Genomic DNA, 113,186 nt, shown 5'->3' on the forward strand with positions numbered 1-113,186 from the left:
AATGACATGTCCAAACAAAACAACACAACAAGATCAGTGGTTGCAAAGTTGGTTATGGTGGTGGAGTTTGGGAAAATACTGGAATAACAAGTCTACTTGGGAGAATTAGATGGTATCTACCACCTATTTTCCTCTCTAAGACTCCAATATTGGGAAACTTGAGAATTATTCTTAAAAAGCATAACCCTTTTATGTCGACCAAAAAAAAAAATGATCATCTTAATCCGGACTTGTTGCGTGGTGACACCTGACTATGACACCAATTGTTAAGAATCCATGAGTAGATTACGTGATGTCTACTCATGAATTAATATATTCGTGAAAGATCGCGACATAAGTGTTTGAAAGTTTAAAGTTTCAACTTGCTGGTTGTCATGCATTCTTAGTTTTTGCCAAACAAAGAGAAAAAAAAGTAGAGAGATACTTATAGTCGTGAGAGTGAGTCATTGGAATTTATATTCCAAAAATTTCAACTGAAAAATATGGACCTATCATGACCAAGTTGTTGGCATCCTTTGAAAATGCCATTTAAAGGCAAAAATATCTTAAGGAAAGGGAAAGAAAATTGATAGTACACCACATATAATTCTCCTAAACCATTAGAACTAGATATAATTATTTTTATTTGATTTGAAAAGAGAGGCGAAGAAATTTTATCATTATATTAATTGAGAAAAAGAATATAAAATACAGTCGACGTTTTTTAAAGGTCCCAATCAAAGATGCGGACGCGTGGCAGGACATAATGATTGGAGCTCGCATCAGATGCCAACACGTGGTGTGATAAGGAGAAGGCCACGCCAGCTCCTAGGCATTGCCTATGGAGTTTGGAGAGGCTTACCGACCTTCCAGAAACTTCCGGGAACTACTGGCTGGCAATGGCCGAAGCATCTAGGGGTCCAAAACGAGCCACGTGTCCACATGACCATGCGGGCATCCGACGTGGCGTCCCCATTTTCCTGAAAATGATACGGCCCCATTTGCAATTAGGGCACTTTCGAAACACACTTTAAAAGTCCACACACCGAGCTGAAAAAACTCTCAACATTTCTCTCTCCAAACAGAAACTTAAAGAAAATCACAGAGAAACCCCCGAAAAGGAAACTAAAAAAAAAATAGAAAAAAGTTCTCACTTTGCTTTCTTTTTCCCTTGTTTGGCTTTCAAACTATACCAGCGATGAATGGCGAGGAAAATTTCGAAGAAGCAGTGAAAATGGAAGAGGAGAAAGAGAAGGTGGTGTTCATGTGGGGCTATCTTCCTGGAGCTCTACCGCAAAGGTCGCCTCTTTTGTCGCCGACCATCGTGCGGACGCCCGGCGCCGAGTACACGTATAAGGATGTGTGTGGAGGCGGTTGCGGCTTCGCCATGGCGCTTTCTGGTGCTTTCTTCTTTCTCTTTATCAGTCTGATTTTAGCTGAAAAATCTTAATTTTTGAGTTTCGAAGGTCGTAGCTGGTTTAGGGTATTGGAGTTGGTAATGTTGCTGATTGAGTTGGTGTGTGGGAAAATTTGACCACGGGTGACCTTCTCTGACTGACTAACTACATTTATCCTCTGTTTGGTTGGTGAGAAAATGTGGGAAAAGAAATGGAAGTAGAGCTAGAAATTTTTTGTTTCGTAGTAATTTGACTGCTTAGTTAAGTTAGTTATTTGAGTATATTTATTTTTTCTGTTGTTTTGTCAGTGTTTTAAAAATTGACTGCTTTATTTGTTTCCGTATCTTTTTTCATTTTTCCACATTTCAAGTTGGGGAAGAAATTTTTGTTTTGTTTTTTCTTCATGGTTTCAGCGTTCTGTCATTTCCTTCTCAAAATCAAAATTTACTCCCTCCATTTGTCATTTGGTTTGGAGGAAAGTTGTTTGCATTTGACCTGTCAACTTCAATTTCAGGCGCTTGATACGTTTTATTATTTTTCTTCCCAATATGGTTGTTTTAGTTTTACCATATATGTTTGTATATGTTTTCCTTTAAAGGTTCTTTTGCGAGGTACGTTTCGTTTTGCTCATGATTCTTCATTGTTATACTTTCACCTAGAGTCTGGAAAGATTATTACATGGGGTTCAACAGATGATCTAGGTCAAAGCTATGTGACATCTGGGAAGCATGGGGTAATGGAGCACTTCGCAATACTTAGCTCATTCATTGTCATTGAGTTCTTTTGCTTCTTGGTGGAACTAACCAGCGTTCTTTTAAATTTCACTTGTTAAGGAAAATCCGGAGCCTTTTCCTCTTCCAACTGATGCTTCTATAGTAAAAGCTGCCGCAGGTTGGGCTCATTGTGTTGCAGTCACAGGTAAATTGATTTCCTAGCTCCATTTTGATCAATCTAGTGAGTAATGGTTTAGAAGCAGACCACACCATCCAGCTTGGTAACTCCCCTGCTCCCCCTATTTCGTCTTCTGACAAGTTAGTTCTTTAAAAGACTCCAAGGGGGTGCGAATTAAGCACACAAGAATAGACCACCTGATTCAATTATGGAACCGATTTCAATTTATCTATTTTCCATCATTAATAAGCTATTATGCGTACTGGATCCATTCAAGAAATTTTAGTTTCAATGCAGATATTGGAGGAGTTTACACATGGGGATGGAAAGAGTGTGTTCCGTCTGGAAAGTTGCTTGGAGAGCAACCTATGGGGGCAAACGTTGAAAAGGATGGTTATGATATAGTTAGCCCTCGCTCTCAAGGCTCACAATCCACTGGCGGGGCATTTTCTGTTAGTGATCCTCGAGGATCTGGAGAAGAAAGTACAAAGCGAAGAAGATTATCTTCGGCAAAGCAAGCGGCTGAAAGTTCATCATCTGGTGATGAACCTCTCTCAGCATTGCCATGCCTTGTGACATTGAACCCAGGAGTTAGAATAGCCACTGTTGCTGCTGGAGGGCGCCATACTCTGGCATTATCAGGTACTTTTGCCCTGCTTTGATTTATCCTTGTATATGATGCATAGTCTCTTTGCATTGTTGTCATGGAATAAGGTGTGGAATTCATTATCAAGTTAGAAATATAGGAGATCTATTATTTAAAGCAATGTATATGATGTGTCCTGATTTCCAAAAGTTTCAGATATAGGACAAGTGTGGGGATGGGGCTATGGAGGTGAAGGGCAGCTTGGTCTGGGCTCCCGGATACGTATGGTGTCCTCTCCTCATCCTGTACCTTGCATTGAGCCCTCTTCTTATGGAAAAGATAGATCTCCAGCACTGGCTCGAGGAACCATGGGTTCAGAGGGACTCAGTCTTCGAGTTCCTGGTAATTATGTGAAAGGAATTGCATGTGGAGGGCGACATAGTGCAGTAATCACAGGTAATAATCTTAAGTTCTTTCTCCAATCATCTTTATACAAGGGAATCGAAGCTGGATAATACTTCTATGTTACTGACAAGGTCTGTAATTAGTCTCAAATACTCAATTGGTATTTTTACCTTTAATATGTCAGATGTAAGAAGTAACAGACTAAACATAAGGAAGAATAAACCACAATTGTTGCTAAACTATGTTGACTATACTTGGTAGACATAGCGCAGGAGGAGTCATTGGAATTATGGAAGCTGTTTTTGAGACTACATAGTTATAGACTGTATGAGTTGGGAGTTAGAATTGATTTATGACAGGATCAGCATTACTTATGGTTGGTGTAACATGTAGTACGACTGAGGTGTTAAATGGTTGCATGCCTGGATTGTGGCCTTTTAGCCGTCTTTACATTTTTTTTTTTGGTGATTTATTACATTCCAGATGCTGGAGCAGTTCTTACTTTTGGTTGGGGGCTGTATGGACAGGTGAGTTTTCTTCATTACTGAACTCTTTTGCTCAGAATGCCTCCTTGCCTTATGCTTTCTCTTCTTCTTGAAACTATTATTGTGGAAATATTTTCTCTTTACTGGGAACAGCATTGATGTGGATTAGTTGTATTTCATCCTTCTGCCCAACTGATTTCTGGATAGTGAAAAGTCATTGATCATAATGCATTTGGTTTATTGATCTTAAAACTGTTAATTATAAGCACCATTGTATAAAACCATTCGCTATAGTGCCTAAACAAGATGTAACTGGTCTACTAATTCAGCTGGAATGTCTAAATTTTTAATCCATGTATCCATCCATCGCCAACACTGGCTGGAGTTCCCCAAATATTAACCATTCTATGGTATCAATATGTAGGTAATGTAGGAATGGTGGAGAAAAAAGCACTGTAGGTGCTCAAGATGAGGTTCACTCGAAAGGGATTAAATCTATTCTGTTCCTTCTCAATATTACCTATGTCACACTGTTGCTGCACAGTTTGGCGAGTTAAAAATTAAGGTGTAAAACTAATTTCCTTGTCATTTTTTTTGTTTTGGTCAAGTGTGGGCAAGGAAGTACAGATGACGAATTAAGCCCGGCTTGTGTATCTTCACTACTGGGTATCCGGATAGAGGGTGTTGCTGCAGGACTGTGGCACACTGTCTGCATTTCAGCTGATGGTGATGTATATGCATTTGGGGGAATCAGTTTGGACAGCTGGGAACTGGAGCTGATCAAGCTGAGGTAAATTTAAGTTTACTGTCTTCTCATTAATTGAGCGGACGTAAGGTTACTAGAATGTGATATGATTTTCTTGATTCATAGATTGGCCGTTCAGGCAAATACCAAACGAGATGGTTACTTAATTTTGTGCTTACTTTACCATGAAATAGTGAAAGTATATTGGTAGGGTAACATAAATTAGATTAGTCAATCATGTTGATGTGGCTACTTTTTGTTATACTTTCAAATCATCATTACCAGTATTCATTGGCTGCATTATAGCTTTCATGTTGACAAATTGTCTTTGTTATTAGAGAAATTGTCCAATTGAACTTTCTTGAATTGTAAACCAGACTATACCAAGACTTTTGGATGCTCCAAGTCTGGAAAATACAAATGCAAAGATTGTTTCCTGTGGAGCACGTCATAGTACCATAATCACAGGTATGTTACCTTCCACTTTGACAAGCTCCCTTATTCTTTTATGATAACTTGATAAGTGACTATCTTTCTTTATGCTAAATAAGAAATGGAGTCCAATCTTAATGTGGTTATGAAAATATGATTAACTCCATACGTTTGGTTGTATGCGTGCGTCTCCATCAGCCCAGACAACAGGAAATGAAAGGTGGAGAAAGAAAAACAGAAATTCGTCCAAGTGATAAGAGCCTTCAAAAGTCCTTGGAAAATTCCAAAGTCTCTGTATGGGTTGGGAACACCAACTATAGTGAAAGTTGTGTAGGTATTAAGGATGAAAATATCGACGTAGGTGGAAATATCAGTAGGTCTCAACCAAGCATGCATAGAGACATTATAGTTTTGACATAATAATTTCAATGTAGAAGATGATTGAAATTTAAACTTATGTGAATTGTCACCTAAAGGGATTCTTACTTATCTGTATTTCATCCTTTCTTATGCTCCTGCTTCATGAAGACGATGATAAAGTTTTCGGCTGGGGATGGAACAAGTACGGTCAGGTATGATTCAGTTGTCATTAATAAATACTTCACGCCATATCATGCTATGAAATGTATTTTGCACTGATGTTCTCATTTCTTGTATTTCCTTACAAGTCTAACACTGGTTTTTGGGTGAAAATGGCCAGCTTGGCTTGGGTGATGTGATCGACCGCAACATTCCGGCTCAAGTCACAATTGATGGATGTGTGCCAAAAAATGTAGCATGTGGCTGGTGGCATACCCTACTACTTGCTGAACCCACTTGAGTTCTTCTAGTCCGGAGGCCATGGTACAGTTTTGTTAGGTAGTGTTCATTGAACAGCAGGTAGCTATTGAGTAACATGTACATACAGTAGTTTGTATATACATATGCATATGTATTATGTATGTATATGCATGTACTGCTCATTCTTTCATGGCAGTGGTTCTTCACGATTGCCTGATCCTGATCTCTGATATGGTTATGATCCATGATTTGTATCAGTCCTAAGATGTACAACATTTTCAATCCACTGTGTATATTTTATTTTATGCAATTGGAAGTAGCTGTGATGTAATAAAACGCCTTGAAATTTGAAATTATGTATGGTTTCGAAATGTGAGTGAATTGTTCTTCCTTTTGTTTCTTGGTTTTGTTTTAGAAAATGAATGCCACTATTTATTGATCCATATCAGCAATGCAGAAGTACACACTTCTCTGAGCTCATTGGTTAGGGACGATGCATTATTGTCTTTAGTTTAAGACTTTTTTAATGGCAAGTTGTTGAAATTTGCAGGTTTGCCATTATTCAATTCAAAGTCGTCTTCCATATCCATCCCCCATGCTGCGACGAGCAAAAGAGAAGACTTTCACAGGTCTTCTAGATGAAAACTCGACCTCACCACGTTGTCATATCTGCATATCACTTTCGCAAGATTATTTTCCATTTTAAAAATGTCTTCTTTATAGGTTTTTTCAAAAACAACCGGCCGCATTTTTATTTTATCTTTTCTTTCTGATTTCTAGAAATGAGAGATTTTCTACTCATTGACTCAACGAGTTAAAAGATGTAAGCAAAGTGGAGAATGCTAAATGGAGACTATTTTGCTGACACATGTAATATGTGTCAAATTTTGGATTTATGTGTTATTATCAAACTTTTTAAATATAAGCGATAACTTAAATTACAGAATGGATTTGAACTTGATTGTGGATGCACAATTTAATTATTGCACTAATTGTCCTAACCCACCTCTGCTTTATTTCTTAGGATTTGCTTAAGCACTCAATTTCATGAGCAGCTAGACAATAAGAAATGTAGTCAAACCCAAAATTTAATTCGTCAAAAATGTCAGAAGACGACAGAAAATTTACCCACCAAAACAAAATTCAAAGCTGAATCTTTCCTTTTCCTACCAAATTTCCCCTCACTTTATACAACACCCCCTCCAGTTCCAATCCACCAACCGCCTTTTAAAACACGAACACGATCACCTCTCAACCTCTCTGAGTGTTTCAAAAATGGCCTCTGCGCCCAATCTCCTCCTCTCCTCCGTGCTCCTGCTAACGTGCGCCTGGTGCGTACTGTGCATCCAGCGCTGCCCAGGCTGCGGCAACACCTCCGTGCCCTACCCGCTCAGCACGGCCCCCACGTGCGGCGACCAGTCGTACAAGATCAGGTGCGACGCTGGCGCACTCGTCTTCGACACCCTCAACAACTCCTATCCAATCATCTCCATCTCTCCCTCCTCCCAACGTCTCGTCATCCAACCCTCGAGCTTCGTCTCCAACACCTGCGTCACATCGGATATAACCCACCAGGGCCTCCAGCTCAACGACTCGCTCCCTTTCAACGTCACCAGCAGCAACACCATCCTGTACCTCAACTGTACGGACACTCTGCTCCGATCGCCTTTGAACTGCACGTCGTCGAGCCTCTGCCACTCGTACATCAACGGAAGCAGTGCCAGGGCGGTGGGCCCCTGCGAGGCAGCTCCGCTTTGTTGTACGTTTCGGGCGGGCGGTTCGTCGACCTCGTACATGATTCGGGTCAGGGACTCGGGTTGCAGCGCGTACACGAGTTTTGTGAATTTGGATCCGGTTTTGCCCGTTGACAGGTGGCCCGAACCGGGAGTGGAGATACAGTGGGTGGCGCCCAGGGAACCGGTGTGCGGGACCCAGGCGGATTGTGAGAGCGATGGAGGGAAGTCGACGTGTGGGCCCGACCCAGCAGTCGCTGGGGTGAGGAGGTGCTTCTGTGACTCTGGCCTTGCGTGGGACCCCGTGGCGGGGTTATGTGTTGATGGTGAGTTGCGTGTTGTTGTTTTGTTTATTTGCGTGGCTGGTCAATGTTTATCGTTGACTTTTGAAACTTGAAAGACTATAGTTTTGGCTGACTAAAGATTTGAAACTTTGACTTTTGATCTTGGCAGATAGCGTTGGTTCAAAGGACAAGACTGCACTCATAGCAGGTACGGATTGGGTTAAATTCCACTCACATTAAAGCAATTGGTTTGTTGATGTAAAATCCTGCTAATTGGTCATCAAATTTTATATATTTATTTGATTTCTGATATGGAAATTGGCATGGATAAAAATTACATTCTAGTTTAATCTGTTTTTGCTTTTTAGATGATAACTCAGAAGAAAAATGGTGCCAAATCATAGCCAAGGGTGCATTTTGATTAGTGACTTGAAATCTATATCTATGGTGCTAATAAGAAGGAAACTGGAACTTGTGCAGGTTTAACTTCTGGGATTGGTGCAGCACTAGTTGCAGCCACCATTGCCATTCTGCTCTACAAGCGCCACAGACGCATCAAGGAAGCTCAAGCTCGCCTTACCAAAGAGCGTGAAGAAATCCTGAACGCCAATGGAGGCAGAGCTGCAAAAGTCTTCACCGGAAAAGAGATCAAAAGGGCAACAAACAGCTTCTCCAGAGAACGCCTCCTAGGCGCGGGTGGCTACGGTGAAGTCTACAAAGGATTTCTTGAAGATGGCACTGTGGTGGCTGTCAAGATTGCCAAGCTTGGAAACACCAAAGGCACTGACCAAGTCCTCAATGAGGTCCGGATTCTGTGCCAAGTTAACCACAAGAGCCTTGTTCACCTACTTGGTTGTTGCGTTGAGCTAGAGCAGCCAATTATGGTCTACGAGTACATTGAGAATGGAACTCTTCTGGAACATTTGCAAGGTCGAAAAGCCGGTGTCTGGAAACATCTGTCTTGGACACAGCGTCTAGAAATTGCTCATGACACTGCCGAGGGTCTTGCCTATCTACATTTCTCAGCAGTTCCTCCAATATATCACCGTGACGTTAAGTCTAGCAATATTCTGCTGGATGAGAAGCTGAATGCCAAGGTTGCCGATTTCGGGTTATCTCGCTTGGCTGAAACCGATTTAAGCCATATATCAACATGTGCACAAGGAACACTTGGATATCTTGATCCTGAATATTACAGGAACTATCAATTGACAGACAAAAGCGATGTTTATAGCTTTGGAGTTGTGCTGTTGGAGCTTTTGACATCTCAGAAAGCTATAGACTTCACCAGGGAAGCGGATGATGTAAACCTGGCAGTTTACACGCAGAGGATGATGGCAGAGGAGAGGTTAATGGATGTGATTGATCCTGTGCTGAAAGAGGGAGCCAAGACTTTGGAGCAGGACACCATGAAGGCATTGGGGTTCCTGGCATTGGGTTGCTTGGAGGAACGCCGACAGAACCGGCCTTCCATGAAAGAAGTTGTTGAGGAGATTGAGTACATTGCAAGCATTGCCACAGCCAAGGCTGTAAGATCTAGCTCTTGTTTTGTTTGAGTTTGCTGTAGGGTCTATAAACAAATAAACTTTTGAAACTATGGGATACTTTGGTGGGCTAAATTTGGGTAATTGAGTTTTGTAGATGGGCTTATGGCCTTGAAGATTTATTATTATTATTATTATTATTTTTTTGGTGTTGTTGTTGGGTTTCTCTTCTTTTGGTGCAAGACCATGAAATCAATTCAGAAAGTTTTTATAGAAAACGAAAAAAAGAAGAAGCCGATTTGTCGAAATGAGATAGGCATGGGCCCTGGGCTTCCCTTGTGATTTCTTGTCTTCAAATGTAAAAATGAAGAAAATGGTCCTTATGATTAAAGGTGTTTGTTTAAAGGTCCTTTATGATTAAGGGTGTTTGTTTTTTCTGTCTTTTTAAATTGTGAAAGATGGCATGAGTCATCATGACCGTACCATTTGAGTTTGTAATGGGTTAAATTATCAGCTTGAAAATATGTCAATTCTCGTTCTTTCTATTTTTGGGTCAAAATGTAAATTCTCATTCCATGAAGCAGTTAGTTGCACTCAACTCTTTCAGATCATTGCCCATTTTGGTTTCTGGTCAGAGAGGTAGCTGGTCTTAGTTTTGATCCTTCGGATCTGAAGTAGGTAATGAGAGGAAGTGAAGCCTAAAAGGCTTTGATTTGACCAACTTTTTTCTCAAATTTGACCCCGTTTTCCCCAAAAATTTAATAAATAAATAAAAAAAACTCGTCTCATCTAATTAATTTCTTAATTTTTATTATTCTTCTAATCTCATCTTATTAATATCATACACTTCTTAATTATTCCAACCTTATACTGAAAATGGTAGCTTGTCACCAATGACGGTTTGTTCAGTTGGTAAGGTCCTTGTACTATGTGTAGCCCCACGATGTTCGAGTCCCACTGTCAACAATCTTCGTTGGTGCACGATTTGTAATCTTCTACATAAATCCATACCCGTGACAATTGGAAGTTGGGTGCCACGCGTAAGTCATTATGGCTCGAGATTGTAAGTCTGCTTTGATGCTAGTGGTGAGAGTAGCCAAACTCCCCCTAAATTTTTTTGAACCAAAAATATGGTAGCTTGTCTTGTCTATATATTTTGATAGCTAAGAAAGTTGGTAACGATATGGAGTAAAGCCTAAAACTCTAGACCCACGTATACTTTGCCCAAATAAGACCAGATTCACACACACCTGGTTTTCTCCTTTTGCCAAAATATACATCAAAGTATACAACAGGAGCCCGCAGAATATATGTGTTGTCCTCACCATTTCAACTAGACATTGATTGTACTTAAAGTGATCATTACACATGTATTCAAGGAGGATATCAAAGGAATTATGACACATGATTTTTATGGATTATGCTAGCATCAGACGTCGTACATGGGCGGGCAAGTGAATTTAGTAAAATCATTCATTATGATCAACGATCAATAATTGTGCTAGCTTCATGTGCATACTGACATGAACTCGTGTTTTTGTTAATTAATGCAACCTCATTGACAAACTCTGAAGCTATAGATTAGCCTTAATTAGAAGAATAATGGGTTGCCACCATTTGACCCATAAGCATACCTTCTTTTGACAAACACTGGCAAAGGCCAAAATGTTACTTCAATTGGAGACTTCACATACATGCCCATTTGGGTTGGTTCAATAACACTAAAAAAGGTAAAGGTTGCAACTTTAGGCAGGCCACTGGCCGCAATGCCAATGCTTAGAAGTGGAGCATAACCAAATAATAATGTAGATGTAGATGACGTGCTATTTTGTTAAAGGGATCCAACACCATAAAGTCAACCAAATATCAAATTTAAATTTGATGGCTGATGTGATAATTTGATATTTTATACAGCTTTGCACTTCACCCGATATGTCAAGTTAAATTGTTATTTTATTACATTTTAGTGTTGATTTGTTTTTAATTAAAAAGAAAAGAAAATAAATAATAATAAAATATTCATTTGACATCTTTATTTGACATCTTGTTTTTGAGATATCAAAAATAACATTTCAACCTCTAACCTTCATTCTATATCAGCTCGGTTGGAGTGACGTGAAATGTTATTTATAACCATTAAATGTCTATATGGCACTTTTGACACATCGGTTGGATGCTCTTATCAAACATCAAATTTAAATTTGATGGCTCATGTGGCAATTTGACATTTACACAGTTTTATATTCCACCTATTATGTCAAATAAATAATTATTATAATAGTCAAATCATTTAAGATAAAGAAGAAAATAATATAAAAAAGAAAATAATAAATGAAAGTAACAACTAACTATCTTTAAAAATAATAAAATATTCATTTGACATATTGCTTTTGGGATGTCAAAAATAACATCTCAACCTCCAACTTTCATTCCATATTAGCTTTGACAAATTAGTTGGAGTGATGTGAGATGTTATTTCTAGCCGTTAAATGTCTATATGACATTTTTGACACATTAGCTGGAGATGCTCTTAGGTCATTTGTATGAAGACGGCCAAAAGAAAATTTAATCCTTCAATTTTGCATAACCCAACTGGTTTAATCTAATTTAACATTAAATCACAATAATTTAATTTAATTTTGCTTTAGTCTGAACCATGCTCTGTGGTTGAATTTCTCATTGAGGTTTGTTTTGATGCATATTAATGATTACAATTATTTGAGAGGCAAGCAAAGTTTAAAGGCTGAAATTAGCTGGAATTTGTATTTATTTATTTATATACTTGGCCTTGATTTGGGGTTTACCTACGCACTTTATTTATGTGGACCTTTGCATTAAAAGCATTATCCATATGTATCTCATGTGGAATATGCTTTGTTGCTCTGTTGGCAGATCTGGCCTCAACTTGCAACTTCATATAAAATATGGTTTTTTTTCTTTCTAAAAATAATAAAATAAATAGCGGATCTTGTAATATTATGTGGGTTAAATTAGTTTTTTTTTTTTACAAACTTTTTTTATGGAAACATTATTATTATTATTATTATTATTTGTAAAATGAAACCCATATATCTATATGTGATAGGTGTTTAAGGTCAAATTTGTAAATAAAAAAAATCATTATTTAGGATAAATTTTCAAAACACAATTCTAATTCTAAAGGGAGTTTAAAAAAATGATATAAAACAAAAAGAGAGTCTTCATATCTTATCTCCATCGATAAGGAAAATCGTATGTTACCCCGATTGAATTATTTGGTCCCACTCGTTATCAATGGGATCACAACGATACTTCCAACAAGAAAGATGCTTATTAATATCTCAAATTTTATTTCTCCAACTTTTAGATGGTTAGTGAAGTTCCACGTCATTACATAAAAAAGGTAACAATTTTGAAAGAAATTCCAATGAGAGAGATTGATTGGAAAAAGAATATGTGTCCTCATTCAAACCCTTCTTTAACTACTTTTGGCAAATGAATTATTCTATTTACTGAAAGTTATTGTTGTGCGGATATTGTAAACAGATAGAGAAATATAGAGGAATAATATAAAATATATGGTATCCGCACGATAATAACATCCAGATGTATGTATAAGAGAATTTCCGTATATATATATATATATAAAGGGAAAGGAAAAAAATAGAGAATTTGTTTCAATGTTGGTTGATTGGGACTCATATCGTCGTCATTCCTGCATGCTGATTGGCCCAGTGTCTGCAACAAATTATGAATCACAATTAACAGTTTTCCATTTTGAGCACAAAAAGAAATCACCATTCACACTACAGCCAATTATTATCTCATAAAAGAATCCATATTTTTCGCCCACAAAAAATAAAACAATTATTATACTTTACAGTACAAATTTATCCACAATATGAAGCAGACGAAAGACGAAATTGCCCCGAAGCTACACCGGCCAAGCGGACGTGACCCACTTTTATCTGAAGGGAAATTTCCAATAAAAGTTTTAATTTGAAGTCCGCCAGAAAACCACGTTCGTTAATAATAATCCCGCGTACTCGCGTGTGTATGTATATATATAAATCCGACGGGAGATTTTCCATAACCAACAACAACGCCTTTGCACAGCTCAGACCCTGACGGATAAAAACCGTTAGGGTGAACGCCACTCGCCCAAAACTCGCTCTTCACCGCTTTCGACCCGGTTCCCACTCGTCCGAGTCCGAGCTCAACCTCCGGGCTCTGTTCGGGTTTTGATCTGCTGAGATCCGAGGTAATAATTGACTCCTGTTAGCTTTCGTTCTTGAGCGTTGATAAAACCTTTTGACATTTTCTCTGTCGGATCCGTGTGTTTGCGGTCAGCTGAATTTGGCAATGTGTATTGGTTGATTGTTTCAAAACCTCATTGCTATGATTTCTTTCAATTCACATTGTTAATATTTTTGAGGATTTGTTTGGGAATTTTATTTTTATTTTTGCTTTGAATTCGTTCTCCAAGAGCTACATGGAGTAATTTTAATTTTATATAAAATGTCAGATCTGGTAGAGTTTCTGTGATTTGTTTGTTTGGGTTAACATTTTCCTTGATATGGTCAGCCCCACTTAGTAAAGATTAAACTTTGTTTGGTTTGAGTTGTTTCTGGTTATGTCTTTTCTCCTTTGTTTTGTTTTGTTTTTGGAATTTTCCAAATTAAAGAATTTGACTTGAGAATAGGTGCAAGTTAATTTGGTATAGTATTAGAGTTGCTTGTGAAATCGTGTTGGTATGAAGTTTCTGCTTTTTAGTTTTGTCGGTCGCTGAAATTTAGAGTTACTTGGTTTTACCAATGTGGGAAACCAGAAAAGCAAATCCTTTTGGTGATTAAATGGGTCAATTCCCTTCAGTTATGAGTTAAACCATAGTTGTGCATATTTTTTTTTGCTTTCACTTTTAGATATTTTAGTGGATGCGTAATTATTTGAATCTCGATGTTAGGTTGTTCTTGTGTTCAAGCTGCCTGTAAAATTCTGAATGCATTGATATCAGGGAAAGCAAAGGGCATATCAAAATGAAGGCACTCATTCTTGTTGGAGGTTTTGGAACACGTTTGCGGCCATTGACACTCAGTGTCCCTAAGCCGCTTGTTGAATTTGCAAACAAACCCATGATCCTGCATCAGGTACAAGCATCCATATAGATCTTATAATGTGATTAATCCATGCTCTTATGATTCTTTAGTTTGCGTCCTCCCCTTACCAACTCAAATCCCCACTGCACGCTTGTGTACATAAATTTGTAAATTGTAAGTTGATACATCTTTGTTTTTTGTTTTCCAGATAGAGGCTCTTAAGGCAATTGGTGTTAGCGAAGTGGTTCTAGCGATCAATTACCAACCAGAGGTAAATGAGGCCATTATTTTGTGAAAAGTTCAATTTTATACTCAGTGAGTCATGCCACTGAAGTTTCTTTGACTGCTTATGCACATTATCATTTCTGCAGGTGATGATGACTTTCCTGAAGGAGTTTGAGACAAAGGTTGGCATCAAGATCACATGCTCACAAGAGACTGAGCCCCTTGGCACTGCTGGACCTCTGGCTCTTGCTAGAGACAAACTGATAGATGATTCTGGCGAGCCCTTCTTTGTCCTTAACAGTGATGTTATCAGTGAATACCCATTTAAGCAAATGATCGAATTCCATAAATCCCATGGAGGAGAAGCTTCCATAATGGTGACCAAGGTAACATGAAGTTGTAATTCTACCTGATACTTCGCACTCATCTTCCTTGGAGGCATTTTTTAGAGCTGGATGTCGCTGAAAATATTTTCTTTGTTTCATGTAGGTGGATGAGCCATCGAAATATGGAGTGGTGGTTATGGAAGAATCTACAGGGAAAGTTCAGAAATTTGTAGAGAAACCAAAACTGTTTGTTGGTAACAAAATCAATGCGGGAATATACCTGTTGAACCCCTCAGTTCTTGATCGAATTGAGCTGAGACCAACTTCAATTGAGAAAGAGGTATTCCCAAATATTGCAGCAGAGAATAAGCTCTTCGCAATGGTCCTTCCAGGGTTTTGGATGGACATTGGGCAACCAAGGGATTATATTACAGGCCTGAGACTCTACTTGGACTCATTGAGGAAGAACTCTTCATCTAAGTTGGCCAGAGGCTCCAATGTTGTGGGAAATGTTCTGGTGGATGAGACTGCCAAAATTGGAGAGGGGTGCCTGATTGGACCAGATGTTGCAATTGGTCCAGGTTGCGTTGTTGAGTCAGGAGTTAGGCTATCTCGCTGTACAGTAATGCGTGGAGTCCGGATCAAGAAGCATGCTTGCATTTCCGGCAGTATCATCGGATGGCACTCCACAGTTGGACAATGGGCTCGTGTAGAGAACATGACTATCCTCGGAGAAGATGTTCATGTAAGCGATGAAATTTACAGTAATGGAGGTGTGGTTTTGCCCCACAAAGAAATCAAGTCGAGCATTTTGAAGCCAGAAATTGTAATGTAGGGTGTGCGCTGTTGCTTATGTTCAAATTACACACAACAGAATGCGTCTAGGGAGGATAGTAAGTTTATTTGTTTGATATGTATTTGTTATTATTTTTCCCCTTATCCCTGTTCGTTTACACAGTGCAAAGGTTCTGCTGCTCCTTCCATTTGATGTTCTTGAACTTGAAGTTTTGGGTCAGTCAGTGTCCTCCATGACTAAATTGTTGTGAGAACTTGTGTATGCTTTAGTGTATATAGGAATAAATTATCAGTCGGCTTCTCTGGATTCTGGCTGTGTAACTTATCAAGGTTGAATTTTTTATTATAATGAATATATCATTTTTGCATTTTTAAATTAGGGATGTTGGATACTTTTTTTATTCATGACAGCGGTGGTGGGCGCTTTGCTTCCAGTGTTGGTATCTGAGATGATTCCATAATCCAGTGTCGGCAGCATAGATTATGTGTAAATTATTTTTATTGGCGGCCCCAAAACTTGCAAAACTGAAATCTTTCATAGTCGGAGTCGATCGATCGAACAAGACCTTTGGTGCATGAAAAAGACATGCGGATTCAAAACCTTCTTTAAGGAAAACTAAAATGAATGAATTAATAAGCTATTACATCCTTCTCTAGTGAGAGAATATCGGAAGTCGTATTTCTTAAATCATGGAATGGACCACAAGACACTGCCATTACTGAGTGACATGAGCAGAAAATTTGGCCATTTGGGAACCAAACAAACGATGTTAGGTGTTCTCATTACTATCTTACATTTTATATGTGGCGTGAGCAGTCTAGCCATCCTAATCAATCAAGCCTTTTGAATTGATTTATGCATCATCAAAGAACATGGAATTCCTTGGTGAAAAAAACAAGGACAAATTGGGAATTTTAAACTAAAGAAAAAGGAAAAGTATGTGTGGCCTACCATGTGAAATGACACCTTTACTCTGACAATTTCAAGCAAGTAAAATAAAATAAAGTGAAGAAGAGAGCCAATAATGGAGGGCAAATGATTACAACTTCATACCAAACCCACCTTGATTAGAGATCTATGGACCCAGAAGACAACAGGAAAAATAGTTGTGAGGTGTCCTCAACAAAACTGATTTGTTTTGAAGTGTAACATGATATTTACAGGGGAAAATTGAAGAATAATGTAGTTTGCTGTGATGGTGGTGTAAGTTGTCACTCATACTGCACCTAGCAACCAAAACATGACAATGGACGAAACAGCAAGGAGGAACCATGAGATAAACGCGAAAGCAACAGCAATTTGGAACCTGCTGCATGGAAGATGTGCCGGTGGCCCGCAGTAATTCAAATCTCTCGAATACAGAACTGTCACTCCAGCTGATGAGCATGCAGCGGCCAACGACAGAATAGCTGTCACCTGCAGAAGAATATACATTAAGAAGTTGCTTGGTGTTTTTACCCCGAGCCCTCAGAAGAATCAAAATTCGAAGTAAACAATCAGTCTAGTAGCGCGATAGTTACAAGAATTAAACTCCACTTCTGCCTCTAGAACATAATTTTATCTACAACAATTGGAGAACTATCATTAAACTGTTCGATTGGTGCATGCATACATAAGGGACCAGGTGTTTTGCTTTTGTTTAGTCTGTTTGCAACTTCTAGATAAAACAAAGCAGAATTAAAGCACAATAAAACCTTAAAAATGGCTCCATATTGGCTGAATGGAAAATTTAGCATTCATGCATCAGACCCCGAGTATTAATAATCAAAATTATGCTGTGTCAATTTTCATATCAAAACATCCTCACAGTGACATTGATGCTTCTTACAGATAATTTTAGCAAACATTACGTACTGTAGTAGTGTTAAGAGTAGCAAAGGATCCTCGGAGAAGCTTCATTATTTCCAAAAACTAAATGCAACAAACAATGGCTGAATAAGTCCAGAAACTTACCCAATCCCCAACAACAAATAGGCTCACTAAAACAGGATTCTGCAAGCTTCTCTTTGACCTCAAAGCATGCAAATCAAGGCAAGCAAGTCCCAAACTCCAAAGAACTTGAAGCCCCATTGATGCAATTAAATAGCTGGATCCAACAAATGCAGTAAAGAATTATACAACTATCCAACCTAGAAGCAGGTAGACTTGTTGGACCATTTACTGAAAAACTAGGACAAAAAGAACAATCTTATGCATTATAGGAGCAGCGGCCAATTAATTAGCAGATTATAAGTCCTAAAACAAGCCTGCACCAATGCACATAGTAGTGGAATACACATGCAAAGGCGTGTGACTTTCTGCACCTTAGTAGTTAGGTTCCCAGTTAATACTCTCCAAGTTCTATGCAGACAAATACATAAAGTAATGAAGTTGGGAAAATATTACTTATCAAAACACATATAGAAACTGAACAAGGAAAGGCTTTATCTGAAAATCAAGTGGGATAATCAAGTAAACACATACATTATGACATGAAAACTACAAGAGAGTTCCCGTGATCACAATTTATCAAGAAACTTGTTAAACCCCTCTGGAAGTGGGAGACCTGAAACCAATTTTCCAAGGGAAATAACAAGAAAATCATTCCCTACCCAGAAAACAATAGTAATGACTTGTTGGGGATGACAATAACCTATCCTCCACCAGGAAGAGATTATTTGGATGACCTTGTAGGGATACTGCAACATAATTCTAACTTGAATTCACCATTGGCATCATGTAAAGATGTCTTATTACGTTTGGGTTCTGGGAACTAAAGAAGGCCGATCGGTGTACTGAATTTAGATTCCTGTGTGGACAGTGAAAGGCATAAGTTTAATAGGAGATTGCCAGGAACCTTATCTTTTCTTTAAAATATACAGATTTAAGCTCAGAGATCAACAGATGGGTACTGACGAATTAAATGAAGGTCAAGATCAACCACAGAAGAACTCCAGAACTACCATTTCAAGCATATATTAGTAAGTGAATGGTAAGGGAAAAATCAACGCTCAGGGCTATAACATGAAATCTGCCTTTACCAATTTAAAACCCAACCTTGGTTGCAAGTTGGAAGTTGCAACCATTAAACACACATTTCAAAAGATACCGAGAGACTTATAAACATAAACAATACTGCTAACTGCTAGAGGGGTGTATTACAGATGCTGTTTAATCTTAAAGGTGTCCAGTTATGGCCAATATTCCTAGACTCACCAAACAACCCACTCATCTACCTAACCTGATATGGAAAAATTATATAACTTCGTTCTATTTTCATTCTCTTGTTCCCCCGCCTTGTTTTCTATGTAGTTGGTGAAACAGAATAAGGGAATCGGCCCACAAAATTTTTTGTCTTTCATAAATCCATTCTTTCTAGTATTGGAGAGTTGTATTTAAGTGAAATTTGCTACAAATTCACTCATCTGAAATCCCTGAGGAAAACCTTAAGCATTTTAACATACCCATGGGAAAGATCCCCATGAGATTAAGTAAGCACAGAATAAATAACCCTCCCCCCCAAGACCTCTAAAAAAGGACGAGAGATGAAACCCAGAAAAAAAAAAAAAAAATCCATGGAAATTTTTGTGAAAATGCACAATAAAAAAGAGCTGATTAAGAAGGGCAAATAATATACCAAAATGCAGTGGAGTTGAAGAAGCCATGGGCAGAGACCATCACTCCAATAGAAGCAGCAGCAAAAGAGCACTGCCCAATTCTCAGTGCCAGCCCACTCACCTTCCCTGGACTCCCAAAGACCTCCTTCATCCCTTCCCTCTCTATAACTCTCTCTAGCTCAAAGGACCCTCTCTGAGTTTCTGGGTCCTACAGATGAGCCCTAGCATTCATAATATTCCACCATTAATGCAACAGATAACATAAAAGCTAAAAAACTCAACTTTTTCAAAGGAAGGGGCTTAAAATGTGGGATCCTAACAGTTACAGTTCAGATAGAGTTTAAGAAGACAAAGATCTTTGACATGAGAATGCTCTCCTCTGATGAAGACTGAGACTGGTTCATTATATATCTCATGGAATTAATATAAAATAGTTTTGTTGTTTTTCTTTTTCATTTGGGCCTCAACATGAAAAACAAAAGGAACAATATTTGAGACCAGCCCAATAGGTCAACAGAGTTCTACAAGGCTCTCCCTTTTTCTTTATAACAACTTGAGCTTAAAACTAATACAAAAAATCCCACGTATATGTGGCGTAGAGAACCAACTTTCAGTATAAAGTTACTGACTTCAACGCCCTTTCAACCCTAAAACCCTCAATCCAACTTAGAAGCCCAAACCCGCGCTTGCTCGGTTCTAAAACCCTAAACCCTTCACTCTGTTTTCTGCAGCAACTCCAAAGAAAATGGCTTTCACTTCAATTCTTCGCAGATCGGCCTCCTCTTTGGCTCCATTGGCCAGCCGACTCGCTCGGGGCAATCGATCTTACCATGGTGCTCTCGTCAACGCCATAAACCACGTCAATCACTCCTACAAGTCCACTCTGACCCCTTTTGTTCCGACCCCTCGCTATTATTCCAGCCACAGTTCGGACCAGTCTCTTCTCAAGGTTATCGATGCAGAGATAAAGTGCGCTGAGGAGACCGATGATCTTGACAAGGTAACATTTTCTTGTTGTCCCTTACTTTTTTGGACTGTTTGATTTCTGAGAAAATTTAGGGAAATGGGCTAGAACATGATCTTAAAGTTACCTTGTATTTGGTTCCGTAGAAAATGAAAAACCCTCTCCATTTAACTCGAATAATTGTGTTTGGAAATGGTTAATAAACTCCAACATGCAGAGATTGTATGAGCCCTTGAATTAGAATTAAATTTGTCATATTTGGTCAATTTTACAAATTCTTTTGCAATAGATCCCAGACTACTGATGCTGATCATGGGTTTGTGTCTCTCTGTTCATTAACTTGGTTTTGAGTTGCCTCTTTGGCTAGATTTTTGGGAAAGGTTACTACTTGTTAAAGAACTATATGAATTTAAGTTGTTAGTGTAATATATGTTTCTGTGTGTGGGTGTGTATGATTTTGAATGATTGTGTGTATGATTTGGTACTTGTAAATTTCCTGTTTTGTGATGCTTCCAACTATTTGAATTATGTGATTCATTAATGTTAAAATATCGCCATAATTATCACTGCCCGAGTTCTCGTTTTGTAGGCTGAAGAGATTCCAAGTGGCTTCCCTTTTCAAATTGAAGATACTCCCGGAGCCCAATTAGTGACACTGAAAAGAACATATCAGGGTGAAAACATAGTAGTTGAAGTTCACATGCCTGATCTAGTTACTGGTGATGAAGAAAACGACGGTGACCAGGATGGTGATGATGACGATGGAAGTGCTAATAAGTCCAGCCTCCCGTTGCTCGTAACTGTCTCCAAGAGTGATGGACCTTCTCTTGAGTTTAGCTGCACTGCTTTTGCTGATGAGATTGAAATTGACAGCTTGGCAGTGAAAAATCCAGAGAATTCTGAGGATCAGATTGCCTATGAGGGGCCTGACTTCCAGTAAGCCTCGATTACTTGTAGTTGTTTAGCATTAATTCAAGATTATTGTTTATATAGTCTTCTCTAATCGACACACGAATGTCTGCTCCATTTGCAGTGATTTGGATGAGAACCTTCAGAAGGCATTCCACAAGTATTTGGAGATTAGAGGAATCAAGCCCAGCACAACCAATTTCTTGCATGAGTACATGATCAACAAAGACGCCAGAGAATATGCGAATTGGTTGCAGAAACTGAAGCAGTTCGTTGCAGCATAAACTTTTACCTGAGATATTGTTTGGTAGAAGAGATTCGGGAACATGGTTTAGCTTGCATCTTGGGAACTCCTATTGCTATAAGTTCAAATTATATGATTAAAAGTAGAGGATAATGTAGTTCATTGAAACCTTGAGGGATGTGAGTTTGTTGGAAGGCTATTATGCAACAACAGTTGCTTTTAATATGAAAATAACCATTTAGGCAATTTATTGTGCCCTTTATTATTATACCATTTCTTTGTGGTAGCATTTTCCAGACTTCTGAGTTTTCTATTGCTAACAAACTTACTTTCTACATTGTTCATATTGGCAAGAAAAGAAGACTTGAGTTGAAAAGCTAATTCATAGTGGAAACCTTACCTACCTTACAGGAGGCCGTTAGTTACTAGAATCGTGTCAGTAACTTTTAGCTGAGCTCAAAGTTTCGTCATTCCACTTTCGGCTGGTAATGAGTTAGTTGTGTTACGAGCAGATATTATGTGTAGGTACACATTGGAAATTTTCCACATATGCCTTCATATTTTCAAAAACTAACTTTTGACACTCCAAAAAAGTCATCATACACTCCTCGTGCAATTCTTATTTATGTTTGCTATTCTTAAAACTTGAGGAATCGCGTAAGCGAGGAGATCAGAATTGAGTTGAGTAAAGAAATGGTTGCACTCATATCGGTTATCAATTTTCTAAAAACTTAAGCGAGTAATAATCTACAAATCATACCTAAGAAGATAACATAAAGCATCAGGCCAATAGCCAATACAACATATTTTATTCTCCTCTCTCTCTCTCTCTCTTAACAGTGACCACCTGGCACCTGGGAATGGGTAGCGATGGGTGGTCATGATTGTTGGCAAATTTAGGGCTCAATTGGGAGGTCCTTGTGGGTGTAAATAACCCCCTTATCACCGTCCACAACTTGTCCATTTCCTCTGAGAATCCTGCACGTCCAATAAAGTTGCGATATAACAATAGGAAAGCTCAATGTAAAATGAAGATGAATTGAGGTTTTCTCAATTTCAACAAGACTAACAAAAATTGAGGTTTCATACCATCTTGTTGTTAACAATCCTTCTACTCCTACAGGGCCCCGAGCATGAATTCGACTCGTGCTTATCCCAACCTGTTGGGTAAAAGAAGAGAATTAAATACAAGGCTAAAGAATTTACATATCAGCATATCACTAATCTTAATAAAATCATTCCTAGATGGTAGTATACCTCTGCGCCAAGTCCAAATCGAGCACCATCGCAAAATCTTGGGCTTGCATTGTGAAAAACAGCAGCACTGCGTACACATAGAACAATCAAACATTTACTGTTAAACAAGGAAAACCTCGGGGCATTCTTCTGTGCAATGAAGAAACTTGGTTGCTAAACTGCAAGAGCTTGGTTTAATTCTTATGAGCAGCCACTTCATGCCGAAAAGGCTTGGTCGGCCTAACCCTATGTAATTGTCTCCTCTTATGGAAATATTCTGATTGACGTGGAGAATTAAACTAGTATGATAGCACTGAATAAGATTGCACAGATCTTCTGGAAACAAGACGGGAATGAAGCATTCTTACCTGTCAACTTGACCTAAAAAGGCATCTACAACTTCTAGGTCTTCTGCGATAACGCAATCAGTATGTGCACTGCCAAACAGAGGAAAGGAACAAATAAATGACACAGCTTCATACAAGTCATTGAAATGCAGTTCATGTGATATGGAACTCTAACGTACCTTCCATGTTCATGTATATGATCAATGGCTGCATGGACATCATCCACAAACTCAACAGTGCAAGACATTGAACTGTACTCATGATGGAATGAATACGCTTGTGGAATATTGAGCAAGGAGCTTGCCCTTGGTCCACCATATAAAGTAACACCTGAAAATGATATATCATGGGTTGAATTTCTTTAGATACTTCTGATGGCATGTTTCACTGTAAGAATTTTTCTTGCTCCTTAAAAGTTCTCCAAGTTTTAAATAATGGAAGAAAAACAAACATAATATTGTTCTGTTGCATGCCTGTGGTGATTGGAAAATTTAGTTACTCTCATCCTCAATCACCAAGTGCTTTAGTCAATGAATGTTAGAACTCGGAAGAACAAAATCCAACTGTTCAAAAGGAACTGAATTGGAACTACCTCATTTAACTTAAAAAAATTGGAACTACTGCGTGATTTTGGATTACTAGACCAGAATGACAAACCAGGATTGAATTTTTTTTTTGTTGTTGTCATCCAAGAGTAACTAAATGAGAGCTCATAGTTTACAAGGAAACGGTTGTCTGCATGAAAATTGTACCTTCAGCGCGAAGGTCAACCACAAGATCATTGAACTCAGTTGTATCCTTTAAATCCTTATGGACAAGAAGTGTTTCCTGAGAATAATAAACACACAATTAGAATGTAATTTCAAATTTTAAACTGGAAAACTTTTAGGATGCATCAAAATATATTATTATCCAGAAATTGTACATAACATATAAATTACCATTGCGTTACAGGCTGCTGGATAATCTACTTTTGCATCCACAGCAATTCGCTTTGCCATATCCATATTAGCAGACTTGTCAATATACACATGGCATATGCCATCTGCATAGCAAACAATGCATTTTTTTTTTTTACCACAATAGTCACCTTCATCTTCTTCTCTAAAACAACAATACTATAGGAAAAATGGAGAACAGACTGCAAATTATATACAAGAAAAAATTTAATTTATCTAACCAGCATGCCCCAGAACTGGAATCTTGGTTAAATTCTTGACTTGAGAAACCAGTTTATTGCTTCCCCTTGGGATCACAAGATCAATCACATCATCATGCTGGAAAATATTTTTGTGTTTAGTATCAATTATAATCTGAAAGTAGACCAAGGAATCAGTTATCGTTCTCTGCTCTACTCACCTTAAGAAGATCTGGAATCTCCTCTCTTGAAGTGACAAGTCCAATTAGTTTTCCACCAACACTATCTGGGATGGCTCCAGTTATAATCTACATATTTTTTGTTAAAAATAGTTTAAATAAAATTTGATGTATTTCATTGGAAAATTAAAAAGAAAATTCAAATATTAGTTTTCTGCATATTCTGATTTAAAGAAAACAAACCTTGTGTAAAATTGCATTTGATCTCTTAGCCTCTTTTCCACCCTTTAAGAGAAGCCCATTCCCACTTCGGATCGCTAATGAAGCTATCTATTCAAATCATTAAAGAAAAAACACAGGTTCATAATGAGGAAAAAATGAAAATCATCCTCACAATATAAAACTATTGTCAGAGACTCAATATGAGCAAAAAAGAATCTCTCCGAGAGTCCTTAAATAATGTTCTTAAGTGAGATCTGATTTCCCAGATGTTAGGTTGCAGACAGATGTACAGAGTTGCATCTCACATGCAGTTCGATATTGCAAAGTCTCACTGTTTACCTGTACTAGCGCTTCAGGACGAGACTCAAATACAATCAGGAGAACACCCAATGGGCTTGATGTTTTCTCTAAGACGAGACCTTCTGCAAGCTGGAAAAAAAAAATATAATTATGGTGCTCCATTTGACAATGGATAACTTATCTCAGTTATCATAGTGGAGCTAATACTTTGAATTCGTTTTCTCTTTATTTAAAAAAATAAAACCTTTGTCCACACTCTTGAGTCTTGAGCATTGTTGTGTCAAAATATCAAAAGCCAGAAGTAGTAATCCTTATAACCCCTCCCCTTACCTGAGTTCTTTTCAAAACACGACCAATTGGATCTTCCATGTTTGCCAGCACACGGATAGAGTTTGCCAGACTTTTAATCTGAAAAGTATAACAAGCAGAATTCAGAAAAAAAGTTTGAAGGGGACGCACGGGGTCCAGTGAGAACATTGTACAAAACATAATCAAACAGAAACCAAATGATAGTAAGAAGTAATAATAATAGAAAATGAATGTAACTAAAATTTATCTAACATAGCCAAATTTGGATCCCTTGCCTTCCCAGGCTTTAGAGCCAGCCGAGATATCAAGGATTTTTCATATCCCGCTTCTTGTGCGGCAGAAACATCAGCTTCATTTTCAACATTGATCAACCTTACATTTGCTTCAAGGGCATCAGCTACATCCAGAAGAACTCTTTTCCTTTCTTCAGAAGTCATGGCCTGTAGAAAGTGTTACCAAGTTACTTATGCTGCTAAAAAGTTATGGGGACAGAGAGTGCCTACAACTGCAGAAGTAGTTTTAGTCGCGGCCAAAATTAAACTTTGTACATGATGCAAACAAACATACCTGAAGCCTTCTTGAACTTTCCCTGGCCGCAAGTGCCATCCCTCTTGCATCAACTTCTTTAACTGGAGACCAAAAATGTGCATCTTGATGGAAGAGGGTACCAACACGTTGTCCTTCAAGGACTTTACTGAGGTTTCCAGGAGCATACCCACTTGAAAATGGCGCAGCAAAGAGATTAGTACACAATTAGGGGCAGCATGTTGGACTCAGAATGCAACGAAGAGTAAAATCAAGAACTACAAATCTACTACTATGTGATTTACAAATTTGGAATATTTGGGACACTAACTTCTAAGAAGAAAACGGACCACACTTTCCTTACCCCGCAATTAATTTTCACTAACCAGAAGCTAATACTACCATTATATTTTTTTTATAAACCATCTCGCCCCATTATTGTACACAAGTTGGATACTGAATTTTCTTTTAAACTTAGTGCGGATTTTATTAAACATGATAGGATAGTATATCACTCCTGATGACACAACCAAGTATTGAAACACACCTGGTGATAACAACAGGGATGCCAGCATAAGCTGCATTGACAGCAGCTTTTACTTTAGCAGTCATGCCCCCTCTTCCCACTCTAGATTTGTCTCCAAAAGTAATTTCACTTTGATGCTTCTCCTTTATGTACGTATGGATAATCTTCGAACGTGGGTCACTTGGAGGCCCACTGTATAAACCGTCCACATCACTCAAAAGAACAAGAAGATCAGCTTTTAGCTCCAAAGCCAGTAGAGCTGCCAAACTGTCATTATCCCAAAATATTCCAGAAGAATCCTGCACAGGCGGTCACATGTATTGTGGAATGAGGGGACTACATAATGTATAAAAACATTTTAAGTTCCTTACTGTTTAGAAAAGGAAAATAAGCATCAGAAAGTATAGGAAACATATTGCGTTCCTAAGTAGTCCCAATATACATATTTTTCCTTCTTCGTAATAAATTTGTTATTCTCCCGTTCTCTTTTGTCCATATGCATAAAATAGAAGTCTACGACCTTCATTGTCTTGTCAATATTTTAAATTCTGATATGGCCTTATTGATCCAAAAATAAATACCTAATAATGCCACACCTCCTGTTTCCCCATTTCAACTAGAGATAAATAATAGGACGCTTGTGTTTATCATTCCCACAATGAAGTGACAAACACGGAAGCCAGAGAAGAGTACTATAATTTATACCTCATATGGAGCTCGCCTGGTGCTGACTGCATCGTTTTCATTAAATATAGGAATAACCTTAAGAGATAACAATGATTTCACGGTGTCACTAAGCTGCTTTCTAAAATCTCTATCCCTAAAATCACTATCTGTTACAAGAAGCTGAGCTGATGAGACATCCAACTGCAAGAGAGAACAAACAAGTCTAAGAAAACTGAATAGGGCAATAACTTGAAATCACATATATCTTTTGATCCAGCTGTGCTCATAAGAAGTCAAATAATTAAACAATCAAGTCCAAATCAGGGCTTGAGAACAGATTTAACAGATGAGCACTGCGTTCACCTGACTAAACAACGTATCATAGAGAGCCATCAGACAGTTTTGTCCAACAGCTGCACATGCCTTCCCATCAAGTTCCACTTGCGGTTTTTGCAGGTCAGCAAAACTGCAAAAAACCAATAATCATCAATCTATAACCCAAGTTTTTCTTTTGACATAATAGCATCTTCGGAAAAATTTCTTAAATTTCATAAATTCAACTCTGTCAAAAAAATTTCTCCAAAAATGGCAGCAATGTCCATAATCGGGGACACAATACTAACCTGCTGTTCACTAATTTCCTGTATCTAAGCCTCTGACGACCGAGGCCCACCGCTCCTGATGACACCAATATCACCTCATATCCTTGAGAGTTCAACTCCTTGAGCTGCATTTCATGCCAATTAACATTTTCAGACCCAACACACGCTCAATTATATGAAAAATCAATAAAATGAAAAAACTAAAACAAGTCTATTTTTGCTGCATACATATAAAACTATTCCGCCATACCTGCTCACACAGCGCGCCTAGTCTTCCCAGCGCAATTCTTCCATCGTTTCGAGTCACAACCGCAGTCCCAACCTTCAGCAATCAAAGCTCAACATCAACAAAAATTTAATGTCTAAAATCACAAAAGATGCTAGCAAAAAGACTTCAGCTTTGCTAAATATGAGCTCATTTTGAGCTGTATAACTTAATTATAAATGGAAATTAACAATTTTTTCAAAAAATGACAAAAATAATTTGAGAAATGAAGGAGTTAGAGAATGATTATATATATAAACCTTGAGAACGATGCGCTTAACGTCTTTGAGAAAAGCTCGAGAACGATCCACTTCGTCCATGGCTGAAATGACAACAGACAGGTCCGGGGCGAGTCAAACTCACTTCTGAGAACGAGGCGACTCGGAAGCGCGCGGTGTCTGTTTTCCTTTTTCTATGTGATAAGAGTGTTTGGAGATGCAGACGTCGCTTCTTGGTTAAAGATATTTATACTGGTACCACCACAGTGCAGTAGAGTCCGAGGCAAAGTCAAATAGTCAACCTCAGCCACTTTCAGTTCGCTTGCCGCCAATGAGACGATGTCGTGGGCCGGTGGGTAAGGGTAATATGGTAAACTTGGATGAGGAAAACGCTACGTGTCAGTTTAATGTTGGTGGTGATGGGTTATAGGGTTGGGGAGGCCCTGTTAAGGAACGGCCGTATGACGCGCGCAGAGGCGAACATGTGTAGTGGAAAACACGACAAAGATATGTCGAGAACGACAAAAGAAATTCACGGTGATAGATCCATGTCATGCAGGTTGGTGTGGTCCGATTCAGAGACGTTCTCGGTTTTGCTGGCCAGCGCAACCGCTAAAATGATTAGGTCAATCATGCAGCACCCCGTAATAATTAACAATCCACATTTGATCAATCAAGGGGTTAATATTTTTAATTGGAATAATTTTGTTCTAATTCAAAGCATATAAGTTTCTTTTTCTTCTAAAATTGTATGTCCATATTTAATTCATTACGTGTCAATATATGAATTTCAACGTTTAGAAACTCCTATTGAATTACTTCATCTTAATCATTTTAGCATATTCTAGCCGAATGACCAGCATTTCAAATTTTTTTTTGTTATGACGAAACAAAAGTTACAAACAAGTGAAATTGTATAAATAATAAGATTTGGATCCATTTCAGCATTTAACTTCCAATAATTAGGGCTTGGATGTCCCAAAAATCATATAATAAATGTTTGACACATTATTTTTTATATGTAGTAGAAGCAGTAGTCTAAACTATAAGAGATGAGGATTTTTCACTCACACACACAACTATGATGTTGTAGGGATTCAAACCTGAAACATCTAATCTGCAAGTTAAGACTCTTTTTCACTAGATTAGACCTCGTTTGTCACTATAGCTTATTTATCATAAAATATCAATGATTTTTTCGCATTTGTTGATGATGGTGGGATTGGAGCCCCTCATTATAAACTCTTCACAAAAACTAATACCTTTCCTATATTATTTGTATAAATATTACAAATCTGTATTGGGTCTCATATTGAATCAAAGTTCAAACCAACTCTGTATGAATATTCCTTTTTTTTTTCACCCATCTTTTATCTGATAGAGCCTCAGAAAAGTTGACAACTAGGAGAGATTTATTTGACTAAATTCGGACATCTGCACAAGGGAAAGTGCTTTCTTTACCCACACAAACATTTTCCACGATTTCACTAACCAAAAAAAAACACAGATTGAAAGCGTTTTATACTTGACCAAAACAAATTCACGGAAAGGGTTCGTTTTCTTCCACGAAAACTTGTCTCCACTAAACAATATGGAGTTCTGGTTCGTAACGGAACGCAATCAAACGAACCATGTGTACTAATCAAAGCCTGATTAAGTTGCCTTTTTCTAAAATCGTCCATTTTCCGCATCCCACTGATATTTTGTGTCGAAAGTTTGTGACAGATCACTTCAAAACAATCATGCTATTATCATCGACATATAAAAGTCGAGGGGAAGAATACTATTTTCCTCACCAAATCTACCCGATAAGGACAATAAAACAATTGCTGCATCTGCATATCTGTTTTAAATTTCCACAAGTCGGAAAAGAATTGGGCTGCTAAGGTTTTGATCCTATCTCCTGTCTGCTTCAACCAAGAAGGGGTCAAGCTCGTAAGTTTTGTTGCTTTGTGCAGCAGGCCATAAAAATTACACACGTTAGATTGGGGCGCGTCTTTAAAGTTTGAAGACAATGAAGTCCCACCAACCTTCAGACTTATACGAATTCTACTTTACCACAACTTTATCCTGCTGCGAGCGCTAAGGATATAAGCCCGGATATTGCTTGCTTCCTTTCACGGAAGGAGATCCTCCTCCCTGCAAATCATACATGTTCAAACTACCATTGATAGGAATGTAGGAATTCCTACTTATAGGGGAATGAGGAAGGTATTTTCCTATTTGCCCCTTGTTCTTTTCAAGGAGGAACCAGTTTTCTTGATAGCTAAAAAAAATTCATCCTGTTAAGAGTAGATAAGAAATCAACTTGATGTGAAAATTACCACAACAATTTCTCTGAAGACCTTATTTATTTACAGACTCAGGTTTGATGGAGAAAAATTCTAAGATTGAGAAAAAGCGTGAAATACAAATACCAATATATGCTCTCTCTACTTGAGCCAATACAAAACCAGCTGATACAAACTAAGTCCTACTCATTAGAGCCACACTTTTATCTCTTCAAAAAATTTAAACCACGCCATGTCACGAGCTCTTCAATGAACTTACAATACAACCAAGTGAGTAATTTGAACACACACCACCTCCAGGAAGTGCCATTCCAGTCAATGCCTAAATCAAATACCCTCGAAATCAAGTGAATGTGGTTGTTTGAAATTCAGAATTCAGAGACTGACTGCACTTAGAAACGCTCACGGAAAGAAGTAGACCTTAAAGAAGATTGCCAGAGCCAGTTGCAAGAGAAATGCGGCAATCACCACAATATCATTCCCTTCGATATAAGTCTTGAGATTGAAGGCAACAAAGCATGAGGAGGCAGCACCAGCAAGAATTATAATGATCCACCGGAAAGCCTCAACCGGGATAAGCAACAAAAACTGAATAGTCCAGGGAAATAAGTATCAGATGATTACAAGAATAACATATTATAAGTTATAAATTAATAACTTTCACCCAGGAATAGGATTTCTCCCTTTTGGGTAAGACAATATTTGTGTTGGCAATCAAAATACATAAAGGTGACCTGAAAGCAAGAAATGCCCTTGATGAATTGTTCGTCAATCTTGTTTACCCCCAAGACCAGGAAGTTAAAATATTTTAGCTCAAACAGAATTTTATTGTGCTTCTAATCTGAGCTTAAACAGAACTTGGGTTCCGATTAAGCACCTCTGCATAAGAAGATTTTACCTTCTCTCTTTTTCTTTCTTTTGGTCAAAAAAATTTACTTATTTCTGCCATTGTCCTTCCAATGGTTTAATAACATTGAATTGGAGAGTCAAAAAAGGGGAAAAACAAAAGACAAAACTGACACCAAAGCAGAGAAGGCATGTACTTACAGAGGCTAAAACAAATATGAAGAGAGAGTATCCCCACATACACCAAAATCGAACAAGGCTGGCATTTGAGCCCAGATAGTGGAGCAAGAAATAAAATGCCAATGGCACCAAAATTGCATAACCGTAGACTGAAAAAGCTGCCAAATTCATATAACTGACATTAAAGGCCCAAGAAGTACTGCTATCACTGTGCTTTTCCATGAGGTAGGTGGCACAGTTTCCAAGTGCAGCAAGCACAAACACTAACGTAGTGGAGATCCAGATTAGCCCATATCTGACACATTACAAAAATTCACACAAAAAAAGCCAAATATTATATGCTCATGTTAACTCACTGCTGTATCAATTAAAAAAATACTGCAATATGATTAGCTACTCCACCTTTTTTACATGTAGCTACATTTCCTCCTTCTGATTAACATACTGCTTACAGATGAGACAATGCAAACTTATAACTCAAAATCCAATGATCCGATTTTAACCATGATGAATTACATGTGACGGTCTTATAGAAAGACAGCGTGTAAATTGAAGATACTGAGGCTCATGATTCTGTCTTTCTTAATTAGTAGTGAAAGTGCGTATATAATATACGAGAAACCAAAGATCAGAAACTCACAAATCAGGGTTGGCATCAATTTTGCTGAAAAAATCTCCACCATGGGGATATAAAGAACTAAGCAATCTGTTTAAGACAACATCCGTATCCACATTGAAGTATTGTGTGTATGATGAGATATTAAATACTCCTCTCCAGTTGTTCGCCGGTTGTTGTTCAAATGTTTCTGCATGGATAGACAGAACGAGAGGTCATTAAAACAATAGAAAAAGTGGCAGGCATTGCAAATGAAATCAATATGCAACGGTACAGAGTTAAGAGGGAAAAATAGTTACGTTTTTTTAAGGCAGGTTAAATATACATAGAAAGAAAAAGAAAAAAAGAGAGGAGAAAATCCACCAGAAATCCTTTCAAAATTTGATTTGATGGCCCAAACAAGCAATAGATTAAGTATGCACGTATGACGTAGATATGGTCAAAATCAAAACCATTACATCAGTAAACCACACTCCTACTGCCACTCAATTCAAAATAAAGTGAAAAAGTATTACACTCTCATGAAAGATGACAATGCCTTTCAAACGTATGCACCAGATATAAAACAAGGAAGTCAAGTTCAAGAGTACAAACTCCAAAAAATTCTATTTGATATGGTAAACTGCAAATTTGCAATCGAAAACCACTCTGTGTCATCAAATTGCTAGATAGAGAGAATAGTAAGGTGATGAACACAAGAAAATGTATCAAATATATGTATTTCTTCAGAGTTATATACATTTTTGTCTTTCATTTCTAAAGCCCCATCTACATAATTTGGGGAAGATAACATAGCAGTCACAAGAAAGCATAAGAACTTTAATATCGTAAATGAAAACTCATACACAGTCACAAGGACACTCCTAAAACTTCAATCTGCAATGAAGAAAAACTACAGGTCAAATATTTCGGAACTCCCCAAGAACAACGTGCAGTATAGAAAGTTGAAAATGTCTCCAAATTTTGTTCCGCTACTGATTAATTTTAGTTTCATCCTTTTATGGCAACCAAATTTAACACTCTTAGTCTGTTACAAAGTTGTTTTAGTGTACCTAAAAAGCACCCAAAATACTAAATTCTCCAGAAAAAAATGAGGATGATTGGGCAACTAAGTTCTACTCTGTATTCTTAAGAGATAAAACCCATATATAAAACACTTGAATGTAAATAATAAATTTGAATGTCATACCACTTGTACTTCCAACAGTTTGATAACCACGCCCTTTCTCTCCTCCATTATTTGGGGGGAAGATTTGCAAGTTAGCTTCAGGTGCTGCATGAATTCAGAGAAAATTCTTCAAAGTAGGGGGAAAAAATGATTGAGGTGAACCTTTAAATGTGAAGAATAAAGTATTGAGATAAATTAGAAACTAGGAAACAATTTACAAAAGAGCGGGCAAGTCTCATACCTTCATAGCTCGTGGTATTCTTATCTTTATCTTCACTTACGACAGCCTATCGAAATGAGAAAAATAAAAAATAAAAAGGTAAACCAAAGAATGTGTAATTTATTCAATATCAGAAAAGAGAAACAACAACAACAACAAAAAGGACTACAACTACTTTGAGTGGCCTAGTATAAGCACATCGGAAGCAAGTTCGTAAAAGAAGCTACTCTTTCATTATTAAAGAAGTCAGCTCAAAAGGATATGATCCAAAAAGAGAAAGGGGGGTAAAATCTGTCTGAAAAAGAAGAGTTACTAAGAAATTTCCGAACAGAATGTAATTACATTTTCTATAGGTAGCTTAATTTAAACTATAACTAATTGTAAGCTACACACGACAGCTCAGAAAAAGGGGTAAAATTTTCAAGGAGAAGAAAAATTATACCGACAATGTATCTAAGCTATTGATCATCTAGGACTACAAATTTTCTTTCCTCTCCTTTACTTTCCCTCATTTTCTCAGGAAACAAACAGAACGACAAGGTAGCTTACAATTTACAATAACAATAAAGCAAAGAGAATCTAGATAAAGTTAATTCACCTTTTCCAAGCAAACAAGGTCGATTTGAAGATTCGTGAATTTGTGCACGCGAATTATATAAAATGAAACAAAAATAAAATCAATCAGAACTTACAGGGACTGAGCCGAGTAAATGGCTGGTAGGGAGGCCAGTGTAGGACTCATCCATTGAGAAGAAAACCCTAACACAAAGGAAGCGAGAGAGAAGCTCTGCTTAGTAGCTCGGAGAGTCGGAGGGCAGACTTGGATTGAGATTACGGGCTCGAGGTCTCTGGAGAGCTCTGAAACTGACGCAGAGACGAGCCCTAGACGTTGCTTTTCGTAAATTGGAAGGAACACAGAGAACGAGAGACTGACCGGTATAAGTTCGCCAGCTGTACCGCCACGCGCCTCTTAATTCGTCGTTTGTGCGCGCGCGTTTACTTTTGCTTTCCAACTGTTGCACGTGACTGGGTGATGGGTATCACATGAGCTTTTTGGGGGTTTCACATAAGCCTGCTCCAATTTCGGGCCCATCAGTAATCAACTGGAAAAATAATAAATAATAAATAAATTTTAAAAAAGTGTCTGAGCCCGGGTTCGAACCGGGGACCTTTAGTGTGTGAGACTAACGTGATAACCAACTACACCACCCAGACGACTGATAATTAACTTTACAAATATCAGTATATATCAATAACCAATCATATCATGATTCATGAAAAAAGGATACAAGATTTCTTTTTATTTTGGGACGGGTAATTATACATTAAGCGTAGCTGTTAATTGGCCTTAATTGTCTCCATTAGTTTTGTAGAGTCTATCAACTTCTATCAACCTTCATCGCCTCCACCTACCTTCACCAACTTCCATTACGCTTTGATTCTTGTTATTGTATTTTTATATTTTAGTGACATAGGATTGTATTTAAATATGAATTGATGTTAATTGGTCAAGATAGTGTATTAGTGTGTTCGCCATCTTGAACCTGAGTTTGATCCATCTCCCTCTATATTATGTATGAACTTAGAAAAACACTTTGACAAAATATATGGGGTTGTTTGAATACATTTTGTATATTAGATTGGAATGCTTTGTCAAGAAATAGGGATATATAAATATGTTTTGCAACTTTATTTATTTATTTATAATACGAGTAATAGTCTAAACTATAAGAAAAGAGGGTTTCTCAAACACACACTATCAATGTTTCATAGAGGTTCAAACATAAGATTACTTATCTGCAAGTCTAAACCCTTTCCCATGGGACTAGACCCCATTAACATTACATCTTAAATTAGGTTAGAGCAACAAATAGTACAGCCACACGGTTATCCTCTTTGTTTGTTTTTTTTTTTAAGTATACTTGTTTTGACAAGTGGTGCCTAATCACGGGGGGTTCTCTTTTTTATATTTAAAACTAGTACAGCCGCACGGCTTTACGATTTTACACGTGAGCGCCTAGGAGCTATCTCTTTTTTTTATAAAAAAAATAGTAAATAGTATAGCCGTGCGGCTATATTCACTTTTTAAATGTTCTTTTTAAAAATCATATAGCCGCGCTGCTGTACTAGTTTTTTTTAATTATCTTCGATAAATAGTATAGACCAGCGGCTATAGTCTTATATATATATATATATGTGCGTATGTATTTTTGAATAATACATTTGTGTTCTATACACGTCTCCCGTTTTTTTAAAAAGCAAACTTACAATAGTTGTATTGTACATGTACGTAAGTATTTCTAATGCTTAATACGCATATTTTTTTACAAAATTTTCGGTAAAACACACAAAATTCGCATATTATACAAATAATTATTACATATTATTAAATAAGAATAATATATGTTATAAAAATTATATTAAAATATTATATAGTGGCCAATTGATATTTACTTTGGATATGTTGAAACAAACAAATTAATATTTATAAAGTACAAACTAATGCAATTAGGAGGGTCCTTTTTTCTTAATTTTTTACTTAAATAGTATAGAAGTTTTAAATATAATGTACTTAAACGGTATAGCCGGGCGGCTATACGGATTTTTTGACACGTGGCACCTAATAGCTAGAGGGTGCTTTTTTATTTTAAAAATACTACAGCCGAACGGCTATACGCCGTGTTTTATATTTTTTAAAAATAGTATAGCCGCACAGCTATACTCAGTTTTTATTTTTATTTTTTAAAGTATAGCCGCGCGGCGATACTATTTTACCTAGGAGCTGTGACGTTGCTCTTTTTTTATAGTACAGCCGTTCGGCTAAACTTTTTTTATTATTTTTAAAAAACATAGTATAGCCGCACGGCTTTACAACCCTATTTATCAAACGATATGGAGTTGCATGAATATGCTTTACATTTTATGAATAATAATTGTTCCACAAATATCCAATTTTTTTTAAAAACATAGTATTATAAAACCGTTATTTAGTTAATAAGAGCATCCACAATCACACTCCTTATTTCTTAGCTAAAATTTAGCTAAAAACACAAAAAAGCTATTATAGGAGCTCTCTAAAAAATTTCAACTCCAACTATACTCCCTAATTTGGAGAGTCATAAAATGTTTTACTTCTTTTTAAATTTAATTCCTGATTTGCAATAAAATATTCATATTCAAATACTAAATATTCCAAAATAATAAACTACAATGATATTGTAAGTTTATTTGTTGTTCAATTTTGATATTCTGTGGTTGTTGTGGTTTGCAAAATACCTACAGGGAAAAGAACTTAAAAAAGAAAAAAGAAGGTGTTCGTGTGCTGCAAAATGTCTACAGTGAAAAGAATCGAAAAAAAATAAATTTGTTTGTTTGTGCTTTGCAAAGCACCTACAGCCATGGCAGAAAGAATAGAACAAACGGTGTAGGTAGCTTGTAATAGAAAGTGATTACAAATATAAAATGCAGAAAGAAAAAAAAAATTGATAAAATTAAAGATATCATTAATAAATGTTTAAAATAATAATAAAATATGATAGTATTTAATTATAGAGAGTCACTAGGAGATTTTCTCTCTCTTTTAGAGAAGTCTCCTATTTTGGAGTTGGATAGGAGGATGATTGGATGTGGGTTTTTTCAATTTCTCCCCAAATTTTAACTAAGGAGGTGATTTAAAGAGCCCATTATGATGCTCTAAGTACATTCATAAGCATATAATACAAGGCCCATTCATAATCTTATTGTTTCAATCAGTCTTTGTTACAAATCATAAAATAATTGAAGAACACGTGATACAACCTTGCCAGCACTTTACCCTGCTTCGTCGGGCATTTTGGCAGTTAGGCTTCGTCTTCAACCTCTTGCATTACCTTCTGCATTTCTAAACCAAAAAACTAGGGATACAGAGTGAGTTAGTTCACTCCAATTAAGGCATCGTTTGGTTTTCCAAAAATGTCACTCACCTCCATTTTCCTTCTCCTCTACTTCTCTCTCTTCACCTTCCTCACCACTCACTCCAAACCCCATCTCCCTTCCCCATACCTCTCACCCACCACAATCTTCCCAAACTACCAGAACATGCTCAAATCTTTCAAAATATTCATCTACAACCCTAACACGCCCTTCACCTTCAACTCTCCATCTCAGTCCCTCTTCTACACCACTCTGACTCTCCAAGATAGCGCCTTCGTCACCCAAGACGCCGAGCAAGCCCACCTCTTCTTCGTCCCCTTCCCTTCCGATCTCTCCACGCGCTCCATCGCGCGTCTCATCAGAGGCCTTCGCAATGATCTTCCCTACTGGAACCGCACCCTCGGAGCTGACCATTTTTACCTGTCCTGTGCCGGTATCGGGTACGAATCGGACCGAAATCTCGTCGAGCTCAAGAAAAACTCGGTCCAGATCTCGTGCTTTCCGACGCCGGCCGGTAAGTTCATACCTCACAAGGACATTTCCCTCCCTCCGCTCGCGAGCTCTCACGCACCAACAAACAAAACGACGAGGTTTTTGGGCTACGCCAGGTTCAATTGGCTAAAGGAGTCAACGCTGGTCAACGAATTGAGCAGCGACCCGGAGTTTCTGATCGAATCCGAACCGTCGGATCTGAATTCTTATGCGGAGAGAATCGCCAGCAGTAAGTTCTGTTTGTTCGAGTATGGAGGAGGCGACGTTTCGGGTATCGGCGAGGCGTTGCGTTTCGGGTGTGTGCCCGCGGTGGTTACTGACCGTCCGATCCAGGACCTGCCGTTCTCGGACGTGCTGAGGTGGCAGGAGATCGCGGTATTCGTGGAACGTAGAGGGGTTGGGGAACTAAAGCGTGTGCTGGCTCGCACGTGCGGGGACCGGCATGAGAAAATGAAGGGGTTGGGCGTGACTGCGAGTCGGCATTTTGTGTGGAATGAGACACCGCAGCCGTTGGATTCGTTTCATACGTTGATGTATCAGCTGTGGTTGAGACGGCACACCATCAGATACGTGCGGAGAGAATCGGCTTAGAGATTCTAATCGCTGTTGGATGATGATGTACGGATGGAATGAATTTTGTCAGTTTGTTTAGAGAGTATATGTATGTATGTAATTTCAACTGATTGAGATTCTACCCACCGCTTGATATGGTTGGGAACTTGCGTTGAGCCCACATCATGAAGGACAAGCCTTTCACAATTGATGGATGGGACTCGAGAGGCACAATGTATTAGCCTGTACGTGGTTAAGTTTGGTTCCCTTTTTTTTTTTTTTTTTTTTTGGTCAACCAAATGTAATAATCATAATTCCGATTGGTTTGGTAACGTCTCAAATAACTAAATCAAACTATTTACTTAGTGTCCCATTTGGTTTGCTTATTTATTTTCATAAATAATGAAACAAAAATTATATAGTTTCATGGTACACATAAGAGAATTTATACATAAAATTAAACAATGCCTGGACAAAACTTCTTTATGTTTAAAATTTTCTTAGATAAGGTTCTGAGATCGAATCATAGCATTTGTTTAGTGTGTATGAGCTTAGCATATTAGAGCATCTCCAAGAGAGATGTCAAATACCAAACATTAAATTTAAATTTGATGGCTAATGTGGCTGCCAGATCTATGATTGATCTAGAATTCCCCGAGACAAGACGAACTGTCGATTCTCCGATAAATGTCAATGACTTAACTTAAACATCCATGAAGGAATGCTGAAAGAGAGTGAGACTCCCTCTACAGGAGTCGAATGAATCGGACCTTCTGATGGAATGTGTATAGTAAGGCGTCTAGCGATACCATTTACATTTGTAGGAATGCATGGGACTACTTTCTATAAAGCACTTTAGGTGGCTCTACCACTTCCGTAGGCAGCCGGAGGAGCTGAATAGGCGGCAGGAGGAGGAGCAGCTACATTTGACATTTTATGGTATAATTGACATTTTATGGTATAATTGAAATTTGGACAGTGTTTTTATTTAATTTTATTAATTAAGGGTTGAATCATTATTTGCCGTTGGATGGAATCTAACGGCAGGTAAACAAAAAAAAAAAAAAACCTGCGAATAAGATAGTCGGAAGAATCCAACGCACTGCGAAGTGGTTTGTTTCGGTCGCTCGTCATCACCATGTCTTGTTCCTTACTTCCTTAGTTTTCCACCTTTCAACCCCAATCCCATAATCTTGTTCTGCATAAATACCCATCCTTTATATATATATATGTAACTTTCTATTTGATTCAGATCTAAACCAACCCAAGTCGCCATGGGAGAAGGTAAATACAACACAACCCACCATCTCCTTCTTCTGCTATCCATTTGTTGCTGTTCATGTCTCTGGTAGTGGTATTAAATTATGCATGTCTGACTTTTGAAGGTGGCGATGGCTCTTCGAAACCAACTCCTTATGAAGAGGCATTAGATGCTTTGTCCTCCTTAATCACTAAACGCAGTCGTGCCGATACGAGCAACAACGGGGACTGCTTCGAACTGCTATCTGACTATCTCAAAGTAATTTTCTTTACTTCCCGAATTACATACTTTCATATTTGAACTGATATCTACAAGTAAATTCATGGCAAATGGAACCAAAAATTCAATTTGTGTAGATACTAGAGTTAGAGGAGCCAATTTCACAGTTGAAGATTATTCATGTGGCTGGCACCAAAGGAAAGGTACTCATTTTGCATCTTCTTGTTATTATTATTTTTTCTTAGAGAATCCAAATAATTGTACTTTGGTATGAGAAAGTGAACCAACTCTTGCTTTGTGTATCAATCTCACCACGGTAGCAAAGTTTTTGTTTGGTCACTCTCCAGTTTTTCTACCATGCTCTTCGAATTTTTCTTCTAACTGATTAAACAAGATAGCAAATTTTTTTTGTACAAATTCTGTTTTCCTGTTTTCAGTTCTTAATTTATCTTTCACAGAGCATCTCTTTGTAGTGTGGTTTTGTACTTAGACTGGCTTAGTCACTTATTGCTGTATGATATGGGACTCATTATTCTTTTCTTCTTTTTGGGCGTTGCAAAAGGGATCTACCTGCACCTTCACAGAATCAATATTACGCCATTGTGGCTTTCGCACAGGACTTTTCACATCTCCTCATCTCATTGATGTTCGAGAAAGATTTCGTTTGGATGGGTGAGTTTCATATTAGCATGGATGTAATATTATATAACTTCCATGTTAACAAGTAAATTTTATGTATTATCATTATTATTTTACGTTTCTCTTTGCACTATCGTTTTTATTTGAAATTCAAATAAAGCTATCATTTTTGAAGAAGTTGCTCGATTGTTATAGTTATCAAGTCATTGTTCATCTGTTCCATTTCATGTTTGCGTGCTTATTGCAAGTTTTGGAACTGCTAAAGTATCTAGTGCTTTTTGTTCTTTGAAGTACAGAGCATAGTGAATTTTTATTCTGTCTGTTGCCTTCTAGATTTGTCCTTGATTAAATTTTCTTGTTCTCGTTGGATGGTACAGTGTGGACATCAGCGAAGAGAAATTTTTAGCGTATTTCTGGTGGTGTTTTGAGAGACTAAAGGTAATCCATGTTTGATTCATGTTATCTTTGTTGGACGTCTTTTTAACCTTTCTATGCCTGTGTTTATATTTTTGAATTAGCACGTTTTCATGCTACTATATATTGATCAATGTAAAATGTTGTCTTATCTTCTATCCCAAACTTTTTCTTTCAATGTTTTTGCCTAAATTGTTTAATCATGATGGTTATCTCAAAGTGTGTGTATCTCAAATGCAGGAAAAAGTTAGTGATGATATACCAATGCCTTCCTACTTTCGCTTCCTTGCCTTGCTTGCCTTCAAGATATTTGCAGCAGAAGAGGTTTGATACATATCTTTTTAGTTGCTTTCATCTATAATCCTTCTTGTCCGAACTGTTCTTGATATCAATGGCAAATCAGAATTATTGCTTTTAATTTAATCTTCCATGCAGGTAGATGTTGCTATCTTGGAGGTTGGGTTAGGTGGAAAGTATGATGCAACAAATGTGGTATGTGTAATGGTATTTGAGTACAAATTCCATTAATTCAGTTACTTTGGAAATAACTAAGTGTAGATGCCTTAACATTTCAGGTTAAGGCACCTGTTGTTTGTGGTGTATCTTCCCTTGGATATGACCACATGGAGATACTTGGTTAGTTTTCTCCTTCTCAAACCTACGTAATTACATGTGAGTAATTGATACATTTAATTGAAGATACAATTATAAAGAAACATATGCAAATGTTTTCTGTATTTGCAATGTGACACAATTATCTTTTGGATACTATAATCATGATAAATATAATATATGTTGGAAAATGCTCTCTTGCCTAATAGTTTGGTATGTTATGCTATCGAACTGTCAATTTGGACTATTAATTAAGGGGATTCTTGTTTGAATGTGTGGTCCAAATTGTCTCTTTGACAACATGACATAGCAGATATCCACAAGAGAACATTTCCCCAAACATGTATGTCTAACACGCATATTTACTCAAGGTTTACACCGCTCTGAAATTAGTTATGTCTAACACGCATGATTGCTTTTCTTTTCTTTGCTGGATACTATACATAGGAAATACTCTGGGAGCAATTGCTGGGGAGAAGGCTGGAATCTTCAAGGTTCTCCTTAAAATTACATTTCCTGAAAGCATATGACTGGCAATATGTTTGACAGAACTTACACTCACTTCCATTACTGTGTCCATTTTTATTTTTCTTTCACTTCAGCCTGGGGTTCCTGCCTTGACTGTGTCCCAACCTGATGAAGCAATGTGTGTACTGGAAGAGAAGGCTTCTGAGTTGAATGTAGGTTGCAGGATGTTACCCTTCATTGATTTATTTTCCCACAGAACTTGAAAATGCATGATACAGTTCTTGGTTCCATATTAAAAGTTTGATATGTTTAAGCGAAAAGTGTCCTCTGCTGCTTAAGCCTCAACTTGCGTTGTTTTGCAAACCTAATGATGCTGGTTAATAGAATTGTTTATCAGAAGTCCTAGGGTTCTAAATATAGGTTCATTAATGACTACGAAGTTGCTAAGTCATAATTACCATGTTGGAAGGAACTTGAGGCCTTTCTGTAATTGAGAGATGCCGTTCTTGTACTAGGGTTTGGCCATATTCTAAGGATTTACATAACATCTTTTTCTACAATATCAAGGAAACAATATCCTCAACCGTTTAGGGAGTTAAACTGTGCCAAGTCAAATTTAGCTGTTTTTAATTCATTATTGAAGCAGTTACTTTGTTTTGAGCCAAATAGAAAACAAACAGTACACCTCCTTCAATGGGCTTAGAAAATCATGCTGGTTCCAGGTACCTCTTCAACTGGTACGACCTTTGGATGCCAATTTACTGAATGGCTTCAAACTTGGGCTTGAAGGGGAGCACCAATATGTTAATGCTGGTCTCGCTATTGCACTGTCCTCTATGTGGCTTCAGAGGACAGGTCATCTTGAAGTCCCATACCCAGAACATACTGTAAGTTCTATGAGCGATCAGTTCTTCTTTTCATTCTTGATTTTTATGTTGATTGATTTATATAAATATTCGGATGGAATAGACCTCTCTGCCAGAGCAGTTCATAAAAGGACTAACTGCTACAGTCAGTTTACAAGGACGGGCTCAAATTGTCCCTGATAACAATGAAAGCCCTGAAGATCTTGTGTTCTATTTGGATGGTGCCCATAGCCCAGAAAGCATGGAAATATGCGCAAGATGGTTCTCTGTTTCCATTAAGGATGACTCCCAGGAAAAAATCTTGAGTTGTCAGCCACTGGATACTTCCAGATCATCACATGATTTGGTACAGAGGAACCCTGATGGAAAATCCAGGAAGAATTCAACACAGGTAGAGCACAAAACTCTTGATCATCACTTAGTCGATGGGCTTTCAATTCCTTTTTTTGCTAGGTATTTGTATCCACTTTCTTGTGCGATTTTGTGCTTTATAGGGTGCATGCTGATTTTATGATTGGATCAGGAGACTTCATCATATATCCAAATTTTCAATTTACATTTGGTTTAGAATTAATAGCCTTGCATCCTGAGTTGACATGAACATCTCACTGGGAAGATTAATTTTTTTATAAATAGTCAAATATGTTTTTTAATATTATAGTATTAAAAATCAAGCCTTGGAGATGCTTCATTTTCTTCTTGCTATTACTGAGAAAAAATTCTTGAAAAATATATGCAGATACTGCTGTTTAATTGTATGTCAGTGAGGGATCCTCAGTTGCTTCTTCCAAACCTGATGAAAACATGTGCTAGTCACGGTGAGCATCAAGGAGCATTATTTGATGCGATTTCCTCAATTTTTGTAGAGAAATATTACCATCCAGTAAACTTTAAAGATCTAAAATGAATTTATAGATTAAGAATTCTTAGTACGTAAAAATGATAAAGTGCATGGAATTTAGATCCGCAATGAGTTTATTGGTGATGAACTTAAGAGTATGGATAATTTTACTCTTGATTGGTGTCAGAACCTTAATTGTTGATCGGATTTTCAATAAAGTTTCTGTAAATACAGTTTCTATTTTCAGAGGAATTTATGGCACTTTGGTTGATATCTTAGGTGTCTACTTCAAGAAGGCTCTATTTGTACCAAACACGTCAGTGTATAACAAGGTGGGTTCACATTCCTTACCTGCGACAGATTCTCAAGTTGATTTGTCATGGCAGTTCGCTCTTCAAAGAGTTTGGGAAAACCTAATGCTGGGTGACAAAGGTAAGTGAGTTATAACATAAAATGTCAATTAAGTTGTTCTCTTCTCCCTTGGTTTTCAATCAAAATGTACGTGGATCATAATTTTGGGGTGCACTGTAGGTTCTTTGTATTTCTCAGTCTGAAGTGTTTCTCTTTTTTAACTTTAGCAGGAGGTGATGAGAAGAGCACAGGCGCTGTTTTTGAAGAACTAACAGATGATACGGAAATGGCTGTCAGAAGTTGTGAAAATAGTGCAGTCTTCCCCTCTCTCCCGTCAGCTATAAAATGGCTCAGGGACAGTGTCCGAAAAAGGCAGTCTGTTCGTTTTCAGGTAATGCCATGCATTGTGTTTCTTATGATCATATACGATTTTTGGTGACCTTGAAATGTATAAATCTTACTCCTGCTTCTATCCCGAATTCAAATATTTCTGGTGTACTTATCAGGTCCTCGTAACCGGTTCTTTACATCTCATCGGTGATGTGTTGAAATTAATCAAGAAGTGAGGCGTAGTACCAAGCTGAAGCCCCCTATTTGCATGTCCTTCTAACTGCAACATGTTCTGGTATTCATGAAGTCATGGGAAAAAGCCGTGGACCATTCTAACTCCTCCACTGTGGTTAAATGCTGACGGGCTTCTATTCTACAGCTGTGTGTTCTGAAATGCTGCAGATTTCAAGTTGGGTGCGTACAGTTGAATCAAAGATAGTGACTTAAATTTACGCGGCATTTTGTTTGAGAGTCGGTTAAACCACAACACCTTATTAAGGTCATTGACTTTTCAATTCTTTGTCGACAGATTTCTTGAATAAAAGACAATAAGTTTGCAAATTCAATTGTGTTCTTTAGAAGCAAATCATTTTAACTATACACCCCTTAGAATTCTCTCATAACGTACAACAAAATTCCCAAACCACGATCCTGTACTTGTTTCGACTCCAATATGATCCTGCACTCATATCTAAGAGATTTTGTGGGCGAGCAAGGAGTTCAAAGGGACATCAGGTAGACAAAGCAGCTTGAACACTACAGGGAAGAAAAGGGAAAAGAGAAAAAAAATAAAAACTGCATAATAGCTGAAACATCGTACTCGTGATTGTTCACCGAAATCAAAGGTTTCATTCATTAGCATGAAATGATCACATCTGTACATGTTCACAAACTCTACTTCCTATAACACTTGCATTTCTACCTTTTTTCTTTTATCCCCACCCCACCGGCTGAGAGAGGCAATTCTAGTCTACCTATAGAACAAAAGCCCACTGATGAAGAGCAAATTATAAAACAGAAACAACATACATATCCCAAATCCACAAAAATAAAAATTGAAACAATAATACAATCTTCACCGGTGCTCAAAGCAATTGCCGGAGCTGCTGGTTTTCTTTCCGGAGAGACTTAACTTCTTTCATCAGCTCAGCTTGGTTTTCCAGAATTGCACTCATCACATTTGACGTTTCCATCTGTGTAATGGTTCCAGAAAATGAATGAGGAACTAAACGAAAACAAAAAGAGAAGAAGAAGATAGCAGTTGCATACCTCTTGCATATGAAATTGTCTTAAAATTTCTATATGAAGGTTCCTCATATCTTCGTGTATGGATTTCTGAAAACAATCAAGAGTTTCTTCCAGAGTACGTTGAAAAATCTGAAATGTAAAGGAATTTCCCTGCTGTGGATCTTGCTGAGGCACATTTTGGAGATGTGAACTTCCACCCTGTCACAATTATTGTCGTTCAGTAAACTATAATAATCTAGTATCAATATAAAAAGGCAGCATGATAAACAACTGTGATAGCTTCTCCTAATGGATTCTATTACTGGTTTCCAATTTGAATGGCAGCATAAAATCAAAAGCACTCATTTCAAGCGGGACCCCATTTGTTACTAAGAACACAAAAAGTGAAAGCATGTACCATGCCAAAGCACTAAAATAATCTTTCCTGCTCTATGTTGTTTTCTTTTTTTCGTTTTTTTGAAATAGCCTATTTAAATGCAAAACCCGACAATCATTTATCTATCCAACCAAAAAAAAAAAAGACAGATAATTACTTTCTAATAAGTATGTTATCCATACATTCATTGCTGGAAGAATCCCTGATTCTGTGGCAGTTGATGAATCTGACTTTGACAACAAGCTGTTCAACAGTTCTTCTCTGCCTTCAGCTCCAGTTTTCTTTGTTTTTGGTGAACCAACTGCAAGGGATGTTCTGTCATTGTAGGAAGATGTAGTGCTTATCCTCTCTGCATAAGTAGAGAATCTCCGAGGCAGGGCCAAAGATGTTGGTGAATCAAGGTGCCCCATGATGCCTTTGTTACCAGGGGACATAGGCATGGCACTCGAGGAAATGTGTTCTGGAAATCCTAATGAAGTCTCCTGATTGGAAGACACATCTTTCGTGCGCAAGTTCGGATAACTTGAGCCTAAATTTGCAGAAGAGCTAATACTAGTAAGACTTGCTGTTAAGGACATATCCGGTAATCCAGATAAAATTGATCCTGACGTCTGAGCTGACATCCCAAAGCGAGATGGAAAAGTGATTGGTTGACGCAGGTGAGTATACTTATCGGATAATCTCTCACCACCCCAAGCTTCTGGAGGGGTGATGGATGAGTCTTCACTCTTGGAAGATGGAGCAGGAGTTGATTCTAGTAGTGCAAACGACGATTTGGTGTCATCCTGCACCAAGGAATAAAGCAAAATCATCATTCAGAACAATGTGTCATCCTGCACCAAAGTTGCTCATTATAGTTCAAAATATGAATATTTGCATTACGCATTCATCCAAGAAAGCTAAAGATTTGGATAGGTGAGACCTGTTTAGAACTTGAGCTGGGCTTCCAGTCAAATATTGGATGATCAGTTGCCCCATCCTCTGCAAAAGGGAATCTCCTACTGGACGAAGGAAACAAAAGTGAGGAAGGCTTCTTATCTGCAAGCAAATGGTCCTTCTTTGATCTGTCATGATCATCCCACAGCTTGTCAAGTGTAGGTGTGATTGGATGGACATCCACAAGAGGGGAGAACACCTCCATATCATCCTTGAAGTTATAAGTAGATCGAGGAGCATGCAATCTAGACAATGTTCCACCTGGCCATAAATGGCCTCGATGTGGCGTCTCCTCTGCAGTAGATACATGAAGTGTGCTTGAAGTAAATCCACTGCCAGCTGCTGTAACTGAAGATGTCTCCACAGATAAACTTGAACGGCCTGGATTTCGAGAACTAGATACTCCCATAGATAGAGGAAGGCTTGATGAGGTCACAGAAGGAAGCGGGTCAGGCATAAGTATTGAATCTTCAACAGCATCTCCTAAAAGAGCGGTCTCGAAAGTACAATTGCTTTCGTTTACAAGGACAGGTTTTGACCTTTGCCAGCATAGACTTGTAACAGCCTGATGAATACTGTAAACGATTAGTACAAACAGAGTTAAGAATTTTGATACAAGAAAAAGTTGAAATCTATTGGCTCAACAGAACCATGTCATTCATGTAGACTGCTAGTTAAAAGCTAACGACCTATTGTGTGTCCCTATGAGAACATCCTTGTGATAAATCCACCTAACCAGGGTTGGTAGAAAGTTCGAATCGGGACATAGAGACAATATATATGTCCCTAACCCTAATGGTAAGGCATCTTGATCCTTAGTGATGACAAACTAACAACAGCGTAGTGTTAAATGAAAATGGTAGAAAACAAATTGCCAAAATTTTTAGAGACAACACAAGTTTCTCCAAAATTCGCATGTTTTAGAGATAAAGCACTTTAGTTCTATTAAGCTGCTGTTCAAGGAACAGTGCCCTGATTATGCAGGGATCTTCTAAGCCTAATGCAAGCAAACAAGAATGCGTTCTGTATGAGGATGCGCCAACACTATGCATCAGACAGTGATGGGGAGGACCACAAAAAGGAGAGAGAGAGAGAGAGAGAGACCTCTGAACTACTATAAGCACGAAGAACGGTGAAAGGTTCTGGTTTACCACGGACATCATAGAACACCACACGACCACTGCTTGTTCCAGCTGCCAGTACCCAGCCATCATCTCTAAATGCCAATGAAGAGAAAGGTGCCTCATAGGAAATACAAGATGAATGTCGTCTAGACCCTGAGTCGTAAGTATACAACTTCTTATCAAGCCCAACAGTAGCAATCATCTGTCAAGAGGAAAATATTTTCCATATCACAATGCTTAATCTCTCTCCAGACATTCTGACCCTTAGAAAGCTTCACTATTTCATAGAAAATGATAGAATAGCCTTCATCTTAAACGTAGTGGTTCAAGTCGGCAATCAATCAGAATCAAGAAGAAAAAAAAAGGAACCCCCTCGGCCAAGGAACCGACCTGAAAGGAAACATTATGGACTGCAATATGTAAAGTTAAGGTGTACTTATCAGACCTTGTCATTAGATGGTGAGAAACTGATACCAGCAGTTGGTGCAGAATGCTGCTTCAACCAAGAAACCTGCATAAAAAAGGTTTGAAAAAGAAAGAAAAGAAGAAAAACCAGTTTAGTTACAAACACAAAATGAAAAACTAAGAGAAACAAGAATCAGTAGGAAAGAAATACAGGAAGTTTGTCAAAGGGTAAATTTGACAGCTAATGTTATCAAAGAACAAGATCAATGCTTACTTTGGGTTTGGGAAGAAGGAACAATTGGACAAAATACAGAATGAAAATTCTCTCTACTTCAAATATGACTGTTTCTATCACCAAAATGAAAGCCTGTTTTCCATATATAAATAAACTGGGAACAAACTTCTAATTTCCATTGACCCAAACGGAAATGTAAACCCAAAAGACCAAGAAAACTCAGTAAAGCATTGATGTTGGTACTTCTTTTTTGTTTTTGTTTTTTTGGAATAAACATGTAGAGAGATTCATTAACATACTGCAAACCTTTGGGCTACGACCGGTTGTGTCCCACAAATGAGCAGACCCATCATCACCTGCTGTCACCAAAAGGTGTCGGCTAATCCGGGAGTAGTCAAGCACTCTTAGTACCTGGTCTTAAAAACCAGCAAATAACCAATTAGCTCAGAAACCAGGGACTCAAAGCCACAAAGACCAGGGTAATAATCAGCGGAAAGATGCAATGAGAAGACAACCTGTCCATTAGGGTCCTTGAGTTCAGCAGTCCTTGCACCAGATGTAAGGTTGTGAAGTATTAAATCCCCATCAACACTAATGGAAGCTAAGTGCTCATCTTTGCAATTGTACATTGCACCCGTAATTGTACTAGAATGACCCCTCAGCCATTTAATACAGCGCTTTCTTTGCAAATCCCATATTCTTACAACCTGACCACTTCCACCAGAACATATGTATCTAGAAACCTTGTTACTGAAGCTGAGAGCCAATATAGACTCCTGCATAAATAGTTCAACCAGCAGAACATCAACTACTAAACCAACCCAGTCTTTCAAGTACTATTATCTCCACTGTCACACCATTTTAACACACCATGTCTATTTGAATTATATAATTGTGATTGAATTACCTCAATGTTGTCTCCACTGTCGGTTCCAGCCACAGGAATGGTGCCCATGCTCTTCCCATTCTTATTCCACAAGGATATCTTCTTATCATCTCCAGCACTAGCCACCACCAAATCTGAAAAATCACAACCCACATTGATTAACAAAACAAATGCAGGATTTTTTTTTTAATTAAAAAAAAAAGAACTTTATGATTATTTTCTCCTAAAACTTTCTCATTTACAAAAACCTTGATAATATTCAATTCTTACAAACATAGATAACAAAAATCAAAACCAACACTATGAAATCCATAACCCATCATCCCATTGAGAGAGAGAGAAAGAGAGAAGGTAGTGACTGACTGGTGTGGCTCCACTTAAGCGAATTGACATGGGAGCCAGGAGAAGGAGTGTAGCTCAAAACGCAGGGATCGCCGGACTTGACCGAGACATCAAAGAGCTTGACAGTGTCACCTCCACTTGCTGCCAGTAACGCCATCGATGGATCCAAACCTGAATTCATATTCATTCTCCCTCTTTCTCCCCCAACTTTCCCGATTTGGTTTTTCTTTCCTTCTTTTTTCTATTATCTCTTAATGAGAAGCTATACCTAACTCCACATCCAATTTCCCGGAAAATCCAGTGATTGGATTGTCGGGATTTTTGAGAGTGAGGTCGAAGAAATTATGAAATGGAAGAGTTAGTTTTTATCTTTATTTATTTGTTCACCTTCTTATTTTTTTAAAAAAATTGGGTTTTGAAATGAAAACCCTACTGAAATCGAAAAAGAGGGCGAAATTTAAATGAGAAAGAGAGGTAATTCATGGCCCGCGCCCATGAGCCCATAATTATTTATTTATCTTTCCTTTTTTCTTTGAAATTATTATTATTTTTTTTTTGGAGAGGGTATAAAACAAGAGTTTAAAGTAAATTGTTTAAGGTTAAAATGCAGCAATGATCCCTTGAATCAAGACCCGACTTTATATTTCGTCCTTGATCTAAGGCATTGAGTTTTATGACCAATAAGGCGAATAAAAATTCAAATTTCGGCGAACCACAGCAGACGTGAACTTGGCTTTTGCAGACAAACGAAACCAGGCAGCTTCATACGGATTATGTATCCGCAACAACAAAAAATACGGATTATGCATTGCAGAATCAAACCCAGATCAAGCATTTCCACCCTTTCCACATTTCTACAAGCAACTATTTGCTCATTCAAATTCCTCTTTTTTGAAGAGGATATTGGCAAATTGTTGGCCACAAATTGGCCATATCTGTCTTCTTCAAATTGCTTTAAGATTGGAAACAGCAGCAATCATAAATGGTTAGCAACAGGACAGAAACACGAAGCCATGACCTCCATAGTTAGATGCAACATATAGCCACTAATAACAGTTGGACCATCTCTTAACACCAAAATAAGCTTTAACACCAATGAGTAATATTACTAATAATCTGAGAAAACTGAAGACTTCTTTAGGGAGTGAAATACGGCCATTTCTGTTGGCCTCAATGGAAAGCACAACAATGAGTTGCCAGACCAAATATATGTACACAAATGTCGCAGAATAAAGCATTACAGAGAAAGGTGAACGAAGAAACATAAAATTCTTCTGCCTCAAGCGACTCCAGAATATTTGTCCCGACACCCAGCTTCTATAGCCCCTCCCCAGCTTGAAGCACCGTACTTGGGATCTACTAGAGATAGAGGAAAGTTCTGAGGCTGGCAACCATCATTTCCAGCCAAGTTGCCCAACTAAAAAACGGAAAAAATGTCTGCACGTGGAAAAATAGATATAAAAATAAAAATAAAAGTGAAAAAGAAGACGAAAATGGCCACCAATAGTTGAGTAGCAAATAGCACAATGAGACTAGCATTGCAATTCATGAACACATGATAAAACAAGTCAAATCTACAAAGAATTGCATAACCACGGCGAATAAAGCACAACACCAGAACTACAGGATCTTTTTACGAGCACATGGTTCATAAATAGTTAAAAAGGCTTTTGGGTATGAGATTGGACTGATTGGCCTTCACTAAGAGAAGGCCAAAAATACATGCAGTTGCCTTGTGTTTATGAGATAACATTGATTCTTTCACAGAATTATGTACTAAAAGACCAGCTTCAATAACTTTTCCTTTCCCATGCCTCAATTTTCTCGACTCAAAAAGTGCATCTTCAGCAATTCAAGCAACAATACACGTCAAAATGCAAAATGTGGATCAGCAAGTAACATAAAAACTACTGAGGTATATTTCTAAGGTTGAATCAAACAAGTTACCTTTTCAAAGTAACAACTTAAAAGTGTGGGACTCTTTACAGTTTTCATTTTTCCAAGAAAAGTGGTCCAAAATGCTTGAAAGACAGCTAGGAAACAAGAAAAACATATCTATAGTTTCTTGAAGATGATATAGTAAATCAATGGAACTTAAAATTACAGAGTAAAATAACAGTCACATATGATAGGTAATAACAATCACATATGCATGCACATTTATTTATACACATGCTGAAGAAAAACAGAATTAAAGCAATAACAGAGACAGCATGATACACACACATATAAAGCTAGCAAGCCAATATGCATAATAAGTAATAACATCCACATATGACTGCACATGCACTTACACAAATGCAAAGTAATAGCATAGACAACATGATGCGAATGCAAAAACATACACATAGCTAGTGGACTCACGGACATGATTAATACCAAAGGAACAAACTGCAACAATAATCAGCTGACCTGGTTCAAGACTGGAGCAGTGGTATTGCAATCATCACATTTTTGTTGACATCATGAACTTTGTTTTTTTCTCGGCTGGCTTAAGAATCTGGAAAGAGCACATTAAGTTCTCATCTACACTCATCATTGCACCAGCATTGTCAAACTCACCACAGTAGTTGGGGGCTGAAAAAATTGTAACAAGTTGCCTGTCGGCAAAGAATTCATAACCATCCTCCACAACCTGGACAAAAGAAAATTTGTTTCAGTTCCAAATGTGTAGCAGTGGCTTGAACAGAATGAAAGGGGGAGGAGAAGGAAAGTCAATAACCTGATGGGCACGACAAACAAGGTCCAAATCATGCTTCATTAAGAACTCTGCCACCTTATCGGGGCCAAATGTATATGAGACTCCTCTGTCATTCATTCCCCATCCCTTAACATCTCTACCAGGATCTGACCAGAGCAAATCACAAAGCAAGCCAGTATCAGGAACAGCAGTTGGACGAGGTAAGTTTCTGATCTGATCCAAGTTTGTCAAATCAGGGGAAAGACCACCATGCATGCATAATATTTTGTCATCTATAAGTGCAGCCACAGGAAGGCAGTTAAAGCTGTCAGTGAAGGATTTCCAAAGTCTCACATTAAATCGCCGCTTGCACTCATCATAGAATCCATATATACGATTAATAGAGGCACATTCATGATTCCCTCTTAGCAGAAAGAAGTTCTCTGGATATTTAATTTTATAGGCAAGCAAGAGGCAGATTGTTTCTAAACTCTGTTTGCCACGATCCACATAGTCGCCTAAGAAAAGATAATTTGCACTAGGTGGGAAACCGCCATATTCAAAGAGCCTTAATAGGTCACTGTATTGCCCATGGATGTCACCTGGAAATAAAAAGGAAAGTTCAGGTCAGACTAAAGTGAAATGACTTCTAAACAACCATCGCCATGGGCTGCAAAGATCAAAATGGCCACTTTATCTAGAGATAATACCTACAATTTTTTTTCTTTCTAAATATCCACAACTCTCAAAGATTTGGACTGATTTACCTACTTGTAACTCAACAGAGTAAAAATCTACGTGGCAAATATTTTTCTGAAATCCTTGTGATGTTGCAAAACAAAACATGACAAGAAATTCCGGTTCAAATTGCCCGAGTCAAATGTTTTACCATGATTTATAGGAAATCCATAAATCCATAGGTTAATGGGTGAAGTGATCTTTAACTATCTCATACTTCATCAGGCCCTCCTCACCCCTTCCCTGCGAAATGAAAAAGGGGAAAAACATGTGTACAGCCCCATCCACCCTCCCTTCCAAGTTCCACTATGCTTTTGAACATATCCCATTCTCAATGACTAATCAAGATTAGATAATTCCCCAATTATTTTCAATCTAAACGACATTGAATGAACCATTATAGCCTTTATTTCCCCAAATGAAGGTAGAAACCACCATCATTTTCACATGACATACAACCAGGCACATCAAGGATTTCAATTGAATTGGACAAACGATTATAAAGACAAAACACGCAAAAGAACATATAACATCATCAATAAGCCACAATCTATTCACAACGATTACAACCATAACATTGAAGAGGGAGAACAGAGGATAACTTATTTATCAGAACATCTATAACAAAAAATAAAACAGTATATTCACAAAACATATATTATTTAGTAATGTAGCTTGCCACACATAGCTGATTTTCTAAGCTACTTGTGCAAAAAATTTTAGGTTCTCCCTTTCAAAGTAAAACTCTGAAATGAAAAAAAAAATGCAAATGGGTACTCTTAAACCATAATCTCAACCACAAAGAACTTCAACCCTGTGCTTTCACCATCTTTCCGATAAGCAATTTCATATCAGGCATGCAAGGAAAGGGAACCCATTAGAAATATATATATATATATATTTATATTTATATTTATGTATACATATACAAACATGCAAAACCCCAAAAGGGGAAAAAAGTCAATCTAATCTGTTGCGACTCAAAATTTAAAAAATAAAATAGTTCGATAAATTAGCTGCATCAATGTATGTGGGTATGCAAATATGGTACCGCAGATTTTGATTGGGGCTTCCAGCTCGAGCAAATTGGGCTGCTGAAGAAAGATTTCTCTGGAAGCAACACAAAGCTGTTTGATCTCAGACTCCGAAAGCTGAACCTGCTTTCCCGGCCGGGCTAATCGGACCTCCGTGAGCCGTCTGATTATGTCATCGAGTACGGCAGGGTCCATCGCTCCCTGCCCTTGCGAGGCCATTCGATTCAATTTTCAGATCCTCGTTTGAACGGCTCAGATTTCCCGTCAGACACAAAAGAAGAAACCCTAGAAATCCGAATTCGAGAAAAAGGGTCTCTCTTTTTTCTGTCTGAGCTGTTATGTCTACGGAGGCTCTCTCTGTCTTGTATTTGCGCTTCGAATTTGGCTTTTGGTTTGGTGGGTCAATTTTCTCAGTGAATATATTTTATAAAAATAAAAGTAATTTTCTTGGGAAAAAGAGTGGGAGACGGAAAAGGGAAAGCGAACTGGAAAATATGATAATAAAATAGTGGGTTTTTTTTAATTGGGGAGAAGAAAGCGTCAAAATATTGAAGATGGAAGACGGCTGCAACTCCTATGTGACGGAGGAGTCTATAATATCTGAAAAGAAAATAATGAGTAGGGCAGACGACGTCGTAATCCTCTTCCGCTCACAGCTCTGATCTGAACAATTTGATTGTTACCTGGTTTGGTTGTAGAGAGAATGGGCTTAAATCGTAGGCCCATCCAAATTTGGATGAGTTCGGTTAGGTTTTGGGTACGTCGTTTTGGAATAAAAACTTAAGGCCCGTTTGGTAATGTTTTTAGAGAACATTTTCAGAGAATGTTTTCGTAGAATGAAAACGTATTTTCAGAGAACAAAAACGCATCTGATAGCTTAGTTGAAAACTGTTTTCAGAGAATAAAAATAGTGAAAACACGTCTGGTAGTAATATGTGAAAATGATAAAAACAGTGAAGACGTATGTAACTTTAATTAAAATGCATTATGTTTTCTTTAATACAACATTATGTAATCAATATGTGAGTTTTTTTTAAAAAAATAGTACTTACATTATTTTTAAAAAATATTTTTTAAGCATCTTAAAGAATATCATTTAAAAAATAGAATAAAATTCTATAGTATAAAACTAGAATTATCTTTATAAAAAAAAAAAAAATTGAAACCTCAACTTGACCTTCGCTTTCACTCTCTGCAAATCCACCCCAATTCTATCATTCCCCCCTCTCTCTCTCTCTCTCTCTCTCTCTCCAAAATTGAAGAATCAGATCAACCCCCCTCTTTTCCACTTTCTCTTCATGCTGCGGCACCCTCTCTCTGTCTCTCTCTCACTTCAACCTCACATTCCAATAGCTTCCCAGCTCCCTTTCCTTTTCTTGGACTGAAAATTGATTCGGCAATTAGTTGTTCAACGATGGTGGTTCAATTCAATTGTGTAGAGATTTTGTTGGGTTCGATTGAGTGGCAGTGAGAATCTGGTTCGATGGAGGTGGTGATTTTGATTGGATAATGTTAGTAGTTCAAGCTCTGCGTGTGATTCTCTGTTGGCAGCGTTTGATGGTGGTTTTGGTATGATAGGGAGAGAAGCAACGTGTTTTCAGTGTTGTTTCTTGTGAGAATGAAAACAGCTTTTTTCTGTTTTCTACAAGTAGACGTGAAATTGTTTTTGTTTTCATAAAACGTTCTCTGTGTTTTCTGTTTTTGCCCGGCAAACAGATTTTCTGTCTGTTTTTGTTCTCTCAAAATGAAAATGGGCTCTCAAAACATAAACGAACGGGGCCTTATTTTTTTCCCTTTTGGAAAAACGTCTTTGGCATTGACATTTTAAAGATGGGGGTCGTTTTCTTTCTGTATTTGACTTGTTTGTTCATATTTTTCTTGGTTTGTTACTCAAATCACGCAATTTTTTTATAGGAATTCTCAGAACAACAAAAGAAAGGTGCTATAGGAAAATGAGGCATTTTGTAGAAATATTAAATTATTAATTCTTTTGGATGGTCCTTATTGAATTTTATTATTTTAGTTGTTTTTTTGTCATCTCGACCCACATATGGGTTTAGAATGTTGACAGAAATTTTTTACAAGCGATAGTTTAAAATTAAATTATAAAGAGATGAGGGTTTCTCACACACACTATCATCGTGTCTTAGGGTTCGAGCATAAGACCACTAGTCTACAAGTTAAGATCATTTTCCATTGGGCTATAACCAGTTGACAAAACATTAAGTGGACAAAACATTAAGTGTAACTTGATTTCGATTTCTTGTACAATAACAAAAGGATTTTTTTTATGAATATCGAAGATTGAAGATGGTTTATTCAAATTTCGGATATTGGAAGGAGAAATATCACTAATCTATAAGAGTTACAAGCTAACCGGTACAATAACAAGAGATTTTTACCACTCGAATTATACAATAATGTATGGAAATAAATAGATTTGATCATGTCTGTTTTTTATTCTTTGTATTGTGATTAAATCTAAAACTATGTCGTCTTTTAATTTTCCTAAACCCAAAACCCTTGAGCTTTATAACCAAAACGATATCCTTGTGGACAATCACAACAAAACAAGAAGCACAATACATAATCATAAATATAAATATGAAGTTATGGCCTAATAACAACGTAACTGACAAGTGATCATTTCCTATATAAATTATAATAGTCTAAACAAATAATTTAAGCATCCGTGTTAACTTCACAAAGTTTAGCCTGCGAAATCTATGCCCCAAAAAAACTAGGACTAATATTGAGGTGGGAAGAACACAACTACTTTACCGCAAATTCTCATAGGGACATCAAGCCCGAGCAAATTGGGCTGTTTAAGAAAGATTTGTGAGGAACAAGAGCTGCTTGATCTCGGATTCGGTTAGCTGGACCTGCTGGTGGCCTGGCTTCACTGATCGGATACCTCCAAGAGCCGTGTGGTTATATCATCCAGTACGGCAGGGTCCATTGGTACTCCATCCACTTTTGAAGCTGATGCACTGCTGCATTCCGGATCTTTAATCCTCAACGGCTGCCACTTCTCCTGCTCAATAAATAGGAAGAAAGTTTCCTGCATGTTATAGTTGTTTCAATGGAAATGGAAGCAAGATAAATTGGTCATATATTTTCATTATATCTTGTATATAACTTGATCACAAAGTAATTAACTAGCAAAATTTGTCTAAGCCCTGCATCTTCTGAGAAAAGTAGCCAAAACTCAAACACAATATCATCAAGAGAATATTAACACAGGGCGGGACATGACATAAAAACACATACATATGATACTGCAGAGCTACTGCCCCCAAGTGAAGTCGTGCTGCTAGATTCTGGAAACGAAGAAGATGGCTCTTGCTGTTGTGGTTTCGTATCCACGCAACCAGCAGCAGCAGCAGCTTGTGGTTTCTCATCCTCAATAAAAACCAAATATACTTAGGACGAAATTAATATAGCCATGTGTTTTGATCTATATAAAAATTAATAATAAATAAAAATTAATGAAGCAATGAGAGCAAAACTCAAAATTTCGTATTTTGCATGTTTACGTAAATGTTCAATCATCCAGTAGGGCAAGGTCCATGCCTCCACTCCATTTCTCAGGCGTTTCCATGCATTCTAACTGGCACAGTATATATACAAATATCAAGTCATTACGCTATTGAATTTCAGATTAAATCCACCACTCATGGTGTGTGTTAAGGTTATATTGCTAGCAATCGAAAACATACTATTAGATTCAGAACAAGTAATTTGGATAATTTTTTGAGTGTGAGCACCACTATAATTATGTTAAACTACGACACTCAATAGATGACCATTTATATAAAAAACTGTCGTGATATTTTAAAAGACGACCAATTTTATAACACCATCCTGGTAAAGTACCTAATACGCCAACATATTAGGTTGATTTTTAAAATTGCGACGATACCTTATCAAGACCGTCGTGTTTTCATGAGGCGCTAAACAAAAATTCACTTTAAGTTCGCGAGCGCGGAGCTTTTCAAAAAACACTCGCTCTCTCAAACACTACACTCGCTCTCTCAAACACTGCACTATCTCAAATTCTCTCACGAACCCTTCACAAAACCCTCTCTCTCTCTCAACTCTCTCTCACATCGATGAAGCACATCTCCCTCTCGCCATCCACCGAACTTGACGAGATCGCCATCTCCGTCACGCCGTTCAGGACACGGAGTTCACCGAGATCGCCATCTCCATCGCGTCGTTCAGTCCACCGAGCTCACCGCGTTCAGTCCACCGAACTCGCCTCGTTCGCCAAAATTTATTCTCTCCCTCTGAAAACGAACCAAGCTCAAGCACTAATTTGAAGGGAAAAACTACAAGTAATCTCTCTCTCTCTCTCTCTCTCTCTCTCTCTCTCTATCTCTCTGTTTTTTTTTTCTTCTTCTTCTTCTTCTTTTTTGATTTTTTTAATTTTTAATTTTTATGATTCATGAATGGATCAGTGAGGGTTTTAATGTCAGATCTGGTTATGATTGTCTCGCGAACACTTTGCAATGGGTATGTTTTATTATGTTTGGTTTATTATCGAAGAAACTGTGTATGTTTTATTTTGTTTGATTTAGGTTCTTCCATTAAAGATGCTGATGAGTTGATTTAGGAATTAGGGCTTTGGGTATAAAAAGCTGGTATGAAATCCACACCATCGACTATTTTAGGGATTTTATATAGAATGATAGTTTTCCATAATTCTATATCACTATTCTGCAGGCAATGCTTTTTTTTTTCTTTCAGTATAATTGTCATGATTAAGTTTCATACAATGTGCAAATGCTGACCTACTTATGCATATTTTGTAGCTTCAACCCAGAGTGGACATGCAACTGGCGATGATTGGCAATAGGAGGTCTATAAAAAGTGAGATGTCCTGACTTGTTGTCCAATGAATAGATATAAGATTAAAAGAAATCTGGGTTTTATCTATTTGTGTATTTGATTATATATAGGTTTATTGTGAATGTAATGAGCTGCTTTAACACCAGAATGGCAATGAAATTCTTTAGTAGTAGAAAACAGGACATAGCAGGTAACAAAACCTAGGAGTACATTGTTTAGAAGAAAATGCCTTTTACATGTGACATAGGATTGAAAAGGGAACAGAAGGCAGGGTTTTAGAGGGATTGGCCATTTGAGCAGTTATAAAGATTATATTCAGGCTTGATTAGTAGGAATGCTTGTAGCTGCTGGGATAACAGAACATAGCAGTAAGAACCTGTATGGTTAGACAATCAAATTTTCTGTTGTTTTCAGTAGAAGTAAGATGAATTTCACGTATTCTATATGATTAAAATAGAAGTTTAGGGCAGGTTTGGCTATCTTGGTAAGGAAGCTTACTCAGTGGTCAAGAAAGTTATTAGCGTACAACTTTCTTTGCCTTGCTCCACTTGAGTTGTCAATCTCCTTTTTGTGACTTGCAACATGCAAATAGTACATCAACTGACTAGATATTAGGGTACTTTTTGCACATTTAAGTAGTTGATTTTTCAAATTTGCACATTTTAGTTCTTAAATTTGGCCATTTGTGTTAATGTAACTGTGTATTTAATATGTGTAGCTAATTATGTTTATATATCTGAATTTGGTTTTAATGGAATTTTTAATGCAGGTTGCTCAAGTGCTTCTCACACTGCCATGCATATTCATTTTCCCAACTGGATTTGCTATATGGGATTCTATTTCAGCTTTTTTATGGGTTGGTGGGAAGCTGGACTGCTTATCTCATCAGTCAACTATATGTTGAGTACAGAACTAGAAGGGAAAGAGCAAAGGTTGATTTTAGGAATCATGTAATTTAGTATACTCCATTATTTAGGAAGTATGTATGTGATAGGAATAAAGATTGATTAACTATGTAATAATATTGAATCTTCAAGTTTTATGAAATAAACAATTTTTGAGTATGTGTTCATTAATAAAACAATATAGTTGGAATTCTAGTTAAAATTGTTGTAGATGACGGATTTACAATACAACAGTCGTCTTCATAGCTAATCAATGGCGATTTTTAGGCATTAATTAACCGCCATCTTTACAAACAATCCACGACGGTTTTTGTAAACAAACCGTCATCTTTATTAATATAATTAATGATATTTACTTCAAACAACGACAGTTTTTAACAAAAACTGTCGTCTTTATATGAAAACAACGACGGTTTGTAACAAAAACTGTTTTCTTTACATATAATAGACGATGGTTCTTTAAAAAACCGTCGTTTATAAGGAAAAAAAACAGATTAACTTTAAAAACTGAGTAAAAGAAATTGGATATAACAATCCAAGATGCTTTCCCTTTTCAGGACACCACAGAGCAGAGACTAGATTATCTTATTTGCATCTGCAAGATTTGGTAATTCATGTGACTTGATTCAGAGGCATCTGTCTGTCGCCCTTTACTAGAATATTGGCATCTACATGTGACATACATCAACTGCTTCTAATTCACACAACTTCTCCTAAACACACACAAAAAAGAAACGTTACAATATTTTTGGAAACATCTCAAGCTGAGAATAAAGCCTGTCCTAGAAATTGTATGGCTCCTAATTAGTTAAATAGAGTTCCTAGCTAGGGTACCAAGACAGCTGACAATAATATACCCCCAACCCAAGCAGATATCTAGGCCTCAGATTAATGTTTCAATTAGGTCGAAGCCTACCCTTCAGCTAAAATAATTGGATAAGTAAAAAACCATGGACGGCTTACAATACAAAGGGTCCCATTTATCTTGAAATTAGTGTTTGATATACATATACTTTTGTAGATATGGATAGGAATATTAGAGGACGGTTGCCCATGCAAAAACCGACTTGCAAGAGAAACAGTTGCATGAAACGAGAATAACACTGTTTTGCTATCTTCAGTCAATATAATGTTATGACAAGTACAATAATTTTTTCACGTGGCATAACATTATTAGCCAAAGATAGTGAACTAGTATTTTTCCCGTTGCAACCAAGTTTTGCAACTGCATTTTAAGCTGTAAAGTGGGTTGACTATGTATATAAGATCGTCATGCATCAAAGGTTGAAACAAAGTTATTTTCTCAAACTAATGGAAGTACCCTTCTTACATACAAATGATAGACAAAGAGAAACTTTTATGAATGGATTCTTGTGTTGTGTATGTAAGAAGGTTTTTATTATTAATATATATATATATTTTAATTTTGTTGAGAGAATATTATTGCCATGTGAAAACTTAATGGAAAGAAATACTAGTATATAAATAATAAAGTATCTTATTCCAATCCAAAGGAGGCAAAAGAATTATTATATTGGCCAAAAAAAAAAAGGGAAAAGAAAAGGGAGAATAAAAACCTGTTAATTTAAGTGGACCACCATCCTTTTGGGCCTGTCTGTCTACCTATTTTAAAGGTCTTGTTTGGCTGTGTTTACGTAGGGGAAGAGATTGGTTATTGGATAAAGCCTCGCACTTTGCACGCATCCAAACACACCCTCAAGTTCCTAAATCCAGTTGACGACCAACAGCAAAAAGTGGAGGCCCATGGTAAGTACGTAAATAAAGCGAATATTCTGAGTCATTTTTAATCGTAAACCCGGGAAAACGCAAATTCGTTCCAAAATTCAAAACCAGAAAGAAAGAAAGAAAAGAGAAAAGAAAAGCGAACGAAAAGAGAGAGAAGAGAACATTCCTCCATCTCCATCTCCAACTCCAAATCCAATCTATGACGATGCGTACACACACCGCACGACCTTTTTTTTTTCTTCTCTTTGTGGATTCACTGAGCTGTCCTCCACCGTTACTTTTATGGTCCTCTGCCTCACCAGATTCCATCCCTCCCTGCCTGTGCCGCATGTATGTGTATGCTGCACATATTTATTTATTTATTTGTTGGGTTGAGAAATGAAATGAATTTCATTGTTTTGGAAGCGAAGAATCTCAGTCTTTCTCTACGTCTCTGTGTCTACATTCTAAAATCACTTTCTTTCTCTCTCAGAGATTCTCTTGCTTTCTTTCTTTCTTTTCCCTGGGCCTTTTAATTTTAACGATGCCCAGTGCCTTGTTCTTCTCCCCCTTTTCTTTCGAGCCGTCCGTCACGTAATCCCTCTCTCTATCTCTCTTTCTTTCTCTGAGGTCTCTCTGTGACCGTCCTTTTCGAGGTTCTGTGTGATTCCGGCGAAGCCCTCTCTATACATAGGAGCTTCATTTCCATATCACATGGCTCCCACAGGTGTCAACCAGCTCTCTCACCCTTGTATTTATGGTACAACATACCTGTCTATATATTCATCTCCTCTCTCAATCAAATTAATTCAAGTTTTTCAAACTCTGTTTTTTCCTTTGGGCTCTGTTTTTTTTCCTTTCTTTTTAAAAGCAAAAAGAAAGAACGGAAAAGTGGAATTAGTTGGGAGATGTTGTTGAAATTTTTGTGGTAAGCAGGGGAGTTTGTTTCTTCGTACGCAGAGAGGAAGTCACGCTTTATGAAATGGCTCAGTAAACTTTTCAGGAGCGGGCCCGGTCGCGGAAACGCAGCTGGTAGTAATCATCATCCGCAGCTAATTGGCGACGAAGAGCATGATTTGGCGGGCACCACCTCGATCCTTGGTTTGAACTTTGAACACCAACCCTCTTCTCTTTTTAGCATTCTTGACTTCTTGCTGCTGTTGTTAGGAGGTTACAAAATTTTGTTCAATTTTGGCTGCAACTTACGTCTTTACTTTTCAGTATAGATTCTAAGATTGGTATTGTATATATGTTCTTTTGAGATTGCAGAAAATGGGGTTTGATAGAATTTTCTCAGCATTAGACTTGATGCCCTGTTAGGCTCTGTTGTGTCCCGTGTTATGCTTTGGGTGTAACATTTCTAAAATTAGTTTCTTTTCGTGATCAGGATGACCGCTCTAGAGCACAGAAGGAGAAAGAGGAATTAGACCATGCAATTGGACTGTCTCTGGCTGAAGATTTGAAGAGACGAAGTGGTAGGTATCTATTGTTCAAGATTTAACTCTGAATTCTACTTTGTGTGTGTGTGTGTGTCTATTTGACAATGTCATAACTGAGGGTTCAACTTTTGATTTTTAATTTCCAGGATATAGATGGCAGGCAGAGAGAGATGAAGAGCTTGCTAGGTCACTTCAGGACAGTTCGAATCCGCCTTTATATCCTCCTTATGCCCCAGCGCCTGCACCGTATTATTCCTATGGAGAAACACAAAGGTAACATTTTTCAGTTGTACTAGTAATTTTGTGCAGCTCAGGGTCCACAGTTTTATCAATTAAAAATCAGTGTTAATGGAGCTTGGAGGTTGTTGCAGCTGTTTATAAAAATTCAAATGAGTTTGTGATCAACCTGAGTCTAAGAGAAGAAGGGAAAATCAACTTCGAGTTTAATTTCACAACTTCCTAATCTTGAATGTTACTGAAGCTTTCCTGTTTATGCCTGAAATTTGCAGAATATGTGGCGGTTGTAAACACGATATACGCTTTGGCAACTATCTGGGATGCATGGGAACTTATTTTCATCCCCAATGCTTCTGTTGTCGTTCTTGTGGTCGCCCGATAGTTGAGAATGAGGTAGCTTGTCTTCCTTGGATTCATATCACTGTATCGATCTCTTTTCTTTGCTTTTATCCAGTTCTTACCGGTGTTTTTCTCTTGATCCAAGTTTTCTTTGTCAGGGAGGGAACCATATCACAAGTCATGTTTTAAAGAGCTGGCCCATCCCAAGTGTGAAGTTTGTCATCAATTTGTAAGATGCTGGGTTATTGTAGCTCATCTAAACTTGGTCTTTGTCATTACTATAGTTATCTATTTTGACATTACTTATACTTGATTTTGAAAATTTTCAGATTCCAACAAATCGAGCTGGTTTGATCGAGTATAGATGCCATCCATTTTGGTCACAAAAATACTGTCCATCACATGAACATGATAACACAGCTCGTTGCTGTAGTTGTGAACGTTTAGAGGTACTAATCTAAGCCAGTGCGATAATTTTTCCAACAAAAATTGTAGTGCCCTCCGCAAAATATTATTGAAATTTGAAAATGAAACACCATGAGCACTAAATCAAATCATTCTGTTGTATTCTTCTCCTCTAAGTCTTGGGATGCAAGATACGTATCGTTGGGAGACGGACGGAGTTTATGCTTTGAGTGTATGGAATCTGCAATCATGGATACCGGTGACTGTCAGCCCCTGTATCATGCCATCAGAGATTATTACGAAGGAATGAACATGAGATTGGATCAGCAAATTCCCATGCTTCTGGTTGAAAGACAAGCACTTAATGAAGCTATTGTAGGAGAGAAGAGTGTAATATTTGATAACCAAAACTGGTTAATTATTTGAGTTTTTTGCTCTGTGGAATTCCTCTAATTCAAAACTGGTTCCTTGCAGGGCCTTCATCACATGCCCGAGACCAGGGGTTTATGCCTTTCTGAAGAGCAGACCGTCACCAGTGTATGATATCAGACAATTTTTATAATTTCTTTTTCCATATTTATTAAAATTGTAATAATTCATGAGCAGAGCTTACCAAAGTTTTTATATATATATTTGTTTCCCTTGATTTCTCTATTTCTTATTAATCAGATACTCAAAAGGCCAACATTTGGGAGGCATCAACTGGTCGGAATAAAAACCCAACCTCAGAAATTGACTCGAAAATGCGAAGTTACTGCCATTCTTGTTCTCTATGGTCTCCCAAGGTAATGTAATTTTAAGACCATATTCTATAATATGCAGAGCATGAAAGCAAAATGCTAACCATAATCTTCTCTCTTCGAAACCGAATGCAGATTACTAACAGGTGCTATTCTTGCGCATGAGTTGATGCATGGCTGGTTACGCCTCAAAGGTAGCATGTATTTCTGAAGCTCTCCCAACATGAACCTCCTCCCTCTATTTTTTTTTTTTTTTTGGGAGTCATTTTTCTTCTTCAACTGGACTGTGCAGGCTACCGGAATCTTAATCCGGAGGTAGAGGAGGGCATCTGCCAGGTGCTTTCATACATGTGGCTTGAATCAGAAGTAATGCCAGGATTTAAAAACATGCCATCTTCATCTACATCCACATCAGCAGCTTCCTCTTCCTCTTCATCATCGTCATCGAAAAAAGGAGGAAAGTCCAAAGTTGAACATAAACTGGGTGAATTTTTCATGCACCAAATTGCCAACGATTCTTCCCCTGCATATGGAGGAGGGTTTAGATCAGCTAATGCAGCTGTCAACAAGTATGGTTTACGTCGTACCTTGGACCACATTCATCTCACTGGAAACTTCCCATTGTAATAAGGGAAAAATAATGTTCCCTGTTTCTGTCTCTTTGCTGTACACGGCCGCTGAAGATAGTATTTGCCCAATCCCAAAGGATTGAGCTCATCACTGAAGCCATGTGAGGATACAAGTCCCGTGTCACTCTTCCAATCAATAATGTTGCTAATAAAATGCATATCTTTCTTTCTTTGACATAAGTGATTCTTATGTTTTCATCATTTGTATGGCGATCAATTACGCGCTTCACAGATGTTAATGAAGTTGTGAGTTCATCGGTTCTGGAATTTTTCCTAAGAGAAGTTTGGTATCTCCTTTTCAGTTGCAAAAGTTTAGCATTTTTCATTATGTAAAACATATCTTTGTATGAGAGCAAGCTTGGGATCACGTGAAAGATTCCCGAATGTGAAGAACAATTCTTGCGAAAGAGAAGCATGTCACTTCAAGCCACAATAAAAAATAAAAATAAAACCCCGGAAAAATATACGGGATACAAAATAAGCTCTACTTCATTTTCTTTTTGAATTCGAAAAAGACAGCAACACATCATAGTTGCAATTTTACATACATGGTATTATGATGGATCAAATACAGTTGCAAGAAATGGGCCTAAGATTTCTCAGACAAGAAAAAGATTGAATATGTTTGAGAATTGTAAGAGAGTGGTGTAGCATTCAATTCTAAGTGTAATATAGGATCGTCAATCTATACATGGAAAAATGTAATTCCCACAGCAGCACCGCAAAACTAACTACCATGAGATTTGTCATAGCAGTCTCTCACTCATACCCTCCTTTCCTTTGGCATCACTTCTGAAAGACGGGCATCGACTATAAACCAGCACTCACATCTGCTAACAGCATCTTCAATGTCTCATACGTCATAAAACAAATACCTACACCAGGTACCACCTTGTAGTATTCTGGTAGGATCCCTCTATACAGGCCACGTAAGCCTTCCGTCCTGAATATTTGCTTAAACGTACCAAAAAGGCCTGTTGTGTAGACACGGGCTCGGCCACCGGCCCCTTCCAACTGCTTCCTTCGTCTCACAAGATCCAATGGAAATGTTGCTGCATAATGTAGTGAGAATCAAATGATAAGAGACAGCACCATTCTAGAATAACATCGTACTCTAATACTATTTGAAGACTAGATCTCACAAGGTCATGAAACTTCTTAGGTCTCTAAGAGTTAACCAATCAATTATAACAATGCAAAGACAGTGTAATATGACAAGTCAAGACGCGAAAAAAGACTCACGAAAGAGGACAAAAACCAAGAAAATAAAACTGAAACAGATGATCAGACAAAAAAAATACTCTTATCAAGTTCATCTAGGATGTGTCGCATTTAACTCAAAGAAAGCGTATTCTTGCTATAGAACAAAAGCCACTGCAACAGTATGCCCATGTAAAAAGTTGTACCATGAAAATGAACTCCCATGATTGCTTTCATTTAGCAATATCATTGCAAGCTATAGTATCCATAAACAAGTCACGAGAAAAAACTGTACCCAAGGGCAGCTTCCAGTAAAACGCCAGTACCAAGGTTGTTCAATGTAAGGAAATATAAATTCTAACCAAACAATTTCTTCTAATGCCCCAGTGACATAAATGGAATGATGTTACACTCAGAATGAGCTTGAATAGTGACACATTTACTCTAACATGCAGTTACACCCAGATAAGTAATATTGCCTGTTACACTACTAGCACTATGCAGCTTGACAATCCAGTGCTAAGTATGATAAATCAGAAGTCATATATTTGAATGAATTTCAGTTTGTTGGGCTTGATAATTCGGTGTTAAAATGTTTTCATTCAGTCAGCAATTTATTTAAAAGCCAAAACTTGCACTATTATGACATAATGAAGGAAAGATAGACTAGAGGGCCTTAAATAAAGTATATTTAGATATTAAGATCCAAGTGAAGGCAACACTAGCCCAAGGCCATCCCTGCAGACAGCAGGGGCTTGAAGGATTACAATACCGAAGAAGCCATTGCAAAAGGAAGCCTAAGTGAGAAGCATACCTCAAAGAGGACACCTCTCACATTTGGTAACTGAGAACATAGGTTCACCTGACAGCAGTGCCACCCTATAATAGAACCGACTGCAAAGCTTTGGGAGACAAGCCACCGAAGAAATGTTGGAAAGATGATGTAAATCAAAACAAGATCTTTATATTAAAAAACTTAAGTTAGCTGAATGATGGAGGAGAGGAAATTTCTTGTCAGCTTCCTTACTAAAATTCTCAAATACCAGATAAAAAAATGACTCCAGTCTGGTTTCTGGCTCTAGGGGTCAGTCTGGTTAGAGACTTGGTGCAGAGCCTGCACCACATCCAGTTTTCTCTGCATCAAAAGCATAGTAAACAGCTATGTGCATTAAGTTTTAAGTAATATTGACATTTCTAATTAAGAAAACTAAATTAACTAAACCAGTTTGTTAACTGTAACAGCACAGTTCTAATTAGATTTGAATGCAAAAGTTCAGATCGGGGTGTTTCACGAAGGTAAACTTAATAAATTATATCTAAAAGATTACATTGCCTAAATAGTAAACAGTGAAAGAAAATGTACGTAAAACTACAGGGGCAAAGAAGCATTATAATCAAGCATCAAGGTTGACACTGACATATTACAAACTATGACTTCCATCATGAACAACAATCACCAGTATATGACACGAAATTAAAAAAAAAAGTGTACGATCACTCACCTGTTGATGACGCAATTCCTGAAAGGCTCCCACAAGCAAGACTAACCAACACAGTAGAATCATTGGGCCTGATGTAAAGATAATGAAAATAACATTATAATGTTAGGCCAAAACACAGGATCCATGCAAAGGTAATTGTAAGACATTAAGACCCCAGAATTGCTGAATCAATTGATAAAGTAACCACCTATGTGACTGCCAAGAAGCTCTCAAGGTCTCATACACAGAAAAACTGATAGCTATACTGGGTCCGACACCCTGCATTATGGACAGAGCAGTAGTTAGATACGCACAGGAAAACGGAATTCTATCCATAATTAAAGTTACAAAAATATTCAGCATACCAAGAGGGTTGCTCCAAGTCCCTTATAGAGGCCAAAAAGACCCTCATCTCGACTAATAGTTCGCAAAGTTTGCCAAATACCTTTGTAGTACATCACATTTGTCTGCAAAGTTCCAACTAATTAGTAGAGGAGCAAAATGCATATGCAAAAATTATCACTTGAGACGAAGAGCTTTAATTCAGACTAACATATATAGTAAACCAGACAGGACACAATTGTTCAAACTGGAGTTGAATATTTTGCCTTTGTAGCACTGGACTGTAAACTTTCAGGCAAGTTTTTAAAAAAAAATATATATATTTCACTCATCCAACTCACAAAGAATTGAGGACACATACACTAATGCCCAATGAGAAAGGGCAACACAGCATCCCCAAACATGTCAATCGATGGTTCAACAACTTAACAAATCAGCACATAAATCTATTAAAAAAACAAAGATTGCTTTCCAACCATCTGATCTCACCTGAGCTGCAAGGCGTGTCCTTACAAGATCCAAAGGATATGTAGCTGATGCAGCTGTTATTCCTGCCAACCCACCACCCACAAAATGTACGCAAAGGTCTGTACTCAAGTTCTCCCTATGATTTTCCAGTCCTGGCATTGTTTGTAGGAACTGTACCACATAAAACTCAATGAATTAAAGATCAAGCAACGAAGCAACAACGCAACAACAAACTAGCTTGAACTGTATCTGTATGAAGGTAACATTAACTGAGTGGCTTTATCAACCTTTTTATAATGTTCGTATGCATAGAAATTGACAGAAGAATAAGGAAGACGATGAGCAATTGTAACCAGATTTCCTTTCCAGAAAGCTCTAAATCCTTCTTCACCAGCAATCCTTGAGGCCTCACGCCATATGCTAGCCTTTCTCAATGTTGCAACATCTGAGTGCATTCCTTGCACCTAAAAAGATAGCATCATATCAATAAAGCAGTTCTTGGTAAAATTAAGCATAACACAGCGTTCACTAACCTCATAACAAAACCCAATGTTCAGTAACCCCAAAAATACTATATTCAAAGTCCACTTTTAACCCAAACTTTCATTCAACAGAATACAGAAAGCCCCTACTTTCATGTGAAAATAAACCACAACAAATATTAGCAGTAAAAAATATCAGCTTGCGAAAGCAAACGTTAAGAAAAGAAAAGACTTTACCTGAAAAAGAATGGTAAGGCGAGCAAGAGGCGCCGTACACGTTTTACTAAGAGCTCCGGCAACACCTCCGGCGAGAAGCTGCGACACCGTTCCAATCTGAGACTGTTGGTGAAGAGGCTTCGGCTGTTTCTGTGGCAGGGACTGCGCCAGTGTTCTCACACCCCCTTCGACCGCCACGCCTCCATGCCCAGTATTCAGAGCTCTCTGCCCTCCTTCCACCACCACCCCAACTCTCGCCTCCGTCTGCATTTCAGTATGCCCTAGAATCCCCTATCTTCGCCACGAAGCAACCTCACCCTCAATAATCGAATCTAGAAACAATTGATTGTTGTCAAAAACCTTAGAGATCAGTAATTGCACGAACCCCGACGCAGTTTTCCGCTTCTGCTCTGGAGCTTCATTTCTTTGTCTGCTCTAACTTTGCCTAATTTGAACGCAGGACGGGGGAGAAGAATGTCCAATCCGACGTCGTTGCGGCCTCTTCAGCGCTGCGCTGCGCTGCGCTGCGTTTGGTTAAAAAGTTAGGGTTTGCGTCATCGAGAACTTGCCTGGTCCGCAGTTTCGTTCCTGTGCGTTCAGTTATATCGTAGCAGGAGACAGACACCCAGTTGCAATTGGCAAGCGCAAATATATTTTGATAATAAATAAAGGTCGGTGATTGCTATTTGACAATACATTGAATCTGAAAATTTTAACCGGTCTTAGCGTCTTACAATAAGACTGGGCGCAGACAAATTTCGCACACGCGGAATATCTGATAATTTTGATTTCGAATATGCTTGCATTTGGAGCTAAAGTTCGACTTCGTAGGCGTGTACTGGTGACAGCTGGTAAAGAGTAACTTTGATGTAATAAGTCGGTTTATTATGGTTCTCCACTACGTGGCTGCCAGGTAGCATTCTTGAAAATCTACGACTTCCTACCTTTTTGTCTTTTTTTTTTTCAACTACCGACCAACCCTTCCCGCAATATCATGTGTGTTTTACGCATATCCACTATAACTATTGAATTATTATTATTATTTATTTACTTAATTTCATTTATGAACCGAGAGCACCGAGTAATTTCTCTTAATCGCTCAAGCTACAAGCTCCTATATGCATTTTATACTTTGCTTGTTTCTCAGTCAAATAAACCTAACTTGATGACGTCTTGATAAACTTTTTCTCTGCTTTATAAAGACCATGTATTTCACTTTTTTATCTTCTCATGCGCCCACTGATTAGGGTTGATGGCAAATTAAAGCAGAATTTGGAACACGATACCACCTACTTATCATGCCCCATTGTGGGTTGTGGGTTGTGGGTTGTGACTTGTGACGATAATGCCAAACAATCAGAAATATCTAGAATTCATCATATAAACTATGATAAAGCGACAATGCCTTGCCATTAGCTCAAACTTCTCCACTGTTCATTAGCAATTTAATTAACAAAAAGCATGCCCCTGTAGCTTGCGTCCCTTTACACCCCAGCCAGCATAACCATTTTATAGCGTCCAACATGCTCATTTTTTGGCTTGAAGACTCAATACTAAAGAAACTTCATGGCTTCCTCCATAAGCTGAATTCCTCCTTTGTGTCTGATCACTCTGCTCGGGCACGCCGCGGTGGTCGTTTTTTCTAGAGCGTTTAGTTTGGGTGTCTTGAGCATTTTGGGATGATGTTATTGGGGGCAAAATCCCCAGTTGGAGTGGTAACTCTAAACAAGGGTGAAGAGATGTGTCTGAAGTTGTTTGAGCCTGCTGTGTTTCAAGAACGTGTATTTCTTCCACCATTGGTTTCCAGATTCTTACTCTTGAATTGATAAACCAATTAGAAACCTGCATTCATTTTTTCTTATATGGTCAAATTTCAATCACCAATTCAAATAGAAATGACCCCCAAAAGACTTGGTCAAGGTAGGTCACCTGAGTTCTTGATAGGCCAGTCTGTTGAGCCAACATTTGCTTTTCAGAATCAGAAGGGTAACTGAGATGAACAAAAACCCAAGTTTCATAAGACCAATGTATTGAATTGAAATATACCTGTTAAATTATTGAGAAATCACTCACGGGTGAAGGAAGTGTTCAAAGAGCCATGTCCTCAGCACAGCAACTGCATGCTCAGGAAGTCCTCTTTGGCATCGCAAGGCAGATTGATGAGGGTTGTTGGTCAAACTCAGATGACTTGGGTTTTGGCCTCCATCAGAGGAGCCCCTAGCTTCACCTTTAACATGGTCAAAATCATCAGCCAGAGGCTTCTTGCCTCTGGTTTGAAGCTTGTCCAAAATGGCATTCTTCAAGCACCCGAAGTGCTTCAAAATGGCTTTGATAGCAAAAGATATGTAAGGGGCTGCATCTCCAAGCCCATCAATGGTCTCAAATGATGCCACCACTGACTCCATCTGTTGGCAGTACAGTTTATACTTCTTGTACACCTAAAAATCACACCGGAAAAGTGAACACAACATTATGAGACTTGGGCTCCAACCCTAATTTAATTTGGGCCTAAAAACTCAAATGGGCCTCTCCGGATATATATGCGTCGAGTCTGAGTTTTGTATAAAACTCATATCTCTTAACTGTTAGATCAAACTACACGATTTGATGCAACACTACTCCATTTAATTCAACGCCTAAAAGATAGGGTCTCGTGAATTCTACTATATGTGACATTTGATTTTGGCAGAGCATATGTCATAAAAAACAATGAACAGTTGAAAAATTAAATTGTGACAAGACAATTCATCTTTTTTGGCCATGACCAGTGACCTGACCACTAACCATATCAATCAAATGATGCGACACCTTGGCAGCAAACAATCAATCAAAGTTCCATTCAATCCAATGTGATAAACCTGCTTATATTACTTTACAGTCACATTTTTCATCACCAAAAATACAATCCAAAAAAAATCCAGGCTAATTTTAATGAACCAAGATTTTGTTTTAAAAAAAAATTAAATAAAAAAAACTCAACCAAGATTAACATACAGTTGATTAGAAATTCAAAACATAATTTGTCACATAAATATTTTATATTTTCAATTAAGGTGTATTGTATTGTACCTCCTCCAGCATGATTGTCAGCCTAGAGTTCTTCAAGCTGAACCTCAACCCGATCATCAGTTGTCGGATCTTTGACCCTCCCGCTCAAATAGTTCGGCGGAGTGGGATTCGAGTCGGATCGACCCGACCCGCAGAAATCTTCAAGGAGCTGCTGAGCAGGCTTCAGAAACCTGGAGCGCTTCAGTACTGAAGCGTAGCCCGTGAACGGGCCCAGAGGAACCGATCTTCTGAGTTCATTAGGCCGACGTAAAGCGTCGTCGTTCTGGTGGGAATCCGAGAAGAAAGGATGAGAAAATGGTGGGTTAGATGTTGGTGTGTGGGGGTGAAAGGTGAAGCTGGTGTTGGCTGCAGGCATGGCGAGAGTGGGTGTGAATCGTTGTGGTGGGTTGTTCTGAAGAGTGACTCGGAGCTTGTCTCTTCTGCTTTGTTGGGGGACGTGGAAGGCTTCGAAACCCTCATCCGCCATGATTGAATTATGAAGCTTTTGAGAAGAGAGAGGCGAGAAATTGATGAAGGAAGAAAAAAAGTCTTGAGCTTTGGGGCAGAGTGTAACATGATGGTGCAGTGTTGCAAAATATTGTACCAAGAAAGAAACAGAGGCTTCGACGTGATGGATTAGAAAAATATTATTTCTTTTTCTCTTTTGCAATTTTGTTTCCACTCTCATTATCTGCATGTGCTATTGACTGTTTTAAAATCACAAAAGAATCGTTTTACATACAAATCACAGTAATTTAAATACATGTAGAACGCAGACGTTGATTAGGCCAGTTAACTACTAACTAATCGGTGCTCAATTTTCTAAATTATGCATAAATTCAAGGCATAGACTGATTAATTCCATTACACATCAGCGACAACAACCGCCCTTCTCTCCACATTTTTGTAAGTATAGCCCCTCGCCAACAACCCATAAAAGCACAAATTCAAACCATTCATGGCTGCCAAAAGCCAGTAGAAATTGTCCAAGCGGCTAGAATTCAAGTCCTTGCCAAACCAACTTCTCCCACCCTTCTCTGTGACATGATCCACAGCCATGATCAGAAAGCTGCTTATGAAGCTCCCAACCCCAATCACACTCAGATAAAAAGCAATACCCAGGCTTCTCATTGAGTCAGGAACTTGGTCATAGAAATACTCCTGCAAGCCAACCAGAGTGAACCCATCTCCAAGCCCAAGAATTATGTACTGTGGAGCTAACCAGAACACACTCATAGATTGTGGCTCATCAGCTTTTAGTCTTCTTCTTTCAACTAATGCTGCAGCTGACATTGCCATCACTGAAAAAATCATCCCAAATCCAATCCTTTGCAGGATGTTGATGCCCCTTTCATTGCCTGTGGCTTTTCTTAAAATTGGAACAAGAATCTTGTCATAGACTGTGACAGAGATTAGCATTGCAATGGCCCCAAGAGAATATATGGAGGCTGGAGGGATTTTGAAGTTGTCAGTGATGTTTAGGTTCATTGTAGCAGCTTGTTTGACGAAGAATGTTGGGGCTTGTGCCAGGCATACTCCAAATGCTAATGAAGTTAGCCATATGGGGATCATGTTCAAAATAAGTTTCGCCTCCTCCACCTTTGTTAGCGTTGTCAATCTCCAAGGATTATGTTTCTGTTCATAAGATGTGCTGACATGCTCTTCAATTATCGCAGCCTTGTCTAAAAACCTACAAATCAAAGCTAATTAGTAACAGCTATCGAGTGTTGCTATTTGAACCACATTTACTAACGATTTTTGCGGTCAATATTAATGTAGTAAGTAATAGGCACATAAAAAGTACATTGTACTTATATAATAAAGGGCTATGCTTTGCTTACCTAAGCCTATTTGTGTGAAGTAAAAGCCTTCCTTGGCAGTGCTTCTGAGACTTGGGAAATTCAAATAGCAAAGCAGGGCTTGAAGGATTGGGTAAGTTTCTTTTTCTTATGGCTGCAACCAATACCTGCAGCATTGGTATCAAAGGGCTTCCTTCTGGCACTCTATACCTATAAAAAGCCTTCCCCATGTAGAAGGTCACAATGGTAATAGCCATGGTGATTGTGAGAATGAGATCTGCAACACCCCAGCTCACATAGTCTTGAACATAAACAATTACTGTTACACCAAGAAGCAAACCACAACAAAGTGCAAAGTTCCACCAGTTGAAGTAGGACATTTTCTTCTTTCTTTCTTCCAAGTGATCGTCGTCAAATTGGTCAGCTCCAAAGCTTTGAAGGCATGGCTTGTGCCCTCCAGTTCCAACAGAGATGAAATACAAGGCAATGAAAAGTACCACTTCATGAATTTTTCTAGGCTCTAGACACATCTTTGTATTGCAGGGCTTTAGACTTGGGATAAACTGTGACATTGTCAAGAGACTTAGGCCCTGTTGATTTTTAAATAATAACCATGATTAGTGATGATTAAATATATAATTAATGTCTAATTAGAATTGGGACTGCATGTATTTAATTATTACCATTATATATATGAGGGATGAAAACAGAACCATGTTGAATCGGCCAGTGTAGGCGTCTGCTAAAAAGCCTCCAATCAGAGGCATTATGGTTGTGACCCCTGCCCAGAAGTTCACATTTTTGGCTGCTGTTTTGATGTCTTGATGAATCACTTGGGTGAGGTAGGAGATGAGATTTGTTGCTATTCCAAAGTAACTTAACCTCTCACTAAATTCAATAGCTACAAAAAAAAAAAAAAAAAAAAATCTGCAGTTACATTGATATGTAAGATTACGTAGCTATAAAAACAAGTAAAAAGAAAAAGAGATTCATTGCCCAATTAAGCCTTCTTGTGTTAAATCAAACATAAACATGCACAGAGAGAGAGAGAGAGAGTTACTGATGATAAAGAGAGAAGCTTTCCATACGCCAGTTGAAGCACGGAGAGGAACTCTTCCTTTATGATCTACAGACGAATCATAAACCCAATTCCCATCGTCCCTGTTAGTATTTATTTCTCCTCTTCTCTTCTCCATTTCTGGCTCCATCTCCTAATTGGTAATGAATGATGTTAAGGAAACAAAGATATATGGTACTAAAACAAACTACAAAGATAAGAGAAGATATTTTGTAGGAAGAGAGAGCTTTTGTGGTTAAGTTGTGTGCTTTCTTTTCACTGCTTTTATAGTTCAGGGATTCTATATGAAGAACTGAGATATGCAAATAAAATAAAATCACATTTGCATACCTACTCTACTGATCTACTTTTCTGATCATCTTCTTTGTCCTTTGGTTCCCTGCCTACATTTCCAATCTGCTGTTTTCCAGCATATATCTAACAATATAGTTCATTATATATACTGGTGGAGAACTGAGACTGAGATATGGCCAATAACATTATGGCAACAAAATATGACCAATAATAAACTGGTATGCCCCATATGAGGAGAAACACTTACATGAAACGGGGATAACACTATTTTGCTATCACCAGCTAATCACGGTATGCCACGTATGATAATTTTTCCTTGTGGCAATTTGTGATTGGCCGGAGATAGCAAAACAGTGTTATCCCGTTCCATACAAGTTTTTCTGCCGTATGAGGTGGGTTTTATCTAAAAATGCAGAACTGGTCCAAACTTTTTTTTTTCAACTTTGACTGCTAAAAGTTTTCAAATTTGGACTAGTATGTGACCAATAAACTGACAGGTTTGTTTTTATTTTGGACTAGCAGTAGGCCACTAGCAGTGAATGTTTGAACTTTTATATGATAATGTTACTTAAAAGATGCTCTCTGAACATAGAGCTTAATTGGTTTGGGAAGAAAAGATAAAAAAAAGCATCTCAAAATGCAAAGACCATCATTGGGTTCATGAATAACTTTGGAGTTAAACTGATCTCCAGCTACAGAGGAGCTAGCTTGAAATTAAAGGTTAATCTACAGATTCTTATATTCCACCGCCACCTTGTGTATATTATAGAATTGAAAATTCTTCTTTGTATTCTCTTCCCCCTTGGATTCAGATGAACTACATCAGCTGGTGTGGATAAAGAAGAGGTGCAAAAGACACAGAATTTCTTCTAGAAGTTTTGATTGGATACAATTTCACACATATATGAGTAAACCCTATGACTTTTAAGGTGGTCTTTGGTGGCATATATTCCAAGTGGCTTGCGAAAGCAGATCGTGAAAGAACCAAAAAAAAGTTTGGCATCTGCTTTTGTGGGGTGTTTAGCAATACAGACTGTTTCCTTCGATATGAGATCAAAATATTCCAAAACTGCTGACATTTTTTAAGGACTAGGATTCTTTATCATTAGATTAAATTTCTGGAACATCATAAGTTTGATTTTAATCACTCTTTTTACTTCGAATTATGCCCTTTCCACATTAGATAACCTTTTCTATTAGGGAAATTTTGAAAGCTAATCAATTTGTTTCAAGCCCCTCGAGCAGTGAAGACTGTTACACGGTTGAGGTTCCTGTTCTTTCTTTTCCTTTTCTTTAAGAGCAATGATTTCCCCACTCCTATTTTATCCACTTACACTCCTTTTTTAGTTATAAAAAAGGAGTGTAAGTGGATAAAATAGGAGAAAAATGAGTGGGGAAATCACCACTCTTCTTTAATACAATTTGTAATTCTTGGATCAGTGATCACAAAGAAACCAAATCATTGCTTTATCACCCGAAGTTCACTCCCTCAACTTTTTTAGAAGTTTGATCCTATAGGCACCAACACTGGCACCGGCATCATCTTCACCACTGGTATTTGCCTGTACTACCATACTTTAATCCTTTTACAAATTCAAATGTTGTATATATAATGAAAATTGTAAACCACTAGATTTCAATCCCCTCATTTTGCACTATGCATCCATCCAAATTCCAGATACTTGTCACTCCACAATGCACTGTGGAACATATTTTTCATGTGTTTTTCACCAATCATTTACAGCACATCATATTTGCAACTACATTTTCATTTGTCAAGAAGTAACATGGAAAGATTTATTGCAGTATCAGGTACATACATTCACAAGATCAAAAAGAATAAAGAGTTAAAACAAGAAGAAGAAAACAATCATACGAAACTACAATTACAATGCTTCTTTAATCTAATCCCTCCCTATACCAAGACTCTGATTACCCTCCCATACTTTCCAGTACCAGAGAAAAATCAATAGAGACAGTACAAAGGCTGTCGTGATCATCTTCAACTATGGTTCACTAAAACCCTGCCCTTTTGCTTTGGCCTCTACAGGTAAACACATGAAACGAAACCAGAAAATAGACCCCATTTCTGTAAACAAAAACAAAAAATTGTATATGTTTGCCTACTCTTCTTTCCCTCTTGTAGAATTAGCGATACCTTGTCAGTTAGAGCAACAATTTCTCTTATTCACGTCACCGGATAGATTTGCAACATTGATGGTAGTGCCATGAGGAAGTCCAGTAGTGGAAACTGCCTCCTGTGCTGCTAGTGCCTTCTTGCTTATTATGTGGTAGATATCCAACAAAATGGTTTGAAATGCATTCTCAACATTGAAGGCTTCCAATGCTGAAGTTTCAAGGAAAGAGAGGCCTTCCTTCTCAGCCAACAGTTGAGCATCTTCTCCTGGGACTGCCCTCAGGTGATTCAAGTCAGATTTGTTACCGGCCATCATTATGACAATGTTAGAATCTGCATGGTCTCTCAGTTCACGGAGCCACCTCAGCACATTGTCAAATGTTTGCCGTTTGGTTATGTCATAGACCAATAGTGCACCAACAGCCCCTCGGTAGTAAGCACTGGTTATGGCTCGGTACCTTTCTTGACCTGCTGTGTCCCATATTTGTGCTTTCACTGTCTTCCCCTCTACCTGCATCAGAATAAATTTCAGTAAATGTGTTATGAAGTAAAGTGTACACAAGGCCACTGAGGAGTGAGAAGCAAACAGCTATTCATGAAAATTTTAATGCTTGAAAAGAGCAAAAATCATTTGATAGTTGTTCCCATTTCATCATGTATCTTTTTGCAATACCATACTATACAAAACTATCATCTCCTTTGGAAGTTGTCTAAGAGATTTTTGACATATACATTGGCTGCTTTACTGTTCATAATAAGAGAACACCCTCAAAACCCTGCACACAGCCCTGCCACTAAACACTTGAATTGTATCTTGAAATTGGCCAAATGTCACCAAACAATATATAAACTGCAGAATGACGGTGGTTCTACAAACAACAGTGAGGGGTTTCCTTTTCAAATAGCTTTTCATCCTTAGAGCCTCACAAGCTATATATATATATCACCGCTAAAGGTGATGCATCACAAAAATCAACGGGCAGACTCATATGCAGGGAAAAAAGATTAAACTTTACATACTCCATCCATTCCATACTATCACCATGGAAACATAAATGATTATTAAATCCAAGAGAAAATAAAACACGAAAGTAAAACAAATAAATTTTACAGAGTTCAGAAGGCAAATTTGCCTAGGGAAAATGAAATTTACTATCATCAACAATTCTATAAACTTTGCCTACAAAATTGTAAGCATTTCCCACAATTCTATAAATGACCAATTATTATTCTTTCAACACTGATGTTCAAAGACAGCAAAAAAATACAGAATTGAACAATCCAAAAGCAGGAAATTGCAAATGGTCAATTTCCAAACAAAGACAAACCAACCTGCAATGTCCTAGTTGCAAATTCAACTCCAATGGTGGACTTAGACTCCAAACAAAACTCATTCCGCGTAAATCTCGAAAGAATGTTCGATTTTCCGACGCCCGAATCTCCAATCAATACAATCTTGAAGAGGTAATCATATTCGTGATCTACTTTGTACGCCATACGTTCTACTCCTCACACCACACCAGACCTGCAAGATCCAGTACACCAAAATCCCACAACAAAAACAATTAACAATCATAAAACCCAATTTTTTTTTGTTCCCATTTGCTTATTTTATCGGGAAGGAGAAGAAAAAGGGTTCTGATCAGAGAGCATTTTCCTTTACCTACGTTTCCTTCCCAATATGATTTTCCTGAGAAACAAACGGTGAGTGAGTAACAAGAGAAGAGACTAACCACAAAAACAATGGCGTGCAGAATGGCGAGAAAGAATGAATCTTTTTTAAACGGGATTTGAATATTGGTGGGTTTTCTTGGGGATGTTTTCGCATTGAAGTTTGTGGAAACAGAGACGAGAGAAGAAGAAGAAGAAGAAGAGAAGGAAAGGAAAACGGATGAAAATGCACTCAAAACGGACGAGCGGAATTCGGAGAGTCTGTGTGTCAAATAAACGACCCTTCAGACGACATGTCGTCCAGTTAACTAAGCCTCGCTTAAAACTTTAAGCCCATTCTCAAGGCCCAAGGTGTATCCAGGCCCACTTTGATTGGCCGTTGAAGAGCCCCATTGTGTTTCTTATTTTATTTTTGGCCTTAAATGTTAAAATAGTCTCCGTGTTGGCCAATTTAATCCCTATGTTTTTAATTTGGCCAATTTGATCTCTGTGTTTAGGACCGTTAGTCAATGTGATCCAATCATTAAATTTATATTAAAAAAATTTAAGAAATGTTTAAATATTAATAAAAAAATAGATACATTTGAATTCAATTTAAAAATAGATAATTAAATAAGATCTAAAATTTTGGTCTGGGCTCTTAGTCCCCTTGTTACCAAAACCTTAAAAAATAAAAAATAAATAAAAATCCGTGGCATCATATTTTTGACACAAGTTTTGACACAATTTTTGGGCCATTAGATTACTCAATTTTTAATGGTTGAGATTAAATTAGACATGGCAAATAGTTTTAATGTTTTAAATAAACAATCATTAATTTTATTTTCTCTCTCATAAAAATAAAATAAAATAAATTTCTCTCTCCTCCATCTCTTTTCTTGATAGTATCCTTTTTTACTTGGTACTCTAATCTCTCTTCTTTCTCACGCGTACCTCTCTCTCTCTCTCTCTCTCTCTCTCTCTCTCTCTTTCCTGGGACCAAAAGGAACCTCCATCTTTTTATTTTGGCAAAAATTACTAGTGTATGGTATATTTGAGAAAACAAAGAACATAATGTATGGTATATTTGATTATTTTTTTTTAAAAGACAGAAAAAAAATATGTATGATTCATGTGGCAAATATCAAACATTAAATTTGAATTTGATGACTTATGTTGCAATTTGATATATATATATATATATGATAAAGTTTTACATTCCACCTGACATGTGAAATTAAATATTATTTTATTAGTTTATAACAATTTAAGCACGTTAATTGAAAAATAATAATAAAATAGTGAAATGACATCACAAGGTCAAATAGCCAAAAATAACAATAAGAGAGACGTTATTTTATGTAGGATTTAACATTTCGGTTGAAGTGAGTTTCAATTTATTTTTCTACTCGTTGAATTTAACATCTTCTTTAGAGATGCTCTTAGTTTCTTGTTTTATGGGTCTTCCGGTTTCAAACGAGCTAGGCGGTTCTCCTGACCACCGTGTGGCTGCAACGGCTGGTGGCTTCAATACCCACATCTAGTAGTACTCGGTGCTTAATGCTTATTACAACACTTTTGATCTGTACTAATCAAACATTATTATTATTATTACTACTACTATTATTGCTTTAAAAAGTGCTTTTAGTTATTTAAAAGCACTTTTAACACTGTCATGATGAGCAATGAGCATTATCAAACGCAGCGTTAATCAAACACTCTGAAATGACCACAAGGGTTGGCGTTGTAGTATAAAGCAGAATAATGTCTAATATGATCCAGGAAACTATAGCTAGACACTATATAATTCCTAACTTGAGTTAGTTTATGTTCAGCAATATTGCACAAGAACCTCTCCTACTGCACAGCTACAAGAGAAGCTTCAATGGCTTTGCTGCAAAGCTAACAGAGGAAGAAGCTCAGAAAATGGCTGGTTGTGGATCTAGCTTTCTTTCCAATTTGCATAAAAAGTACTGACCATTATAAATTTATATCTAACTGGAAGCTTGTGTGTGTGTGTGTGTGTGTGTGTGTGTGTATATATATATATAGGAATGGCTGGTGTGGTGTCTGTTTTCCCTAGTGGGAAGAAGAAGCTCCACACAACAAGGTCATGGAACTTCATCGGGTTTCATGAAAACGTGAAGAGAAGCACTGTTGAAAGCGATATCATCGTTGGGATGATCGACTCTGGAGTTTGGCAGGAATCTGCCAGCTTCAATGATGCCGGGTTCAGTCCACCACCCAAAAAATGGAAGGCACATGCCAAGGCTCATCCAATTTTACTTGCAACAAGTAAGGCTAATATACTAGACCTATCATGTTGGTAGATAATAAATGTAAAAATTATCCGTTTTATGTGATAATTGATTGACGTATTGTTGCTATGGTTGAAACAGCAAAATCATTGGAGCACGTTACTATCACAATGGTCGACCTTTCGTCAAAGGTGACATCAAGTCTCCACGAGACTCGAATGGCCATGGAACCCACACTAGATCAACGGCGGCGGGAAACTTTGTTAGCAAAGCAAGCCTATTTGGTTTGGGGTCGGGGACAGCAAGAGGAGGGGTCCCATCAGCACGTATTGCGGTGTACAAAGTAAGCTTGGTCGGATGGTATTAGTGACAAGGATATTCTAGCGGCATTTGATGATGCGATCGCCGATGGTGTTGACATACTATCTCTCTCCCTTGGACCGATGTCTCCGGTCGATTATTTCAGGGACGCAATTTCCATTGGAGCCTTTCACGCTTTAAGAAAAGGAATTCTGACTTCCACTGCTGTTGGGAACTACATTCCAGGCCCCAAGACCATCGGAAACTCTGCGCCATGGTTTCTTTCTGTGGCTGCAAGCACCATAGATCGGGAGTTTGTTACCAAGGTTCAATTGGGTAACCAAAAAATTTATAAGGTACAATTAATAGAACCTGTAGCTAATTAACCTGCCCTCAATTAAGCAATTGAATTAATATATTAATTTGCTTCATTGTCGTATATAGGGAATTGTAACAACACATTTGACCTCAAGGGCAAGTTCTATCCTCTAATATATGCTGGAGACGCACCCAATAGGACAGCAGGCTACGACGAGTCTACATCTAAGTAAGTACAATTATACACGTTGTGTAATATTTATGGGATATAGTTTCAGTGTGATAATAATATGTATGGTGGTACCGTACAGGACATGCGAACCAGGCACGTTAGACCACAATTTGGTGAAGGGCAAGATTGTTCTTTGCGATGGGAAGACTGGGTATGGGGCCTATTTTGCAGGTGCAGTTGGAGTTATTTTGCAAAGCCGACCTGTTGCGGATGTGCTTGACCCTCTTCCCATGTCTGCCTCTTGCCTTGGTTTGGATAGTGGTAACAGCATTTACTATTACATTAACTCAACAAGGTACACACAAATATTATTTGTAACTTTTGAGCTAAACCAGATCAGAATGAGGTTAATAAATTTTGAATATTGTAATGATTAATTTGTAGGAACCCAACTGCAACAATTTTTAAAAGTACTGAGGATATTGACACACTGTCCCCATATGTGCCATCCTTCTCATCAAGGGGTCCTAATCCAGTCACTCCTAACCTTCTCAAGGTTTGTACGTAATTACTTGGAACTTGAACACTCAAGACTGTTTTATTTTATATATAATTAGCTAGCTAGGCTGCAGCACTTCATCTCTCCTTAATTTTTCTCCTCGTTATGTTGCAGCCAGATATAGCTGCTCCGGGAGCTTCTATTTTGGCAGCATGGCCTCCAATTGCCCCGCTTTCGGATTATCCAGGAGATGACAGAGTAGCATCATACAATGTAATCTCAGGGACATCAATGGCTTGCCCACATGCCACGGGGGTAGCTGCATACGTCAAATCATTTCACCCCAACTGGTCTCCTGCTGCTATCCAATCCGCTCTTATTATTACCATCCGTTATTATGAGAGAATAATTATTTTAATTACGTCCAATTTTAGTACGGCCTAACCACGTATATCTTGGATTATCTGTAACGATTTTACAGCTAAACCCTTGAGTCCCGATCTTAACCCTGAAGCCGAATTTGCATATGGAGCTGGCCAAATTGACCCTATTAGGGCTCCATATCCTGGTTTGGTATATGATGCTACTGAACTGGACTACATAGAATTTTTATGTGCACAAGGCTACAGTACCAAATTATTGCAATCTATTACAGGGCACAAGAGTAGCTGCTCATCAAAAACTAATTATGGAGCACTCAGTGATAATTTGAATTATCCTTCTTTTGCACTTTCCTCCTTGAATCCAAACTCCATCAGTGGGGTTTTCAATAGGACAGCCACAAATGTTGGATCACCAAGGTCCACATATAAAGCTAAAGTGATCGGTGCAACGAAAGGACTTGAAATAAAAGTTAATCCAAGCATTCTATCATTCTCATCTCTCGGGCAGAAGCTATCCTTTCAGGTCACGGTAAAAAGGTCAATTCATCACAAATCCAATGTCTCTGCTTCTCTGGTGTGGGATGATGGTACTTTCCAAGTCAGGAGCCCCATTGTTGTCTATGCTATATATTAAGTGGTGCATGGATCATGTAATCCTGTATTGATGTAAGAAAAATAAAAAGAAATTTGCATTACTGAGGATCAATACTTGTTTGGAGTGATCACATGCAAATCCCATCCCTCGTTGTTGTTGTTTTTGTTATTTTTAGGACATTTTCTATTGAGAGAGGCGATAACAGACTAAAACTCACACATACTATACGGATGCTAGGACTCGAACCTAGGATCTTTCCTAAGAAGGAGCATTTGCTCCAACCATTACAGTAGTGGGTCATTTGTTGTTCTTGTTTATGCTTAAATAAACTTCTTTGGGGCTGTACGACAAATGATTCCAACAATTTTTTTTTCCAGTTAAACCCATGAGTGCCAAACTTAATTCTGATGCCGAATTTGCATACAAAGCTGGCTAGATAAACCCTATCGAGGTTCCATATCCTAGTTTGGTATATGATGCTGCGGAAACAGATTACCTCAAATTTTTGCGTGCACATGGCTACACCAACAAATTTGTTCCCATTTGCTTATTTTAACGGGAAGGAGAAGAAAAAAGGTTATGATCCGAGAGCATTTTCCTTTACCTACGTTACCTTCCCAATATGATTTTTCTGAGAAACAAACAATGAGTGAGTAACAAGAGAAGAGACTAACCACAAAAACAATGGCGAGAAAGAATGGATATTTTTTAAACGGGATTTGAATATTGGTGGGTTTTCTTGGGGATGTTTTTGCATTGAAGTTTGTGGAAACAGAGATGAGAGAAGAAGAAGAAGAAGAAGAAGAAGATAAGAAAAGGAAAACAGATGAAAATGCACTCAAAACGGACGAACGGAATTTAAAGAGTCAGTGTCAAGTAAATGACCCTTCAGATGACATGTCGTATGGTTAACTGAGCCTCATTTAAAACTTTAAGGCCCCTTTTGATGGGCTGGCTTGAACTGGTTATGATAGGCTTTGAAGCATTGGATTGGGCTGGCTTGGATTGGCTAGGTTTTGAGTATGTCCTATTCATTCTTGCACCAAATAACAAATTGAAATTAACTTTATTTTTTTTAATAAATCTTATTTAAATTTTTTTGTTATTAATAATTGTTGAGGCCCAAATTAAAAATCCAATACTGGGCCCAAACCAATTTTAGCATTGAACTTGGGAAGAAACCGGACTTGGGTATACAAGAGTTCGTCATATGTGCTTGCACACGTACCACACCAAGCAAATATGCAACATGCCACACAGAAAGGTCGTAACAAGCCGGTAAAATGTACTGGTTCTATGAACCCATGCTCATTATCCCGTCAAGCGCCATTTTGGTCTGGCCATAGCCTTTACAAAATGGCAAAGCTCGAGCACAAGCACGTCAAATAACACGCCACGCCAAGCGAAAAATCCTTATTTTTGCACCAAGCCACGCTACAAGCTTAAATGAACCCAAGCCGGGGCTTCTTTGAGTGGGTTGTGGTATGAATGGTTACAGTATTCACGAGGCTATTGATGGTCCAAGGAGTGGAAGTTTTGGGTTGCTTGGGAGCACCAAAACTCAAGTCCATTCCTTGAGTCCAAACATATGGGTAAGCATGAGAGAGAAAACCCAATAGTCCATCACCTTAAGAAAAGGGCCAAACATCTTTGAAAATATCCAATAGCCATAGCCCATAACACTTGGAAATATCCCCAATCAGTCAAAATATCCAGCACTTTGTCAAAACCAAGGCAAACCCATATGCACAGATTGCTGGAAGTAAATCACCTTTTGACCAGCACCCTTACCCATTCTTTCTTCTGTAAGCTCTGGTGAGAAAACAAGAAGGAAAAGAAAGAGGTGCCTCACCTAGATGGAGGAATCCAGCAATAACAAGAAAGTCTTAGAACCCCAAAAAGCTCTGCTCCTATGTGCTAGAGTTGGGGAGATTTCACTAAAGAGGACTGAATGGAAGAAAGTGAGGAAAAATGAAGAAGAAGACTTGATAAAATTGGAGGTTTCTACTTCTAGCGCCTATAAAAAGAGGAACTTTCTATCTAGCAAAAGGGGAGATCCAGGGAGAGCAAGCATCTTCTCTCACTACTAGAACCCTCTAATTTCCAACTATATTATTCCATTTCTTTCCATTTTTCCTCCTCTGTCAAACTGATTGAAGGCAAGGAACCACATCCAGAGAGAGCAGGCATCACCTCTCATCCCTGGAACCCTTCAATTTCGAGCCATATTCCTTCATCTCTTCCTATTTTCTCTTCTGGCAAGTTATTCCAAAGCCTGACAAAGCTTTTGTCAAGCTGCCGGAAAATTACCCAAAGCACCCATTCTTCCACCCTAATCTCTATTTGTCTGTCTGTCTCTCTCCTCAGCAAATTCTAAAGAAATCTTTTGCTTTAAACCTTTGTTTCTCTTAGAAAATCTGGTCTTTCTCTCTTTTATGCTAAACTCATGAATGCTTAGCTTTCATGCCAGAAGCTTCTCAAGCCAAGCCAAGAATTTATCTGTAAGCAACTGTTGGTTTCATTGGTGAAGAAGACCAAAGTGTATCCTAAGGCTCAGCTATCCTTTCAAAGCACTTTTGGGGTCTGATTTTTAAACTTAGACGCATGGGCAATTTCACACATTTGACTCTTTACAGCAGCCCAGGTTCATCAGTAATTGTCGGAATGAAAAAGCCTATACAATAATAAATCCAACTTTTTTCCTCAGATTAAAGAAAACCCCTCAAATTTTGCAAAAAGACTATAACCAGATGCAAAATCCTAATCAAACGAAGAAGATAACTCATATCAAGATCAAAAAATAATAATTTAAAAAAATTCTCTGTTTGGTCACTTTTTTTTTATAGAATCTTTCTTTATCAACTAAAAATCATCTCTTTACCAAATAAAATCATTTTTTTTTTTAAATCAGAACCCTTTTTCTATTATTTAAATTTTATAAGAAGATAATTACAAGAGATAAATCAATTGTAATTTGAAACAAAAGAAAAAAAAAATATGGAATAACTTTCAAATTCAATAAAATACAAACTAAAAAACAACATTTAGAAGAAAAAAAGAAGAAGGAATTATGGAACCCCAATATCAGATTTGAAAAAATCTTCAATGAAAAGGGGAAAAAAAACCCAAAAAAAAAAAAAAAAATCAAAACGCTCAATATTGTCAACACATCTCAATATCTAACAACAAAATCGAAAAAGGAGTTCTTTCAAATTATCAAAGAAGAGGAGAATAGGGAGGAGAGAGAGGAAGAGAGAGAAGAGAAGAACTTGAGAAGAGGTGTGCTCACTGCTCAGTCTCGTCGAGAGAAGAGAGAAGAGGCATGCTTGGAAAAGCCTCGAATTCTAAACCCACATCTGGGCTTGGGTTCTAGAGCCATAGTTATTTGGGACATGGATCCTATGCCCATATCCAGTTTGAGACTCACTTAAGCTCACCAAAAAATGGCTAGGACTCATGCCCATTTTAATTGAAAATATCTAGTCCAGTCCAGCCCACCAAACAAAGCCTAAGTCCATCCTCAAGGCTCAGGGTGTATCTGGGCCCACTTTGATTGGCCGTTGAAGAGCCCCATTGTGTTTATTATTTTATTTTTAGATAAATTTTAGTTTAGTATCATAAACCTTTACTCATATTTTCAATATTAAAACTAAGTATTTGATTATTTTGAAATTTTAGTAATGTGCTTCTTCTTCTTATCAGCATGGGGATTTGTTTTTGATACCTTTGTGTTTTGTGTTTGCGATGGGAAAGTTGATACACACAATAGGGGCCAATGGCCATAGAAAATTCCAATCCAATATCTAAATGGGATAGGAGAGTAGTCTTGAGTGTCTGCGAAAGCGCTTTTGCTTTTTGGTAGTGGGGTGGTTGAGCTAAGAAGCACTAGTGAGTCCATTATCATTGTGGCGGACCAATTTAACACTCGACAATATATGTCGTACGTGGAAAGTTAAAGTGAGCAATTTAACACACCACAATCATGGTGACCAAAATTATTTTGTGTCCCGAAATTATTTATGTTAAATCATGGCGATCAAAATCATTTTCAACCTAGTGACTAAAGTTTCGGTAAATAAAATGAAACTTGACCAAAGTTTCAAGAGATACCACAACAAATAAGCCTTAAATCAATCAATGTCCACGTAAGTCCAGCTTAGATTTTCTTTTTTGAAAATTAAATTTTTAGCTATATGAAGGTTGAAAGTATTCGGGAGTTACAATAGTATTTCAGTTACAATAGTTAATTCTACTAATGATAGGAAATGGTCATTTATCTGTTATTAGGCCATAATTCCATATATATATATATAATCATGAATGACTAAGAGAAAATCAGTTTCTACATAGTATCAGAACAAGGCTTCAAGTGTTGGGCCCAACGGCCACACGTGCTCCCACATCACTCAATATATGTTGCCCACGTGTTAGGCTTCAAAGTTCGCCAAACATGCAGTGGTATATTGAGAGTATTTGTCCCACATTGAAAAGTTAAGGGACCTAGCCTGGGTTTATAAGGAGTTGGGCTACTCCCCCCATAACCAATTGGTTTTGAGGTTGAACCTCAACTTCCTTCATCGTATCTATGCTCTTGTGATGATCTTTTCTTTATTACTGCTTTGTCCCACGTGGTTTCCTCCCTGTATCTTATTTTATTGTTTATATGGTGCTTTAAAATTCAAATTTGCCAATGTTATCTTTTTCTTTTCTCTGTGTCCCAAGTTGATTTCACCTCGTATTCTTTATGTCAAAACTCGTATCCCTTTAGGTCAAACTTGCCGCACCCTCTCTCAATTCCTTTATTCCCTTCAAATATTCCTCATAATCTCTCTGCACGCATCCCTTTCTGCTTTTCATGTGATGAATTTTCTTTTGTTTCCATTCCTCATCTTTATTATATTAGTAAAATTTTAAAAAATGCACTTGTCTGAATTATTTTCCTTTCTCATTCCTCTTTACAACATTGCTATTTCTCTTTATCCTCCCTACAGGGTGATTCCTAAGTAGAGTTATGTTTCTCGGGTACCTAGAGTTGTGTTTCCTAGGTACATTTGACTTGTATGTTAGCCCAGTTGTGGAGCCAGGATTTCACATTAGAGGGGGCCTTTCACAAAAATTTTAAAAATAATTCGAATAGGAGTCCTCAAGCGCTAAACGGGTTAATAAGTTAATAATATAATTTCATACTGATTAATAATTTATCCATTTATTACAATCATAATTGTCCTGAATTTCATATTTTAACATGGTTGAATATTAATTTCATCATCTACACTATTAAAGACTCAAAATTTAATAATTTATACTTCAACAGAAAGAAGAAATACAAAAAATGTTCATAAATCCCAATATTAAGGTACCCTACTTAGACATGTAAAATAGGGGAAAGAGGAATTCACAAAGCTTAAATTAATCAAAAGATGAAGAGAAGGAGAAAAAAAAGAGAGTCTTTACTCCAAGGAGCAAACGTATAAGTAAAAATATGAGAAAATAAAAATAAAAATGAGAGAGGGCATGGGCCCACCCTGGTCCTTAGGTGGCTCCGTCACTGTGTCAGCCCGTCATTTTATTCCTTCATTCCATGAGCCCATGTGCTCCTTCACCTGCTGACTTTCAATGGGCGATATGTTTACTTTAGTTTCTCTCATGCCGTTGTTGCAACTCTGGAGATTGGAGTTCTTCTTTTTTGGCTCCCCTTACTGGACTACTACAGCCAATATTGCCGCCATCTCCATCACCATGTAGTTCCTTCATTCAAATCTTGCTATGTTAACGTTGTGCGCGCTCAATTGGTCAATGATAGGAAATGGTCAGTTGTCAGTTACGTTGTTATTAGGCCATAACTTCATAATTATGCTAATGATAATGACTTTTTGTAACTGTAGATTGCTCTCTACAAAATTGTATATATATATATTGTATAATGATCATATAAATGACTGAGAGAAAATAAGTTTCTATATAAAGTACTTTAACAAATAGTCAAATATTCCAAAAAAATTAAAGCAAATTGTTGTTTTTCCTCTGCCAAGATCTACTTAACTTTTACTCTCCACACACCACCTCATTTAAATTTCATCCAAAGATTTGAGAGTTGACACATCACATTGAAAAAAATGAACAAAAATAATTGTCTCACACTTAATAATTAATAATAATTACTAACCCTAAATAGTTCAACGTCAAGCCTGCAACTTCCCTTCTTCTTTTCAGGGCTCCACAAGAATCATCTCCCATTTCAGCAAAATATGGTTTTGTTTGTTTGTTAATAAGTGAAACTTTATCGAAAGACAAAGATAATGCAACCACCGACAAGAACAAAGGCAGCAAACAAGCCACAAGACGAGAGAAGAATAAATAGAGGGAACCAACCAAGTCTCTCAGTGACAAGAAGAAGAAAAATCCAATCTTACAACCAGAGGGAATCGTCTCTATGTAAACACCACCTCACAGTCTATTTTCATCCCATATCATATTAAATTCTTGCCAATCCTCAAAATCCAATCTTACGACTACTTTAGGGAATTAGTTTAATATATATATATATATATATATAATTGAAGGGGTATAATAAGTTACTGGGCAGAAAGAACACATTTAAAAGCAAAAAATGAAAGCAGAAGATAGGTAACGTTACCTGGTTTAGGGTTTTAGCTTTTTGTAATTACTTTTTTACTTTAAGTTTTAAGCAAATTTTTTTTTTCTTCTAATAAAAAATTAGTGATGTGTCAACTCTCAAGCTCCTTGGATGAAATTTAAATGAAGTGGCACGTGAAGAGCAAAAGTTAAGCAGATCATGGCAAAGAAAATCTAAGCAGAGGATTGAATCCAAAGTTAATAGCCTCTAACATTTTTGAAAAAGTGTTTTTTAGACAGCCTCTAAAACAAGTTATGGTCAAGGAAGATGATAGTGTGAGTGCATGGAAGAGCATGATCAAAAGCTTACTTAATTTAGAAGGAAATAAATAATTATGGATTCTGATTTCTTACCGTAAATTCTTAATATGTTTCTCATTTACTTGTCTTTTAATCTTAACTGTGTATTACAAATTCGAAATTGCGAGAACAAAAAAGCGAGTAGTGCATTTTTGGAAGAGCATGAGATCAAATGTTAGATTTGTAATACACGGCTAGGAAGCAAACATGTGAAATGATTATTTGCTTTATGCTGTGCCAAATGCAATCAATCTTCAGTATTTGTGTAAAGTCAGGTGCTTCAAATATGGAATCCAACATTAAAGAAGTGGTATAGTTAAGGTAAGGAAGATATGGTGTGAGTGCATATGGAAGACTTTGATCACAAAATTTCGGATTCGGATTTGGATTTGGATTCGGATCCTTTACTAGTTCTTAATGCGCGCTTGTCCCTTTGCTTGCCTTTTAATCTTAACTGTACATGACAAATTCAAAAGGTTGTGAACAAAATGAGACTTGACCAAAATATTGTTCTCTACAGACTTGTATATATATTGGGAAAATCAGTTTCTACATGGTACCAGAGCAAGACTTCACGTGTTGGGCTCAACGACCACACATGTCTTCCACGTCACTCAATATGTGTTGTCAGCGTGTTAGGCTTCAAAGTTGGCCAAATATGTCAGGTGTGTTGAGTGTTTGTCCCACATTGAAAAGTCGAGGGACCTAACCTGGGTTTATAAGGAGTTGGGCTACTCCCCCCCATAGCCAATTGGTTTTGAGGTGGAACCTCAACTTCCTTCATGTTATCTATGCTCTTGTGATGATATTTTCTTTATTATTTCTCTGTCCCACATGGTTTTCTTCCCCATTTCTTATTTCTCTGTCCCAAGTTGGTTTCTCCTCATATCCCTTTATGTCAAACCTCGTATCCCTTTATTTCAAACTTGCCGCACTCTCTCTTAATTCCTTTATTCTCTTCAAATGTCCTTATGCTCTATGTGCACGCATCCCTTTCTGCTTTTCATGTGATGAATTTTCTTTCGTTTCCATTCCTCATCTTTATTATATTTGTAAAATCTAAAAAAATGCACTTGTCTGAATTATTTTTCTTTCTCATTCCTCTTTACAGCATTGCTATTTCTCTTTATCCTCACTAAAGGGTGATTCCTAGGTAGAGTTATGTTTCTCAGGTACCTAGAGTTGTGTTTCCTAGGTACATTTGACTTGTATGTCAGCCCGTCATTTTATTCGATCATTCCCTGAGCCCATGCACTCCTTCACCTCCTGACTTTCAATGACCGTTATGTTTACTTTGTTTCTCTCATGCTGTAGTTGCAACTCTGTAGATTGGAGTTCTTCTTTTTTGGTTCCCCTTACTGGACTACTACAGCCTCCATCTCCATCACCATGTAGTTTATTCATTCAAATCTTGCTATGATGTGCACACTCGATTGGCAAGGGAGTATTAGGGAGTTACAACAGTTAATCCTACTAATGATAGGAAATGGCCAGTTGTTAGTTACATTGTTATTAAGCCACAACACCATATTTATGCTTATGATAATGGCTTGTTGTAACTGTATATTGTTCAGTACAGACTTGTATATATATTGTATAATGATCATATGAATTGCTGAAGGAAAATAAGTTTCCATATATTGTATAATGATCATATGAATTGCTGAAGGAAACAAATAGTCAAATGTTCCAAAAAACATTTAAGGAATTTTTTTTTTTCATAGAACAACATCACATGGAGGGTTGTTATTTGCTCCCAGTTTAGCTATCATATGACCTTTAAATTCATGGCTCCAAATCCCAGCAGATATAGATTGTGAAGCATCAACAATTATCACACAAGCTGACAGCTTCTATGTGGTTGTGATATTTTCCAGTGTCATACGCAAAACTTAAGAACTGGTCAATTCAAGGGAGGTGGGGAATGATGTTTGTTGAATATCACATGGACTTGTCTCCCAACTCATGAAGAAAAAATCATGAGGCAATACTCAACAAACATCATGCCCCACCTCACTTGAATAGACCAGTTCTTAAGTTTGACACTGGAAAATATCACAACCACATAGAAGCTGTCAGCTTGTGTGATAATTGTTGATGCTTCACAATCTATATCTGCTGGGATTTGGAGCCATGAATTTAAAAGTCATATATGATAGCTAAACTGGGAGCAAGTAACCACCCTCCATGTGATGTTGTTCTATATCTACTTAACTTTTACTCTCCACACACCACCTCATTTAAATTCAATCCAAAGATTTGAGAGTTGACACATCACATTGAAAAAAATGAACAAAAATAATTGTCTCACACTTATAAATAATTAACAATAATTACTAACCCTAAAGAGTTCAACGTCAAGCCTGCAACTTCCCTTCTTCTTTTCAGGGCTTCACAAGAATCATCTCTCATTTCAGCAAAATATGGTTTTTTTGTTTGTTAAAAAGTGAAACTTCATTGAAAGACAAAGATAATACAACCACCAACAAGAACAAAGGCAGCAAGCAAGCCACAAGACGAGAGAACCAGAGGGAACCAACCAAGTCTCTCAGTAACAAGAAGAAAAATCCAATCTTACAACCAGAGGGAATCGTCTCTATGTAAACACCACCTCACAGTCTATTTTCATCCCATATCATAATAAATTCTTGCCAATCCTTAAAATCCAATCTTACAACTACTTTAGGGAATTAGTTTAATATAAAAATATATATATATATATATATATATATATATAATCGAAGGGGTATAATAAGTTATTGGGCAGAAAGAAGACATTGTAAAGCAAAAAATGAAAAGAAAAAAATATGAAGAAGAAAAAAGAAGAGCGAGGCTGCAGAAGAGGGTGCATTTTTGCTCACCACCTTAACCCTAGGTGTACCCTCACCACCCCTCCCAAAAGTTGACACATGTCCATGAGTTTAACTATAGTTAATTCTTATTTTTTATTTATTTGATAACATTATTATGAGAGAGAAACAATACTTCAATAAGATTTTTCCTGATATACCCTTATTAACCTAGCAAACTTTCCACTTTTCTAAATTAATTAACTACCCAAATAATAATCTATGCTGCTCTTCAATTGCAAGCTTCCTCCATTTGTTCAATGAAAGATAGGTAATAATCTATGCTACTTTTTTTTTTTGGTAGTACTTTGTATTGCTTGATTATTTTTTATACTTTCGTGATTGCTCTGCGTTATTTAGTTTTTTTAGTCCATGATGTTGGTATCGTCTTTACTGGTGGATCAAGACTAGCACAGAAATGAATGATAGAATGAACCGTACTGCAGAGCCAGAGGAATGAGACAATGAAGGGTATTATTGCAGAGCTTGGTTCCTTCAACGTTTTTGGAATTTCTGCAACTCCAATATATTTTGCTCCTATGGAGTAAGCTTTATTCAGAATAATAAAACCAGAATTAATTAGTCCAGAACTTGCAACGTTAAAATTAATTGGTTGGAAACTTGCAACATCATAATTAACTCATTGGTTGAAGAAAGAAAACAGGTTCAAGGATATTGAGAAATTGCAACGTAATAATATATTGAAGAGCAGTGTAACTTTTGGGCGTGTATAAAAGGAGTTAACTAAAGCCAATTGAGATTCAAAGTATCTGGGTGTGTTCTTCAAAGTATTGAAGCCTGTGAATTGATATTCATATTAAAGCACGAGATATAAAGCCAATTGCCAATTATTTATTTGGGTAGTTAATTAATTTAGAAAAGTGGAAAGTTTGCTAGGTTAATAAGGGTATATCAGGAAAAATCTTATTGAAGTATTGTTTCTCTCTCATAATAATGTTATCAAATAAATAAAAAATAAGAATTAACTATAGTTAAACTCATGGACATGTGTCAACTTTTGGGAGGGGTGGTGAGGGTACACCTAGGGTTAAGGTGGTGAGCAAAAATGCACCCCTGCAGAAGATAGGTAACGTTACCTGGTTTAGGGTGTTAATTTTTTTTAATTACTTTTTAATTTTAAGTTTTAAGCAAATTGTTTTTTTTTCTTCTAATAAAAATTAATGATGTGTCAATTCTCAAAGCTCCTTAGTTGAAATTTAAATGAGGTGGCATGTGAGGAGCAAATGTCAAGCAGATCATAGGAAAGAAAACCCACGCAGAGGATCCGAATCCAAAGTTAACAGCCTCTAACACTTTTGAAGAAGTGCATTTCAGACAGCCTCTAAAACATGTTATGGTCAAGGAAGATGATGGTGTGAGTGCATGGAAGTGCATGATCAAAAACTTACTTAATTTAGAATGAAATAAATAATTACGGATTCTGATTTCTTACCATAAATTCTTAATATGTTTTCATTTACTTGTCTTTTAATCTTAATCGTGTATCACAAATTCAAAAATGCGTGAACAAAAAAGTGACTAGTGCATTTTTGGAAGAGCGTGAGATTGAATGTTAGATTTGTAATACACTGCTAGGATCGAAGCAAACATGTGAAATGCTTTTTTGCTTTATGCTGTGCCAAATGCAATCAATCTTCAGTATTTGAGTAAAGTCAGGTGCTTCAATATGGAATCCAATATTAAAGAAGTGATATAGCTAAGGTAAGGAGGATATGGTGTGAGTGCATATGGAAGACTTTGATCACAAAATTTCGGATTCGGATCCTCTACCGGTTCTTAATGCGCGCTTGTCCCTTAGATTGTTCTCTACATACTTGTGTGTGTATATATATATATATATTGTATAATGATCATATGAATGACTAAGGGAAAATGAGTTTCTACATGGTATCAGAGTAAGACTTCACGTGTTGGGCCCAACGGCCACACATGCTCCCACGTCACTCAGTATGTGTTGTCCACGTGTTAGGCTTCAAAGTTCGCCAAATATGCGTTGAGAGTGTTTGTCCCATATTGAAAAGTTAAGGGACCTAGTATGAGTTTATAAGAAGTTAGGTTACTGCCCCATTAGCCAATTGGTTTTGAGGTGAAACCTCAACTTCCTTCATGGTATCTATGCTCTTGTGATGATCTTTTCTTTATTACTTCTCTGTCTCACGTGGTTTTCTTCCCCATTTCTTATTTATTATTTTTATGGTGCTTTGAAATTCAAACTTGCCCATTCTCTCTTTTTCTTTTCTTTGTGTCCCAAGTTGGTTTCACCTCATATCCCTTTATGTCAAACCTCGTATCCCTTTATTTCAAACTTGCCGCACTCTCTCTTAATTCCTTTATTCTCTTCAAATGTCCTTTATGCTCTATGTGCACACATCCTTTTCTGCTTTTCATGTGATGAATTTTCTTTTGTTTCCATTCCTCATCTTTAATATATTTGTAAATTTTAAAAAAATGTACTTGTCTGAATTATTTTTCGTTGTCATTCCTCTTTACAACATTGCTATTTCTCTTTATCCTACCTAGAGGGTGATTCCTAGGTAGAATTATGTTTCTCAGGTACCTAGAGTTGGGTTTCCTAGGTACATTTGGCTTGTATGCTAGCCTGTCATTTTATTCCATCATTCCATGAGCCCATGCACTCCTTCACCTGCTGACTTTCAATGAGCGTTATGTTTACTTTGTTTCTCTCATGCTGTTGTCGCAACTCTGGAGATTGGAATTCTTCTTTTTTGGTTCGCCTTAATGGACCACTACAACCGACTGCTGCCGCCATCTCCATCACCATGTAGTTTCTTCATTCAAATCTTGCTATGTTGTGCGCACGATTGGCAGGGGAGTATTAGGGAGTTACAATAGTATTTCAATTACAATAGTTAAATATACTAATGATAGGGAATGGTCAGTTGTCAGTTACGTTGTTATTAGGTCACAACTCCATATTTATGCTTATGGTAATGGCTTGCTGTAATTGTATAGTTAATCATATGAATGACTGAGGGAAAATCAGTTTCTACATAAAGTACTTTAACAAATAGTCAAATATTCCAAAAAAATTTAAGCAAATTGTTGTTTTTTCTCTGCCATGATCTACTTCACTTCTACTCTCCACACGCCACCTCATTTAAATTTCATCCAAAGATTTGAGAGTTGACACATCACATTGAAAAAAATGAACAAAAATAATTGTCTCATACTTAATAATTAATAATAATTACTAACCCTAAAGAGTTCAACGTCAAGCCCGCAACTTCCCTTCCTCTTTTCTGGGCCCCACAAGAATCATCTCCCATTTCAGTAAAATATGGTTTTGTTTGTTTGTTAATAAGCGAAACTTCATTGAAAGACAAAGATAACAACCACTGACAAGAACAAAGGCAGCAAGAAAGCCACAAGACGAGAGAAGAATAAACAGAGGGAACCAACCAAGTCTCTCAGGTAACGTTACCTGGTTTAGGGTTTTAGCTTTTTTTTAATTACTTTTTTATTTTAAGTTTTAAGCAAATTGTTTTTTTTTTCTTCAAATAAAAAATTAGTGATGTGTCAACTCTCAAGCTCCTTGGATGAAATTTAAATGAGGTGGCATATGAAGAGCAAAAGTCAAGTAGATCATGTCTGAGAAAGTCCAAGCAGAGGATCTGAATCTAAAGTTCATGGCCTCTAACACTTTTGAAGAAGTGCTTTTCAGACAGCCTTTAAAACGTATTATAGTCGAGGAAGATGATGGTGTGAGTGCATGGAAGAGCATGATCAAAAGCTTACTTAATTTAGAATGAAATAAATAATTACGGATTCTGATTTCTTACCGTAAATTCTTAATATGTTTTCATTTATTTGTCTTTTAATCTTAATTGTGTATCACAAATTCAAAACTGCTTGAACAAAATAGCGAGTAGTGCATTTTTGAAAGAGCGTGATATCAAATGTTAGATTTGTAATACACGGCTAGGATTGAAGCAAACATGTGAAATGCTTTTTTGTTTTATGCTGTGCCAAATGCAATCAATCTTCAGTATTTGAGTAAAGTCAGGTGCGTCAAATATGTAATCCAACATTAAAGAAGTGGTATAGTTAAGGAAGTATAGTTTGAGTGCATATGGAAGACTTTGATTACAAAATTTTGGATTCGGATTCGGATTCGGATCCTCTATCAATTCTTAAGGAGTGATTGTCTCTTTGCTTGCTTTTTAATCTTAACTGTACATGACAAATTCAAAAGGTGTGTGAACAAAAGAGTACTAGTGCACTTTTGGATATGGGCGGGATCAAATGTACGGATTCATTAGATTTGTAATGGACGGCTAGGATCGAAGCAAACATGTGAAACACATGGCTACTTCTTAGTATAAATACATGATGTTCTTGGATGAGCTTGCCCCATCTTTTCCAATTAGTACGTTTCTAGGTTTTGTTGTGAGACCCTCATAATGGATTTAGTTCCATGGTTGCGAAAAGGGTTTTTCCTTGTAGTGTGGTTTCTCCTTCTCAGCCTCACATGTACTCTGCTAGTAGATGTCACTCATTCTGCTGCTCATCCGGACACCAGAAAGGTTTGCAATTCTCCTATTTATATACCGTTATAGTTTAAAACTGGCTTCTATATACTTGGGGCCCATTTGATAACCATTTCAATTTTAGTGTTTAGTTTTCATCTTTTGTGCCAAAGTATGGAGGAAAAAGAGGGAGAATGGAAGTGAGAATGTGAGAGTGGAGATGGGATTGAGAGGGAAGATGATAGGAGAGGATGGGACGGAGGAGCAATAAAAGTGAAAACAAAAACAAAAAACTGAAATCTATTTCAAATTGTTTTTACTTTTGTTACTCCTCCCTTTCATCCTCTCAATCTCATCCTCACTCCCGTTAATTATGATTATATTAATCGCAGGTTTATATTGTGTACATGGGGGACAAGCCAAAGCTCGACATTCCCACCACTACCACATTGCCTCTTCATGTAAACATGCTTCAAAACGTAGTTGGCAGCAGGTTAATTATCACATATATAATATAAGCTTACTGCCTTTTTTTTTTAGGATTAACGAGTTTTCTAGATGAGTAATTGGTGACAATTATATAACTAATTAACATTACAAGGATATGATTTGCAATATAGTAAACTATAGCTAGTCCCTATATATAATTCCTAACTTGAGTTAACGTTTATGTTTATGTTCAGCAATATTGAACAAGAACCGCTCCTACTGCACAGCTACAAGAGAAGCTTCAATGGCTTTGCTGCAAAGCTAACCGAGGAAGAAGCTCAGAAAATGGCTGGTTGTGGATCTAGCTTTCTTTCCAATTTGCATAAAAAGTACTGACCATTATAAGTTTATATCTAACTGGAAGCTTTTGTGTGTGTGTGTGTGTGTGTATATATATATATAGGAATGGCTGGTGTGGTGTCTGTTTTCCCTAGTGGGAAGCAGAAGCTCCACACAACAAGGTCATGGAACTTCATCGGGTTTCATGAAAACGTGAAGAGAAGCACTGTTGAAAGCGATATCATCGTTGGGGTGATCGACTCTGGAGTTTGGCCGGAATCTGCCAGCTTCAGTGATGCCGGGTTCGGTCCACCACCCAAAAAATGGAAAGGCACATGCCAAGGCTCGTCCAATTTTACTTGCAACAAGTAAGGCTAATATACTAGACCTGTCATGTTGCTAGATAATAAATGTAAAAATTATCCGTTTTATGTGATAATTGATTGACGTATTGTTGCTATGGTTGAAACAGTAAAATCATTGGAGCACGGTATTACCGCAATAGTGAACCCTTTGTCAAAGGTGACATCAAGTCTCCACGAGACTCGGGTGGCCATGGAACTCATACTGCATCAACGGCTGCAGGAAACTTAGTTAGCAAAGCAAGCCTATTTGGTTTGGGGTCGGGGACAGCAAGAGGAGGGGTCCCATCAGCACGTATTGCGGTGTACAAAGTATGTTGGCCGAGTGATTGTAGTGATGATGATATTCTAGCAGCATTTGATGATGCGATCGCGGATGGTGTCGACATACTATCTGTCTCTATCGGAGGGGCTGAGGACGATTATTTCAGGGACTCAATTTCCATTGGAGCCTTTCACGCTTTAAGAAAAGGAATTCTGACTTCCACTGCTGTTGGGAACAATGGTCCGCGCCCCAAGACCATCGCAAACTTTGCGCCGTGGTGTCTCTCTGTGGCTGCATCGACCATAGATCGGGAGTTTGTTACCAAGGTCCAATTGGGTAACCAAAAAATCTATGAGGTACAATTAATAGAACCTATAGCTAATTAACCTGCCCTCACTTAAGCAATTGAATTAATATATTAATTTGCTTCATTTGCGTTATAGGGAATTGTAACAAACACATTTGACCTCAAGGGCAAGTTCTATCCTCTAATACATGCCGGAGACGCACCCAATAGGAAAGCAGGCTACGACGGGTCTACATCTATGTAAATACAATTATACGTTGCAATAATTATGGGATATAGTTTCAGTCTGATAATAATATGTTGCAATAATTAATATGGTGGTACCGTACAGGAAATGCAAACCAGGCACGTTAGACCACAATTTGGTGAAGGGAAAGATTGTTCTTTGCGATGGGACGAATGGGTATGGGGCCTATTTTGCAGGTGCAGTTGGAGTTATTTTGCAAAACCGACCTGTTGCAGATGTGCTTGACCCTCTTCCCATGCCTGCCTCTTGCCTTGGTTTGGATAGTGGTAACAGCATTTACCATTACATGAACTCAACCAGGTACACACAAATATTATTTTGCAAGCTAAACCAGATCAGAATGATGCTAAGCTAATTTATATATGATTTTGAATATTGTAATGATTAATTTGTAGGAACCCAACTGCAACAATTTTTAAAAGTACTGAGGATATTGACAAGCTGTCCCCATATGTGCCATCCTTCTCATCAAGGGGTCCTAATCCAGTCACTCCTAACCTTCTCAAGGTACGTACGTAATTACATGTAACTTGATGAACACTCAAGACTGTTTTATTATATATATAATTAGATAGCTAGGCTGCAGCACTTCATCTTTCCTTAATTTTTCTCCTTGTTATGTTGCAGCCAGATATAGCTGCTCCGGGAGCTTCTATTTTGGCAGCATTTCCTCCAATTGCCCCTGTTTCGTTTGTTCAAGGAGATGACAGGGTAGCATCATACAATTTCGTCTCCGGGACATCAATGGCTTGCCCACATGCCACAGGGGTAGCTGCATACGTCAAATCATTTCACCCCAATTGGTCTCCTGCTGCTATCCAATCCGCTATTATCACCACCGGTAGGGCTGTGTATAAACGTGATAAATTATTATGAAAGAACAATTATTTTAATTACTTACAATTTTAGCATGGCCTACCCATGTAGATCTTGGATTATTTGTAATGATTTTGCAGCTAAACCCCTGAGTCCCGATCTTAACCCTGAAGCCGAATTTGCATACGGAGCTGGCCAAATTGACCCTGTTAGGGCTCCATATCCTGGTTTGGTATATGATGCTACGGAACTGGACTACATAGAATTTTTGTGTGCACAAGGCTATAGTACCAAATTATTGCAATCTATTACCGGGCACAAGAGTAGCTGCTCATCAAAAACTAATTATGGAGCACTCAGTGATCATTTGAATTATCCTTCTTTTGCACTTTCCTCCTCTAATCCAAACTCCATCAGTGGGGTTTTCAATAGGACAGCCACAAATGTTGGATCACCAAGGTCCACATATAAAGCTAAAGTGATCGGTGCAACGAAAGGACTCGAAATCAAAGTTAATCCAAGCATTCTATCGTTCTCATCTCTTGGGCAGAAGTTATCCTTTCAGGTCACGGTAAAAGGGTCAATTCATCACAAATCCAGTGCCTCTGCTTCTCTGGTGTGGGATGATGGTACTTTCCAAGTCAGGAGCCCCATTGTTGTCTATGCTATATATTAAGTGGTGCATGGATCATGCAATCCTGTATTGATGTAAGAATAAGAAAAAGCAAATTGCACTACTAAGGATCAAATGCCACATCTCTAATATTTGATATATCTATCGATTATGAGTGATGAGACTTTACTATGATGCAGAAACTTGAAATGTATCTTTTATTTTATTGTACTTGTTTGGAGTGATCCCATGAAAATCCCATCCCTTGTTGTTCTTGTTTTTGTTTGTTTAGGACATTTCCTATTGAGAGGAACGATAACATACTAAACTCACACATACTACATAGATGCTAGGACTCAAACTCAGAACCTTGACGCAGCAAGATATAAGGGATAAGGAGATCAAACCATAACCCCACAAGTAACAATGTCGGAATCCACCAACAAACTGGAATCCACCAGAGAAATTGAGTAGGTTTATATTGTGTATATGGGCGAAAAACCGAAACACGAGGTTTCCACTACCACAATATCGTCTCTTCTTGTGAACATGCTACAAAAAGTCGTTGGTAATGGCGTTGCACAACAAGAATCTCTGTTGGTGCACAGCTACAAGAGATGTTTCATTGGCTTTGCTGTAAAGTTGATGGCAGAAGAAGCACGAAAGATGGATAGTGAGGATGGTGTTGTGTTTGTTTTCCCCAGCGGAAAGAAGCAGCTCCACACAACAAGGTCATGGGACTTCACTGGGGTTGTATGACAAATGATTCCAACAGTTTTATTTTTTCAGCTAAACCCATGAGTGCCAAACTTAATTCTGATACTGAATTTGCATACGGAGCTGGCCAGATAAACCCTATCAGGGCTCCATATCCTGGTTTGGTATATGATGCCGTGGAAACAGATTACATCAAATTTTTGTGTGCACATGGCTACACCAACAAATTTGTTACCATTTGCTTATTATAACGGGAAGGAGAATAAAGAAGGTTCTGATCAGAGAGCATTTTCCTTTACATACATTTCTTTCCCAATATGATTTTCCTGAGAAACAAACGGCGAGTGAGTAATAAGAGAAGAGACTAACCACAAAAACAATGGCGTGCAGAACAGCGAGAAAGAATTAATCTTTTTTAAATGGGATTTGAATATTGGTGGGTTTTCTTGGGGATGTTTTCGCATTGAAGTTTGTGGAAACAGAGACGAGAGAAGGGGAAGAAGAAGAAGAGAAGAAAAGGAAAACGGATGAAAATGCACGTAAAACGGACGAGCAGAATTCGGAGAGTCTGTCTCAAGTAAACAACCCTTTAGATGACCTGTCGTCCAGTTAAATAAGCCTCGCTTAAAACTTTAAGCCCATCCTCGGGAGCTTTAGTTTTAAAATACAATATAGTTTACTAATTTGGAAGATAGGAATACAATTTCATCTAATTAGCATAAGGCCAAAGACCAAAATGTAGTACCTAATTTTACAAAAATATCATTAAAAAAATTATCAAAATCACACACAATGCCACTCCTTCTAAAGCAAGCATACTATGCCACATGTCCATATCTAGCCAACCACCACCACCACCCACCACCGCCACCCACTTGCCACCACCGCCACAACCCGTCGCAAGCCTGCCACTGTCTGTAGGGGTTTAGGAGACCAACTCTGTTGCCCTTTATTCACCTTTTAAAAAAAAAGATTTTGTGCCATCACCGCCGCCCACTTGCCACCACCGTCACCGCTCGTTGTCGGCCTGCCATCGTCTGCAGGGGACCAACTCCGTTGCCCCTCTTTAAAAAAAAAAGATTTTGTGTCATTGAATGGACTCATCCTTGACCCTCAAAGGAGGAAGGCTCACTCACAAACCACTACACCAAACTTGATTTGTAATATTTATTCAATTATACAATATTTGTATAAACAATCAACGATTTAAAAAAAAAATTCATTTCAACACTTTTTCACATAAAAACTGCAACAAAAATACAATGTATCTATCAATTATGTTAAATAAAACAAAAACAGCTTCAAAAACAAAAATTAATTTTATTGAAGCAAAATGGAGGAACCAACATGAACAATTTTATCCAATTTTGAGTTCTCTTGCTCTTGGGTAGTTCTACTCTTCTCTTGCCCACCCAATTCCTCATCCAGGTAGCCTCTACCCTTCAAATTGGTGAGATTGAAGGCCAAGGAAAGAACAAAAATTCAATTGTAATTAAATAAAAACTGCAATGCAGTTTCCAAAAGTCCAATTTTGAGTTCCCTTACTCTTGGGCGGTTCTTGAGGACCGTCCCGAATTTCCCGAACCCGAGCGAACCTGCGGAGACCCCGGCATCACACCCAAGCCGGGTTCACTCCTTAAATCTATGTCCTCGTTTACAGAGAGGACTAAGGGCACGAGACTTTCTGCTGAAAATTCGGTGAGTCTCCCCTATAAATTGAACATTTTCCCAAAATTTCCACCTGCATAAAACGCATTTTATAACCCAACCGGCAGCATGCACAATAAAATCTCATGCAATTTACATAAAGGGCCTTCGGCCTTCAAATGCTTCTAGCAGAACTGCCCACAATGCTTTTAAAATAACTTAATGCATTAAACATGCATATAACAACTTCAAAATCTACTCACGCGCACCTTCACTCACTTAGTCCCCAGGACAAGCCTCAATTCAACCAAGTTTTGGGACCAACAACGAGGTCCAAACCAATCCCAATAAGACCACCTAAGTGGGGTCTAATATGTGGCTGCACCTAGTAACTTCAGGCTGCCTACGTACCCTACTAAGGGATCAAGCCACACGTAGTTCTTTCATATCTATCCTGGCTCCTACTATCAATAAACCATTACCACTACACAATTACATACATTCAAATATTTATCCATCGCAACCCATCAAACACAAACACAATATCACCCCTCATACGACGGGACGCCGGCCTCGTATGAGGCAACACGCCGGCTAATCCAAAGACGCGTGCGACCTCCTGGGCTGGCTACATTCTCACCACCCTCACACAACCATATCTCCCCTCATCGTCGGGACGCACCCGGCCACGTGTAGGTCTGCATCAACACGTCGGCTAATCCAAAGACGCGTGCGACCTCCCGGGCTGGCTACATTCTCACCGCCCTCACACAACCATATCTCCTCATACGTCGGGGCCCGCCACGTATGGGTCGGTCAACACGCCGGCTAATCCAAAGCGCGTGCGACCTCACCTGGGCACTGCTACATTCTCACCCCTCACACAACCATATCTCCCCTCATACGTCGGGGCACCCGGCCACATATGGGAGTCTGTCAACACGCCGGCTAATCCAAAGGCGCGTGCGACCTCACCATTGGGCTGGCTACATTCTCACCAGCCCTCACACAACCATATCTCCTCATCGTCGGGACGCACCCGCCACGTGGGAGTGCATCAACACGCGGCTAATCCAAAGGCGCGTGCGACCTCCACTGGGCACTGGCTACATTCTCACTAGCCCTCAACATGATCACAATATGGGGTACGTGGGGTAGTGCGTATAGCACTGTAAGCTAACATTCAACCGCTTTATTTACTTTTAAACATCCACACAATTAATTATATAAAATATAATTTCTAAACTTATATAAACCTCCACAAATAAAGCATACCGTAAACTCCCCCATTTAATTTCACTAATTTATAACTTAAGCTCACGGTCCCGTTTCACTCAACAACGCTCGAGACCTGTCACTAAGGTCATTCTAGCCCTCCTGGGATGGTAGAACTACAAGGAAAGTCTAGCGGTCAACCCAGGGTCAAACTACCCAAACTTGGTCAAACGGGCCCGCGGGGCCCACGACCTCCAAATTCCGATCCGAAAGTTCCTATAGGTTCTACAGGCTCTAGGACACACGTCCTGCAAGTTTGGTCCAGATCGGACGGTCGGATCGCTCACGATCGCACGATCGGACGGTCGCTAAAACCCTAACCCTAGGGTTGGCATTTTCGGAGTATCCGGGACTCCATTTTACGATCCGTCGAATCCTACACGATCCTGGTAATACCTAGATCAACATATTATAATTTCAGGACCATCCAACGGTCCAAACCTAGCGAACCCGGAAAATACGCGATATGCGATATCCGTTCGGAACTCTAACGGTATCCAAAATGAGATCCGAGCATACCTACGCGCTCGTGACATCGAGAGGATTGCAATGGGACAAAAATGCCCCTCAGCTACAGTGCCCAGCGCCGCCACACGGCGTGTGGGTGTCAAAGCGATATCGCATCGCCGGAAAACCTCAAATCGTGAGCCAAGACTCCTACCCTAGGTAATACACCTAATTTGGAGTCAGTTTTGTTCTTGGACATACCCCAAAAACTGACCGGAAGTGGCCGGAATCGCGATCGCAAAACCGGCCGAATTTCAAATCGTAGATCGAGCTACTTAGCCTCAAAATTTATGAAATCCTACCCAACCATCAGCTAGAGCATGCAGAAGGGATGAATTTCCATACCTTGATTGCCAAAAATGGCGGCGGACGACGGAGAACGGCCGCGAAGTTTGGCGAAAGGCGGTTTCTTCAATTTTCGCGAAACCCGTGGTGGCGACCCATTTGGGGTAGGAAGAGGGCCGGCAGTCATTTTGGTACCCCGTCGACTTTGGTGGCAGACGAGGCGCCGGCCAAAGCGTGGCGGCTGTTCAGCCGTCGCGAGAGAGAGAGAGAGAGGAGGCGGGGAGAGAGAGAGACAGACGGGGGCATTTCCGTCTTTTAACCAAAAATCCATTTTCCAAATATTTACGATTATGCCACTGAGCTTCATTTGACCATATCTCTCTCGTTACAACTCCGATTCGAGCCCACTACGTGTCTACGGACTCATCTCACCGTGCTCTACGCAACGGTACAACCGGAATTCCCAAATTCCTTCCGGGTAAGAAAATGACTAAAATACCCCTATCCCACGGGTAATTTCTCTATTCCACTTAAATTAATTAAACATGGGATAAATTTGGGGTCAGGGTGTTACAGTTCTACTCTTCTCTTGCCCACCCAATTCCTCATCTAGGTAGCCTCTACTCTTCAAATTGGTGAGGTTGAAGACCAAGGAAAGAGCAAAAATTCAATTGTAATTATCAAGACTGCAATGTAGTTTGTGCAAAACTATAATGCAGAACTTGTGCAAAATTTCATTGAATTAAAGCTTAAATGGTATTGCAAAATATTATATGACAGTGATGGCATCAACCATTTCCAAATCAAGAAAAATGCATAGTAAGTGAGCTTTATAATAAGAAGTTGCAGCTAAATTAGATCATTGCCTGACCCCATCAAAATCAATATTCATTTAGTAATTGGATTTGGTTCTATGAAACTTATACAGCTTCTTTTTCCAAGAGACATATCGGATATGAGGAATATGTTTTTGGCGTTGTTATTGACATTTATGTCTTTATTCACACACTTGGAAACCAACTTCTCAGTTGCTACGACTTTTATTTTCAGACTAGAAATGCTTACAAAGCTTGTCCTGATGGTATTCCACTTCCAGAATGGATTTCTCAAGTCTAGGGAGATAGGTGATGTTGATACGTTTCCTGTGAACTTATAGAAACATATTTGTTTTATTGTTTATATTAATATTTTTGACATGGGGCAAAGTTCTTGATTGCTCCAATGGTTTCTTATTTCTCAAAATTGTACTTCCAGAAAATTTGAGTAGGGGTTCACACTATTTTTTTTAATTACTATAGTGTTGGAATTGGCTCAAATTTGATGGCATTGATGGCATGTGATCCAGCAACTATTGTTGACTTTGTTGGCTCAAAGTGCACCCACATGTGTCAGTAGTTTCTTCATAGTGGCTGCCACACTTGGTATAAAAGAATGTGGCTTTGACATTATTTTATTTGGAGGAGAGCAACAACCTTTGTAAGAAGAAATCAAATTTTGTGTTGTTTGTGCAGCAAATCACGTGGGAAAGGTTTGGCTTTTGGAGGAAGTCATGTTGCATTAAATGAGTGGTTGAAATTGAAGACATTTAGGTCTTCACGTGGGCTACCGACATTGGTGTAGAGTATATGAGAAAAGCCTTGCTTTTCACATGGTCTATTAATATACAGCAAGCAAGGTGCAAGAGGTGGTGGGCATTTATGCCGCACCATTTGGAGGTGTCGTGAGCACCGTTGCTCAAAGAGGCTAAAACAGAAGTGAGGGACACTTCCACACAGAGAGAAATACTAGAGAGCATCACCATGATAGTGGAGATAAACTTTTTTTTGGCTACACGAGATGTTCAAGGAAGATCAAGCCATTTCAAAGGTTGAGTCTTCTTCATTTGTTCCTTGTGTTTGTGGGAGGTTTATTTCTTTGTATTGTTCTTCCTAGTGAGCAAGAACAATTCCTGTGTTTTTGGCTCTTGTGTGTGGTTAGCCAGAGAGTGACTTGGGTGTATTTGGGATTTGGGTTATGAGAGTTAAACTCTGTAATTCCTAGGATATGTGAGAGGGTTAATCTTCTTTGGTTGTAATCTCTTTTTGGGATACTAGTGGAATTTATCGTTGTCTTCGAACTAGATGTAGCCTACACTCAGGCCGAACCAGTTTAAATCCTTGTGTCTCTAGGATTTCTGTATTTCATATTTTGCTCTTGTTGTTTCAACGGTTTCAGTGGTATCAGAGCTCCAGTTTTCGATCTGGTGGAGTTTTGTGTTCGTGATGATGAAACTAGGAGATGTGCTGAGAAAATATGAAATTATTTTGATGGGAGAAAAATTCTAAACTTTGGTGTTGAAGATGATTGCCTTGTTAGTGCAATAGGGGCTGCTCAAAAGGTGCTAAAGGGTATCTGAGCATGGCCAGCAACGTGTTCCAACGATGGAGAAGGATGATGTCTTGAATCGGGCACTCACTGCGATTGGATTGCTGTTAGCGGACGGTGTTCTTCGTGAGGTTGCCGATGAGACTGCACATGCTGGGCTATGGCTGAAATGGTGGAGAATACATATATGACCAAATCATTTCCAATCGGTTGTATGCCAAACAATGATTGTACACTCAGTGGTATGGCGGAAGGTACACTTAGTCACAACTATCTTGTTGAGTTCAATAAGATTTTCATGAATGTGTAGGTCATGATTATGAAAATAGGATGATAAGGATCAAGCAGTAATGGAGGAAAGTCACGTTCCAAGGCGAATGTTCAGAAGGACAAATACAACTTTTTCACAAGGAAAGGCATTGGAGATTTGATTGCCCATAAATCAAGGAAAGAGACAAGTCTGATAATTCCTCTTGCAGGTGCTTTTGTGGATGTCGTAGGGAGGATAATCATTATGTTCCTCCTATGATCAATGATTCCGGTGTGCCGTGCTTGGAGTGTGATTTTTGTTTGTCTTTGATGACTTTTGAAATTTTCTTTCATGGTGGAATTTCAAGAGTTTTTCTTGGGTGTTCCTTGTGGGTAGTGTGTAGTTCGTTGCTTTGATTTTCTCTATCTACTTTGGGTAGCATTGTTTATGGCTACATGGGTTTTTCCTTTGATCATTAGATTTTCAAGTAAGGGTTTTGATTGTAAGGGGTTATCTTTCGGGAGGATGATTCCCACCTATGGCAGCTGAAATTGTTCATTCCGCTACTTGGTTGTCTGGACTCTATGTGTATTGTAGCGGAAGAAGCTTGAGGTTCAAGCGTTTAAGGTTTGTGCGGTTTATGCATGTACATTTAGCTGGTGTGGCTTGGTTATGAGGATGACATTAAAGAGGTTCTTTTGTTGGGGTCATCCGGTTCGATCGAAACACACATTTTTTGTTGCAAGTTCAAGGAGTGCTTGAGCTTGATTTGGTAAGAGGAAGATGGACGATAGAAAGTTCTACTGTGGCTTGGTAAATTTATGCCAAGGTGGAGATTGTTGGATTTGGCTCGAATTTGATGGCATTGAAGGCATGTGATCCAGCAACTATTGTTGACTTTGTTGGCTCAAAGTGCACCCACATCTGTCGGTGGTTTCTTCATAGTGGCTGCCACACTTGGTATAAAAGAATGTGGCTTTGACATTATTTTATTTGGAGGAGAGCAACAACCTTTGTAAGAAGAAATCAAATTTTGTGTTGTGTGTGCAACAAATCACGTGGGAAAGATTTGGCTTTTGGAGGAAGTCATGTTGCATTAAATGAGTGGTTGAATTGAAGACATTTAGGTCTTCACGTGAGCCAATGGCTTTTCACATTGAGCCAATGACCTATTGATATGTAGTAAGCAAGGCGCAAGAGGTGGTGGGCATTTGTGCCGCACCATTTGGAGGTGTCGTGAGCACCATTGCTCAGATAGGCTAAAACAGAAGTGAGGGACACTTCCACACAGAGAGAAATACTATAGAGCATCACTATGATGGTGGAGATAAACTTCTTTTTGGCTACACGAGATGATCAAGGAAGATCAAGCCATTTCGAAGGTTGAGTCTTCTTCATTTATTCAATTGTGTTTGTGGGAGGTTTATTTTTTTGTATTGTTCTTAGTGTGTTCTTTCCTAATGAGCAAGAACAATTCTTGTGTTTTTGGCTCTTGTGTGTGGTTAGCCAGAGAGTGACTTGGGTGTATTTGGGATTTGGGTTGTGAGAGTTAAACTCTGTAATCCCTAGGATATGGGTTAATAATCTCCTTTGGTTGTAATCTCTTTTTGGGATACTAGTGGAATTTCTCACTGTCTTCGAACTGGATGTAGGCTGCCGAACCAGAATAAATCCTTGTGTCTCTTAGATTTTTGTATTTCATATTTTGCTCTTGTTGTTTCAACGGTTTCATATACAACATTCCATGTGCAATACGCTTCCGCTGCGCACAACATGTAGGTGGTCTTCCATGCAGTTTAGAGGGTATACTAGCATCCCCAGTTGTAAACGGATATAGTAACAAGTGTGGAATTTTCAGTTGGATATTCTCTACAAGGAAAAATAACTGTGGGTTTATGCTTGGAAATTTTAGGCAATCCACATTCAATGGAAAATTTTATTGACATTGATTTGTTTACTAAATAAAATCTTTCCAGGGAGGGTGTTACAGCAGTTGAAGAACCTTTCGACTGCCCAAATGTTTCCAGAATTTCTTGCAAATATGCCCCTATCTTTCAGGAGTTTCTGCAACATTCAAGTTTACCAGTTTGGAACAGATTTAAGAATATTGGATTCTGGCGTCAACTGACGGTAGGTGTTGCAAATTGAGGGTCTATTTGCAAAAGTTATGTATGATAAGTATCACTCTTTTGCCAAGCAGGGAATGCTCAACCTACTTTTGACATACACCTTAAAATTAATATTTTCGTCCCAGTTATTGAGCTTGCTGTCTCATGATTTGTCTTCTTAGGTTCGAGAAGGGAGGAGACTAGGCATGGCCTCTGATGCTGAAAATTGTGAGGCCAATATTGCAGAGGTCATGCTTATTGTTCAGGTTAGCGTCTGAACTTGCATCAGGATTGACAATTTCCTTTCTTCCTCCCTTCTCCTTCTTTTATGGTTAGAAAATTGAATAGTAAACTATAAAATTCAGTAGTTGGAAGAAAAATTAGGTATTTGACATAATTAACTAAAATACTCAGTGTCTCAAATACTAATTAATAAAGTTAATTATGTCTAATACTAATTTTTCTTAAAGAATAATATGGCACAACTCACTTATATCCTTAATTACAATAAAATATTTATAAAGTTTTTATAAAAAAATAATACTAATAAATTAAGAAATATGGAAAATAAAAACCTTTCCAATTGTAGGATACCTTGGCATAAAATATTGAGGCGTGCAATGCAATGCAATAGTTCTAGATCATGACATTTTTTCAGATGTTTTCTTTTTGGGTCCAAATTTTCTGATGTTGCTTGGGTACAACTATCCCATGCAATAAGATTAAGCCCATTCTCAAACTCATACTGAAAAGCCCAAATTTAGTGTATTTTGTATCATGTCACATTGACATGCATGAAGTTACTAGTTTTTTTTTTTTTTCTTCTTGAATGTCTCAAAAGTAAGGGTAAATTGTTTTTAACTACTTGAGCTACAATTGCTATGGTTCAAAACCATCCAAGTAGCATCCAATGAATATTTGTATAAACCCCTTCTCCCCCAAATCGTTTGTACTGAAAAACTTACTTGAGCTACAACTTCATTGTTGTGCTTTTTCTTTTCCTTTTCTTTTGAATTACATTTGGTGATCAATTAGCTTAATTTTGGAGTTGGTCCCCATTGAGAGGTTTAGAATCACTGCAGTGCTGGTGCAGAGCTACAAGACAAGACAAGTTTCCTTCAATGGATGGGTGTAGTGCAAGCAAGGCTGACGGCGGAAGAAGAAGCACAAAAGATGGCTGGTGTGGGAGGAAGGTGTACTGTGTCTGTTCTCCCTGCTTCAGCGGAAAGAAGCAGCTCCATCTCCACACAACACAACAAGATCATGGCGACTTCCGTGGTTTCCCTGAAACAGTGTCCAACAATATCAACAAAAGCGATATCATCGTAGCGTAGAAGTGTTTGAAAAATTCTGAAACGCATATTACTGCAATGATTTGGTGCAACGATTCTGAAGAATGTTTTTAAAATCGTGTATTGGCTGAAAATTATATATATAGATGCTGGTAAAATGACTCTGCTACATATGTATTATTCATATCTTCTTCTTATCCGCATCGGGATCTGTTGATACCTTTGTGTTTTGTGTTTGCGATGGGAAAGTTGATACATACAATAGGGGCCCATGGCCATAGACAGAAAATTCCAATCCAATATCTAAATGGGATAGGAGAGTAGTCTTGAGTGTCTACGAAAGCGCTTTTGCTTTTTGGTAGTGGGGTGGTTGAGCTGAGAAGCACTAGTGTCCATTATCATTGTGGCGGACCAATTTAACACTCGACAATGTTGTGGAAAGTTAAAGTTGAAGTGACCAATTTAACACACCACAATCATGGTGACCAAAATTGTTTTTATGGTGCTTTAAAATTCAATTTGCCCATGCTCTTTTTTTCTTTTCCCTGTGTCCCAAGTTGGTTTAACCTCATATCCCTTTATGTCAAACTTGCCGCACCCTCTTTCAATTCCTTTATTCCCTTCAAATATTCATTCTACTCTTTCTGCACGCATCCCTTTCTGCTTTTCATGTGATGAATTTTCTTTTGTTTCCATTCCTCATCTTTATTATAATTGTAAAATTTTTAAAAATACACTTGTTTGAATTATTTTTCTTTCTCATAACTCTTTACAACATTGCTATTTCTCCTTATTCTACCTAAAGGGTGATTCCTATGTAGAGTTTTGTTTCTCAAGTACCTAGAGTTGTGTTTCCTAGGTACATTTGACTTGTATGTCAGTCTCTCATTGTATTCCTTCATTCTATGAACCCATGTGCTCCTTTACCT

General features: G+C 37.9%; 16 protein-coding genes, 1 long non-coding RNA gene, 1 other non-coding gene and 2 pseudogenes across 34 annotated transcripts; 10 read left to right on the top strand and 10 right to left on the bottom strand.

The window, feature by feature from the left end:
* The first annotated feature begins 1,020 nt into the window (after positions 1-1,020).
* Positions 1,021-6,094, top strand: LOC103332525 (ultraviolet-B receptor UVR8). The gene is given in 11 exon segments (XM_089053156.1): positions 1,021-1,379; positions 2,036-2,109; positions 2,210-2,294; positions 2,565-2,909; positions 3,070-3,309; positions 3,742-3,785; positions 4,352-4,484; positions 4,487-4,533; positions 4,866-4,956; positions 5,449-5,492; positions 5,621-6,094. Coding segments are annotated over 11 exon segments (1,425 nt in total). The 5' UTR covers positions 1,021-1,177; the 3' UTR covers positions 5,741-6,094.
* Positions 6,095-6,723: 629 nt separating this feature from the next.
* LOC103332526 (wall-associated receptor kinase-like 20) lies at positions 6,724-9,414 on the top strand. Its single transcript, XM_008235265.3, has 3 exons — positions 6,724-7,759; positions 7,887-7,925; positions 8,198-9,414. The coding sequence occupies exons 1-3, from the start codon at positions 6,976-6,978 to the stop codon at positions 9,271-9,273; spliced, it is 1,899 nt and encodes a 632-aa protein (XP_008233487.2). The 5' UTR covers positions 6,724-6,975; the 3' UTR covers positions 9,274-9,414.
* Positions 9,415-13,176: 3,762 nt separating this feature from the next.
* CYT1 (Glucose-1-phosphate adenylyltransferase family protein) lies at positions 13,177-15,998 on the top strand. Of its 2 annotated transcripts, none has more exons than XM_008235267.3 (5): positions 13,177-13,441; positions 14,195-14,327; positions 14,485-14,547; positions 14,648-14,887; positions 14,991-15,998. In XM_008235267.3, the coding sequence occupies exons 2-5, from the start codon at positions 14,217-14,219 to the stop codon at positions 15,660-15,662; spliced, it is 1,086 nt and encodes a 361-aa protein (XP_008233489.1). In that variant the 5' UTR covers positions 13,177-13,441; positions 14,195-14,216; the 3' UTR covers positions 15,663-15,998. The 2 variants fall into 2 exon arrangements, with proteins under 2 accessions (XP_008233489.1, XP_008233488.1); XM_008235266.3 differs by having other exon boundaries at positions 13,269-13,441; positions 14,144-14,327.
* A 605-nt stretch (positions 15,999-16,603) lies between these two features.
* On the bottom strand, positions 16,604-19,727 carry LOC103332529 (CASP-like protein 5B2). Its single transcript, XM_008235268.2, has 3 exons — positions 19,240-19,727; positions 17,577-17,709; positions 16,604-17,039 (listed from the first exon to the last, which is right to left on the bottom strand). The coding sequence occupies exons 1-3, from the start codon at positions 19,368-19,370 to the stop codon at positions 16,839-16,841; spliced, it is 465 nt and encodes a 154-aa protein (XP_008233490.1). The 5' UTR covers positions 19,371-19,727; the 3' UTR covers positions 16,604-16,838.
* A 111-nt stretch (positions 19,728-19,838) lies between these two features.
* Positions 19,839-21,604, top strand: LOC103332530 (uncharacterized protein At2g39795, mitochondrial-like). Its single transcript, XM_008235269.3, has 3 exons — positions 19,839-20,219; positions 20,773-21,119; positions 21,217-21,604. Exons 1-3 carry the CDS (start codon positions 19,965-19,967, stop codon positions 21,374-21,376), a joined length of 762 nt encoding a protein of 253 aa, XP_008233491.2. The 5' UTR covers positions 19,839-19,964; the 3' UTR covers positions 21,377-21,604.
* A 408-nt stretch (positions 21,605-22,012) lies between these two features.
* P5CS1 (delta1-pyrroline-5-carboxylate synthase 1) lies at positions 22,013-28,094 on the bottom strand. Its single transcript, XM_008235270.2, has 20 exons — positions 27,912-28,094; positions 27,637-27,708; positions 27,408-27,511; positions 27,148-27,250; positions 26,824-26,985; positions 26,140-26,417; positions 25,635-25,785; positions 25,343-25,507; positions 25,089-25,166; positions 24,798-24,887; positions 24,480-24,566; positions 24,279-24,365; positions 24,100-24,196; positions 23,861-23,964; positions 23,672-23,747; positions 23,099-23,249; positions 22,941-23,009; positions 22,594-22,660; positions 22,426-22,496; positions 22,013-22,314 (listed from the first exon to the last, which is right to left on the bottom strand). The coding sequence occupies exons 1-20, from the start codon at positions 27,969-27,971 to the stop codon at positions 22,233-22,235; spliced, it is 2,154 nt and encodes a 717-aa protein (XP_008233492.1). The 5' UTR covers positions 27,972-28,094; the 3' UTR covers positions 22,013-22,232.
* A 2,083-nt stretch (positions 28,095-30,177) lies between these two features.
* Positions 30,178-34,107, bottom strand: LOC103332532 (Integral membrane Yip1 family protein). The gene is made up of 6 exons (XM_008235272.2): positions 33,883-34,107; positions 33,212-33,257; positions 32,992-33,075; positions 31,827-31,992; positions 31,208-31,481; positions 30,178-30,748 (listed from the first exon to the last, which is right to left on the bottom strand). The coding sequence occupies exons 1-6, from the start codon at positions 33,934-33,936 to the stop codon at positions 30,563-30,565; spliced, it is 810 nt and encodes a 269-aa protein (XP_008233494.1). The 5' UTR covers positions 33,937-34,107; the 3' UTR covers positions 30,178-30,562.
* Positions 34,108-34,331: 224 nt separating this feature from the next.
* TRNAV-CAC (transfer RNA valine (anticodon CAC)) lies at positions 34,332-34,405 on the bottom strand. Its single transcript has one exon. It is a non-coding gene; the product is annotated as a tRNA-Val (tRNA).
* A 2,504-nt stretch (positions 34,406-36,909) lies between these two features.
* LOC103332533 (putative glycosyltransferase At5g20260) lies at positions 36,910-38,517 on the top strand. The gene has a single exon (XM_008235273.3). It carries the CDS (start codon positions 37,142-37,144, stop codon positions 38,183-38,185), a length of 1,044 nt encoding a protein of 347 aa, XP_008233495.1. The 5' UTR covers positions 36,910-37,141; the 3' UTR covers positions 38,186-38,517.
* A 722-nt stretch (positions 38,518-39,239) lies between these two features.
* On the top strand, positions 39,240-44,708 carry DFB (DHFS-FPGS homolog B). Of its 4 annotated transcripts, none has more exons than XM_008235274.2 (16): positions 39,240-39,430; positions 39,532-39,665; positions 39,764-39,829; positions 40,189-40,298; positions 40,643-40,703; positions 40,920-41,003; positions 41,115-41,171; positions 41,255-41,315; positions 41,739-41,785; positions 41,894-41,971; positions 42,482-42,646; positions 42,729-43,016; positions 43,365-43,443; positions 43,746-43,898; positions 44,045-44,208; positions 44,324-44,708. In XM_008235274.2, the coding sequence occupies exons 1-16, from the start codon at positions 39,421-39,423 to the stop codon at positions 44,381-44,383; spliced, it is 1,617 nt and encodes a 538-aa protein (XP_008233496.1). In that variant the 5' UTR covers positions 39,240-39,420; the 3' UTR covers positions 44,384-44,708. The 4 variants fall into 4 exon arrangements, 2 of the variants coding, with proteins under 2 accessions (XP_008233496.1, XP_008233497.1); XM_008235275.2 differs by having other exon boundaries at positions 44,048-44,208; XR_001677926.2 differs by lacking the exon at positions 43,365-43,443.
* Positions 44,709-44,973: 265 nt separating this feature from the next.
* NEDD1 (Transducin/WD40 repeat-like superfamily protein) lies at positions 44,974-50,088 on the bottom strand. Of its 2 annotated transcripts, none has more exons than XR_016126727.1 (10): positions 49,721-50,087; positions 49,379-49,491; positions 48,987-49,247; positions 48,778-48,882; positions 48,277-48,342; positions 47,812-48,033; positions 46,694-47,272; positions 45,929-46,556; positions 45,417-45,593; positions 44,974-45,340 (listed from the first exon to the last, which is right to left on the bottom strand). XR_016126727.1 is itself a non-coding variant. In XM_008235276.2 (10 exons), the coding sequence occupies exons 1-10, from the start codon at positions 49,884-49,886 to the stop codon at positions 45,233-45,235; spliced, it is 2,400 nt and encodes a 799-aa protein (XP_008233498.2). In that variant the 5' UTR covers positions 49,887-50,088; the 3' UTR covers positions 44,974-45,232. The 2 variants fall into 2 exon arrangements, 1 of the variants encoding a protein (XP_008233498.2); XM_008235276.2 differs by having other exon boundaries at positions 45,954-46,556; positions 49,721-50,088.
* A 679-nt stretch (positions 50,089-50,767) lies between these two features.
* TOPP4 (type one serine/threonine protein phosphatase 4) lies at positions 50,768-54,820 on the bottom strand. Its single transcript, XM_008235277.2, has 4 exons — positions 54,169-54,820; positions 52,422-52,981; positions 52,112-52,334; positions 50,768-51,136 (listed from the first exon to the last, which is right to left on the bottom strand). Exons 1-3 carry the CDS (start codon positions 54,368-54,370, stop codon positions 52,146-52,148), a joined length of 951 nt encoding a protein of 316 aa, XP_008233499.1. The 5' UTR covers positions 54,371-54,820; the 3' UTR covers positions 50,768-51,136; positions 52,112-52,145.
* Positions 54,821-62,209: 7,389 nt separating this feature from the next.
* Positions 62,210-65,683, top strand: DAR2 (DA1-related protein 2). Its single transcript, XM_008235279.3, is given in 13 exon segments — positions 62,210-62,392; positions 62,569-62,701; positions 62,703-62,733; positions 63,020-63,107; positions 63,218-63,344; positions 63,581-63,701; positions 63,793-63,876; positions 63,977-64,096; positions 64,230-64,442; positions 64,527-64,589; positions 64,722-64,837; positions 64,928-64,986; positions 65,085-65,683. Coding segments are annotated over 13 exon segments (1,536 nt in total). The 5' UTR covers positions 62,210-62,346; the 3' UTR covers positions 65,420-65,683.
* Positions 65,684-65,892: 209 nt separating this feature from the next.
* Positions 65,893-70,245, bottom strand: LOC103332540 (uncharacterized). 8 transcript variants are annotated; one of them, XR_514160.3, is made up of 9 exons: positions 69,632-70,245; positions 69,200-69,376; positions 68,934-69,083; positions 68,468-68,569; positions 68,311-68,381; positions 68,124-68,191; positions 67,665-67,756; positions 67,436-67,523; positions 65,893-66,473 (listed from the first exon to the last, which is right to left on the bottom strand). XR_514160.3 is itself a non-coding variant. In XM_008235281.3 (7 exons), the coding sequence occupies exons 1-7, from the start codon at positions 69,878-69,880 to the stop codon at positions 66,232-66,234; spliced, it is 1,059 nt and encodes a 352-aa protein (XP_008233503.2). In that variant the 5' UTR covers positions 69,881-70,243; the 3' UTR covers positions 65,893-66,231. The 8 variants fall into 8 exon arrangements, 1 of the variants encoding a protein (XP_008233503.2); XR_514161.3 differs by having other exon boundaries at positions 66,333-66,473; positions 67,649-67,756; positions 69,632-70,243; XR_016126732.1 differs by having other exon boundaries at positions 66,333-66,473; positions 67,665-67,780; positions 69,632-70,243.
* Positions 70,246-70,991: 746 nt separating this feature from the next.
* LOC103332542 (BEL1-like homeodomain protein 9) lies at positions 70,992-73,355 on the bottom strand (annotated as a pseudogene). The gene is made up of 4 exons (XR_016126729.1): positions 72,680-73,355; positions 71,684-72,048; positions 71,540-71,600; positions 70,992-71,452 (listed from the first exon to the last, which is right to left on the bottom strand). The product of XR_016126729.1 is annotated as a BEL1-like homeodomain protein 9 (transcript).
* Positions 73,356-73,476: 121 nt separating this feature from the next.
* LOC103332541 (protein NRT1/ PTR FAMILY 5.6-like) lies at positions 73,477-76,006 on the bottom strand. Its single transcript, XM_089051737.1, has 5 exons — positions 75,866-76,006; positions 75,518-75,668; positions 75,141-75,358; positions 74,500-75,047; positions 73,477-74,348 (listed from the first exon to the last, which is right to left on the bottom strand). The coding sequence occupies exons 2-5, from the start codon at positions 75,663-75,665 to the stop codon at positions 73,523-73,525; spliced, it is 1,740 nt and encodes a 579-aa protein (XP_088907863.1). The 5' UTR covers positions 75,666-75,668; positions 75,866-76,006; the 3' UTR covers positions 73,477-73,522.
* Positions 76,007-77,582: 1,576 nt separating this feature from the next.
* Positions 77,583-79,876, bottom strand: LOC103332543 (ras-related protein Rab2BV-like). 3 transcript variants are annotated; one of them, XM_008235285.3, is made up of 3 exons: positions 79,630-79,876; positions 79,299-79,491; positions 77,583-78,477 (listed from the first exon to the last, which is right to left on the bottom strand). In XM_008235285.3, the coding sequence occupies exons 2-3, from the start codon at positions 79,461-79,463 to the stop codon at positions 77,992-77,994; spliced, it is 651 nt and encodes a 216-aa protein (XP_008233507.1). In that variant the 5' UTR covers positions 79,464-79,491; positions 79,630-79,876; the 3' UTR covers positions 77,583-77,991. The 3 variants fall into 3 exon arrangements, with proteins under 3 accessions (XP_008233507.1, XP_008233508.1, XP_008233509.1); XM_008235286.3 differs by having other exon boundaries at positions 77,851-78,477; positions 79,700-79,839; XM_008235287.3 differs by having other exon boundaries at positions 77,851-78,477; positions 79,634-79,773.
* Positions 79,877-81,414: 1,538 nt separating this feature from the next.
* LOC103332549 (cucumisin-like) lies at positions 81,415-84,271 on the top strand (annotated as a pseudogene). Its single transcript, XR_016126728.1, has 7 exons — positions 81,415-81,549; positions 81,669-81,911; positions 82,016-82,530; positions 82,619-82,721; positions 82,804-83,019; positions 83,109-83,220; positions 83,338-84,271. The product of XR_016126728.1 is annotated as a cucumisin-like (transcript).
* A 14,048-nt stretch (positions 84,272-98,319) lies between these two features.
* On the top strand, positions 98,320-102,087 carry LOC103332544 (cucumisin-like). Its single transcript, XM_008235288.2, has 10 exons — positions 98,320-98,491; positions 98,827-98,927; positions 99,118-99,215; positions 99,327-99,570; positions 99,675-100,185; positions 100,273-100,376; positions 100,468-100,683; positions 100,779-100,890; positions 101,011-101,224; positions 101,340-102,087. Exons 1-10 carry the CDS (start codon positions 98,369-98,371, stop codon positions 101,873-101,875), a joined length of 2,259 nt encoding a protein of 752 aa, XP_008233510.2. The 5' UTR covers positions 98,320-98,368; the 3' UTR covers positions 101,876-102,087.
* Positions 102,088-110,847: 8,760 nt separating this feature from the next.
* LOC103332545 (uncharacterized) lies at positions 110,848-112,184 on the top strand. The gene is made up of 3 exons (XR_514162.3): positions 110,848-110,987; positions 111,148-111,231; positions 112,048-112,184. It is a non-coding gene; the product is annotated as an uncharacterized LOC103332545 (long non-coding RNA).
* The last annotated feature ends 1,002 nt before the right edge of the window (positions 112,185-113,186 follow it).

Source organism: Prunus mume, linkage group LG5, assembly GCF_029339155.1.
Source record: "Prunus mume cultivar Tortuosa linkage group LG5, ASM2933915v1, whole genome shotgun sequence".
Lineage (NCBI taxonomy): Eukaryota > Viridiplantae > Streptophyta > Magnoliopsida > Rosales > Rosaceae > Prunus > Prunus mume.

Bases quoted from the DNA above. Each gene is read 5' to 3' on its own strand.
- LOC103332526 (XM_008235265.3), top strand. From the start codon at position 6,976: ATGGCCTCTGCGCCCAATCTCCTCCTCTCCTCCGTGCTCCTGCTAACG. The intron at 7,760-7,886 runs GTGAGTTGCGTG...TGATCTTGGCAG, and splicing joins GGCGGGGTTATGTGTTGATG to ATAGCGTTGGTTCAAAGGAC. The intron at 7,926-8,197 runs GTACGGATTGGG...GAACTTGTGCAG, and splicing joins CAAGACTGCACTCATAGCAG to GTTTAACTTCTGGGATTGGT.
- CYT1 (XM_008235267.3), top strand. From the start codon at position 14,217: ATGAAGGCACTCATTCTTGTTGGAGGTTTTGGAACACGTTTGCGGCCA. The intron at 14,548-14,647 runs GTAAATGAGGCC...TCATTTCTGCAG, and splicing joins CGATCAATTACCAACCAGAG to GTGATGATGACTTTCCTGAA. The intron at 14,888-14,990 runs GTAACATGAAGT...TGTTTCATGTAG, and splicing joins CTTCCATAATGGTGACCAAG to GTGGATGAGCCATCGAAATA.
- LOC103332529 (XM_008235268.2), bottom strand. From the start codon at position 19,370: ATGAAGGAGGTCTTTGGGAGTCCAGGGAAGGTGAGTGGGCTGGCACTG. The intron at 17,710-19,239 runs GTATATTATTTG...TGTTGGATCCAG, and splicing joins TTCAACTCCACTGCATTTTG to CTATTTAATTGCATCAATGG. The intron at 17,040-17,576 runs GTAAGTTTCTGG...ATTCTTCTGCAG, and splicing joins TATTTGTTGTTGGGGATTGG to GTGACAGCTATTCTGTCGTT.
- LOC103332530 (XM_008235269.3), top strand. From the start codon at position 19,965: ATGGCTTTCACTTCAATTCTTCGCAGATCGGCCTCCTCTTTGGCTCCA. The intron at 20,220-20,772 runs GTAACATTTTCT...CTCGTTTTGTAG, and splicing joins AGACCGATGATCTTGACAAG to GCTGAAGAGATTCCAAGTGG. The intron at 21,120-21,216 runs GTAAGCCTCGAT...CTCCATTTGCAG, and splicing joins TATGAGGGGCCTGACTTCCA to TGATTTGGATGAGAACCTTC.
- P5CS1 (XM_008235270.2), bottom strand. From the start codon at position 27,971: ATGGACGAAGTGGATCGTTCTCGAGCTTTTCTCAAAGACGTTAAGCGC. The intron at 25,508-25,634 runs GTATGTTTGTTT...CACTTTCTACAG, and splicing joins AAAGTTCAAGAAGGCTTCAG to GCCATGACTTCTGAAGAAAG. The intron at 24,567-24,797 runs GTAAACAGTGAG...TGATTTGAATAG, and splicing joins GTCCTGAAGCGCTAGTACAG to ATAGCTTCATTAGCGATCCG.
- LOC103332532 (XM_008235272.2), bottom strand. From the start codon at position 33,936: ATGGATGAGTCCTACACTGGCCTCCCTACCAGCCATTTACTCGGCTCA. The intron at 31,993-32,991 runs GTATGACATTCA...CTATCCATGCAG, and splicing joins AACTGTTGGAAGTACAAGTG to AAACATTTGAACAACAACCG. The intron at 30,749-31,207 runs GTAAGTACATGC...TGGACTATTCAG, and splicing joins TCATATTTGTTTTAGCCTCT to TTTTTGTTGCTTATCCCGGT.
- LOC103332533 (XM_008235273.3), top strand. From the start codon at position 37,142: ATGTCACTCACCTCCATTTTCCTTCTCCTCTACTTCTCTCTCTTCACC.
- DFB (XM_008235274.2), top strand. The intron at 41,004-41,114 runs GTTTGATACATA...TCTTCCATGCAG, and splicing joins AGATATTTGCAGCAGAAGAG to GTAGATGTTGCTATCTTGGA. The intron at 43,444-43,745 runs GTGAGCATCAAG...TTGATATCTTAG, and splicing joins GAAAACATGTGCTAGTCACG to GTGTCTACTTCAAGAAGGCT.
- NEDD1 (XM_008235276.2), bottom strand. From the start codon at position 49,886: ATGAATATGAATTCAGGTTTGGATCCATCGATGGCGTTACTGGCAGCA. The intron at 48,034-48,276 runs GTCTGATAAGTA...TCCTCTTGACAG, and splicing joins TCTCACCATCTAATGACAAG to ATGATTGCTACTGTTGGGCT. The intron at 45,341-45,416 runs GTATGCAACTGC...ACCATTACACAG, and splicing joins GACAATTTCATATGCAAGAG to ATGGAAACGTCAAATGTGAT.
- TOPP4 (XM_008235277.2), bottom strand. From the start codon at position 54,370: ATGGCCTCGCAAGGGCAGGGAGCGATGGACCCTGCCGTACTCGATGAC. The intron at 52,982-54,168 runs GTACCATATTTG...TTTTATTTCCAG, and splicing joins AGCCCCAATCAAAATCTGCG to GTGACATCCATGGGCAATAC. The intron at 52,335-52,421 runs GTTATTGACTTT...TCTTTTGTCCAG, and splicing joins TTGTTTGTCGTGCCCATCAG to GTTGTGGAGGATGGTTATGA.
- LOC103332540 (XM_008235281.3), bottom strand. From the start codon at position 69,880: ATGCAGACGGAGGCGAGAGTTGGGGTGGTGGTGGAAGGAGGGCAGAGA. The intron at 68,570-68,933 runs GTGAGATCAGAT...GGAACTTTGCAG, and splicing joins GGACACGCCTTGCAGCTCAG to ACAAATGTGATGTACTACAA. The intron at 66,474-68,123 runs GTGAGTGATCGT...TACATTATGCAG, and splicing joins AGGAATTGCGTCATCAACAG to CAACATTTCCATTGGATCTT.
- LOC103332541 (XM_089051737.1), bottom strand. From the start codon at position 75,665: ATGGAGCCAGAAATGGAGAAGAGAAGAGGAGAAATAAATACTAACAGG. The intron at 75,359-75,517 runs GTAACTCTCTCT...TTTTTTTTGTAG, and splicing joins AGCTTCTCTCTTTATCATCA to CTATTGAATTTAGTGAGAGG. The intron at 74,349-74,499 runs GTAAGCAAAGCA...TTTGATTTGTAG, and splicing joins CTTCACACAAATAGGCTTAG to GTTTTTAGACAAGGCTGCGA.
- LOC103332543 (XM_008235285.3), bottom strand. From the start codon at position 79,463: ATGGCGTACAAAGTAGATCACGAATATGATTACCTCTTCAAGATTGTA. The intron at 78,478-79,298 runs GTTGGTTTGTCT...ATTCTGATGCAG, and splicing joins TTGCAACTAGGACATTGCAG to GTAGAGGGGAAGACAGTGAA.
- LOC103332544 (XM_008235288.2), top strand. From the start codon at position 98,369: ATGGATTTAGTTCCATGGTTGCGAAAAGGGTTTTTCCTTGTAGTGTGG. The intron at 98,928-99,117 runs GTTAATTATCAC...GTTTATGTTCAG, and splicing joins CAAAACGTAGTTGGCAGCAG to CAATATTGAACAAGAACCGC. The intron at 101,225-101,339 runs GTAGGGCTGTGT...ATGATTTTGCAG, and splicing joins ATCCGCTATTATCACCACCG to CTAAACCCCTGAGTCCCGAT.